Genomic DNA, 121,390 nt, shown 5'->3' on the forward strand with positions numbered 1-121,390 from the left:
CACTCACCGGGACAGATGCGAAAGTCTTACACTTTAAGAGGTCTGCAACACAGGTCGAATCTGATGACCTACAAACTATCCCACCTCTTCCAAATTGTCGGACATCGATTATCATCTGGTAATGATGCGTCATGGCTTGGAGCTCGGCCTGAACAGCTTGTGGGTTGTTCAGCCGGATGAATCCTCCGTTCGAGGGCACCAGCGCGACAGGGATGCTGCTAACACCGCTGCGGAAGAAAGATTGCAAAGGCAAATCGTCAGGATAAAGGGAGGCTGACCAAGGGCTGGGCCCTTGGCCAGGAGAGTTTTTAGACGCTGCAATTATGCTTCAGTGATTTTTCTTTCTTTTCCTCCCTTATACTCGCTCTCTTAACTACTAGACGCAGAAACAAATGAACAGCGCTCGCATTCGATCCCATAAATGAGAATATATATATATATATATATATATATATATATATATATATATATATATATATTGGGGTTATTATAGTTACACAAAGGTATTTCGCTGTCGTGAGCAGCAGTCCTTGGGATAGTTACTCGGGCTAGCTTTCCACGCTAAGCGTGCCGCGCTCGGCTCGCACCTGCTTAAGCTTTTCCTAGTCTCTAGAGCCGCTCGAGTTCCCTCTCATCGACGGGCGGCCAGTTTTTTTTCAAGAAAGTATGCCTTCCAATATATTGTACTGAAGAAGAACGAGCAGTAGGCACTGCTTAGAGAAAGAGGACGACAACGAGTGGTTGGAAGCCTTGTGCCTGTGTTGCCGAAGCTATGTGTCCTCTCGCTACGGTGCTCTGCTAGATGAGCGTTTTGACATTTGGTGGACGTGCTGGGCCCTTCCCAAACCTGGAACTCCGCAGCCGGACGCTCCCTACCGTTTCTGCCATGCCTCAGAGAGAGAGAGAGAGGACTCTTTATTAGAAAAACAGAGAATTTTGCCGGTGCGTATATAACCGCTGGCATGCTACTCTGTATAGGGATGGGGAATGGGATAAAAAGATTCCAGAAAAGAGTGGGAGAAAAGAAAAAGGATAAAAATAAATATGAAATGTCCGAGTGGACCTGATAATAATTTTTACACGTGACATGGCGGGTAAATTTAGGCTTTTGTATAGGAAGGATGCAATTTTTAAAGTTTTTCCATTTGACCAATTTCTGTCAGGTATTTGAACAATCAATCCAAAACCTGTCGCTGTTCTGAAGGGCCGGGCATTGGACCTAAGATGCTCGGTAACGTTAACGGTTCGTGGCGAATCATGTCCATTTGGTGCTAAAAAAATTGTCTATCGTCGCGGTACGCGGGGCATTCTAGTAATATGTGCTCAATTGTCTCTATGTTGCGACAGTTATCACAGTATGGGTTAGTGGTAAGTCCTATGCGGTACAGATAATTGTTCGTATATGCCACGTTCAGTCGAAGACGATGGTACAATGTCTCTAAGTGTCGAGGAAGTGGTCGTGGAATTTTCGGTCTCATTTCTGGGTCAATGTAACGTAGGTAGTTATCTTGGTGAAGGGGCAGATTCAAGATGCGGTCTTTTTCTTGATAGGCATATTTTTTTGCCATGGTTGAAGCTTCGGCTTTTGTAAAATATGTTCTTCTGAACTTGCGCTATTGGAGTCTATTTCTGGCAGCTTCGTCCGCTCTTTCATTTCCCGAAATGCCGGCATGGCCAGGTATCCACTGGAACTTTATGCAATGCCCAGTAATCTTAGCCCTGTGGTGAAGATAAGCAATGTCAAATGCTGCTGGTTGATTATTGCAATGCTTGTGCCTGTTCCACATAGTTTGTAGGGCTGCTTTTGAGTCTGTGAATATCACCCCTGTCTTTGGCGGCTGCTGTCGAAGTATATACACAAGGGCCTCCTTAATGCCATGTAGCTCCGCTGAAGTAGATGATGTCGCTCGCTCAAGACGAAACGAGAATCGTTGTCCTGTAGAGGGAACAAAAAGTCCGCATGATGAACGATGTGGAGTTGTAGAGCCATCTGTGAAAATGTGCGTTGCGGCTGCGTATTCTTTGTGCATATATTCTAAAGCTATCTGACAAGTCGCTGCTTGAGGCATTTTCGTCTTTGCACTGATTCCAGGTATGTATGGCATGATTTCCAGTGGGGACAGTGTCCATGGTGAAATGTTTCGCGGCATAATTTGTGACGCCTGAGCAGGAATCGAAATAGATATGCTTCCGACGGCCTGCCCAAAGCTAGATGTAGCACGGGTTCTGGAAATATCCTTTAAAAAGTGAGTCTTCATATGAATGACGTGGCGGAGGTGTATCCGAAGTGTCTCCTGCGAACATAGCACTTCCAGAGGCAGGCATCCAGCTTCTGCTACAGTCCCTGAGCGGGACGACCCCTTCGGAAGGCCAAGACATACGCGAAGGCAGTTGTTTCGTGCTGCCTCGAGTTTTCTCTTGCTTGTGGGAGATATTTTGTGCAGGATCGGGAGGTAATATCGTAGTGTTCCATCGACGTAGGCCTTATGCAGGAGCACCATTGATCGACAGGTGCTGCCCCACTGTGATCCGGCTAGAAATCGGAATACGTGCGACGCCGAGGAAATCTTCTCACTCAGTTTTTTTCACTTGGGGCGACCATGTGAGGTTCCTGTCGATCGTCACTCCAAGAAACCTTTGCGTCTTGACGTATGGAAGGGCGCGACCACCCAACACTAGTGGGTATTTTTCCATACACCTCCGCGTGAAAGCCATGGCAACGCTTTTGTCAGGGGACAATTTCAGACCCCTTGGATTTAGGTAGGCCGATATATTTGCTAGCGCTCTCTGGAGACTTTGTTGGGTGGTACTGCGGGAACGCGCCGCACTCCAAATGCAGATGTCGTCCGCATACTATGCCCCAGGACGCCGCGCAGCCCGATCCTCCCCTGGCATCGCCTGTCGTCTGCTCCGGTGCTCTACGCCAACGAGGTCCTCCGGTCTTCAGCGGCAACGACGACCATGACGTGGAGGATTGGCTCTCGTCATACGATCGCGTGAGTGCGCATAACAAATGGGATGACAAAGCTAAACTAACTAACGTCATCTTCTATCTTTCTGGAGTCGCTAATCTCTGGCTCCGGAATCACGAATCCAACCTTTCCACCTGGACAGCATTTACCCATTCTTTCAAAGAAGTCTTCGGTCGCCCTGCTGTGCGCAAGCTTCGCGCGGAACAACGCTTGCGTAGTCGCGCTCAGCAAAAGGGTGAAATATATATATATATATATATATATATATATATATATATATATATATATATATATATATATATATATATATATATATATATATCATCAGCCTGGTTACGCCCACTGCAGGGCAAAGGCCTCTCCCATACTTCTCCAACTACCCCGGTCATGTACTAATTGTGGCCATGTTGTCCCTGCAAACTTCTTAATCTCATTCACCCACCTAACTTTCTGCCGCCCCCTGCTACGCTTCCCTTCCCTTGGAATCCAGTCCGTAACCCTTAATGAGCATCGGTTATCTTCCCTCCTCATTACATGTCCTGCCCATGCCCATTTCTTTTCTTGATTTCAACTAAGATGTCATTAACTCGCGTTTGTTCCCTCACCCAATCTGCTCTTTTCCTATCTCTTAACGTTACACTCATCATTCTTCTTTCCATAGCTCGTTGCGTCGTCCTCAATTTAAACAGAACCCTTTTCGTAAGCCTCCTGGTTTCTACCTTATACGTGAGTACTGGTAAGACACAGCTGTTATACACTTTTCTCTTGAGGGATAGTGGTAACCTGCAGTTCATGATTTGAGAATACCCGCCGAACGCACCCCAGCCCATACTTATTCTTCTGCTTATTTCAGTCTCATGATCCGGATCCGTGGTCACTACCTCCCTAAGTAGATGTATTTCCTTACCACTTCCAGTGCCTCGCTACCAATCGTAAACTGCTGTTCTCTGCCGAGACTGTTAAACATTACTTTAGTTTTCTGCAGATTAATTTTTAGGCCTACCCTTTGCCTGGCTTTAGACCAACCGTGGCCCTGGCTTTGCCTCTCCAGGTCAGTGAGCATGCATTGCAATTGGTCCCCTGAGTTACTCACCAAGGCAATATATCATCAGCTAATCGCAAGTTACTAAGGTATTCTCCATCAACTTCTATCTCCAATTCTTCCCCCTCCAGGTCTCTGAATACCTCCTGTAAACACAGAATAGCATTGGAGAGATCGTATCTCCCTGTCTGACGCCTTTTTTTATTGGGATTTTGTTGCATTCTTTATGGAGGACTACGGTGGCTGTGGAGCCGCTATAGATATCTTTCAGTGTCTTTACATATGGCTCGTCTTCACTCTGATTCCGTAATGCCTCCATGACTGCTGAGGTTTCGACTGAATCAAACGCTTTTTCGTAATCAATGAAAGCTCTATATAAGGGTTGGTTATAATCCGCCCATTTCTCTATCACCTGATTGATAGTGTGAATATGGTCTATTGTTGAGTAGCATTTACGGAATACAGCCTGGTCCTTTGGTTGACAGAAGTCTAAGGTGTTCCTGATTCGATTTGAGATTACCTTAGTAAATACTTTGTAGGCAACGGACAGTAAGCTGATCGGTCTATAATTTTTCAAGTCTTTGGCGTCCCCTTTCTTATGGATTAGGATTATGTTAGCGTTCTTCCAAGATTCCGGTACGCTCAAGGTCATGAGGCATTGCGTATACAGGGTGGCTAGTTTCTCTAGAATAATGTTCCCAACATCCTTCAACAAATCTGCTGTTACCTGATCCTCTTCAGCGGGTCGATTGCATAGCTCCCAAGGCTTCTTTACTTCTTCTGACGTTTTTGTGGGATGTCAAATTCCTCTAGACTATTCTCTCTTCCATTATCGTCGTGGGTGCTTCTGGTACTGTAGAACTCTCTATACACCAGAACACCGTGAATTCAAAGGGCGCCGCCATATTGATGAGCGCCGGTCGCGCCATCTATCCCAAGCGCCGCGAAGTAGCAGGCCTGGGCTGCCACGCCGGGAGATGCGACCCGGCGCGAAAGCGAAACTTGGGCTTTTTTGCTGGGCGGAAGGCGTGTTTCGCGTTTTTTCTAGCCTGTCATTTTCGCTGTCTGGATTCAATCAAACTTCAAGACCTCATGCAAGTCCGCAATGGCCACACTGAGTGCTGTGCAGACTGCAGAAGCGAATACATCGTGTAGGTACGCTATTACGTTTGTACAAACCGCGCGCTATTGCTAGAACACGTGTGAGCTTTTTGGCACGTAACCTGTGAAGGAATTTACAGCACTGTGTTGGTGCCATATATTATTAAAGCACGCAGAACACTGTCATCCGCACTTTCAGTTTGGTCTTGTTTGTCATGGTCTCTACTGGGTTGGCCGCGTTTGGCAACAAACTGGCGAGGTCGTTTGACTGCCTGGTTAGCAGACACCTGCCCTTCACCACCTGCACATTGAAGACAAAATAGATGTTATAGTAAGAAGGGCTGTAGTTCTTTCCCATGCCATCACTGTTGCGAAGATATAAAGTCCTCTCAAAATGAAATAGAAAATACACCAGGCCAATTGTATCGTGCAACCACTTAAGAGTACAACATTCAGAACAAAAGCCTAGAGCACTCGAACAAGCAGCATATGATGCTAAACCTGCACTCATTGGAAAATGAGGTACTACAGTAGTTATAATGTTCAACTACATGTGCAGTCAAAGCCCGTATAACATGGCGAGCATGACAGATGCAGGTGTTGTACAGTTGCACAAACCATGACAGGGCGCGTAAAATTACCATCCCTACTTAAAGCTGCATCATCAGGACCCCTTTGGTACAAGACAACCGCACCTGCATTCCAAGAAATTAGCCCCACCAACTGCAGCTACCTGTTACCAGACCTGTTTCGCTTGTGCGAGGCCATCGGATTGTTGGCGCTCCCTTAGAAAAGAAAACAGTAAAAAAAACTAGTGAGAACGATCAAGATTTTGTTACAAAATACAAGAATAATTAAGCACCTTATTTTCCTCGCCATATGAACGGAAATATTTTGCGCTTTGCCCCGCATAACAGCCCGCACGCAGTTTAGAGCTCAGGAGGCTCAAATGAATTCGTTACGAATGACACCTGCAACACCAGCTCGTAAAGGTAGGTGCGCTGCAAGAACACCTTCGGCGACGAGTAGTCGTCGTTTACGTTTTTGTGGACGCATGCTACGTGACGAGCAGACTTCGGTTTACTTTCATTAGCAATAACACTCACCAGCACGGCCTACAACTTGTCGTTCACGCTTAATGGTCATTCCGTGCACCAGCTACAAGTATCGCTAACCGCAAACTCAACTGTTCCGCTTAACCGTCGGGAGCTCTGCCTGAATGAAAACACGAAAAGGCTTGCCTTTTTGTTATAGCCAAGGCGAAGCACCGGCGCGGGATTCTGCTAATTGCCCAGAAAGTGCTCGGAGCAAACCTGCGTGTAACACGTATTACGTATGTAGGGCGCAAAGTTGAACGTGGCACCAAAATATACACAGATCGAATACTCACTCGTGCATTTTCACTGGGGTGGTAGTTCTTCCTATTCACTGCAGCTATCCACCGGTGGCGCAGCTTGGCATTCTTCGTTGCGGATGGAAATCGGCGCAGGCTGAAAACACCGCACCGGCACGATTCCCTACGTGTGTTGTGCTCTTCGCAAACAGCGCTAAGCAACTGCTCCTTTTCCGCTGGTTGTTTTGGCATCCAAACACGACGCAATCATGCCCAGATGACTTCTTCTACTTTGGATCCGTGTGAACGGGCACATCTCCGCACTTTGGAGCCCTAGAGCTAGCGCTTGCCATGTCTACTGGTCGCCGGCGAACACACTTTGGCAGCCCAGTACAAAATAGCGCCGGTCGACCGGGCAACCCGTGTGCGAGAGTATGCGTTCGGTTAGTCTGGGTGCGAGACTAGCGTGTTCTGGTCTATAGAACTCCTCAGCCACTTGAACTAGCTAATCCATATTGGTAATGATATTACCGGTTTTGTCTCTTAACGCATACATCTGAGTGAGTGAGTGAGTGAGTGAGTGAGTGAGTGAGTGAGTGAGTGAGTGAGTGAGTGAGTGAGTGAGTGAGTGAGTGAGTGAATTGCAGGTTCGGCGAGGACGCGAACTCGTCGCGCACCGGGCTAGTCCCACGTCGGGATCGGCAGGTCTAGCCCACCGGCCCCCCGGTCGCTGGCACGCCGGACGGCGAGGATTTGCTTTTCTAGAGCGGGGCTACGCAGAAGCGAGTCCCACTCCTCCTTGATGAACTAGGGGTCTGTCGACCCGCACTCCAAGAGCATGTGAGGTAGAGTGGAGGGCTGGCCGCAGGACGGGCAGGCGTCGTCGCGATACACGTCGGGGTAAGCCTCGTGGAGAGCGGACAGACACGGATATGTGCTAGTCTGTAGAAGCCTAAGCGAAACGGCTTGCGCCCTATTCAACTTGGGGTGAGGGGGTGGAAAGACCCTTCTGGACATGTAGAAATATTTAATAATCTCGTTGTGAGTAGCGGGAGCGTCCCTGTGACCGTAGAGAGGAGGGGAGTCAGTGCTCCTTATAGAGGAAGCGCGGTCGGTGAGGTCACGCGCAGCCTCGTGGGCAGGCTCATTGAGGTTCGGGGGAGCATCCTCGACAGACCCTACGTGAGCGGGAAACCAGTGAATCGAATGGTTTGTGAGAGCATGTGGACTCGAGCCGCTGAGAAGACGAACAGCTTCCTTGGCGATGCAACCCTTCCGAAAAGCCCTAACTGCCGTTTTGGAATCACTATAGATTTCGGACCCACGATGGTCTAGCAGGGTGAGGGCGATGGCGACTTTCTCGGCGACTCCGGGGTCTGAAGTGCGAATGGAGGCGCTCTTGGAAATCTTTCCCCTCGAGTCGACCACAACGACGGCAAAGGTATTCCCGTCACTGTACTCCGCGGCGTCGACGAAGCTTGCTCTAATGTCGTGTTGCTTGATCTGTTTGAGGGTGGCTGCCTTGCGTCTGCCCTCGTTGTGGACGGGATGGACGTTTCGGGGCACAGGGGCCACTACGAACTTGTCTCGAATGCACTTAGGAATCGGGGTACTGACCATCGGGAATTCTGCTGGGTGGTAACCCAGCTCTCCGAGGATGCGTTTACCTGCCGCTGTGGTAGTCAAGCGACTGAGTTGCGCGCGTTCTTGGGCTTCGCAATCTCCTCGGCGGTGTTATGTACCCCCAGCTTCAAGTGATCCTCGGTATGGGTCCTGATGGGTAGCCCAAGAGCCCTTTTGACTGTTTTGCGGATAAGAAGGTTGAGCTTGTCTCACTCCGCTCTGAGCCAGTTGTGCATAAAAATCCTATACGTGAGGTGGCAAAGTACGAAGGCATTGATCAGCCTGAGAAGAATGTTTTCCTTCATGCCTCGATGCCGGTTTGCGATTCTGCGAACGAGGCGGAAAGCGTTGTCCGTCTTTGCGATGATCCTGCGGAGAGTAGTTCCGTTCCCACCGTTGAATTCGACAAACATGCCCAGGACCCGAATAACGTCGACCCTGGGTATTATCCCCCCGTCACAAGTGCGAAGTCTGACGCTCCTTTCGGAGACTGGCTTCCAATCTTTCGGTCTGCCTCCCTTCTATTTTCTGTAAAGTAGAAGCTCCGACTTGGCGGGGGAGCATCGAAGTCCGGTGGGGCGGAGATACTCCTCGATCAAGTCGATCGCCTCCTGCATGGCTTCTTCGACTCTGCGCTCGCAGCCGCGGGAGCACCATATGGTGATGTCATCGGCGTAGATGGTGTGCTCGACATCCTCGACGCGCGCCAACCTCTCGGAAAGAAGAATCATACAGATGTTAAACAGTGTTGGGGAGGTGACGGCGCCCTGAGGAGTGCCCCGCCCTCCGAGGGGCACATCTTCGGAGCGGAAGTCTCCAATGCGAAGCTTGGCCTTCCTGTCAGTTAGAAAAGAGCTGACGTAGCTGTGGAATGTGGAATCGAGACCCAGGTCTGAAATGGTCTAGACGATGAAGGTGTGGAGCACGTTGTCGAAAGCCTTCTCGAGGTCCAGACCTAGCAGAGCCTTGACGTCTCTCGAACGGCCATCCGCAATCTGATGCTTGCTTAGTTTGATGGCATCCTGCGTTGAGAGTCCGGTGCGGAAGCCGATCATGTACGTGTAAACCTCGTTGTAGTCGAGGTACCCGTTAAGCCTTTTGAGGACGACGCGCTCCATGACCTTGCCGACGCAGGAAGTCAGAGAAATCGGCCTCGAGTTTTCGATGTTCGGGGCCTTGCCGGGCTTGAGAATGAGCATCGTGCAGGCCGTCTTCCACTCCGCAGGTACAATGCCACTCTTCCAGGACTCGTTTATCTTGTCGGTCAGAAAGACAATTGACTTGTCTAGGTTTCTGAACATTCTGTTGGTGACTCCGTCCGGACCCGGCGCAGACTTGCGGTTGAGCGCGAAGATGGCCTGTCTGACTTCGGCAATGGAGAAGTCTTCATCCAGCTCGGGGCGTGGAGGGCCTCGGTAGTCCGGGAGTTGGGTCGACGGATCTCCGTCGCGACGGACAGGCAAGTACTTCTGTATGAGTTTTGCGACGAGTTCATCGACCGTGTGAGACCTGGTGGCTTCGTGAAGGGCCCGAGCCAACGTATGCCTTTGAATTGACTTCGAGCCACTTTCGTCGAGAAGGTGCTTCAGCATACCCCGGGATTTGCCGTTGCGCATCTGTCCGTTGATGGATTCGCAGAGCTCGTCCCACTGCTGCTGGCATAGCACCTTGCAGTTGTCATCGATGACATTGTTGAGCTCCGAAATCTTCTTTCGGAGTCTGCGATTGAGCCTTTGACCCTTCCATCGGCAGAGCAGGGTGGTTTTGGCCTCGATCAGGTGGGCGAGTCTGCTGTCCATCCGCTCGGCGTCGAGATCTGTTTCCACTTTCTTGGTGGCTGCGGAAGCGTCGTTCCGGATGCCTTCACACCATTCTTCGGGAGTGGCGGGTGCCCTGGCTCTCCCGGGTTCTTCACGAATCTTGCGAAAATGGTCGCAATCGATGAACATGAATTCCCTGACCCTACTCCGAGACACCTTGAAGTTGGTCTTGAGAATCTAGTGGTCGCTGCCGAACTCCATGGCGGTGTTCTCCCAACCCACGTCCTCGACGTTCATCATGAAGGCTAGGTCGGGTGTCGAGTCCCGGGTTGCCTATTCTTAGTTTCTTCTTCACTGTTTTTAGGCTTCCTCCGTTCCTGAGAGCATGTTCAATTCTATCCATGTTATAGTTCCTTATGCCAGCTGTCTTACGCTTGTTGATTAACATGGAAAGTTCTGCCAGTTCTATTCTAGCTGTAGGGTGACAGGCTTTCATAGATTGGCGCTTCTTGATCAGATCTTTCGTCTCCTGAGATAGCTTACTGGCATCCTGTCTAACGGAGTTACCACCGACTTCTATTCCACACTCCTTCATGATGTCCATAAGATTGTCGTTCATTGCTTCAACACTAAGGTCCTCTTCCTGAGTTAAAGCCGAATACCTGTTCTGTAGTTTGATCCGGAATTCCTCTAGTTTCCATCTTACCGCTAACTCATTGATTGGCTTCTTATGTACCAGTTTCTTCCGTTCCCTCCTCAAGTCTAGGCTAATTCGAGTTCTTACCATCCTATGGTCACTGCAGCGCACCTTGCCGAGCACGTCCACATCTTGTATGATGCCACGGTTAGCGCAGAGTATGAGGTCTGTTTCATTTCTAGTCTCGCCATTTGGGCTCCTCCACGTACACTTTCGGCTAAGCTGCTTGCGGAAGAAGGTATTCATTATCCGCATATTATTCTGTTCTGCAAACTCTCCCCTGTTATTCCTAGAGCCTATGCCATATTCCCCTACTGACTTGTCTGCAGCCTCCTTCTTGCCTACCCTGGCATTGAAGTCGCCCATCAGTATAGTGTATTTTGTTTTGACTTTACCCATCGCCGATTCCACGTCTTCATAAAAGCTTTCGACTTCTTGGTCATCATGACTGGATGTAGGGACATAGACCTGTATGACCTTCAATTTGTACCTCTTATTAAGTTTCACAACAAGACCTGCCACCCTATCGTTAATGCTATAGAGTTCCTGTATGTTGCCAGCTATATCCTTAATAATCAGGAATCCGACTCCTAGTTCTCGTCTCTCCGCTAAGCCCCGGTAGCACACGACCATATGACAGGACGTGCCCGCTTTTTAGCATTGTATATGCTTATTTTGTCCTCCTAACCTCACTGATCCCTATTATATCCCATTTACTGCCCTCTAATTCCTCCAATAGCACTGCTAGACTCGCCCCACTAGATAACGTTCTAACGTTAAACGTTGCCAGGTTCAGATTCCAATGGCGGCCTCTCCGGAGCCAGGGAGGGATTCCTGGCACCCTCTGCTGCGTCACAGATCTGACAGCCGCCGTGGTCAGTTGCTTCGCGGCTGCTGGGGACTGAGGGCCGGGGTTTGATTGTTGTATTCATATAGGAGGTTGTGACCAAGTACTGCACCAGGGTGGCCAATCCTGCTCTGTTAAGAGAGTGCGTTACCGGTGCTAGTCACCGGGATCAGGCCGCACTTCAGGCCTGTTTATGCAATTTTCTCAGCACGCGAATTTTTTTTTTCCGGTGGAAGATTGCGCGGCACCGGGATTCGAACCACGGTCCTCTTGCACGCGAGGCGGATGCTCTACGTCATCGCTACCGCAGCGGTTGTACGCCTCATTTAACCTACGGTGGTGCCTTCTTCGATCAGTCAAGGTGGACCAATCTGAGCTCCGTTAAACTGCACAGATGGCACTCAACTGGAGAAACCTGGTAGTTTATGACCTGCACACGAGTGGCCATACATAATAGAGGAGATTATTTTTTTAAGAGGGTCCTTGTGTGGACGGTCGTTGCTAAGATATGCAATTCCCTAGTATAGTGATAAACTAGAAGAAAAGAGATAAAAAAAGGGAAGAGAAAAAAGGAAAACAAAAAAAAAGGAAGAGAACAGGAGATTTGAAGTCGTGGCCCTTGGATGTTGACCGGAGAGATAGCTCAGTTGGTTGGTCCGTCAGGCCCCAGGTTACATTGAAGCGCCATAGCTCCTGTCTAGAGCCTCGTATTTCCGTGGGAAAAGACCGATGTTGTGCGCGATGGTGGTTGGAAGGCATACTTTGTTGGAAAAAATGGCCGCCCGTCGATGAGAGAGAACTCGAAGGACTCTATAGAGACTAGGAAAAGCTTAAGTAGGTGCGAGCGCGGCATGCTTAGCGTGGAAAGCTAGCCCGAGTAACTATCCCAAGGACTGCTGCTCACGACAGCGAAATACCTTTGTGTAACTATAATAACCCCAATAAGACTATTTTAGAAAAGTGAACGGCCCAGAGGGCTGACTACGAGCGCTATGACTGATAATTTTCTCTCTCTCTATCTCTGTGTGTGTATATATATATATATATATATATATATATATATATACCTGTGTGTGTGTGTGTGTTTCTCATTTATGGGATCGAATGCGAGCGCTGTTGCTTTGTTTCTGTGTGTAGTGGTTAAGAGAGCGAGTATAAGGGAGGAAAAGAAAAAGCATAATTGCAGCGCCGTGGTTCTAAAGCGTACCCGCGGTAGAGAAACGGAAGGAGATATAAACGTGCGTGGCCCTTGTACGCACGCTAAAAACTGCCTATATATATATATATATATATATATATATATATATATATATATATATATCTGGGGTTCTAGGACGCATAAATACCCAAGAAAGTGGATGGGGAAATAGCGCCGCGGTAGCTCAAGTGGTAGAGCATAGCACGCGAAATGCGAAGGTTGTGGGTTCGGTTCCCACCTGCGGCAACTTGTTTTTCATCCACTTTAATTTCCAATAATTTATCGTTTCATCACTTCCTTTATTAAGCACAAGTAATTTGCCCTATGTTGTCCTTGGTGTCAGTGTTTGTTGGCTTCTTATGATATGACTATATATATATATATATATATATATATATATATATATATATATATATATATATATATATATATATATATATATATATATATATATATATATATATATATAGGAGTTGAACAGTTTGACTAACGTTAGCTGGCAAGATATCTATAAGCTCCCCCAGAAACTCAAGCGGCTTCTTTTCATGAGAAACCTTGCGTGAGGTCGCAGTTTCAGTAGCAAAAAATCGGTTTGTTACCACTTGAAGTTTAACAATCTTACATTTGCAAGGACATTTTTCAGCAGTAGCGAGCGTGGCAGTAGTTATACTAACAACATTCGTATATGCTAGTAATATTTATTGCGTTCTGATTTTCTTTAACGCACCCTTATCATGGGGTATGTTGAATAACATAATCGCTAAACGCCGTGGGCCGGGTGGTAATAGTAGGTGCAAAGTTGCAAAACGCCCTACTAATATTCTTAAGGGTGTTAAAAAATGTGCAGTGTGCACGCAGTGGACAAAGAACTGGGTAGGCCAAATTGAACAAATACACGAAAATCAGTGAAGCCGCTGAAAAGTGTGCTCTATTCCATTAAGAGGTCTGTGCGCTTGCAAAAGACGACAGCATACCTACACTTTTTATAGCATATAACGACTTAATGTCTGATCATGCCGAACAGAGGTGCGCTCGCTGGCCATTCTTTGTTGGGCACTATTGCGAGCTATACAAGCTGGGACATTCGAAGGCCCATGCGTTGCTGCTCAAAAATGAAAGAGTCCAGATTAAAAATGAACAAGAAAGGAGCCGTTCAATATCTTGTGCCGGGGGCTGTGTACTTTAGAAGCGCCGAGGAGGCTACGTTAGAAGTACAGCTTTTACGCCCCGATACATGGTTCGGTTACGCAGAACAGAGGTACGTCCAACGCCACTTACGCTCATGCTATAGGACCTTAAGCGTTTCCGGCTTATGCATATCCCGGTGGTCACATATATAGCCACAAGTATACCGGGTCAGACACTGCCGAGCTGACGGACGTGACACCGCGGTGGGCTAGGTGTAGAAACCTGCGCTTTAAAATGCGTGTAATGCAACCACAGTGGCCATGGAGCAACCGACGCTTTTGGAGTGCTCGTCGGTGCCCCCGATGTGCGCGAATGCCGGACCAAACTACAACGCTACCAGGCAAGTAGGAAATTTATAGGCAGTACATCTTCCATCTCTTTCGTACGGAACTAACGAACAGCTAAAGCGCACGCGTTTCCTACGTGTTCGGCACCGAAGCTTCCCGATCGACGCTCGTTCGGCGGATTACCATAGATGGGATTACCTTAGCGCCACGCTTTGATCATGCGGCCGCAGCAATCGGACTAGCTTGCTCGATATCGGTTCCGCATGCGTCCGAGACGTGCGCCTGCGCATCCAGCCGATGCGTTTCGAAGATTCAGCGGCAAGAACTCTGGCGGCGCGTGCGCCCCAAGGTTTGAGGGCCGACGGAAGGGAGTGTAGCGTCAGGGCCGGTTGGCGACCTCTGCGTGCTCGGCGCGAGAGGAGGTGGAAGTATTGGAGTTCACGGACGTGTGCCCTTTCTATCTTGCTGCAGTTTTCGAGTTCCGCGAGGTATTACACGAGCGCAAAAAGTATGCTACGATAACGAATGCTATTATTCATATTGCCCCACGATTACAGAAGGGGGCTGTGTATTTGCGATTACAGTATATTTGTTATGCATTTACTAATGTCATGTAGACTGTTTGAAACGCAAGCCCTCTTACATGGCTTGCCCCTAAGTTTTCTCAGTTATTCGTGCAATAAACATTTGAAGCGAAATCCTGATACACGGGGTGTCCCAACTATCACGCACCAAGACTTAAAAATATGCAAATTCCCCGAAGCTGGACAGAACCGAGGAAATGTTGTTTGCCGTCGCTTGGAGATACTCAGATCATTTTTTGCATTCCGCCTATTTACATAATTAGTCTTACTTAATCGACGTCTCAAATATTATAATTAGACGAAAAGTGTCAATGAGAAATTGTAGAGATCTGAACTCACCAAGCGTGCGAGCAGCTGCCAGGATCGCGACGGCGCAATCGTTCCATAAACGGGCTTCCCTGACTGTTGTTTTCGTGCCCTTAAACGCGGCTCTCACCCAGCAGGGGGTCGGACACGCGTACTAGTCGCCCCTACCTGCCAGGCTGGGTGGCTCGCAAACCTCTTCCGCAAACCAAACGCAAGTTGTTGCGCTGCAGCTCGCTGGTTAGCGTGATCGATGCCCAACAGCTAGCACAGTGCCGCAGAAGCAACGCATCAATACCAGGCGGCAGTGATGGTAAGCGAAGGTCTGTTTTTATTCGCGATATGGTCCATATGACGCTGGGGATGTAAAAAAAAAAATTTTTTTTTTTCAAATGCTACAGAGGTATAGGAAATTAAGATTTGACCGTTTATAAATGCAGTTCTAAAACGACAAATAATAAGCGTGACCGTACCGAAAGCGGCAGCCGTAGTAACGGTAATGCAGCTCAGCCGTATACATATATATGCAGGGCGTAGAAGTACACATGTGCGGTAACCCGGTACTTCGCAGCAGTTAGCCGCGCACGAGGCAACCTTCCGGGAAGAAAATGTTGTATTTGAAAGCATTATGCTAAAAGATATTCGCGCTCAAACTTTAGAAGAACAAGCGATATATCGATCGATGTTCTTAGGGAAAGGAAGTTGAATAATTGTAAACATTCGACGTAGTCAGCCGGTGACAGTACGAAGGTCGCACAATATGGGACATGCTCGCAGCGAAAGGTCCGGTGCTCTTTTGCATTAGCGCTTGCAAAAGCCAATGCGGTGTGTTTCGGATATTCTGAGAACACTGATTTTGAAATAATAACAGGAAATAGCAATTTCATTGCACAGACGTGAACGAGAAAATGCGAAGAGCGAGTGTAGCTTGATGAAAATTCCGAGGTTTTACGAGCGAAGCCACTGTTTGATTATGAGGCACGCCGTGGTGGAAAACTACGGATTAATCTTGAACACCTGGGGTTCTTTCACGTGCATGATACGCGGGCGTGTTTCCATTTCGCCCCCATTTCGCCTCCATTAGCCCCGAGAAAGAGGAATGGCGCCCTCTCGCGAGTGACGTCACGGCCAGGACGCCGCTCGCTCCGGCTCGCTCGGCTGCCGCGCGCGCTCGTTCCCTTCGTGTATGCTTGGGTTATAGGTGGCTCGAGCCGTACGTATTGAAGAATAAGTCGGCTTCTTTCAGCTGCAATACCTTAACCACAGTTTCTTCTTCAAAAGCGTGTGAGTCGAGAAACTTTGCGACTTGGATATCGCAAGCTAAGTAGCGTTAAAGGGGTCTACAAGTTTTTGCAATGCATATATGCGCCGTGTCTATCGGTAAATTTTGACTAAAAAAAGAATATCTGCAAATTCAACGCGCGAAGTTGTGTATGATGCTTCGCTAAACACTTAACATTCCTTTAGTATTTAGCTATGAGAGGTATTGCATTTTACGTGGAAGAAAAATTTGGTAATTGGCGTCAACATGTTATCCGATGTTAGAAAGACACTGCCCAGCGAAGCTGTCATCATGATTCCTATTACTCTGGTGTGTTGTTCTATTCAAATATGGCCATTCATTAATGCGTAAAAAAATAGTTAGGCGCGCATTTCTTATGAAAATGTTTGCTGCTACTTTCATCCCCCTCTGAAACAGGCCTCCAAAAAACGAATTGCTCATGGCTGCTAACACGACGGCGTGTCATGTAGAGTATTTACATAGTTAATTCACAAACACCATAGTAGCAATCACCTGAGAGAAAAGTTTCGTTGTTTAGATCGACAGCCATTCAATTGAAAGTGATGAAATGTATCATAGTGGCCCTCAGTAGCCTTTATCGACAATATGGCACACCCCTGATCACGTAACGGTAGCAATCGACTGTCCGTATGGCGAGGCACGCTATGTTCGCGAAACCCATCAGTTCACTTCAACTTCGAATTAAAACCATAAAGCATTTTTTTACAGCGCCAACTGGAATGACTAAAGTATTCTCGAGCTACTACTACGCAGCTTAGATTGCCTACAAGAGGAAAATTCAAGCACCTTTTGTCTCACTCGATCCAGCGTTATTTAATTGCACAAACGGATAACTATTCGCTTCGTCGGTACTTAAAAGAGAACCTTGCAGGCTAATTTAAGTTTGCTCCAATCCAATCGCAAACATTCATAAAGAAAGCACTACAAGCCTTGCATATACTTTCACTTGATTTCTGACCCTCCACAGGGGGAATTTCGATATCTTCAATATGTCCCATACTACTAGTCATTGACGCTTCGACTGCTTTGTGGCTGCAGCTATGTGGTCCAGCAGGCATACTTCACTAAAAAAATTGGGCCGAGCAGCCTGTGTCAGTTTGCCAAACAGATTCGTCATGTATATTCCTCAAGCAACAAGCACCAGTAACTTTCTCATTTATTAATTTCCATTTACACACACACATGTACAGAGGAGTGGTAAATGGAGGTGGATGAGGGAAAAAAGCCGCACAGACGCGGCTTGAGATAATCTCACCCTATTAGGTACAATATGGCTGCATGGGGTAACACATCAAGCGCCATATAAATTACATTTATATAGTGGCCATAAAACATTGCAGTTATACAATATATGAAAGCACAGTGAAATATTTCCACGATAACAATGCAAAACACACTGCGGCATTGAAATAAATAAATGATATACACTTGGTAACATAGACAAAAAAGAGGAACATAACATGCATTATTAATCATTAACAAACGCGCTCTGAAGAGGTGAGTTGAACGTGTAGCAAGGAAAAGGGAATATATATTGGTACATTCCTATTTGTACTCTGTAAATAGCTGTAAGCCTTCATTACCTTAACTTCAAATTTCCGCCGCTTAAAAAAAAAAATAAACACGTGAAGAACCGCCTAATGTTGATAAGCAGTTAAAGAAGCAAGTGAGGCGTGTAGAATCTAAGTTCCAGCATTAGTTAAGTCACCGTGCTACTGGGGAGCGTTTCTGTGAGGAAATGCAAAAATTCGATATTATACCATGAACTGCTCGTCGTGAGCAAACCTGTTTTAGCGGAATAAAATCAACGTAACTGCTGTAGAAGTCATATATAGCCAGCTTTGTGACATACTTGTTGCACCGCGGCAGGTATGGTATCATAACTGGATTCCTATAGGCTATGCTTTTGCGATTGTCTATCCGCGTATGAAAAACCCGCAATGGGCTGGTCTGCGTCGCTTCGGCTGGCACTGTAGCGTTGCCTTCGAGAGCTGCATTGTTGTCTAAGAAATTAGCTCTTTGAATAAATGTTCGCAAAGGAAGACGTCATAAAAATATATTTGAGACGACCACCATAAGTATACAAGCAGAGAGAACGAGGGTGAACAAACGAAAACACCGCAGAAAGCGCCCGGACAACGCCCGAACTGTAGCAGACGACAGGCGCGAGTCCGTGCCCTGACGTCACGCGAGCGGCGCTCGCAGCGCCGCTCGTGTTCGTTCTCGGGGCTAATGGTATAGCCACGGTCGGGATTAGATCCCGCGCCTTCGGGCAGCGCAACGTCATGCATTCCCACTACACCCAGGATGAAAAGGGTTCTATGACGTGGACGAAACAGAAAAAAATATATATAGATGGACAAAGCAAGGTCAATTCCAATTTCTAGCGTTTCACTTTTGTCGCAGTCGAAGAAGCAGGGAGATAATGCGGAGAAGATCGCTCGTCGGCCGTCAATGTACTCGCTTACACTATGCGAGTTTTTCGAATGAATGTTTTCCGACTCCGCGTAGGTCGTAGTTTTATGTAGGATGCATAAAAACCACACCTTTTAATTGTCTGACTGAGTCGTTTGAGTCGTGCATTTTATGAAATTACCACGCTGTAACGTTATAGACATACACAAGAATAGCGATGTGGGCGAATTGCTTTCGGTCCCAGGTGTAAGACTTCCTTTTTTTTCTGCACTGCCTTTTTTTTTCTGCAGAAGTTTTACACCATGGACGTAAGCGTTACAAATGCAGTTTTGCCTTATTGAGAGCGAGAGCCAATGAATGGCAATGCAACCACTGCGTACGTGGCATAGCAAACAACACACGCCATCGAGTCCCCTTGAAAACTTCGTTATTCTTGGTTGCACCCGAGGCGACCGCCCGTGAATTGCGTCATTAAAATAAAAAGCGTATGCTAAATGAATGGTGCGCCGAGATGCCAGAAAGGGAAAAGACTTTCACAAATTGAGTATAAATAAGAACAATATAACTTTTTGAATTATTATCTCGGATTGTCCACTTGCAATCCACGAAGTCCCAAAGCAGCAGATGTTTGTAGTGGCAGCGGCCTCTTCTTTGGAAATGACATCACAAAGCCAAAAAGCACGCCGCGCAAGGTATGCTGTCGATAATGGGAGGGTCCGAAGACTTTATACCGGGTTATCCTTGGCCTTCGAGGAGGCTTCAAGGCCACTTGGCGTTCGCACAATCACGTAGCTGTGCCCAGCGAGTCGGCCACAAGGGATGCGGCAGCATAGAGTACGTGTCGAGTGACTAACTGGAGCTGCTGTAGAGCGAGCCGAGTAGAATGCATGCGCGTTGTGCGTAGACACATCTGAGAGGAGCATGTAGCTATTCGTCCTTTCTGCACAGCCCGAGAGGGGCGAGTGCCATGTCCGTTGCTTCCTGAAACAGGCGACGTGAGCAGGATGTCGACCGCCATGTCCTTGCTTCATAGTGTGCAGCGTGTGTTTGTGACGTGTGACGTCTTTAAAATAGGTCACAGGATCGCTTGCTATGACCACATGTAACGAAATCATGTTCTCTGTGGCATTGTCGCTTGTATTTTTGAAACCGTACCACCCACGCCCTTTACGTTTGTATTGTTTTGTAGAGCAAGCAAGCCACTCATTGAAAGCGCACACGCGCGGCTTGCCACGCATGACGCAATCAGAGGTAAATTGAGCCTCGCACGCGGCGTTCCGAGCGGCGTAGGCCGGCAGGTTTTCGATTAGAGAATGGATGGCTGCGTTCGAGAGTGCTCAGAATGACATAGAAGGTATATCATTTATCAAACTCACACTGGTGCTCATGAGGGCTTAAAGGGGTTACGAGTGTGCAATTGTTGCTGCAGAAATTTCACTTTTTTTTTTTTTCGGCTATGACCCCCCTGCGTTTGACCCGTACGGTGCAGAAATGGCTTGAAGAGACCCGGGCAGCCACACAAACATATATCCAAGGCCTTTCACCCCGGCGGAATGTGTCCGTCTCCATAGGGAGTGCAAGCGCCAGAGACGAGGCAAGCGCACGATAGACCGGCGCTTCACACCACACCACAGCACACCTCACTGCACACAAGCACACCCCACCTCACGACAATGGGAGGCAGCACTGTCCAGCTCAGAATCGACGGACCAGCTCAACTTGGTCAACCATGCGAGAAGGGCAGCTTAGGCCGCTGTGACTCCTGGATTGAGGGGACCACCCACTGCAGAGCGGAAGAACTAACTACGCTCGTGTGCTCTTTTCTACAAAGTTCTCTCAATATATACACCGCACGTGATATACGGCACCTCAATTTCATCTCCGAGTTCACCATGGACGAACCATACATTGAAGGCCCAGTCAACGCAGCTGCAGATGCTTCCTCCCGTGCGGACGCGCTACCCACGGCCACACTTGGAAGAAACAGCCATGGCGCAGCGTTTAGATGTCGAGCCATAGAGTTACTCTATGGTCGAGCTTCGGGACCGCTTACGTCATGAGCGCCGTTTGACGTGCCTTTTCCATTTTCTTCAGGCACTATCATTTGGGGCTTCTAATGCGGTCGAACACGCCCATTCGTTCCTTTCCGACTCCGCCATCAAGTATTTGACAAGCTACATGGTACTGCAGCTATTGGAAATTCCTATTTAAATTCAAAGTGGGTTATACGGGTTTAAACTGGGTTCGACAGGCACCTGTGTAGCAACAAACATGTATAAACAGGACGAAGGGCCCTATAACGTAAAACTATTCCAATGTGTTTTTATTCCAAGCTCCTGACGTCAAATTTGCTTAACTACCGACGCACGCATCGGACGGTCACCCGCAGGGTTGTTTCAACACACCAATCAAACGCTCTTCCCGTTTCTCAAACGCTCTTCTCTTCTCGTTTCTCTTCTCAAACGCTCGCTCCTCTCACACACGAACAGGTCTGAACCGGGTCCCGTTTGGCATGACCCGTTTACACAGAAATAGGCCCGTTACACAGGGGCCCGTTTGCAACTAAGCTGACGTATACTGGACGCACTGGTACCATACAGGGGCGCCTGTTTGGCACAAAAGCTGGTTTAATCTGAAGCTTTGTGGCAACCATACTGGATGGTATCATGTATACCAGTTTAATGCTTGAACAGAACTGGGGAAGGACTTCTTTTTTTCGCTATCCAGACAATTTAGACCCTAGTGCTAAATTGGGGCCATTCTCAAGCTCTGCGACCAATGGCAGGCATTGTAGCGTTTAATAAAGCTGCATGCACGCACACATACGCACAAATAAAACGACTTCGCAAGCCGTGTCCTTTGTTTTAGACGTTTGAAAAGCGCTGACACGCGAACGACGCATACAGCACGTGGTCGCGCACACACATGCAAACAACGCAAGCCGTGCACGAAAGCGCCGGCGACATACAGTACGGACGTTCATATACCGGTGTCACAAAGACATTTTTGATCGCGATCAAGCCCGATCCGGATCGTAATTCTCGACTGCGATTGGCTCCCGAGCGCAACTTGCCCAAAAGGAGCCAATCACAAACGAGAAACTCGATGCGGATCGGGCCTGATCGCGATCAAAAGTGCGCCGTGTGACATCCGTAAAGCACCAGTACGTTCACAATAAAGCAAGAAATCAAGCCACCGTGGCAGCAACGTCCGATTCATGGGGGGCACTACTCATGAACAGTACACACCCGAAAAATGACACACAAAAAACAAGGCGAAACAATGTGTCGATGACACTGCTCCATTCCAAATGTGTCGTTAATTGCGGCGCAGAAAAACAGGAACACCTCGGAACGTTCACAAACCAAACTACGATATGCTTGAATTTCAAACCGATTCCCGGTCTTGAGACGTCTATACGGCCGCTACGCAGATTGCTGTCCTCTCTCTTAAAAGCAACGTTGCTGAAACACGCCGTACACGACGCTGTACAACTCATTTGGTACAACTCGCATGACATCGAAATACTACCACAGAACACCTAATACTACGCCCAGGAGATCACCGAATGGTCGCTTTCGGTGGCGGCCTACAGGAGGCGGCACCGGTGGCGCCGGTAAAGTTAGATATTATTTTCCCGTCTTCAGAAGCTGTCGCTACACGTGAGTGCGCTCCTGCTGCGTTGATGCCGGTCGATGTGGTTGTTTAATCGTGCGTAGGCTGTGCCGAGATGAATTGTGGTGCATTTTGTATACATTGAGAATCACAAAACCGCTGGGACCGCGTAATGTAGCTCGCAGTCTCTTTCGTGTGGTGCGCCGATGTCGAATATTGTAGTTATGGCCCTTCGCGCTGCTTTTGTTCCCGGCTCGTGGAAAGCCTGTCTCAAGTATCTCCTCTGGCACTCTCGCATCGTATCACAGTGTACGGAAGAATTTGGTGAAGGTTGTGCTGTAGTGTGCTGTAGGTGATCCGCAATTCAACTGTGTTTGCTCCGGAAGGAGCGTCAAATGCGGTCGATGCCGCGGCACCCGTGAAAGGAGCGTTTCCCGAGTACGCCTAGAAAGGCAAGTCCGGCGCTTGCGCGCATTCTTGTGGTCTATGGTTCGTGAAGTGTGCGTTCTTTTACGGATCGCAAAATAATCAGTAAAGCAACAAAATTGATAAATGTGCTTTTGAAATGTTCGTTCTTCATGTCGCAGTGCACATTTAGCAAAACGCTCCATGGAAACTGCCCTAAAACGTATTAATGTTGCCAACAGCTTTTTCTATGGTTTATTTGCTTTCTCCTATGGAGCACGCTAGCGCGGGTGATTATTTGATCGGAATGGGCACAAAAATTTAAGCAGGTGAAGTTACTGTTCGTGTACATAGTTTTTAATTGAGAAGTGGTATAGGCATTTCTAGAAGTACGTCGATGTGTCGTCTTAACCGTCTTCACATCTGGGCGAGATAGCACCCGATTGCTGTGTCGACGCATGGCCAGATCTTTAGCTTGTATGCAAATGCTTCTGTTTATAGTGTCGTCAGACAGCGTGTATCCTGTGTGTTTTCGTGTACTTGTAAAGGGTTCTGATCTTGCAGAGAACCCTAAATTACAACAGCAATGTTTCTTTTTACGTAAAATATTTCACTTTTCTGTATTGTCTCTGAAAAATAGGGGATCTGTTGTAATTTTGTGCGCATCGCCCTTTGTGACAGTGCTTTGTTCCGCCGCATAAACAAGTTAGTTTAGACGCTTTTCGTGTCCTAAGGAATTTTCTTGATCGTACAATTCACATTTCACTCTACGCAGATGTATGTATGTACGTTTGTGTGAAAAGCTTTTCATAGTAAGTTCATGTTTGCTGCAGTTCGATTTACGCGTTATATAACCGCCTTTGCTGTAACAATCAGATATTTACACAAGCAGATGCACCTTCATGTAACTGGTTGCACGAGACTTTTCGAAAGGTAACGTGATCTTGTTATGTCACGAGTGCGCAGTTTCAGCAGGGGTTACAATAAATTAAACAGTTCTTATTGCTTAGGGATGCCAATATTTTGTGAACCAGAGGCACCACCACGTATGCACCTGCGGCACTTCTGCAGCCTCAACAGCTCGGCAAAGTATCTGATGGGCATGCTGCGACCAGGTGCGTACAGCGCAGTCGCTGCATGAGCTGCAGGTTTTGTTGGTATCATTCATACCTTGCAACTCTCCTGAATTTTTCGTGGGTTTAAAAATGTGGGCTGATTTTACAATTTTATGAATGTCAATTTAAAAAGAGAATGAAGTTTTGTTGGTTAAGATGTTTTAAAGCTGTTGAGAGATGGGTGGCATGCCATTGTTGAAATGCATGTAAAAAAATTGATTGTAATGGTACTTGTGCCATTATTAGCAACGCAATATCTCTAACGAGAATACGAGAGGGGCACTTGCTTTAGGGATGTTTGGTTAAATTCCTGAATCAGCCTAAAGCGTCAGCAGAAAGAACACTGAAAAAGCTCTGTAATCTAAGAAACAATGTTGTCAGTTTCTGGTTTCAAGATCGCTGCTGCTTTTTGTGCTGCACTTCAAGTTAAATAATAGTTAATAATGTGTGTGTGTGTGTGTATGCAACAATGTGGCTGCTGAGAGCAAGCTTTAAAAAAGTGTGCTATCTTCCGAACGAAGAATTTAGTGTCTGCAGTATTTTTACAAAATATAATGTTCACAGGTTGGCAGGTGTGACATAATGTAGTACAACACTTTTGCTGTAGATGTCATATTTATAACTTCCATTTCGGTCTACTTGAATCATATGTTTAGAATTTGGCCCACCTTCAATTCGATCAAGTTACATAGGTAGCCCCCTCTGAGTTAACTATATGTAGGGGCTATTGTAGATAGGCATGATGTACTTACTCACTGTATTGTGACAGATATTTTTAGGGACTGTGTTGTGAGGCATGCGTATCCTTTTACCTGTATGTCTTGGTACAGGTTGCCCTCTAAAAGCAGAGAGGCTTTGCCCACCTTTATTATTATGCTTTCATGTAGACTTCTAACATCTGTGCCCACACAGACCCTGTGTTCTTAATTACATTTTCCTAAGTATTCACTATTGCGTATTAATGTTTTTTTTTTTGGAGGGGGGTATTTATTCCTATATACTACAGAGAAAGGGACCTCAAAACAAAAAGCCACGAAAGGTGGCTTAAAAGTGTATGAAGCTTGGAAGTCTACATGTAATACCCTAAAGTACTACCAGTAGTAAAACATTTCTACATTTCTTTGTTTATAAGCTAGCTGCCAGATACATAATCCCATTATGAGGGTGTTTTTTTTTTCTTTTTTCTGACTTGTTTTGTTGAATGTTCTCCTTGTTAGTTTAGAATTTGTTTTCTTGCCACCTCACACAGTACTCCAAGTGGAGCCTATGAGCTATGTGTATATTAAGTAAATTCCTGAAGCATGCAACAAACCATGCAGCATAACATTTGAATGTTGCCAGTTTGCAATGCTTCTTCTCGAGTGCAGCGCAGCATGGAGCTTGAGACTGACCTCTTCAGATGGCACAAAAAATTGCAGGTTATGAAAATGTGGTCCCACAAACTGCTGGTTACGCATGTCACTCGGCCTGTTGCAGTGGTCACAAGTGAGAATGAAGTGGGAATGGAAATTTTGAAGCGCATACCCCAGGCAGGTTGTTGCAATCCATCATTTTACTATTTTCCTTCGAGTGTGCGTAAATCGTATGGTAACAGCTCTTTTTTAGAGCATGGTGAGCAGTACCAACAAACATGTTCTTTTAAAAACGTCATATTTAAATCTAAAAACTGCAGCACGTTCTCCACCGGAATCTCATGGGTAAAACACAGGCCCTTGCCATGAAGTTTAAAAAGCCTTATAACCGCGCTGGTTTCATCATGGTCAGTTGAAGAACACTGTTTGTCCAAAAGGACTAAAAATTGTCTACATATCTAAAAACCTTTATCACGTGCATGTTCTTAAAACAGTTGTCGAGGGTTATATCCATTTCGGAATGAATAGGTCACATAGCAGAGGCGCTACGTGAGTACAGTTGACTAAATACAGTTGATTGTCAAAAAGACTAAAAGTACTTTTGAGATAGCCTTCCAATAAGGCCAGAAAATTTTCTGGCCTAATTCTGTGAAGGTACGGGATGTACTTTCACAGCGTCAGCCACAATTTCAAGAAAGTGGTGTACAGGTATGGAGTACCTGTGGTCTTCTCCATCCCAAACAAGCTGGCCCGTCTCTGCCCCCGAATCACAGGTGGCCCTATGAACGGGTGTACAGTACCGCTCGTTAAGCGTTACGTGCATTGCTCCATTGGAGTGGTTTACATGATTCCACTCAGCTGTGGCAAGTGCTAAATTCAGGGTGTCTACCAACCGGGAAAACCGGAAATTCTCAGGGATTTTGAGTAGTCTGGAAAAACTCAGGGAAAACTCGGGGAATTTGTGCTTCTATCAGGTAAAATTAGCTGTAATTTTTTTAGAGGGTCAAAAGTCGCGGTAATGCTGGCTCGAGAAACAGACAGGACTCGTAAGGAATCGTCGTCGGCTGGAGGAGTTGCCAGTGTACAGTCAACGACCGACTTTCCGGATTCCCGATAACTCGGACGGCTTCGCGGCACCACCACGTACCCCAAAGAGTCAATGTATCATAACGTCTGAAATTTCAGACGCAAGAACTCTTCGCCGTCCGATTTTCTAAACGTTTTGCGTGATCACAGGTCCGAGACGGCATTAATGAAAACCACCACCGCTGCTATTTTGATTACCTCGCCGCCTTGAACCGGTGCTCTCGCATGCAGATCCGCTGGCAGCCGTAGCCACCACTGCGGCAACGCTAGGCCTAGCTGCTTCGACGTTCGCTGTTAAGCTTCTTGTCGTTCGGTGCCAAGTTTCTTCATTTCTCCGCTGACATCAACAAATTTGTCTTCGAAGCTCGGAAAGCACGGCGCATTGCAGAATGCTCTTTCCCGAAAGTCTGCTTCGCCTCATTATAGTTATGTAACGCGGTGAAGCGTAACAAGCGTAGGAAGGGGCAATTGTCGCGGGACACTGTATGTATTCCTTAATTTTACACGTGTGCACCCGCCCTCACCTGTCAAGTAGGAGCACCGATATGCCTAATAAGTGCACTGACAGGCATTCAGAGCTTTTTCAGACCTACATGTGTCGATTTTAGCCCTTAAGGGCAGTAAAAGACATGAATTTATTTTTTCGGACTGCCTGATTTTTCGGAAGTTTTCGCGGCCCCTAGGGGGTCCGAAAAATTGGACGTTGACTGTAAATTGACCAAGAGTATTCTTCAAATGGTCCGTGGGGCGAACGCGCGGCGAAAGGAGGACGAGAACAGAAAGGATCGACACACTGAGGAATGAACGGGGAATTAAGTATGCGACCGCTTTTTTTAAGGAGCCTGCGCTCAAAAAACAAATTGTTGGCTGATGCTGAGATGCAGTTGTCCCTCATTCAAACCAAAATAAACTCTTTAAAGCAGTGAAACCCAACACTGAGGCGTCTTGCGCGAGCTGAGAGTATGTCAGGACAGTTGCATGACACTGAGCATGCTATCAGTTGATAGAAATAGTTCATATTCGAAAATATTTGGTTCTGTATGCATCTCCTTTTTATTTGTACTAGAGAATGTCCAACTCGATTTGAAAATGTTTTCGAAGACATTTTATTTGCTGTGCATTTTAATAACCCTTCCCTTATATTCTTTTTTTTGAATAACATAAACACAACTCCTTAGTATTGAAATTGGATTAAGTCGGTTTTCTTTGAAATTTTTTTCATATGCTTACTAGAGAGTGACAGCATAGGGCGATATGATTTCAGCGCGACTTGATATAAAACATAGTTCTGCATCACTCAGGGAATTTTGCAAAAGCACTCAGGGAAAACCTGGAAAACTCAGGAAATTTGGAAATGTCAACATGGTAGACACCCTGAAATTGGGCACACTGGGTGTTGCATGAACGACCGAATCAGAGAGCACGCAAATATTTTAAAGAAAGATACGACTGTGCACCTGTCTGCACATTGCAGGTCTTGTCCCGATTTTGGACTAGCGTTTTTTAACGTCAGGATCCTAGGCAGAAGCAAAAACAAAACTGCACGGGAACTGTTAGAGGCCTTCCATATCCATACCACTTGTCTAGCTTGCATGAGTCAAACTTCTGTTACGCTGTATGATTCGGAATTCAGACTGCTGAGCACATAAAAATTGATAACATTACCTTCGGCTGGCTGACGTCCTTTGCTTGTTTTATGCGTTTGCACATGTGCATTTTTGTGTATATATGGGGGTGCTCTGTTTTTTTGCAAGAAACAGTTGTAAGTGTAGCGCTCGTCTTTCCTCCCCGCAGGGGCGTCTGCGTCAGCAGGCGTTTGGTGTTGCGCCACCACGTACCCAAGCACTATGAGGGTTGGACCCTCCCGCGTGTAGCCGTGCGCGGCTTAGCCGTGTCTGGGGAAAGGGGGATCCTGGAGGTTGAGCCGATGCTAGGTGTCTGTACCTTTAAGGTCCCCCGGGGTGGGCTACACACCTCTTCGGCCTCTGCTTCACATAGACGGCACCTCCAGACTGACCCACCTGGGGGAAATCGGCAGTCGCCTTTACCTGTCCTCCTCTTCAATCTTCAATGAGTAAAGGCAAGGCGCAAAACACAAGGACTGAAGAAGGACACAAACGACAGAACCGGCGCCACTCACATCTAAGTTTATTTCCGCAACTAGCCTGCCTTATGTAGGTCAATCAAGCCGAATCACGCACGGAACATTAGAAGTACAATGCAGCAATTCATTGACCACTCGGGAATCATATCTGATACAATAGATCAAATGTGCAAACAAGAACCACACGTGGAGCAGCACGGGAAACAATTCATCGAGCACAGTCTTTACCAAACCAACAGGAAGAAAAAAACGAAACAAAATAGACTGTCTACACTTCACTATCAACTATCCAAAACATTAAAATTAAATTATGGGGTTTTACGTGCCAAAACCACTTTCTGATTATGAGGCATGCCGTAGGGGAGGACTCCGGAAATTTCGACCACCTGGGGCACCTACATCTAAGTACATGGGTGTTTTTGCATTTCGTCCCCGTCAAAATGCGGCCGCCGTGGCCGGGATTCGATCTCGCGACCTTGTGCTCAGCAGCCTAACACCATAGCCACTGAGCAACAATGGCGGGTAACTATCCAAAACATAACACCATTCAAATGCCTAAGGCTCAGTCGGTGATAAAACCCACACGACTATGAGAATAATGACCAACGAATAACACGGAAAAACATGAAGGAAGGGCGTCTAAGTACAGCGTCTGCGTCAAAACTAAAATCTCTAAATAGTCGCTCACCTAAAAAACTGATAAAATGTGTGACCGCACGAAAAATGAAACACGTGGCAAGCAATGAAATGGACAGCACAGTTGAACGATAAAGGGTCTAAAGAACAGCGTCTGTGTAAAAAAAAAAAAAGAAAAAAAAGGAAAGAAAGAAAGAAAGAAAAAAAGACGAAAAAATTAAAAAAGGCGAACCTGTAAGAGGCACTAGAAAATAGTCAACAAAATAAAAGCTAAATAAATGAAAGGAAGACAGACGGAAAAACCTAAATGAAATCACTCTGACATGAAGCTTAAATGAAATCTTCTAAAGAAGTAGTCTCCTTGTCACTAAGCACAATGGATGGCCTGCTGACACATTGTTTCCCTCTTTCTTGATAAAATAAGCTTCCACAATCTCCCGCTCGAACCTGTCTTCTCCAAACTTCAAAAATTTAGTTTTGTCGAACTGAGGGCAGCATTTAGTGCAGTCTCTGCAATGCTCTGCAAGGAAGCTCCCTTCATTGTTGCGCAGATTACGGCAATGTTCCATTGCACACTCATTGAAACATCGACCTGTTTGTGCGATATAGCTGCACCACAGCTTAGAGGGATTTGGTACACGACAAGTGTCCTGCATTCAGTGAACTTCTTCAGCATCAGAAGTTCACTGAATGTGTGTGTGATTCAGCTTGATTGACCTACATAAGGCAGGCTTGTTGCGGAAATAAACTTAGTTGTGAGCGGCACGGGTCCTGTCGTTTGTGTCCTTCTTTAGTCCTTGTCTTTTGCGCCTTGCCTTTACTCATTCAAGCATGAACCAACTAGCCCAAGCAAGAGTTTTACTTTACTTCAATCTTTGTCTCTATCTCTCACTTTTAATCTTTCCTGTCATTTCTTCACTTCTGATGACTTCCGTCAGTGAGAAAAATGTAATCAATGTGAGAAGAATTAAGATGACACGGGATGGGAAAGAAATCAAAACCAAGCACCTGATACTCGCATACGGCTCAAGTGTCCTGCCCGAGTCAATCGAGGCCGGGTACATCAAGCTCGGTCTTAGGCCATACGTGCCAAATTGCCTCCGATGTTTCAAATGCCAATGTTTCGGCCACAGTTCACAGAGCTGCCAAGGCCGCCAAATGTGCGAAATGCAGTGCTCATGAACACTCGTCTGCAGCTTGCGAGAACTCTTTCCATTGTGTAAACTGTGATGGGGAGCATGCAGTGTGCCCGCTGTCGTGCCCATCCTGGAAAAAAGAAAAGTAAAAAAAAAGTACAAGAACACCTTTGCTGAGGCGATGCGTCGGGAGGCAGCGACACAACGGCTTCTGGTGGCTGTCCGACGCACAAGCAGTGAGTCGGCAGTTACGCTATCTGCCCCCGTGGCCATTGCAGCTAGCGCTGCTCTGCCACCCCAGCAGAAAGGGCCATCTTCCTCCGGGCAGGTGGCCTCGAAGGTCTCGTCCAACGTGCCGAGGCCTTCACATCAAACAAAGCGCTCGGAAGAGTGCGTGTCCAGCCCCTCGCAAGAGGCGATAGACACAACGACCGGCCAGACAGCGCCAAAGGAGCGGCAAGCCTCTCTCGACCACTCCAAAAAAGACAAAACCCACGTCATGGCACATCCAACGGGCCCGTGAACTAACCTTTCCTTTCCAGAACACAAGAGTATCAAACTCTGTCAAAATGGATACACAAATTATGATCAAAAATAACGTACAGCGCAAAGGACAAGGACAGTGATGACATGGAAAGGGCATATGACACGACTTGGAGATATGGGATTTCGCGAGACCTCTCAGAAATCGGTATTTGAGGGAATAAGCTTAATGTAATTGAAAGTTACTTATCAAATCGTACATTTTGTGTTAGGGTAGGCAATGCTCTATCCACGCAATTTACACAAGAAACGGGTGCCGCAAGGAGAGGTATTGTACCCTTTTTATAATCAAAATGAATTCCTTGCGCTTATCTATACCGCTGAGTATGTTTTATTCGGTATACGTAGATGACGTACAATTAGGTTTCAAGTCATGTAACCTTGCTATTTGTGAGTGACATGTCCAGCTTGGCTTGAACAAAGTGTGTAAATGGGCAGAGGAAAACGGCTTTAAACTGAATCCTGTTAAAAGCTTATGTGTCCTTTTTACACGAAAAAGAGGCTTGTTTCCAGAGTCCAGTGTTGAACTATATGGACAGCACGTACCAGTTGTCACACCACACAAATTTTTAGGAATCATATTAGATTCAAAACTGACCTTCATTCCACACTTTAGGCACCTAAAAGAGAAATGTCTAAAAACAATGAACCTTCTTAAACTTTTATCACATACAATATGGGGTAGCGACAGGAAGTGTCTGATGAACGTGTACAAAAGGCTTATGCGTACACGCTTAGACTATGGGGCCATAGTATATCAATCTGCCAGTCCAAGTGCCTTGAAGATGCTTGACCCTGTTCACCACTTAGGTATCCTCTTGGCGACGGGTGCCGTGAGGACAAGTCCTGTAGAGAGTCTACGTTGAAGCTAATGAGTAGTCACTTCATCTTCAGAGGTCGTACTCCAGTTTCATGTACTTTCTAAGAGTGTACACAAACCGCGACCATCCCTCTTATGGAAGCATAAACAACGTGACATCTGCAATGCTCTTAAATAATCGACTTGCAGCTAGAGAACCATTCTCTCTGTGCATTAGAAAGCCTGCCAAGGAAATGCAAGTTCCAATTCTTCAGCAAAACCTGATGGTCCCAGCTAAGCCATTGCCACTGTGGCAGTGGAAGCCCATAGAATGCAATACGTCATTCGTAGAGGTGACGAAACACGCCCCGGAGGCACATATTAGAATGCATTTCTTAGAACTTCAATCGAAGTACTCGTGCATAGAGTTTTACACTGACACTTCTAAGTCACATGCCGGCGTGTTTTATGCTGCAATCGGACCATCCTTCTCCGAATCTGATGCACTGCATCCGGAAACAAGCATATTCACCACGGCAGCTTATGCAATACTATCTGCTGTTAAACATATCAAAAAAGCAAAGCTGCACAAAGACACTATATACCCGGACTCTCTAAGTGTCGTAAAAGCGCTAATGTTCCTCCGCAATCATCGAAACCGTGTACTTACCGAGCTCTCTTCCGTTATTTGCACATTGTACGACTCAGCAGCAAGTCATTATATGCTGGGTACCTGGAAATAGGGTCATTGAGAGTAATATGCTGGCTGACCAAATTGCCACATCAATTGCATCACAAGATATCCATCCTACCACTGCTATACCTGCCTTAGATCTAAAGCCTTTCATCCGAAAGAAACTCTGAAGCCACTGGCAGCGCTTATGGGATGCTGAAACAAATAATAAGCTTCACTTAATTAAACCAAAACTAGGTTATTGGCCGTCCGCAACGAAAACACGACGAACAGATGTCCTATTCTGCCGTCTCAGAATAGGACACACATATGCCACACACAGTTTTCTGCTAACTGGAAATGAACCACCAACCTGCAGTAGGTGCGGTGAAAGGCTCACCATCCTCCTGGAGTGTCGGGAAGCCGAAACAGGGAGAAAGAAACACTTTCTGCTAGCATAACGGCAGCACATGCCCCTTCATCCTGTAATGTTTCTTGGTACAAAACCCTTGTTTAACGCCAGAGCCGTCTTAAGTTTCTTAAACGATGTTGTTTTACATGTTGTTATCCCTACGAATTTGTAGCGCATCCTCTCTCCAGAGGATGCCGCTATGATAATATTTTTGTACAGCACATGCCTTCAGGCCCTTCTGTTTCAAGGGCTCTCGTGAGGCAGTAGTGCATCTTGCAGACGTTTGGCTTCATGTATTTTTATATATCGTCATTCTATCACAATGTATCCTTTGTGCTCTTAGTACTCCTTATTAGTCATTGCCATAACTTTATTACTCATAGCTTTTACGCACTTTACAGAGATCGCTTTTAGGCCCCTTTCCAGCTGTGTCACACAAACCTCTCAGGATTAATCTACCAACTGCAACCTCGTTGCAACAACCCTCTGCAATTAATCTACCCACTGCAACCACTGGCGCTCTTTGGTCATAATTGGCCCTTGCGCCATAAAACAACAAATTCATTCATTGCTTTCCTTTTGTCTCGCACTGTCCTAAAGAGCAACATGTTAAGTAAGCTCCAACTTACCCAAAAATAATTTATCCTCGACAACTTGCATACGTTGCCAAAATAGGGCACCACAGATGCAGGAGCATATTATGGCGGCATTTTATTTTCCGAAGGGGTTTTTGCAAATGGTGAATTAAAGTTGAACTTATTACTGCGAAAGCCACCCATCATTCTGCTTTCACAGTTAGTGAAGTAGGCTATAGGCATTGTTCCCACTTCTCAGTGTTGCTAGCGTAGGGGCTCCTACTTTTGGGGGGGGGGGAATGCTGATAGAAAAATTCTGCTTACGAAATTTCTACATAACTTTGGAACTGCTGCAGGTATAACTACTTCCGAGAATGAGCATTTAATTGTGCCACAAATGACCCAGTTCCTTAGAAATCTGTTGTTGGTCCATTTTACGTCACACATGGAGCATTCCATTTTTTTCCCCTTTACAGTGACTCCTGTTACTCAGTTTTATGTTGCATGGAATACCAAGGGACTTTAAACGAGGCCAAGAATAAGTGCACGGTTTGAATGCATCTAGGATGACTAATGTCACATGACTCGGTAAACAAGCTTGCAGTTTTTGCTTTAAAGCAATGCTAAAGAGAAACACCCAATCATTTTAGAGGGATTAAGTATTCTCTCAGGACGCTTTCTGTGCTAAATTTTGTAATAAGAGCTTAATTATAAGGACAGAAAATGAAGGTGAAAATTGAATTTTTCAAATTTCGTGCCAGGATTTCACTGCCAGTATGTTAGTGGCACATTATGCATTCCAGAGCATTTTCTTGTAGTTTGGCTGTTGCGGTTCGGTTCACTCGCTTAAAACTTGCAAAGTTCAGTTTCTGGCTCACTTAGAATGCAATGTTGCCCACATTCGCCAAAGTGAAATTAATTAGACCCCTAGCAGGCTGTGTCAAAATTCAAGGCATCACAGCAAGCTAGTGCGGGAAGTTTATTGTGGTTTCACCGTCCATCTTTTATTCTGTCTTTTCTGGCATACGAAGCCTCCTCTGTTGATAGCTATTTTTTTTTTGTTATTGTGGTAGAGTAATTTACTAATGCAGCTCAAATAATTTTTCTGTGAAGTTTTGTCTGAATCATGTGGCATGAGATGACACTGCCCGAAGGTTATGTTCCATGTCAGTAGTTTGTGATATATAATCACCAGTACTGTCCTCAGGCGCTCAGAGATGTCACATCCCTTGCTCCTCATTGTAATCGTTCCCTGAAAATCCACAATAAGGATCTTGCTCAGTAGTAAGCTCATGAATCATACTGGAGGAGTGACAAACCGTTACAGCAGAGAAGCACCATATAACTCTAAATATTTGCATTTTAACATTTTTAATTCTAATATGCTCCCTTCTCCAAAACGTGTTGAATGTGTCGGGAATGTTTCAGCACTTGTTTTTACCTCAACAGTCGTGGAAAGACCAGTTCACCAGTCTGACTGCTGCATACTTGTACCTCGCTTGATCTCTGGAGTTGACTGCATGATTAGCATGATTATTTTTTACACAAGAATCGAGGTGGTTTTCAATGATGCTACCTTTCCCGAATACTCCATAATCACCAGTTTGTCGAAATAATTGGAACAAATGCAATCTTCGTTGAAACAACCTTGCTTTGCACAGCAAATCGAACAAGCCTTTTTCAGTGCAGTGGCAGGTATAGGATGTTGGTAGAAAATTGTTTCATCAAGATGTACTGCATCAGAAGGTATGTTTCTTGCTCATTCTATCCAACGTACAACGTACAAGGGTGGCCAGGGGCGGCCCGGGCCCCCTCTGAAATTAAGATGCATACCCCCTCATCCCCACCCACGCCACTACTTCTCACGCACATTTCTAAAGCGCCGCCAAATCAATGTTGAGACTTGACAGCTATTGGGCGGTCAACATTTTGCTGCCTTTTTCACTCCTTTTGGATGGCAGTAGTTATTGGCGTCTCCTAGGATGTGAAGGCCAGTTTCCTCATCAATTCGATGCCTGCGTGATTAACTCCAGATGCATTCAGTTGTCACCGTCTGTTCAGCAGTCACGCACATCGTTGTTGCTGCGTTAGTTCAACCTTCTTTGTTTAGACTGATCTAGGGACCAGGAAAGGGATTCAGTTCGTGGTCAGCTGGTCTGTATGCACGTGGAACGAGTTGCGGCCAGAGAAAATGCCAATTGCGTGTAACCTTTCTTTTTGTTTCATTTTTTCCTCAAGTGAAGGCTCGCCGTGACGCTGACAGATCCTCGGAACCATATACACGTGAGATGGGTTAGAAAAGGTGGAAAATATAATAATGCGAGACAGCGTCCATCATCAAATCCTGCAGTAACCCTTAAACTCATAGGCAATATGACTGTCACCCGTTAGCTCGTATGTTTTTTTCCTATTTGTACAGTTCTTTTCGTGCAAAATTGTCAACTGGAATCAAGAGTCGCAAGGATTCGAGAAATTAAGTGATCCACTAAGGGAGTGAGCCAACGCAACAGCCCAACAGGAAGGAAAAGCGAAAATTAACAAATTTAACCGTTCTTTAAGAAAATATTTATCGTTCAACATCTTTTTATTTAAAAAGGAAGTAGAGAAAACGCCGCCAAAAGTGGAGGACAATTTCGTGTGTTCTGAATGATGCTTCTGCAGTTATCAGTCGAGCCGCCTAACGTAGCCACTTTTCTGCTGTGCTTATGTAGGCGTTTTTCTAACCTTCCGAGGTGGGCACAGTATGTGTAGAATCGCAGCTTCCTGCGCCGTACGCGGTTGTACGCGACTGGTGGCCACGCATCGTTACGTAACTTCTCAAATAACAATACGAGTCGGTTGTGGCACTTAACTTGTTAGAGAACTAAACGAGGGATCCAAAAGAACTGCGATTGTTTCGAAAATATATATTTCTGTATAATTCTTCCAGAGCTAATTCGAAAAACGCTACTATAGTCGGATACATCTTAAGTCTGCAATGAAACCCCGCCCATGTCTTCATAACCACCAGCCACTGTTCCTCACGCGAGGCTGCAAATAATTCGTACTTCAAACTTTTTCTGTTACCCAAATAAGGCGGTAATTACAAAAGTATGATTATTAGCGCGTAATTTAAACCTTTTCCCTCGACTATTATAGTGGAATGGCGAATGCCTAATTCTTTATTGAACTGAAAAACCATGCTTTCTTCGCTACAACTTTTTGTTGTGAAGTTTCACTTCAGTTGGCAGTGAAGCATGAGTAAAACAGGTTCAGCAGTGAAATGAACTGCACCGGACTTTTGAAGAGCGATATGCTCAGACTCCATACATTTTGTCCATGTCTGTTGCACACCTCATTGCTTCCACCGATGAAAAGACTCTTCAAGAACAGCAGACGCTCCAGAGGTATCAAGTACGACGCCATTTTGAAAAGGCCGCATGACGATTTTGTTTGCTTCTGTGATTGGCTGGCGGAGTAACACAACTCCGCGCGGTCCGTCTGCCTTTGTTGCCTACTGCAGATTATTTAGGTTCTATTCCGCGAAAGTAATCTTTATTTTACACTTTCGCTTCTTTACTTGTTTCTGGCAGTGTTCTTCTTGCGCTTCTTTCCTGCGCCAGTTCATTTGATGTGGTTCTTCGTTTGCCAAGTAAAGGAGAGGTGTATCGCACAGGCGTACCTGTAAAATTCACCTTATTTCATTTCTCTTTTGTGGGTTTACGCGTTGTTATGGCGAATGGTGGGCATTATTCACATTTGTACTAGTAAAAGTACCTCCCCTCATTTGCATAGCAAAGTTACCTTAGGTTGCCCCCCCCCATAAAAAAAAAAAATCCTGGGTACGTGCCTGCCAACGTAGCATCATCATCTGGTCTTTATGTTCCTTTCAGTTCTATTCACAGTGCCTACACACGAAAGATATAAGGGACAGGCAGATGTGGTGTTCACAGTGCGCACATATAGAGGAAATAACAATCAGACTGAGATTGAAAGAGCACAGCGCTCTTTCACTTTCATCGTGAGCGCCATCAAAACAAACTCTTGCCAACTTTTCCAAGCTTCAACCATTGTGATTGGTGTTTTCCATCTACAAAATGCCCATATGCAAGTCGTAGCACTGGTTATTTTTGTATGTATGGAAAAGCCTTATGCAATTCCAGAATAATTTCGCTTGTTCAAAACATGGTACGGAACTTGCCACTGTTTGTTTTAAAGGCTGAACTGGGTAGGAAACTATTGTGGTATTCTTTATGCTGTCCGGGTGCGTTAAGCTTGCGCAGATGCTTAAAGCTTGTACTATGTTGATGAAAATTAGATTGAAGCGATAGAAGGATGGTTGTCGATGTGTAATTATGGCCTTCGGGTAGACGCGCCGAGTTATGCTTTTGGGGACACTTATTAGTTAACCTCATCAGGTAATACCATTAGCCTTATGGGTGCTATGATGTTGCAGTGCCTGCAGGATGGCCAGCATTGCAATACACGTTAAAATTATTGTACAAGTCATGCAATGGTATCGGGATCGGCCCACCAAGTGACAGCCTTTGATTACACTACACTTGGGATCAGCCCAGTTTACTCAACCAGAGAGCCATCCGTGCACAAGGGGAGGGGCATGGCAAAAAGAAGGCTTTTGATTAATCTTTCTCACAAGGATAGCTCATGTATATAATCTTTCTTAACTTGGATGCTTTGTTGCTCAAAGTGACGTTAGTTATGGGCACAATGTCTGCATTTTGTTCCTATTTATGTTTCACAAAAGTTGCTTTGTTCAGTGTCATTTTTTATATTGTCTCTCTTGTCACACTAAGCTCACTTGTTTTATAGCTGCTATGGGATGGCTGGACCTGGAGAAGTGTAAGCAGGGCATGCTACATTGCTGATCTGCGCCGATCTCGACATCCAAGTTGGTCCCGCGACAGTTGGGCACCACTGTGCTTTGCTTCATTGACAAGGTGATATGATATGGTGAGCTTGTACCTCAATATCGGTATCGAAGAATATGTTAAGAAAAAAAAAAACAAGGGTTGGCCTTTAAGATGAATACACTCACATTCTTTCTTGAAGGCCCTCTTTTGACACTGCTCTGCATGGACATACTTTGAGAGGATGCTAACACTCCTTTATTGCAAACTGCCATGGAGCTAGTTTATGCGTTAAAGTAGCACTATTTCACGCACAAAAAAAAAAGCCTTATTTAGCACACAATTGACAAGGAAGGAAAGGAGGCAACAGGACGGACCACTACTAACAGTTCAGTTGTATTACTCGCAGGGTGATATCGTGCGAAAGGTGAAAGGGGCAGAATAGATAAATCTGAATACATGCTGCTCGCACAAAAACCAAAAGGACACATGGCGTGGCTAGTGTGACACCCGTTTTACAGTGATAATAAGCAGTCTCACATTCTAGCGGTCCTCTGCGTGGGGAGCTAGTGTTAGGTTCCCCGTCATGCATACAAGAAAAGCCTCAGATATCTCTCCGCTGTATTTGTCTTTATATTTTGCCACAATCAAGCAGCTTTCAAACACAAGTGTATGTGCATCGAGAGCAGTGCAATTCCACTGCTAGCTGACCCACGCATCAAGTTTGCTTGCTCATGCAGCCAGTCATTGATACATTGGCCGGTTTAGCTGGTGTAGCATCTACTGCACGAAATGGTATGTGATAGACACTGCACCTGTGTTCTGTACGTGCTTTGTTGCATGCTTTTTTTTCACACATAGCGATGCCGGCCTTGTTCATTATTCACATGCCTACACTACAAACCAAGCATTATCTTTGCTTAAAAAGAATTGTAGGAAAGCCACCATGAGGTGACTCAGCACGAAGCAAAGTTGATTCGTTGGTTTTGGTTCATTGGTTCGACGGGTTTTGGAGCCCTTGCGGCTTCCTTGTTCATACCAAGGCAGACAAGCTTGTAGGCTGTGCTTCTGCAATTTGTACAGCACACTGACACAGGTGCGGGCCTCGTCTTCGGAAGAGGGCTGACTGACATCGCGTTCCACGGCACAGATGACTTGTGCTGGACGAGGCACCACTGTTGATCTTCGTTCCCTTGTGCAAAACAGCAGTCTTAGGCTTAGAGTAGTTGTAGGAAGACAAGGTAAACATAACTTTCATGGCTTCAGTGGGATCATTTCCCCTGGGGCATCTAGCTTTTTTTTTTTTTTTTTGCAACTGTGCAGAGGTGCTTCTCTAGAGTCGACGTGAAGTTGGCATAGAGTTGTGCATTCGGGAACTCCTGAACAATGATCTGCTTTAGTTAGTGCTTTGTGAAGAATGCACCATCCTCCAAGCCACTGATTTTATGTGGCATGCTTGTACTCGTGCTCTCAGTAATTTCTTGGCTTGCCGAATTATCTTGCGGCCCCAAGCTGTTGTCTTCATGTGCCGACTTTTCACTTCGCAAGTGTTGTTGAAGGGCAGGTGGTTTTACAGGTGGCTATTCTAGATATTAGTGAAACGAACTGGCCAATTTGCTTACGTCTTGTCCATAGTTTTGTAGGAGTTAGTCAAAGATAAAAGAATATTCATCTCGCTGGTAACATGATGATAGTCACTTGGTCAATTACCACAACTTTATCATCATGTTACTAGACTCGATGAATTTTAGTCAAACCTTTGACAATATCTCCTACAGAATGTGTAAATAAGATGTGCTAAGCGAGGCCCACTGGTTTGTCTTAGTCGCGTCCGGAATAGCCACCTGTATGTGCCACCTTTCCTTGAACCAGACTAGCAAAGCAAAGAACTTTGTACCCAAAAGTCTGTGCTTGAATACGTCGGTAGTGTCAGTGTGCGGCCTCAAGATAGTTCGGCCAGCCAGGAAGAAATTACTAGAGTCAGGAGTTCAAGAATGCTGACAAAAAATGGGGGCTTGAAAACTGTCGCATTCTTCACAGGGCGTCAACTAGACCAGGACATTGTTCACGTCTTTCAGGTGATACAGCTCCATATCAACTTCACGGCAACGCTAAGGGACCACCTGTACGAACAGTCGCAAGCAAGCTTGATGTATTAAAATCCAAAGAAGCCATTCAAACCAAGAAGTTATCTCCAGCTTGTATTGTGAAAGCCCACTGAATCTGAAACTGCCATTTGGTGCAAAGGTGTGAATTTAACGCTCCAGAATGCTTCACCCGATCCTGGCAAAAGTAACCTCCGCCGTAGAATAAGCCGGCAGTCAGCTCCGCGTATTTAGAATATCCAGAAAGTACAACGCATGGCAACCGCAGCACCATGCTATTGGCTTACGCGCCTGCGGGACGCCGTGATGTCACTCCTAGCAACGGCGCCAAGCGATAACTCTCGTTCCCGGTGCTCTCCTGCTGACTAGACCTGACTGGACTACACCGTGTTCCAGACGTCGCAGGTTCGCGTGCCTCTAATCGTCGTACAAAAATCCCTCACATAACCTGATCCTAGATGCCTAGGGAGAGGATCGTTTAGTGATTTTTTAGAAGGCATGATGGTGGCGCCGGGCGACGCCGTGGCGTGTTCGTTCTCTGGCTCGCGCGGACGGCGCGTTGTTCAACGTTGCTTATGTGATCGTGCTTGCGTTGCTTGTGTGTTGGTGGTAGGTTCTGTGTTACATGGCGGAATGCCGCGAGTAGTGGTGGTGCGGCAGTGCGACTTTTGCCTCGGTGACCTCTGGCAGTACAGAATCTGCGTTGTGTGACCCGTGCTTCGTTGACAATTGAAATGTCGAACTGGCCTAGCGCCTCCGCAGCGAAGTTCTACGAACCGCGATGTAACGTCGCCGTGTCCGACTTTGCTTAACGGACATCGAGGAATGTGCTGCTCGCTACAAGTCATGTAAATGCGACTGCGTCGACCGCCCATGCACTGTTCAACGCTGAACGTGTGTTAGGTGTGCTGTGCTTGAAACGAGTGGTGCAGCCGTGCAGCGGGGGGTGGTGGAAGAGCAGAGTGGCTTAGGGGTCTCCATTTTCACGTTCACAGATATGTGCTCCCGTTTTGGTCTCATTAGCGGCTGTTGCGGGATTGTGGTGTGCTCCTTGCCTAGTATGAAGTTTACGATGCTAACACACAGCATGTTCACGTTTTTCCGTGCTATATGTCATTTGCATGACGACCGAGTTGAAAATAAGGCATATGTCTGTGTTTGCATTTGTGTGTTGTAAATTACTTCCTATTGTGGAAGTTCTGGCAGTCTTATTACGCAAGGAGTACGAACGTAAACATATAAACATATTTCTGTGTGTCTGAAATTTTGAATTTCACATAATAGCCTTTACGACTGATAAGCAGGCTACACAGCCTTTGTGAATCAGCTACCTTTTGTTGCGACCCTCTTCCATGTGGTAGACTGATGCATGGTGCACGTTTATTTCTGTACTGTTGTACTGTTGTAAAAATCATTTGTTTATTCACCCAATACAAATGTACTGTTTCTTCGCCGCAGTACATTTTAGTTACGCGCTGAAGGATACTAAAAGTGGGAGGGGACCGCTATCACTCAGCATAGTATGTCCACTCAGGCGACCTGAGAGGCGGCCGTTGCGCGAGTGTATAATTAAAGAACTCTTTTTATGTCCAGTGTCAGTGGCCCTTTTCCACTTTTAGTATACTTCACCGCAGTACATAAGTGTATTGCGAAAAAGGTAATCTTAAAAAGCTCAATTATGCAACGTTTCTTTCCTAGCTTGCTACACCGCAATACAGGGGTGTAGCATCGTGCAGTAAATCATACTAAGAGTGGAAAGGGCACATAGGTTTACTCATTATTTTTAATTGTGATATAATTTGCAAGTGCATCTGTGCTCTTGGTAAGCTTTATTGACAATTCTTTGTACATTACAAATTCATATTGCCGGGAAGCTTACTAAGGCACATTCGCCATTTTGTAATGCATTATTCACCTTCAATGCTGGAGCACAATGCGGATTCATGCCTATGCTTCTGGCTGGACTGCACGTGCTCTTTGAGAATTGATTCGTTGTTCATAAGTGCACTGGTACTTACTCTAAACTGGAGGGCTGAAGTTGATACGGAAGCACAATTTTTATTAAGGGGACAAGATGTTGCCAAGGTGGTTGTAGCACAGTTTTTTTTTCTTCCAGGTACCTTTTCTACTAGAAGCTTCCATTGCAGTGTTTCGAGTCTCTTTGAGCCAGCACATAGTGTATATAAAAATCGGACACCGATTGGGAATGTCACTTATGCTCTCTGCAGTAAGCTGCGCACAGGATAAGTTCGTGCCTATCTATAGAAAAAAATGTAGCATGACCAGACAAAATAAAAGGGGGTGGGCTGCAGCAATACTAAGTGTTAAATGGTGCCTTATCCTTTCCGTTGAATTTTCTGTTTTGTGCTTTTTATTATGGATCCTCCACAGTAACCATTAGAGTGCCAAACGTGAGCTTGTTGGTCTCGGATCTCATGGTTGTTACTAACAAAACAGTGTGATAAACAAACAAGGGCTTAGAGGCATCCAGTCATCTTGCTTATCTCATGGTGTTGCTACATGAGCACCGTGAGCCTCCAGACCAACTAGGAAGGGAAATTTGTTGCGATCATGTCAGAACTGTATTGAAACCAAACGAACAGTGCTCTCAATGACAACTTTTGGACAGTAGAATGCTTGCACCCAGCAAAGTCTAAGAAGGAAGCATTCAGGATGTGCAAGTGGGCTTTTTGAAGCTGGCATCATTGCTGGAGGGGCTTTGCCTGCTGCTCTCTTTATGGATACACAAAGATGATTTCCTCTTTGAGAGGGATTGTTTCAGATGTCGTTACATGGCAACAATGCTGGGTGTATAGTAGCAGAGAAGCTTGTCTTGGCCCACTGTCAATAATATGTTCCGTTTCCAGTGCCCCTGTGGAAGTGCCTACTTTTTGGACACAAAGTGCTCTCCATGCATGCATGCATTTTTATCTTGTAAAGATGTCTATTACCCTTTGCCTCAAGCTGGTCCTTGTTGATGTCACCCAAGAAGGCATTGCGGAGTATGGCGATGCGGACTTACAAATCAGTGTTGATGCCAGTGAAACCAGATTAATGGAGCTGCCGTTTATTTCTGTCCACTCCATCTTCATCCAGTTACACTGAGCAGTTCTTTGTCCAAACAGAAGGCATATGTACTTAGCCATGCATAGCCTGCGCACTAAGACTTGTTGGCGTGCCTGAGAACCTTAGCAGTGTCTATATGCAAAAACATTCTGATGTGTTCATCACTTCCTTCTCTTTATCACACTTTGCTTGATGAAGCCAGCAACTTGGTCAATTACATGTTCAACAGGCTTCCCATTAGTTTTCCCAGTGTCTCCTTTACCAGGGTGCTGCTCATAGATATCTGTTTTGTTGACCTTGCACTGCACTTAAACCATGGCCACACCTGCTGAACCTATAGTATGCGATCAGAAAAGTGCTATACATCACGTTGCTCCAAACTCATGACATGTGCTACAAGGCCTTGAGGAACACCCTCATTAATTTCCGTCCTCATCATACTGTATGAAGCTTTGCATGACAAGTGCGACAATTAACATCTGCTGGTTTTTCAGTGCTATTCCTGTCCAGCTTGCTGAAAGCTATCCCGAATGTTTCAAAAGCAGGACTGCTGCCGGACAAGAATTGCATAAAGCAAGGGTAGCTGTAACCATATATGTCACACAAAATGAAGAAGGCCACTGAGTGTACAGGCAGTTTAATTCTTATCCGACAAGCTTGGTTCTCCCTTTGCAAGTGAGTAAACCTAACTTGCCCCAAACACATGGCCTGTGACAAACTATGTGGCAGATGCTGTGTCCCCTGCAAAGCCGAAGATGTGTACAACATCCTGACACCCGAAGTGGCTTCTGCACTGGGCAAACAGGCTACTATAAGAACGACCGCCTCTACTAATATGCTAATAACGGGAAAACGGGCAGAAATTTGGCTATTCATTGGGCCCAACTGCAGGTGCAAGCCACTCTTCCACCAGATGTGTGTTGTTCACAGGAATTGGAGCTATACAAATGCAGACAAAAACAATGATGTTTGAAAGTAGTAGAGTTGAACTATATTCTGCACAAACAGTGCTACTTGCAGCGCTGGTACCTTGTAGCTACAATTCATGGCTGTCCCACCATGCAAAGGCACTATTCTTGAATTATTAACTTCTATTTATATTTATGGTGGCCATATATTGCAAGTACATATCCACATTGTGTGCAATATGGTTAAATGATGTCAACTATGATAGCCATTCCTAATCTGAGATGCAACAAAAGAACTAATATAGGCAACAAATTGTAATTCAAAAAGACAACCCTTGCACAGGATAAGTGACAGACTTCCTTTTATTGAACAAAAGTCACATGTGTCACACGCCAGCAGCAGTGGGTAGCAAACTTGCAAGCTTGGGTGACAGAGGCAAAACTTAGCAAAATGCTACACTCATACTCAAATGTAAAACGGCCTATGACACAAAAAAACGACATTATATTGTACTGAATGAAAGGGCAAGACTCCATCCAAGAACACATTATGGCACCACATAATTGACATGGTGTAAAAGATGTTAACACGCCCTCCCCATAAAAAAAGAAACACTGAAAACATGCCTTAAAAGGCAATGTGCAGCGTCTGAAAGCAAGAAAAAATGACCCAAAAAAGGTTTCGCTAAGTCTTTCAATGATTAAAATTGTCAAACTGTCTTGTCACTTCTTAATGGATCTGCGTAGTGTACTAGGGTGTTCTGATAATGAAGTTTCAGCAAGTGTTTTGGAAAGCAGTGTTCCCAGTCTGTGTCCAATATTTCGAATTTAAAGAGGGGCAGGCTGCCTTGCAAAGATGTACATTGTAGTTTATAAAACAGAAAAAGGCAAGCAATATTGCTGTGCTTTAGAAATTCACTTAAAGCAGTGCTCTTAAATTAAAGTATTAGCTTGCACAATGCCATTATAACAGCTTTCCACCTCTAACATTTTTTTATCTCAGTTGCAAAAAGATGGGAATTTCTTTTTGAACATAACTTTTTAAACTATATTTAACAGGTGAACTAAATACATCGTAAAAGTGGCATTTCGCATCTGCAACAACTTCAATGTACTTGAAATTCAGCATATTGGGACATGGAGGAAGCCATAACAATGCAATAACGGCCTGAGATAGTTCTCTGCAATTAGGTGAAGAAATTGGCACATATCTGCAACATTTATTGATATCTAGCGTGAACTTTAACGGGACTGTTTATAACGTTTTGTGCCAGCGCACATACGTTAAAACACTATTCAGTGCTTTCACGCCGTGTCCATGTATGCCGAATTGCATTAATAGGACGTGAGCGGCACAGTAATCGCAAGGGCGTTTTGTTTTCTCTTGAGGGCATCGCGCTGCGTATCATTAGTAGTAGTGGTGGAATACGACCCCATCTCACAGGTTCCGATCTTGTCGGCATGGGTTTCGCCCAGCGATCCTCGCAGCGTAAACTGTCGCACCGGCGTAGATCCCGATTCCTATCAATCGGCAGGGCGGAGAGGGCGCTTCGATGGATGGGACGGAAAGTGGCGTCACCCTTGGCTCGCGATCGCGCCAGCACATTGTTACGCCAGATTCACGTAGCCGCGTCTGCGTACTAGCCACGACAAAACGTTGGCCACGGCGTTGGCCACGACCCACAACAAGCTACGCAAAACCGCTGGTGATAAGAGTACGTTGTTAGGCATGACGCCACAGCGCGTCCCCGCAGCTGGCAGCATAAAGCGTGGCGCTGCGGTTGCCATGCGTTGTCCCTTCTGGATGTTCCAAATACGCGTCGGCTCCTTCTGAAGGAAAAAAGAAGGCCCACGCGCTTACCTGCCATAGTGTATGTAACCCAGGAATCTGTCTCTGCTCCGGAATCTGAGTTTTTTTCGCCTTGACTTGGTCAGTGACCACAATTTCATTCTTATGAAACAATACATTAACAGGTTCAAACTCGGGTTAACGTTTTAATCTGCATGATTTTGCAGCCATAAACTGATGAAAGGAGACCCACAGTGACTAGTGAACCTGTGCATGGGTCTGCGTCATCAAGAAGTCTGAAACCCACTTGCATAGGCTAGAAGAAGAAGAATAGAATTTATTGATAGGAAAGACAGAGAGGTCGACCTGAGCTAGTGCGCTCTAGTCTGCTACTCTGTACTGGGGAAGAGGGAAGGGGAGTGAAATCAACAGCACAAGTGTGCCTTGTGATCATTAGCCTATGCAAAAACTTTCACGTTTTTGCATAGGCTAATGATCACAAGGCACACTTGTGCTGTTGCTTGATACGATACCATGCTCTTCTTCAAGGAATGGCGTCAATTGTTTTAGCTGCATTCAACACCACGGATGTACACTGCCCCTATAGTTTTGGTTAAAAGTAAAGAAGGTAAGGCAGAATACGCCATTTAAAACTAGCGGGAGTAATCTTGACCTTAGTGGATTGTTGCTCAAAACATCTCACAATTTCTTGTTATGAAATTATTTTAAATTTAGCTGCTGTCGTTTTATTTTCTAGAAACATTTTGTCTTATGAATATAGTGTATGTATTAAACAAATTTCAATCCTTGAGTTTTACATGCTAAAGTTACAATATGATTACGAGGCATGCTGTAGTGTGGACTCGGTATTATACATTAAACGCATGTTAACTCAAACTCTGATATCTCGAGATATCAGTCAAGTCAAATTTTTTTCCTGGCGCAGTGTTAACTCAATGCGTATTTAACTTCTTATGCCGAAGTGCTTTGGCACTGTGCTCCCGATGTCTCAAAATCTTGACTGCGAAAACGTAGGGAAGACGTCATCACACAAAAGTTTCCATACTTTGTGCGCAACTGCGATATTGCCAAAAAGTGGCAAGATTGTAAGTTTGTAGCAAATTCCACTTCATTCTACCTACTGCTCACGTCCGGCTGCGATCTCATTGACAATCTTGGCGGAGCGTTCTTCTGACCCCTTAAAAAGGGCAATGAGCTCAAGAAGGCACCAGTGACCTCCACAACATGCATGCTCACAAATGCGCAGCGAGTTGTCGGCTCGCTGTGCTCTGTACAGACCGGCATGCTGCGCCATAAATGCGCTGGCCGCCAATTTCTCCATTTAATTTCCTTGTGCAGTGTCTTCTGCTCGGCACATGGCTTCCTTCGACCCCCGGCGCTTTGGCGACTGCGCGGTTGCCGCTGGACCTGAAGTTCTCGGCGCCGATGGTGGATGAGTGGTGCCTTCGGTATCGATGAAATCCGGGCACCATCTACAGTTTTTCTTCGGGCGAACCAGCGGCGTCGACAACGACAGCACCATTACCGGCCTACTCAAGCGACTGGCATCACCACGCTGCCTTCAGTGGGCGTGAGAGAGCGGCAGACATGCGTTGGCTGTTAATTCCTCCTTTCAGTATCCTTGTGCAGGTTGGTGAAGCGGCATCCCTTTATGCTAAGCGTTCTAGCAATGCATGCTTGCTGTTCCACCCGTGCCCAAGTGTTCTTTATGCCACGTTACAACAGTGCGTTTTTGTGTTTAAACAGTTACGGATGTGTGGTGACATTGAGTTAAACCCTGGGCCTGATGAAAAAGTGCTTGCTGCCGTAGCCGCGCTTTCATCAAAATTTGAATCCCGTCATGCAGAGGTAATGCACGCATTTAGCGACATTATACGAAGAAACACTTGCTCAAAAGGTTTCAGGCCTATCAACCAGACTACAAACTCTCGAGACAATTGTTGAATCTCTTGAGAGGGTGCGCAGCCCTCGGGAGATATTAGTAGCATGGTTTCTTCGGCTGTTAAATGTGAGAGCGCCGAGCTCAAATCAAGGTTAGGTAATCTTGAAGATCAGTCACGGAGGGACGACCTGGTCTTTTATGGAATCCCTGACGAGCCGTCCGAGACCTGGGAGGAGTCGGAAGCTCGCATTTGCGACCTTGTTTCACGCCATCTTCAGTTAAACATTTCTGGCCATAATATTTCTAGAGCCCACCGACTGGGACAGCTTGTGGCTTCCAAGCCTCATCAGGTTTCCTTCATATAAAACACGAGAATCCATTTTATCGCAGAGAAAAAAAAACTGAAAGAATGAATGTGTTTCTATGAGTGAAGACATCTGCCGAGAAACACGGCAATCGCAGAAAAAGTTAATTGCGTCTGGCAAGGCTGCAGGTCAATATTTTTCTTCACGCTCGAATAAGCTTTTAATGAATAAAAAGACTTACATCTATTGTGCAGCTACTGATACGTTGTGCGAACTTGAGACAGTTCGAGAGCCGCATGCGCCCCAAGGAACTGTAGCCCCAAACCCACCAACACCGCCTCAGTAGCTATATTCAGCTTGACCCCCTTGCAGCAATCTATCAGTACTTTTTACAAACACACGACGTAGTATCTTCAACCAGCGTGCTTAGCTTTCTTCTATCATTGATTATTGCCGGGCAGATATTATCATTCTCACTGAGACGTGGTTGTCAGCAAAAGTAAATAACAATGAAATATTCGATTGTGGAAAAGCATACATTTATTGGTACGCTCAGGCGGAGGCGTTCTAATTGGCATTGCCGATGTACTCAACTCTTCAGTTATTAGTGTTGCGTCTTCTTTGGAACTGATTTGTGTACGCGTAAATTTTTCCTCTCGTGACTTCATTTTTTACGCATGCTATTGGTTGCCTATTGCCTCATCCTCTTTTTGGTCCGATCTTCACTATATCCTCAACAAATTATTTGTAAGATATCCGAATTCACCTTTCTTCCTTCTGGGCGATTTCAACTTCCCAAACATAAAATGGCAATCCCAACTTGTTTCTTTAGAGCACAATTCGTCTGAGTGTACTGAATTCATAAACCTATGTTCGGATTTCAGCCTCACTCAGCTCGTCTACCAACCAACACGCATTACTCCTAATTGCTCTAACACCCTAGATTCGATCCTCACTTCCTCACCTGACCTTGTTTCTGCAGTTAGTTATCAGCCAGGAATAAGGGATCACTTAGTGTTCCATTTTGATATCCAAGGTCGTGTTTGTATAAAAAAAGTATAAAGCGTATCCGTGATTTTTCTGGAGCCGATGCTCAGGCTATGACAGTAGAAATGGAAAGCTTTGTTGATGAATTTATTGGTGAGTTTGATCAGCGCTCGGTCATTGAAAACTGGTATAAAATCAAATTACTGTACCATATTAATCGTTATGTACCCAAAATAATTGGTAAATCTGACCAACGTTCCCCGTCGTTCAATACAACATTATGCCGCCTACGCAACAAAAGAAGTGCTTATTTCGACGTGCGAAACATTCGAACCTTGCAATACGTTGGTCAGATTATCAAGCCGCTAACGCTGCTTATAGTCGGGCGATTGCTGAGGCAAAACAAGTTTTCTTTACTGTTGCGCTTCCTTCGCACTTGTGCAGTAACCCTCGTAAATTTTGGAGCGTTGTTGGTGGCAAAACTAACAGGCAAATACATTTAGAACATTCCGACATCGCTGTTCCTGCCGATGAATGCTGCATTGTGCTGAATAATGCTTTCACATCAGTTTTTCATAAAGTGTCACCTGTTTATAACCCTTTGATTGCGGTTTGGAATTTCCCACCTATGGATCCCAGTGTAATAGATTGGGGCGGTGTAACAAATCTAATTAGCGGCTTAAAATATCTTCGTCTGCAAGAGCCGATGAAATCACATAGAAAATTCTAAAATGTTCTGCCGTGTATTCTTTTATTCTCTCTAGAATTTTTTAACAGTTTTTACGGTGCTCAATTCTGCCAGACGATTGGAAAGATGGGAAGGTGGTTCCTGTTCACAAGTCAGGTACTACTACACATTCACTTAAGAACTATTGCCCTATCTCGTTAACCAGTATTTCTTGCAAAATTCTGGTACATATCATATATTCACACCTAGTTAATTTCCTAGAAACAGATTAATTTTTTAACCCTTGTCAGCACTGATTTAGAAGCACTTTTCATGTGAAACTCAGCTATTATCATTTACCAATGACCTGTTCTTTAATGCTGGCCTAGGTTTTGATGCTGACTGCATTTTCCTGGATTTTGCCTAGGCATTTGATACGGTCCCACATAATTTGTTGATACTTAAGCTCAGCAAACTTAATATTGATCCTAACGTCTTATCTTGAATTAGAGACTTCCTGACTAACAGAACACAGTGTGTAACAGCTAATCATTACTCTTCTTCCTCTGCTGTTACGTCGGGAGTGCCGCAAGGATTGGTGCTGGTTCCATTGCTTTTCCTCGTCTATATTAACGACCTCCCTGACCGCATTACTTCTTCCTCTATTAAGCTCTTCGCTGACGACTGCGTACTTTCCATAAAATTACTAATCCAGATGATGCATGCAAACAGCAAAACAATCTGAATAATGTGTCACTCTGGTGCAGTAAATGGCCAACGCAACATAACGTAACGAAATGTAAAGTTACGCGAATTTCCCGCCATTCAAAATGCAGTGACACGCGCCTATACTTTCTTAACAGTAATCAGCTAAGGCCTGTTGACTCATGCAAGTATCTTGGCCTTCATATCACAAATAACCTCTCATGGCACACCCACATTGAGTACGTCTGTAATAATGCTAACCGCATGCTTGGATACCTGCGTCGTAATTTTGCATCTGCGCCTTCATCCCTTAAAGTAATTATTTACTGAACATTGGTGTGATCAAAGCTCAAATACGCATGCGCCATATGGGATCCCACGCAAACCACTCTAACCTTAGCCCTCGAATCAATCCAAGACCGTGCAGCTAGATTTATTTTATCAAATTACTCGCGTCATTCCAGCGTTACATCAATGAAAAATACCCTAAACTTACCCGATCTTTCATCTCGTAGAAAATGTGCTCGCTTATCGCTATTTCAGAAAATTTTCCACTTCAACCCTCCATTAAAATAGCAGCTTCTCGCGCAGCCGTTTTGCATTTCATCTCGGTCAGATCATTGCCTTAAAGTAGGCGTGCCGTCAGGTAAGACTAATCTTTACAGTGCTTCTTTCATTCCCCAAACAAGCACGGAATGGAACCATCTTCCCACTGCCATCGTTGCCATCACGGACACTGCCAAGTTCAACAACGCCATTCAACATGCCTTTGCTTCAATTTAATGTTAGTTGCACAAATTGTTTATGTTTCCCCCACTCCTTTCTGTAGTGCCTCAGGGCCCCGAAAGTAAATAAATAAATAATGTTTTTTTTTGCTATAGGTATTTTCTTTATTAACAAGTTCAGGGCTGCAGTTTTCTTACCATGCCTTTTCTGATGCCGTTTCTAATTACACTTCGTCAGTGGTCATAGTGATCTCCACCCGCGTTATCAGTACGGGATAAGCCAGTCAAAAACGGTGGAAGAAACAGTGGCACATAATCAAGCAGAAAGCATGGCTACAACATCTCGGCCCTTGGGCAGTACTGCCGGTTGATTTCTTTTTTGTTGTACGAGTAGTTTCGCGATATAGTGTGTGACTAGGCTTTGGACGCGTCAATGCCTATGTGCAACAGTGTTTGCTACGATTTGTGCAAGAATCGCTGTTGCTCGTAGATGCCCACCATGTCGGGTGCCAAATAGTACAATACCTTGCAAAAGTGATCTACCAAAACTGCTTCTGCTATATTTAGCTTTTGCAAGAAATTTAGCAGCTGCTGCCACCTACCTTGAAAGGCTTTATATGGTCTTTGCATGGCCAGGGCCTTCTACTTTTGTGAGTTTGCTTATCTTGAAATTTCTTCCGGTTTTTATAACTTTGTGATAGGAGTTTGGACTATTTGAATGGCGCAGCCGAATGTGCATGACTGCTGTGGGGCGGCGAAGGACGAAAAGAAAGGGAAGGGCCGGCGTCTGGGCTGCGGTGGCAGCCACGCGAACTGCCTGAGCTGCCTCGGCGGGCCTTCGGTGCCGAACGAGCCGAGCATTTCGTCTACCCAAGGCTGCTGTTCCTGGGTGTGCTGGCAGAACAGGCCGGGCTGTCCTTGGGCTTCAACTGGCCTGCTCCACTGCTGGGCAAGCATCCGACGCCTGCGTGTTCCAGTGTAGCCAAGCCTTCTCAACAGACTACCCTGTGGTGAGTAGACATCCCGACCCAGCTGTCACGCGAGTGGCTCGTCATGTGCCGGGCATCCACCCCGGCCTCCAGCCCTTGCGCCACATGCTGCTCCAGATTCATCGTTGCGTCTCTTGGTGCCGTGAGTGTGTAATACCGACCCGCAATTACTCGCCGTGGTTGCTCAGTGGCTATGGTGTTAGGCTGCTGAGCACGAGGTCGCAGGTACCCAACCCATAACAACTTTTTAACCTTTAAACAAGCCAAAGCGAAAGCTCGATACATTCGGAGACAGGCAGAAAAATCTTCCTGGCAAAAATATGTATCAACAATTAATAGCACCGTCACATCCAAAAGGATGTGGGAACAGGTCAGGAAGTTTAAGGGGGACTACACACCATACACGATACCAATACTCACACCTTCAGGCACTCAGACAACACTACAAGAACAAGCGAATATACTTGGGGAACACTTCTATAACGTCTCTAGCTCGGCTAATTATACAAACAGGTTCTTAAATTACAAACTATCTGCAGAAAAACAGAAACTACCAACTACTTGTACGTCAAGCGACGAATACAACGCTCCATTTACGTTACAAGAGCTTAACAGGGTTCTCTGTGCTGGCAAAAAAACTGCAGTAGGTCCTGACCGCATCCATTATTCTATGCTCGCACACTTGTCCCAAGCATCCGTAGGTGCTCTCCTTAATTTTTTTAACAAAATATTTGAATCCGGAAGCATGCCAAAATGTTGGAAAAATGCAATAGTTGTGCCTTTTTTAAAAACAGGAAAATCCCCCACATCCCCAAGCAGCTTTCGACCCATTGCCCTGACAAGTTGTTTGGCAAAATCGTACGAGAGTGTCGTAAATGCGAGGTTAACATTCACGCTTGATAAACGGAACTCCATCGATTTTCACCAGTGTGGCTATAAGAAAGGGTGTTCAACGACAGACCACCTCGTCCGACTTGAACACGAAATACGTGAAGCATTTTTACACAAACAGCACTGCCTGGCGGTGTTCTTCGACCTAGAGAAAGCGTACGACACCACGTGGAGATTTGGAATCTTACGTGACCTCGCCGCGTTAGGAATCCGTGGCAAAATGCTAAACTGTCTGGCTGATTTTATGTCCAACAGAACATTCCAAATCCGTCTAGGCACTGTGCTCTCGCGCACATTTATTCAAGAAAACGGCGTGCCACAAGGTTGCGTACTTAGCACAACACTTTTTATAATAAAAATGAACTCTGTCAACAAAGTAATTCCCACCTCTGTTATGCACTCCATATATGTCGATGATCTGGAAATAGCGTGCCGCAGCTCTAACTTACGAACATGTGAAAGGCAACTCCAGATAACAATAAATAAACTAATGGAGTGGGCTGAGAAAAATGGCTTCCGCTTCTCTACTCAGAAAACTGTTACAGTGCTATTTTCGCAAAAACGAGGGTTGTACTTAGACCCGGATTTAAGATTGAATGATGTCGCGCTGCCGGTAAAACAAGAATACAAATTCTTGGGAGTAACCTTTGACAAAAAACTAAACTTTCTTGCCCACATTAAAGCACTAAAAATTAAGGCAAATAAAGCATTGAATATCCTCAAAGTGTTATCTCATAAGCACTGGGGTTCTGACCGAACGTGTCTTTTACGCATTTATCGGTCTCTTGTTCGTAGCCTTTTAGACTACGGCTCCATTGTTTACGGCTCAGCCAGACAATCCTACATCCAAAGACTTGATCCAGTACATAACCTTGGACTGCGACTGGCAAGTGGTGCCTACAGAACTTCACCCATCGAAAGCTTATACGTCGAATGTAATGAACCCTCCTTACAGCAGCGCAGAGCATTACTCACTTTATCCTACGTACTCAGAATTCAGTCATCACCGCAACACATATGCTACAACATCCTCACACAATGCAACTCACGCTTACACTACACAAATAAACCGAACGTGATTAAGCCACTTGTCCTGCGGTATGAGCAATACTGTCGGGATTATGACATTCCCCATGGAGTCCTCCAGGTTGCCAAGAAACCACAACGGCTGGCACCGTGGTGCGATTTCACACAGTTGTGCGACTGGACATTGACTCATTTAAAGAAGAAAGACACTCCACGCGAACACATTACACAAGAATTCCGTGCACTTCAGGACAAATATCAAAATAACATGCAATATTACACTGATGGCTCTAAAACAAAAGATCACGTGGGTGTGGGGGTCGTAGCGGAAAATTGGGAAACAAGTATTCGATTACCACAACACGCTTCTGTGTTCACGGCTGAAGTTTACGCTATCTGGGTTGCTGTTAAAAAGATTATAACTGACAAACACAAACATGCAGTCATATGCACAGACTCTTTAAGCTCACTGAAGGCTCTACAGTTGAAATCAGAGTGCGAACCCCTGATAGGAGACATTCTAAACATGTTGGTGCTTAACGAATACGGGAGGTCAATTCGTTTCTGCTGGGTCCCAAGCCATGTTGGGATACCAGGTAACGAAGCGGCTGATAGATGTGCATTGATGGCAGCGCACAAAGATATTACAAACACGAAACTCCCATATAATGATAGCATCCGTGCAATTAGAAAAGCCTTCACGGTAAAATGGCAACGCGAATGAAACCGTAGTTCCGACAACAAGCTACATCTCACGAAACCCATAGTTGGCGAGTGGAAGTCATGCTATCATCAGGAGCGGTTCATCGAAGTAGTTTTGTGCCGACTACGCATCGGGCACACACACCTCACGCACAATTACCTACTTAGGAAAGAAGACACACCAACATGCGAGAAATGTCAACAGCCACTAACAGTTATACACATATTACTCACATGCACGCAGATTGAAACACACAGACGAGCACTCTTGAAAAAATTATATGAACAACACATAGGTACCATTACACCCTGCTCTAATTTTAGGCGATGATCCACTGGTCCCATTTTGTGACGTCCGTAAATTTTTAGACGACACTGGATTTTTACATAAAATATAGATTATTAACAGAGCCTTTTCCTTCATTCACTGGATTTTAAAACACCTCGTGTTTGGCGCAGCATAGCCTCAGCCGCTTTTGCGCCATTAAACCCCATTTAACTAACTAACTAACGAGGTCGCGGGATCGAATCCCGGCCACGGCGGCTGCATTTTGATGGGGGCGAAATGTGAAAACACCCTTGTACTTATATTTAGGTGCACATTAAAGAACTCCTGGTGGTCAAAATTTCCGGAGTCCTCCACTACGGCGTGCCTCATAATCAGAAAATGGTTTTGGCACGTAAAACCCCATAATTTAATTTTATTTTTTAACTGACCTGCAATCAGATGCCTTCCTACGTTGACGCTGTGCTTGACTACCTAAGCGACAGACACTCATGAAATGAACCGTGTGTGTTATCGTGTACGTTACCCTAGTCCCGTCCCCGTGTCATTACCAAAGCATCTCTTTGTTCCTTGTGCCATCCGTGCATGTTTGAGGCGTGGGCCCACATCATCCTATTGCAATTTTTGTGAGCCTGCCAGGATGTTCAAATGCACGAGAGGGAATTAAAAGCTTTGCAGAGGGACAGTGGGTCTGTGAGGAGACGCTTCGAAAAGGTCGGCAAGATGATGAGCGCGGATGGCCGCGCAAGTGAATATTACCTACAGGATGACATTTTATGCAGGAAGCACACACTGTCAGGTGGGAAAAATTCTCGATTAGCTAGTGGTGCCAAAAGTTCTCAGGCGGATGGTGATGTAGTTGGCTCATGAAGAGATCCTCGCCGGTCACCAGGGTGTGACAAGAACGGTGGATCGAATCGTTACTGAATTTTACCGGCCAGGGGTCCCGTTGAAGACGAAACGGTTTGTTAAATCGTGCGACGTCTGTCAACGAACGTTGCCACACATTTAGTCAGACACACACCACTGGTCACGATGGCTGTAATTGACACTCCCTTTGCTCGCGTAGGCATCGCCATTATTGGTCCTTAATCTCCAACTTCAGATAAAGGCAACCGTTACATCCTTACTATGGTTGACTTTGCCACCAGATGCCCTGACGCTATCGCCCTGCCATCTACCGAGTCGAGAACTTTTGCGGAAGGACTCGTCGATATGTTTTCCCGAGTGGACTTACTGCGGGAGATTGTCAGCGACCGCAGATGCTAATTCATGTCAGCTGTGATGAAGGAGTTCAGTCGTCTTCTGTCATTTAAGCAATTGCCTACCACACCGTACCACCCCATGGCAAATGGATAAGTGGAATGATTTAACGGCACATTAAAATGTGCGCCAGGTTGGATGTGCCAAGAGCGGCCTAGATATTGGGACCACTACCTCGGCCCGCTACTCTTCGCGTACCGAGAAGTGCCACAGAGCAGCATCGGTTACTCGCCATTTGAACTACTGTATAGTCGCTATGTCCGTGGTCCGATGGCTGTGCTAAAGGAATCGTGGACAAATCCCCTTTTGGATAACGACACAAAATCTTGTGAATACATCGTGGAACTGGGTCAACGGCTAGAGTGTACGTGTGCCATCGCCACGCAAGAACTCACGGAAGAGAAGCAGCAACAAAAGACGTATTATGACAGGAAAGCCAAGATGTGAGAGCTCACTCCTGGAGACAAAGTACTTGTTCTGCTGCCTGGTGAAAGGAATAAGTTGATACAGTGAACTGTCACTTGAGTGAACTTCAAGGGACCGAAGGAAATAGTTCATTAACTGAAAGTTCACTAAACTGAATATTCACTAGACCAACATAAGACATGGCATACAGAGTCAAAAGTTTGAAGTGCAATTCATGGAGCAAAAGACATGGCATCCATAGTGTTACAAATGTGCGAAATGGAATTTCTACATATCATCAAGTACAAGGTTCATAACAGTTATAATGCTGCCTTTCTCACTTAGAAAAATAATCTGTGTTCTTCTGCACTTGTACTTTTAGAGCACAGGAAGTAACAAAACTGTCCAAAAAGTCAATGTTTTTGTACACTTCTTCTGGCACAGCTTGCTGTTGAGACACAGTCTCTCAACTTTCCAATGTACCCTACAACCTTAGCTAGAGTTATAAGGCTTGAAACTGGCTCCCTCTTCTTCAACGCACTCTCCTTCTTCAGGACGAACACTGGAAACAATCTCCAGATCCGTCTGTCCAGCACAAGTAATCAGTGCACTGTCGCACTGTGCATAGTCTTCAAACGAAGCATTGCTATCGACCTCCAGCTGATGACAGATCTCTGTTCACATCACGGAATCTATCATCTCGTTGGGTTGTTCCTCAGGCTTGCATTCATTGCTCAGGGGAAAGGCCAGATTTCTGCCAGCAGTTTCTAATGGTAGCCAGAGTTACTGACCACCAGGAGCCTGTCACCATCTCGGCTGCCTGCCTGACGTTGATGGGGGCATTGCTGCCAACCCTCAGATTAATCAAAATCTACTTAACCAGCCGCCGTCGGTACTCCACCGTCAAGTTTTGAATGATGTCCAGGTCGAGCGGTTGAAGCACAGCTGTGCAGTTAGGCGGGAGGTATTCGACACGCACATTGCTGAAATGGACATCAACAGGGTGGGCTGAGCAATTGTCCACTATCAGAAGAATGTTTCTCTTTGCCTTCTTCATTTATTCGTTCAGGGTCAGGAGCCATTCGCTGAATACATTCCTGGTCATCCATGCCTTTTGGTTGCTTTTATAGGTACATGGCAGTGAAGGGAGACCTTTAACACATCGTGGTTTCGAGTACTTCCCTATCACTAGCTGCTTGAGCTTATGGGTGCCATTGGCGTTGCAACACAAGAGCACCGTAATTCTAACCTTTGACTGCTTCCCGCCTTTGCAACTGTCGTCCTTGAAAGCCATTGTCTTGTTTTGAAGAGTCCGATTAAACATACCAGTCTCATCCGCGTTGTAAACGTCGTCAAGTGAATATCCGAGAATGATAGTATCGCGAAGTTTTTCATCCCTCCAGGTTCTCGCTGCCTCTTGGTCGGCATCCTTGCTTTCGCCGCAAATCGTTTTCCACGCGATCCCATGCCTATCCCGAAATCGTGTAAGCCATCCACTGCTTGCTTCGAAGCCACGAACGTCCAGAAGAAAGGCAAATTCCTTCGCTTTGCCCTGTATCATCGGGCCGGACACTGGAATGCCTTGAGATCGTAGGTCGCGAAGCCATACTGCAACGGCATCGTCCACTTCTTTGAAGTACCCCGTGCAGAGTCGTTTCCTGGTGGGATTGATCGATCTTTCTCCTTCAAGCTTCAATTTTTGTTTCACAATCATTGACAACGTTGACAGTGCAATTCCATAGTCCTTTGCAATGTCCACTTGCCTTTGACCGTTGTCCAGGCGCTCAAGGATTTTCAGCTTGTCCGAGAGAGACAACCGCTTCGGTTTCGTCGCGCTCATCTCGAAAGTGGGCACGCGAATTGCCGTTGTTACTTAAAACTGGAAGGCTGAACGGAGCCGATGAAAAAAACCATGTTGGTTGTTTATGGGTACACGTGGAACCGACGAGACTGGAAAGAAAGAGACGACAACCATGCCACGACTAGCCGGTCGGGAAAAAACACCATGTGCTTGGTGGTGTGACAGATCGCCGCTTTGCCCCAGGGGCGCTGTAGCACCAGCGACGTTACATTGCTGCTGGAGCGGCGGTTTGCTGACCGTAGGCATCGGTTGCGCCTGCAGTGCAGGGCGCAAAACTTCATTGAACTGATTGTAAAAATAAGCCTTGGTCCTCTGACCGAGTTCGTTAAACTGAAATATTGACTGTTCCGAAATTCATTTAAGTGAAACATTTTTGCATAAAATCTATAAGAAAACTGCCGGGGATTTTTAAAAAGTTTGCTATTCTGAAATATTTGATAAACCGACGTTCGTACAACTGAGAGTTTACTGTACTCATGTGAAAGAGACCTTTCAACGTTGTAGAAACGAAAAGTTCATTGGACTATGTTGTTGACCTTGGGAGCAAGACAATGGTATTTCACATAAATATGTTGAAAAAAATATGAAGAACGACCCAACAGCGAATTGCTTGAGGTAAGAGCGGGAACGAGGGGTACAAATGACGCGACAGATCTAGAGGCTGAAAAGACAACGCTGCCTTACCCATCGCTCGTCCGAACGCAGATGTCAAAAGACGTCGCCATTTCAAACCAACTGACTATGGATCAGCAACTCCAAGTTGAAGCTACCCTTACAACCTATGACGATGTATTCTCCCATCTACCTGGAAAGACTGATATCCTGCAATGTCATTTGAAACTGACTACTACTGTGCCCATACAAGTCCGGCGATACCCCATGCCATTTGCTGTCAAAAATGCCTTGGAACAAGAAGTCCAGGACATGCTGAAGTTGGGCATCATAGAAAATTCAGTCATCATATCAGGCACCCATTGCAGTGGTCAAAAAGAAAAATGGCACAGCGCACCTCTACGTAGACTTTCAACAACTTACAGTATTTACACGATTGTGAGTCGACCTTTTTTTATTTTAATTTGAAAATCTGAAGTTGGGGGGGGGGGGTCGACTTACAATCGAAAGGAAAACATGGCACTGCCAAAAGGCGAGAATAACGAGATATCGGGGGAGCTACAAGTAGTTACAACTTTAGGTTTGCTGTATGGCCCTACCCGTAGTTTTCACTATCCTGTGCATTTGTTCGCTTTTTGGAAGGGTTTTTTCAACATTTTAAAGAGTTTTACAGCACACACAACACTCATGGGGGTGTTGATAGTCGATGGAAGTGCCGCTGTTCCATTTGCGGCAGCACGCCCACAACGGCGGCGCTTGCAGGAGGTATCAATAGTTCATGGAAGAGCAGATGTCGCCCACATGTTTTTGTTTCCCTGTAGCTCTTAGTTTGATGCGCTCGACTGTCTGCTATGTGCTGGTTCCATGCTTCCTCAGTTGCCATGAGTGCTCCAGGCCCACTAAACGTTCGGCCCTCATTCACAGCAGCGTTCAAGAGGGCTGCCATCCTTTATGCCGAAGAAACGAATCACTGCGCAGCAGGCCGCGAGTTCAATGTTTCTGAACGGGTGGTGCGAGAGTGGCGACTGTAGCAAAGCAAAATTTTCACCTGTGACGGCAAGCGAAGAATTTTCCACGGACCGAAATCGGGACGCTTTCCAGAGCTGAAAGCTAAGCTTGCGGGGTACGTCGCTGAAGTGCATGAACGGTCCCTGCCAGTGAAGTGCGACATGGTTATGAAACAAGCCCGGATCTTCGCCTTTCAAGGACCTGCTCCGCCGTGAGTACGAGTGGGTGGCGGCAGAAGACCACGAACTTACGCCAACCGGACCCATCAAAAGAGCCTCCCTGTCGGCTGCGTGTGCTTGGTGCATTTGGCGTGGACTGCTGTGCCACAAGATGTCGTAGTGCGGTCGTTGGCCAAATGTGGAATTTTGTTGGATGACGACGCATTATAGGACCATAGCAGCGATGACGATGGCAGCACTAGTGAGGATGATGGCACAAGTGAAGATTAGTCCAGTGACCATGCCAGCTAGGAAAAAATTTTCGTATGGAATGTGCGCTCGGGTATGCTCTTTTTTTTTTCCTGTCGCGCGATATGGGGGGGGTCTACTTACATTCAAGTGGACTTACAGTCATGGAAATACGGTAATCAAACTGCAGTTCCCAACCATGAGCCCATTCCTAGAGCAGGGATGATGTTTGCGAAGCCCACTGGAAGTCATTATTTTTCTAAATTTGACTTCACAAAAGAATACTGGCAAGTACCCATGGCCGCCCCGAAGTCCAAAGCCGCGTTTTGATGCGACTCTGGACTGCACCAATTTAAGTACATGCGTTTTGGCATTAAGACAGCACCTGCTGTCTTCAACCCATAGATGAGGCAGGTTGTCGGAGATGTATCTCATGTTTACTATTACTTCGATGACGTTCTTATGGCCACAGAAACATGGGACAAGCATTTAAAGACCTTAAATTGCTTGTTTCACAGAGTGCGCACAGCCAAACTAACCATAAAACCCAAGAAAAGTGAAATTGGCTCCCCACCAACATGCTTCTTGGGCCATATGTTAGGACAAGGCGTTTTACAGCCCATGAAAGACACCGCCAATAAGATCAACACTGTTGAACGACCTGAAACGAAGAAGGAGCTCAGGGCCTTCTTAGGACTCGCAGGATATTACCGGGACTTTGTTCCGAACTATGCTGAGCTTGCCCATCCACTCACTGACCTTACGAAGAAGGGCTTTCCGAACTGGCTGAATTGGCAGACACCGCACGAAGAGGCATTTATGCGACTAAAGGAGCTGTTGTCACAGCAGCCTGTACTAAAGGCTCCAGACTTTAGCAAACGCTTTGTGCTGCGCACGAACGCCTCTTCGAGAAGTCTTGGAGCAGTTTTTTGCAAGAACACGACAGGCGTTTGCATCCTGTCTCCTACGCTAGCCGGAAGCTTCTGCCACGTGAAGCTGCCTACTCCACAGTTGAGAGGGAGTGCCTCACCATAGTTTGGCGGTGCAGAAATTTCATGTACAGTCGCCGACCGATTTTCCGGACTCCAAAAATTCGGACATGCTTGATTATTCGGTCATCGCCATGAGAGACATCGCGTCATGTCTCTCATGGCGCCGACAGTGCCCGCGCAGACTGCGCTGCGTAATGCCGGCAAGCGGGTGCCGGGAGGCCTACGATTTGTCGCCTTCCGATGTGCTTTTTACCGACGCGGAAAATGTTCCGCCGAGACTTGCGCAAAGGTTGCATTGCGGTTCTGGACACCGTCTCACTGACAGTTTCACAGGTGGTGACACTGCTGTACTGACATGCGCAGAACTCGACGACGGTGAGATCATTCGTCAGGTTTTTGCTGCACCGCCGGACGATGACCGAGTCGGAAGTTGACGCACCATGTGCTACGCTGCCGTCGCATGCGGGTCGTTTACAAGCAGTGACTCTGCTTTCAGACACTCTCTGAGATTCAGGCTTATCTGATTGCGCGTAAACGGAACAGCGTGCAACGGCGCATTCACGATTTCTTTAAGCCTACTGCCGAGCCCGAATAAGTGCGTGGAAATAAAGGATTTCATTTTTTTTTCTTAATCTGCTTTTTCGGACACCTGTTTATTCGGACATTTCCGCAGTCCCCGTGAGGTCCGAATAAACGGTCGGCGACTGTATACCTTTACGGTAAACTGTTGATCCTGCAGTCTGTCCACTAATTGCTGCGATACCCCAATTCTGCGAAGCACTTGAACAGTCGTGTACTCCGTTGGAGTTTACTGCTTATGAATTACGACTTTCATGTAGAGTATTTTCGTGGCTGTGACAATGTTGGTGCAGACTATTTAAGCAGAATAGCTACAGACCCGGATCAATGTGACATGAAAGTTGTAGCATGAACTGTGCGACTCTTGATACTCCGTAGTGCTGCCCTCCTCGACTTCTTAAACTTGCGGGGAAAACTCATAGGAGTTTGGACTATTTGAATGGCGTGGCCGAATGTGCGTGACTGCTGTGGGGCGGCGACGGACGAAGAGGAAGAGAAGGGCCGGTGTCTGGGCCGAAGCGGCAGCCACGCGAACTGCCTGAGTTTCCTGGGCTGGCCTTCTGTGCCGAACGAGCCGAGCAGTTCGTCTAACCAAGGTCGGTGTTCCTGGGTGTGCTGTCAGAACAGGCCGGGCTGTCCTTGGGCTTCAACCGGCCTGCTCCACTGCTGGGCAAGCATCCGATGCCGGCGTGTTCAGGTACAGCCAAGCCTTTAGGACGGACTACACTGGTGGGCAGACGTCCCGACCCAGCTTTCACGCGAGTGGCTGGTCGTGTGCCGGGCATCCGCCCCGGCCTCCAGCCCCTGCGCCTCCCCGCTGCTGCAGATTCATCGTTGCGTCTCTTCGTGCCTTGTGTGTTTGATACCGACACGCGATAAGTTGCCTTCCTACATTGACGCTGTGCTTGACTACCTAAGCGACAGACACTCATGAAGTGAACTGTGTGTTTTATCGTGTACGTTACCCTAGTCCCGTCCCCGTGTCTTTAAAGCCTCTCTGTGTTCATTGTGCCATCCCTGTATGTTTGAGGCCTGGGCTCACATCATCATATCACAAACTTCAAGTTGATGGGATTTCTAGTCTTCTTTAATGTGTACCCAATGTACCTTACATAGGGGTTTTTGCATTTCCCTGCCATCGAAATGCAGCCATTGTGGCCGGGATTTGATCCCATGCCCTCTGCCTGTGCAGCGCAATGCCAAAGGCACTACACTACGGTATTTACATTGCTGGCAGAAGGGTTTAGTTTGACGTAGTAGTGCTGCGGAAACCTGCAAGCGAGAAAGAAGTAATTAATAAAGTGAAATTCAGACATCCACCCGTTCGTAACAATTGCTACAAAGGACACCCATACGGGTTCCCCGAAAGAAAAGCCTCGGAGTTGAAGAAAAATTGCTAGCCACCTGGTTAGCTCAGATTGCAGACCGGCTGCTCCGGAAAGGCAGTGGTCCCCGGTTCGAGTCCCGGGCAAGGACAAATTTTTTTTCAGCTCTGAGGCTTTTCTTTTGAGGAAACTGTATGGGGTTTCCTTTGTAGCAATTGCTACGAACGGGTAGATGTCTGATTTTCCCTTTAATAAGGGTTTAGTTCCTGAGTAATTTATTATCTCAACCTGTCGTAGTTTTTAAAGGTACATTTCATGCTTGTATTCTGTTGCTTCGATACTAGTAATTATTGTTAATCAAACAATGTGTCCATCTTGTTTTATAACACTTGTTTGAGTAGCCTGCTAATTATGACAACTTATTCTCCCACAGTAATCCTTGTTCCCTTGAAACCTAGGCATTGCATGAAACCACATATTTTTCAATAAGATTTGTTCATTATCTCCTATGAACTGAATGCCGAACTTTTCTTACCTGTGTGAACATAGGCAAAACCGCTTTTGCCTATGTGTTAACCTGTTGCATGAGTGAAAATGAATTGTTGGCTTTACTTTTTCAGGTGCCCTGCTCGCTCTCACCCATGCAACACATTCCAGCGGTCTTCTCTCGCCGACTGGGTTCATCGAAATACCATTAGAAGGTCCAATAAACGCTGCTTGTGACATGTATGACACGCTTTTGCTTAAACCGGAGGACTTCACGCTTGATGAAAGCTCAAGTGGGTGTACAGAAATACCTACGTAAAGTATACAGTGGAACCCCGTTCATACGTTTTTCACCAGACTGGGGGAAAGAAACGTAACAACCAGGAAAACACAACAGTGAGCAAAGCTCCGAAAATGAATGAAAATTGCAGCTTCCACTATAGACAGTTTATTTCCACAGAGTGCGTTTAGGACTTACAAAAGTCTGGAATGTTGGCTTGCCGTTTCTTTCGGTCGCTAGAAATCACCACACGTTTCTCAATAGCCTGGAAGGCCGCATTGCTGTCAGCGTCGCTGTGAGGTGCGACGTACCTGAGGAGGAACTCCAGAGCTGCGACGGCTTCTCCAAAGCCAGGATTTGGCAACTCCCCGGCATCATGCGGCTCGTGCTCCTCGTAGTCACCGCGCCACGGCAATGGCAACGGACGAAAGAATATCCGCGGGAAATTTTGCCCTCTTTGGCATAATCATGCTAACGTGCTAACGATTGTTCAGTGTTGCTGCGGAGCGCGCGCGTCCGAGCAGCCCAGTTGTGCGCGGCGCGGCTTCGCGAGAAATGTAAACAAGAGAGGAGAGCTGGCACGAAAGGCGGAGCAACGCCAACTTCCAGCTTCACAAAGAGTGACGTCAAGGCCTCTCTCGAGTTTCCTTCCTCCGTGAGTCGACTCGTCCAAAAACCATGCGGTGACTGTAATCACAGTGATGATAGTGAGAGCATTTTTCACGAATGGCCACTTAGTGGTGGCCTATCTAACTGGCATGCGGCTTCTTGCAGCCAGTTCTATAGCCAAGCCAGGCCAAAACTTGTCAAAAGCTAAAATGGCGGTTGACGTGCCTTGCCTGCTGTAGTCCAGGCAGGTTCGGGGTGCTAAGTTGTGACGTATCACGCGGGAATGTTTACACAGCTACTACGTAACAGCGGGGTTCCTTATACATTGGATCCTATGGAAGCTATGCCGGGACCCGATGAAAACGACGTAGCAGCCGGGAAAACGCAGCAGTGAGGAACGTTAACAGCGGGGTTCTAGTGTACTTATCTTTTTCATTTACAAGTACATGCCAATACTTTGCCTCACATATTCCAGCTCAAAATTACGCTTTACTGTAAATTTGTGAACAAATCATTACAGCAAAAAAGCACTGCAGTAAGAAGAGTACGAGTAATCAAACATGTACTAAACTTGCAAGAATTACATTTGCATACTTGTAGTAAATATGAAAGTGAGGTACATTCTTTTTCTGGGTGCATTTTCTTGTAGGTCATACATGGAGAACGTACTTGTAGGTCATACAAAACTTGTTCATGATGTATCACATGAGTGTCGGCAGTGCTAATCAATTTATGCCGAAAATTGTGTTCCTCTTTGTATCGAGCAAAGTGCCAGGCAAACCCGTATGTGAAAGTGGCATTCTTGGAGCAAACATAATGCAGACCTACTTGTCTTCAATGCTGATCGCAAATAGACAAGTGTACAAAATAGGTTTAAAGAGTGAATTACATATTAAGCGACATGAATTCATTCTGAAGGGACCTGGTACGAATGCAGCAAAAAATAATTCTGAACAGGGGCAAACAGGACTGGGTTATATAGGGCAGGATTAAACAGGACTCGTCATCATCAGCCTGTTTTATGTCCACTGCAGGACGAAGGCCTCTCTCTGCAATCTCCAATTGCCCCTGTCCTGTGCCAACCGATTCCAACTAGCGCCTGCGAATTTCCCAATTTCATCACTCCACTTAGTCTTCTGTCGTCCTCGATAGCGTTTTCCTTCTCTTGGTGCCCACTGTGTAACCCTAATGGTCCAACGGTTATCTAATCTGCGCATTACATGACCTGCCCAGCTCCAGTTTTTTCTCTTAATGTCAATTAGAATGTTGTCTATACCCGTTTGCTCTCTGAATCAAACCACTCTCTTTTTCTTAACATTATGCCTAGCAATTTTCGTTCCATTGCTCCTTGCTCGGTCCTTAACTTGTTCTCAAGCTTCTTTGTCAGTCGTCAAGTCTCTGCCCCCTATGTCAGCACTGTTATAATAAGTTGATTGTACAGCTTCCTTTTCAATGATAATAATAAGCTTCCAGTCAGGAGCTGGCAATGTCTGCCGTATGCGATCCAACCCCTTTTTATTCTGTGTATTTCCTTCTCATGATCAGGGTTCCCTGTGAATAATTTACCTAGGTAAACGTACTCCTTCACACACACTAGAGGCCGACTGGCGATCCTGAACTTTTGTTCCTTTGCCCGGCTGTTTATCATTATCTTTGTCTTCTGCATAATAATCTTGAACCCCACTCTTACACTCTCTCTGTTAAGATCCTCAATCATTTGTTGCAACTCATCTGCATCGTCACTGAATAGAACTATGTCATCGGCAAACCAAAGGTTGCCGAGATATTCGCGGTTGATCTTTACGCCTAAGCCTTCCCGGTTTAATGGCTTGAATACTTCTAAGCATTGGAGAGATTGTGCCTCCCTGTCTGATCCCTTTCTTTAGAGGTATCTTCCTGCTTTTCTTGTGTAGAATTAAGGTAGCCGTAGAACCTCTGTAGATATTTTCCAAGGTATTTACGTAAGCGTTCTGTACTTCTTGATTGCGTAATGCCTCTATGAGTGCTGGTATCTCTACTAAATTAAATGCCTTTTTGTAATCTTTGAAAGCCATATAGAGAGGCTTATTGTACTCTGCGGACTTCTCGATTATACAATTAATGGCATGGATGTGATCCATTGTAGAGTATTCCTTCCTGAAGCCAGCCTGTTCCCTTGGTTGACTAAATTCCACTATTGCCCTTATTCTATTCGAGATTATTTTGGTGAATATTTTATATAAAACTTGGAGTAAGCTAACGGGCCTATAGTTCTTCAATTCTTTAACGTCTCCCATTCTGTGGATTAGTATAATGTTTGCATTCTTCCAGTTTTCTAGGACCCTTGCATTCGATAGACACTTCGCATAGAGAGCTGCCAGTTCTCCAAGCGTTATGTCTCCTCCATCTTTGATTAAATCTACTGTTCTTCCATCTTGTCCTGCCGATTTTTCCCGTTTCATGTCTTGCAAGGCGCTTCTGACCTCATCGCTAGTTATAGGAGGAGTCTCTGCAGCCTGTTCATTACTGCTTTGAATGGAGGTATCGTGGCCCCTCTGGGTACTGTACAGGTCAGTATAGAATTCTTCCGCTGCTTTTACTATATCCTCGAAATTGCTAATGATATTAACCTGCTTATCTTTCAGTGCATACATCTTGGTTTGTCATATGCCAAGTTTTTTTCTCACCGATTTCAGGCTGCGTCCCTTTTTTATGCTTTCTTCAGTCTTTCTCACGTTATAGTTTCGAATATCCCTTATTTTGGCCTTGTTGATCAGTTTTGACAGTTCCGCCAATTCTATCCAATCTCTTGAGTTGGGCGCTCATTTTTTGTCGTTTCTTTATTAGGTCCTTTGTTACTTGGGAGAGCTTGCCTACTGGTTGCCTTGGTGCCTTGCCTCCCACTTGAATTGCTGCCTCTGAAGCCAACCTAGTTACGGTTTCATTCAGTAGCTCTATGTCATCACCATCTTGGGACAAAGCAGGACATAAACGGGTCAGGATTAAACAGGATTAAGCAGGATTTGAAAAGGTCTGTAGTGAACAGGATCAAATTGGCTCCCGTACTTGCCACTTTGTGTGGACGAGTGTGAACTCTGACGTGCATCATTGTGCTTGCGAATGTCTGCACTGTCAACGCTCCAAGACAACACAACGCATAAAGTTGATAATTCACTGGTTTCACTCACCTGATGCCCTGTTCGATCACATTCAGATCGACATTGTCGGCCTGCTGCCGCCATCTCGAAGTGCACGCTACGTAGTCGCTTGTGTAGACTGTGTATACCCGCTGGCCTTAAGCACTTCCTCTCACTCAAATAACGGCACTTGTAGTGTCTTCCGCGTTTGTCGGTGGCTGCATCTCACGCTTCAGATGACCCAGCACTGTTATGACCGATCGCGGCCGACAGTGCGAATGTGATCTCGCGCGAGCTGACATGCCTGCTTGGCGTCCACCATATCCATACTACCGCGTATAACCCATTGCCAAATGAAATGGCTGAACGTCTTTACCGTCAACTTAAAGCCACCTTGATGGCCCGCCAGGCTCGCTCTTGTTGCGCTGGAGACCTTCCTCTGGTCATGCTAGGCGTGCACTCCTATTTCAAGGAAGACCTCGGTTGGACGGCTGCGGAGGTGATCTGTGGCACAACGTTGCCGTTCTCCGGTGAATTTGTTTCACCAGCTACTGTTGACATGCCCAATCTAGACAGTTATGTTCAGCTCTGCCTCCTGTTTGCGTCCTTGCCCTGGTGGGATTGCCTTCTCAAGCAATGCTTCTGTCAGCAAAGGCATGCCTGCAGTGAGGCACGTTTTCGTACGGCGTGAAGACATCCTACCTTTTCAAGCCTCCCTGTAACGGCTCTTTCAAGGTACTCGAGCGGACAGAAAAAAAAAAAAACTTGTCACCATCGATTTCAAAGAACGTTAAGAAGTCTTGGCGATAGACAGGGTAAAACCAGCCTACCTAGCGACCTCGTCATCACTGTCCTCTTTCAACAACTTTACAACCGCTGAAATGGCGGATCTACCCGATCGCTGGATATCAAAGGCTGTTTTTTGAGCACCGCTGCACCGACTTCAAAGTGGACAAGCGTCGTGAGTGACAAGTAATACAGAATAAGAGAAACAAAATAGCAATCGATTGCACAAGTAAAATGGTAGTACAATTTGTCAACAACATGAAACGGCAGCGGTGAACAAGAACAGAAAAAAAATTGAAGGCGTATACTAGTCCTTCAAATAAATAAGCATGCAAAATCGTCTGCTAACACAGTTTTGCTTACACGAGGAATCAAAATCTTGTCGGTTTAATATGTTTAGCAGCGAAGGTATTGTGTAAGACAGATTGTTCACCATAGGAAGTTCTGGCGGTGGGTACCAACCATAGCTCTTTATGTCTGGTCTGATGAACACTTGTATTTACTCGTAGTCTTGCCCGGGGAACTGCATCATCAGTACCAAATTTAACAAAACCTTTATGACACATCAACCTATAATTGTAAAAACAAAACACCGGAAGAATATTATGTTTAGGAAGAAGGAGTTCTGTGGAGTAAGTATAATGTACACCAGCTATGTAACGCACGACTCTTTTCTGTCAAATGTAGCTTGTGCAAATTTGTCGCACCAGTTGTGACCCACACCAGGATGCAGTACTGCATGATAGATACTACCAGAGCATTATTTAGTATTACGTTCACCTTAGTAAGGATAATGCGTCACATATGTGCAATGACACCAATGGCAGATGACAATTTGGATTGGAGTTAACATGCTCATTCCAGGTAAGGTGCTTTGAAAAGTACTCCAAGGTATCGACCATCTCTAACTGCTGACAACCCAGGCGGAAATTCGTGGTAGTGGTCAACGTTTTACCTCTAGGCATGTAGAAAATTACTTTCTTATTTTTAGGGTTTGGTTTTTAAACAGTTGATCGCGGGCCAACGTTCTAAATCCGAGAGCGTCTTGTTAGCCTTTCTTTATCCGATTCCAAGTTGCCTGTATTAAAAACGGTTCTGTCGTCCGCATGCGAAACAAATGTAGCGTTATCTGTGCAGTGTATGATGCCATTTATGTAAATCAATAATAAAAATGGCCCCAGAATGCTTCCTTGCGGCACACCAGTGATAACTGGCTTCCTCGAAGATTTCGCGTTACTGGTATTTACGATCTGTCGCCTGTTGGAAAGATAAGATTTAAGAAGCGAGTAGGCGGTTCCGCGCACAACGTACTTTTCTAATTTAAGAAGTATAAAATGATTAATTAAATCACAGAACTTTGAGAAATCTTATGTATATGCCTAGTGCCATATGTTTACGGCTTATTAATGCATCTACAATAAATTCTTGACTCGGGAGGGCTGTTTCCGTAGAACGGTGCTTTCTAAAGCCACGTTGAAAGTCTTCACGCAAGTTGTAACGGTTAAAGAATCGTAGTAATCGCATATGCGTTATTTAATCAGTACCTTTAGGAGATGCTGGAATTATTGATATATGCCGATTATTTAGTGTATTTTTATCACCGCGCTTAAAGACTGGAACAACACGGGTAATTTGCACTTCCTTGGGAAAGGTTCTCGTAGAGAATATTCTGTTATAAATAGGGCTGAGAATAGGGCTTATAATATCAAGCACATACTTTATACGGCGAATCTGGATACATTCGGCATCCAGTGACTTGCTATTGCTTTTAGCGCTGATACGAGAAAAAAAAAAAAAAACGGTGCCCTTCCGCTCTGTGAAGAAGGATGACCAGCGAAGCTGTGTATGTGGGCCCCTTAATGGCGAACTGCATCTCCGCCGCGGGTCGGCCCATTTGACCATCTTCGGGGTCGGCCCACGTAGGGGGAGTGCTTAACGCCTGCTTCACCTCCGCCGCGGGTCGGCCCAGCATTGCACCATCTGCGCGATCGGCCCACGTATGGGGGAGTTCTTTGCTTACAACGACGACACGAAAATTTCCTTGGACGGTAGAGGGATACGGCTTAGCTGTAAAGCTTCACGGGGGCTAGTTGGAGCAAGGAAAAGCGATGCACCATTGCTGTTTACTGGAAGAAACAGCGTAATTGTTGAGCTTGTGATGGACGTCCTGGTGGGGCGCTAAATTAAAACATCATTAAACCCGTATGCTATTGCTTCTCTGGAAAGTTGCTGCCAATCGTGGTGCAAAATGTCGGGCATAGCTGAGTGGGAGTTGGGCTGTAACAATGCATTCAATTTGCGCCAAAGTACATCGCTATGTCGGTTAGCAGGGTTACTAAGTATTCGAAAAAAGCATCTTTGACATCCCTAAGCTTATTTGTTAGACTGTTTCTATATTTCTTAAACACTCTAAGCAAAGCTTCATCTCTAGATTGCACAAATTTGGCACATAAAGCATGTTTCTCTTTAATCATATCAAGAAGCTCACGAGTAAGCCAAGGTTTCCCTACTCTATAATGGCCTTGTTATTTTCCTTCGCGGGAAGTGTGTATAATATACTGGTTTAAAAATATTGGTGAAAGCGGAGCATGCAGAATTGCTGCTTTGTGTCCGGTAAACGTTATCCCACGCTTGCTGAGTAATGCAATGGCACGGCGAAAGGCCTCAAAATTTGATGACGTAATTGACTGAACATAAACTGTACACTCTTCAACAAATTTACACCCTCTCGCTCATATCTTGCCACACAACGATAATCGTCATCTGTCTTGTCCGCATTTCCTTTCGTTAACGCTGCGAACGCGCTACTTCGAAGTCACGAACGACATGCGCGTAATGAGCATGACGGAGCATTCTCGACTGGAAAGTAGCGAGCGCAGCGTTTTCAAGAAAGGAAACGCAAGCAAGGCAGATGACGATTACTGTTGTGTGGCAGATATACACCCCAAAGGATGTACTCTTTAGCCTAAGAGTGTACAGTCTAAAATTTTTACGCCCTTAATGGTGTTTTCGCAGTGGTACCACCCGTACCGTTAGGGCCTTACAAAAGTTCATAGAGGTCGATAGCAGAGCTCTAACTAGATATGCGATCACAAAAAAAGACGTAGTTGAAAACTATGTAATGATTCTAACCACGGTGGAAGAATAAACTAGGTGTCTGAACGAGGCTGCCGCGCCGACGACTTTTTCGCTCGTGGTTTACGCATCTCTCGGCAGATGGCGCGGATCATTGGGGGGTCAACCGCAACAGCTGGTGAGGCGGGCGGCGCTCCTCAAACGTGCGCGCGCGTAGAAGAATCGCTAGTAAATTGACCCCGTAAATGCCTGTGTACCAATTTAAGCGTCTGTCGAGCCTTTGGGAAGCAAGCATTGGTATATCCTCTTAAATATCTGAGCTTAGTAGCGCTATCCAGACCTAAATGTGATTCGAGCTCATAAGAGTCAAGTACAGAGACAGCGCGCTTACTAGTGCTCAACTTCGGTGCAAATGTAAAGCCAATGTAAACATTATGGCTATTGTCGGATGCAAAACCCTTACAAATCCGTGCCTAACTGAGAGATTTGGATGTCTAGACTGTCTCTGGCCACGCATGTCATATAAACGAGATCCCGCTGACTGAAGGTGATTTTTCTTGGTACAAGTTTTTTCTTCTGCATTATTCGTCAGAAGTAGATATCTTGCTTTGCAACTTCATATATAAGCTAAAATGATGGCTCCTGACGAAATCCGGGTAGCCGCATCTTTCCAAAATGCTCTGCGTTGCAGATTCTGCGTGTTTACTGCAAGCGCACACGCACGCCAGGTAAACTCTGTGGGCAGTGCTTTTGAATTTTCACTCAAGACAGCCTGGGACACACAAAATGGACACAGCAAAAAACGTGGAAGTAGCTCTACAAACCCTGAAGGTTGTTTCCCACCTTAGACAAGCTTTGAAAGCTTCCTAAGATGTTGCATGTTTGTTTTGTCGTCTATTGTTGTTTGTTTACAAACCTGCGTCATCCTCATGGCTATATAGTAGTGCAGCAGATTCGCCATGATGTCATCTTTGTGGTCCTTGCATGGGAAGGAGAAGGTATGCTTTTCTAGCATAGCCTCTACCGTCAGCTTATATGCATTCCTGCGCGTGGCATATTGCTGAAACTCTTTTTCAGCCACCTGCAGCAAAGACAAAATGCTTATCTTTGGGTGCAGGAGCCCACCTCTCGTTTTACAATCCACAAGTGTGCTCACAGGCTGAGTGTGAACCTCAGTCTCTTCTACGAGGCTCTGCCGGCACACTGAGCATGTTGAGTACTTGAGCAATTTCCTGCACATAAACCCAGCAAGATATTACACAATGCAATCAACTGCTTCTGGCTCTGTGCAGATCTCAACAAACGCCTCATCACACTCAATCTCAGCGGCAACCAGACCATCCAATTTGGCTTTCAACTCCTGAAGACAAGTCTCTTGTTTTTCACCTAGCTTCCTGAAAGGCAAGCTTCAAATTGGCCAAAGTGAGCACATGTGCTTCTCGAGCTCGCTCTACCTCGCAATTTCCAAACTTTGGTGGCTTAATTGAGCCGTACACTGACAGCACATTGTACAGCTGAAGAAAAGTAAGCAAGGAGGGATGGTCATTCCGACCTCCTGCTTGGCGGATTGTCCCAAAAAGATGCTCCAGTACATCGTGGTTAAATTTTCCACTCAAGACATACTTAAAGCCACAGTCTTTGACCAAATATCTTGTCAGCTCCAAAGCCGACAAAACTGACTCGCAGACCTGCTGCGGTCTGCTCTGTGAGAAAATGTGCGCGGGATATCCTTCCGGCCACCACTTCTCCCTCCCACTTGTTTAACCAGTGCAAGAAAGAGACAAGAACGCTCAAGTCCTTGCTTCCCGCTGTGATGCCTTCTTGAGGATGGCTGCGATTCAGTGCATCGAACAAATCCTTCAATTTCAATGTAAGTTCCACTGTCCCTTTAACATTCTCCAGTCCAGTTGCTTTTCTCTGTGAGTAAAACTCCAACCCATTGGGAACACTTCCACTGAAGAGCTGGGTAGCGAGCTTTACTCGCATTTTCTCAGTATTCGTAGGATTCAGATGAGCATACGTGAGCTTGTGGCAAACACGCAAGTGTCCAGGCTGCTTCTTGTCCTCAACAAACAGCTTATCATAGTGTGCCCACTGGACACGACCACCATGGAAGTTGCCATGGAAGTTGCCATGAAAACGATGCTCTTTGTGTCACCCATTTCAATGCGATGATATCCCCACGATTTGGAGGGCAGGCATACGAGCGACGGGTCGTGGAACAGCATATCAAAAGTTAAAGGCCCGGCTTCCTCTTGCATTTCACTTTCGTCCGTGCATTCCTCCCCACGCACTGGTGCTGACGGCATGCAAGAGTCCTCGATCTCATCGAAAGTGCCGCAACTGGAGCTGACACACGATGAGCTGTTCTTTTTCAATGGAGCGAGAAGCTGTCTCTCGGCTGGCCGCTTCCTAGTTTTCAACGTTTTAGACAAATAAGCAGGACAATCAGGGAAACTCGTCGAATCGGCAAAAGAAAAGACACGTGGCGTTCAACAAGAGCAATGGCCAACTGCGGTCGCCCGCGCCACCCGCACTCCTACGCGCTGTCTGGTGACCCTCTTAAAGCCCCTGAAACTGACCCTCTAAACCGCTAGCGCCATCTCACGGCATTCCTTGAAAACACGAACCGGCGGTCGTCAACATCGCCCGCTGGAGAGGCGGCGCCGTTGAGACACCTAGTTTATTCTTCCACCGTGATTCTAACAGCCTCGGGAGCACAGAATTATCTGCCAAGATAATTTCACTGGGGCAGATATGGAACTATCTTGTCGGATATTTCTGTGCGCCCAAGGCGGTCAGGCCGCCATTGGAACCTGAACCTGGCAACGTTTAACGCTAGAAGGTTATCTAGTGAGGCGAGTCTAGCTGTGCTATTGGAGGAATTAGAGGGCAGTAAATGGGATGTAATAGGGCTCAGTGAAGTTAGGAGGACGAAAGAAGCATATACAGTGCTAAAAAGCGGGCACGTCCTGTGCTACCGGGGCTTAGTAGAGAGACGAGAACTAGGAGTCGGATTCCTGATTAATAAGAATATAGCTGGTAACACAGGAATTCTATAGCATTAACGAGAGGTGGCAGGTCTTGTTGTGAAACTTAATAAGAGGTACAAAATGAAGATAGTACAGGTCTACGCCCCTACATCCAGTCATGATGACCGGGAAGTCGAAAGCTTCTATGAAGACGTGGAATCGGCGATGGGTAGAGTGAAAACAAAATACACTATACTAATGGGCGACTTTAATACCAAGGTAGGCAAGAAGCAGGCAGGAGACAACGCAGTGGGGGAATATGGCATAGGTACTAGGAATAGCAGGGGAGAGTTATTAGTGGAGTTTGCGGAACAGAATAATATGCGGATAATGAATACCTTCTTCCACAAGCGGGATAGCCGAAAGTGGACGTGGAGGAGCCCGAATGGCTTGACTAGAAATGAAATAGACTTTATACTCTGCGCTAACCCAGGCATCATACAAGATGTGGACGTGCTCGGCAAGGTGTGCTGCAGTCACCATAGGATGGTAAGAACTCTAATTAGCCTAGACTTGAGGAGCGAACGGAAGAAACTGGCACATAAGAAGCCGATCAATGAGTTTGCGGTAAGAGGGAAAATAGAGGAATTCCGGATCAAGCTTCAGAACAGGTATTCGGCTTTAACTCAGGAAGAGGATCTTAGTGTTGACGATATGAACGACAATCTTATGGCATCATTAAGGAGTGTCCAATACAAGTCGGGGGTAACTCCGCTAAACAGCATGCCAGTAAGCTATCGCAGGAGACCAAAGATCGGAACAAGAAACACCAATGTATGAAAGCCTCTAACCCTACAGCTAGAATAGAACTGGCAGAACTTTCCATGTTAATCAACAAGCGTAAGACAGCTGACATGGGGAAGTATAATGTGGATAGAATTGAACATGCTCTTAGTAACGGAAGACGCATAAAAGCAGTGAAGAAACTAGGAATAGGCAAGGAGCAGATTTATGCTTTAAGAGACAAATCCGGCAATATCATTACCAATATGGACGAGATAGTTCAAGGGGCGGAGTAGTTCTATAGGGATTTATAAAGTACCAGAGGCACCCACGACGATAATGGAAGACAGAATAGTCTAGAGGACGTTGAAATCCCAGAAGTAACGCCGGAAGAAGTAACGGAAGCCTTGGGAGCTATGCAAACGGGGAAGGCAGCTGGGGAAGATCAGATAACAGCAGGTTCGTTGAAGGATGGTGGGCAGATTGTTCTAGAGAAACTGGCAACCCTGTATACGCAATGCCTCGTGACTTCGAGCGTACGGGAACCCTTGGAAGAACACTAACATAATCCTAATCCATAAGAAAGGGGGCGCCAAAGACTTGAAAAATTATAAACCGATCAGCTTACTGTCCGTTGCCTGCAAAGTATTTACTAAGGTAATCGCAAATAGAATCAGGAACACCTTTATTTATTTATTTATTTGTTTGTTTATTTATTCATTTCCTTAAAGGTCTCTGTTGAGACAATACATGAGGGAGTGGGGAGTTAGTGACAAAGAGATACTACAAATTGCAAAGGGATATTTCCGATGAGTCGCTTGAATGCAAGTGGGTCGATAATAGTGGCAACTTCGGCGGGCAGGCCATTCCAGTCTCGTGTTGTGCGCAGAAAAAATGATTGCTGAAAAGTAACGGTATGGGCTTGTGGGGGATATACTGTATTAGAGTGACTGGTGCGGGCAATGCGATGTGCTCTTTTTATGTACGGGTTGTCAAAAGGCAAGGAATGAAAGAATTTATGAAGATTAAGACGGGCTATTCTACGGCGTGAGGCTAGAGAGGGTAGGTTTATTTGGGCTTTTAGTGCCGAGATGCTTGTATTGTATGAATAAGTTGAAAGGATAAATCGTGTCGCGCGGTTCTGAACCGACTCGAGGGCTTTAATAAGGTTATTGTCTTAGACTTCTGTGAACCAAAGGACCAGGCAGGATTCCGTAAAATCTACTCAACAATTGATCATATTTACCCTATCAGTCAGGTGATAGGGAAATGTGCGGAATAGGACCAACCCTTATATATAGCTCTCATTGATTACGAGAAAGCGTTTGATTCAGTCGAAACCTCAGCAGTCATGGAGGCATTACGGAATCGGGGTGTAGACGAGCCGTATGTAAAAATACTGAAATATATCTATAGCGGCTCCACAGCCACCGTAGTCCTACATAAAGAAAGCAACAGATCCCAATGAAGAAAGGCTTCAGGCAAGGAGATACGATCTCTCCAATGCTATTCACAGCGTGTTTACAGGAGGTATTCAGAGACCTGGATTGGAAATAATTGGGGATACGAGTTAATGGAGAATGCCTTAGTAACTTGCAATTCGCTGATGATATTGCCTCGCTTAGTAACTCAAGGGACCAACTGCAATGCATGCTCACTGACCTGGAGAGGCAAAGCAGAAGGGTGGGTCTGAAAATTAATCTGCAGAAAACTAAAGTAATGTTTAACAGTGTCGGAAGAGAACAGTAGTTTACGATAGGTAGCGAGGCACTGGAAGTGGTAAGGGAATACATCTACTTAGGGCAGGTAGTGACCACGGATCCGGATCATGAGACTGAAATAACCAGAAGAATAAGTATGGGCTGGGGTGCGTTTGGAAGGCATTCTCAGATCATAAACAGCAGGTTGCCATTACCTCTCAGCAGAAAAGTGTATAACAGCTGTGTCTTACCAGTACTCGCGAACGGGGCAGAAACCTGGAAGCTAACGAAAAGGGTTCTACCTAAATTGAGGACGACGCAACGAGCTATGGAAAAAAGAATGATGGGTGTAACGTTAATGGATAAGAAAAGAGCAGATTGGGTGAGGGAACAAACGCGAGTTAATGACATCTTAGTTGAAATCAAGAAAAAGACATGGGCACGACATGTAATCAGGAGGGAAGATAACCGATGGTCATTAAGGGTTACGGACTGGATTCCAAGGGAAGGGACTCGTAGCAGCGGACCCGCCGTGGTTGCTCAGTGGCTATGGTGTTAGGCTGCTGAGCACGAGGTCACGGGATCAAATCCCGGCCACGGCGGCCGCATTTCGTCGGGAGCGAAATGCGAAAACACTCGTGTAGTTAGATTTAGGTGCACGTTAAAGAACCCCAGGGTGTCGAAATTTCCGGAGTCCTCTACTACGACGTGCCTCATAATCAGAAAGTGGTTTTGGCACGTAAAACCCCGTACTTTATTTTTAAGCGTATCAGGGGGCGGCAGAAAGTTAGGTTGGCGGATGAGATGAAGTTTGCAGGGACATCATAGCCACAATTAGTACATGACCAGGGTAGTTGGAGAAGTATGGGAGAAGCCTTTGCCCTGCAGTGGGCGCAACCAAGCTGATGATGATGATGATGAAGGCGATCAGAATGATTACAAAGTTTTCAACTACGCCTATCGTCATCGTATGTCTAGTTAGAGCTCCGTTGTCGTCCTCTATAAATTTTTGGTATGCACTAACGGTTAGGATGTTACCAGCGCGACAAGGAAACACGCCTAAGGGCGTAAACATTTTTAGTTTAGAAATGCAGCCCGAACATGTTCCAGCAGCACAACTGTAATCTGTTAAAAACCAAGGTGTCAGCGCTGTGTTAAGGTAACGCCGCCAACTGAATTCGATACATTCTTGCGACCTCAACGCACATGCGCACGTCATCAAACCTAAAGGCCAGACAATGATCTGGCCAATGGAAGTATCTATCTATCAAACCCCTCGCACATTGGCGTGGCTTAACCGGAGAACTGTTCTGGGCACTTCACTTGAACTGCTCTCGCTGTTATTCAGACCGGCGGGAGGTGTTCCGAAAAGGAAATGTTAATTTAGTGTACTTCTAATTGAACATATTTCTTGAAGACCCAACTTTTTGCAAAATATTGTAGCGTGTACCATCTGCACCCGTAGTAGTCTTCTGCAGACGACACCACAGAGCTCGTGGTGTCGTCTTCTCGTGTCGTGTCCCCGTCTACGTTTTGCGCTGTTAACACCAGGTTGGAAAACCAACAAGCCCATGCTGCTGTTTAAGCAGTTTCCTGAAGGCTGTGTTCGAGCGTGCATATCGGTTTCTCAATAGAACGGCCAATGTCGCTTCGGGTTATGGTCACGGCGTTTCGACTTGAGCTTCAATTTCAGAGCATGCGTTTGCGGCACAGAGTTGTGAAACAGTCGTGTTCAAAGCACGTCCTGGACACAACCTTATTTCGGAAAATTCATCAGCGACTGTCTCTCGAATTTCTTCGCTAAAGCCAGAGTCACGAATTGTTGTTGCTATGCGTCAGGGCCACTGAAGGACCTTATAACATTCCCTAAGTTTGGCTGTGGCATTATAATAGTTAATGCGGAGGAAAACTTTCTCCATCGCTTTCTGCATAGCATCGGCTAATCGCTACGAGTTATGGAGTATGTTTTAATGGGACTGTAGCATTCTTAGGGTACTTCACACACTTTCCGGTGTCTATATACCTATCTATCTGTTTTCAGGCCAACTTGGGTTACCGGGTCTGCTTGAGTCAACTTGCGGCTATGGTGTTATGGCTAGAGCATCGGACCGCTCCGATGGGGGGAACTGAGTTTGAAAACAAGCGTAGAAACAAATGACTAGGTATGTGGCACTGCGGATGTGCCGCTTGTTTGTTTTTTGTTTGTTTGTTTGCCTCCAAGAGCGGCTCATACCCACCATGAGAGGTTGGCCAAAGATAGGGTGAGGTAAGGATATCATTAATACGAGTCTAAAAAGAAGCACTATTGAGAAATTTTGAATAACTACAAAGAATGAAGTCAGGTGAAAATTCAATGAACCGCTTTCACGCCAATTTGGATCACTGGGTATGTGGCAGAGGGTATGACCCGCTCTACAATGAACCACTTTGAAGCCAACGTGACTCACTGGCTATATGCCAATCATATGTGCCACTATTCAATGACATAAAAAAGTAATTTAAAATTTATTCGGCGCTAGGTGGAACGTAACCTGCTTTATGTATATATATATATATATATATATATATATATATATATATATATATATATATATATTCAAAGTTGGGCACGCAGTCGTAACATATGTAGGAAAAAGACGACGAACCTTTTGGAATGCGTATTAACGTTATCGGCTGGTGGACCAGCCTTCGTCAGAGTACAGTGACCAAGGCTGTACTGAGACGTAGGCTGTTTCACCAGCTAAAAGCGTTAAGTAAATACGTCTCCCAAAATGTTCATCGTCTCTTTCCGGCATATATATATATATAGACGTGCCACGCGCGGACTTGGCGGGGGTGCCGCTAGATGGCGTAGGGTGTTCAGAAGGATTAAAACCCCTTAAACTTCGTAAAGTAGCGACACTCTCCTCCTCCGCCTTCACTCCTCCTCCTCGTTACTCCTCTCTTTCACGCTCCGTCATCGACTGTGGCGCCGCCTACACTGCTCGAGCATAGCACCGGCGTCAACATGCGGTCGTCGCCACTCCGTGAACGCTCCTCGAGCAAAAATGGCGCTGATGCACGGCGCGAGGGCTCACGTGATGCTATTAGGTCAATAGCAACGCGGCGTCGGCCAGAGCGCGCGAGGAGGAGGCGACATTGTCCAAAGCGTGGCACTGCTTTGCGAAGTTTAAGGGGCTTTAAGAGGGATGCGCAAGAGAGGCGCCCAGCTGGATACAGAAGTCACGCATTACGCATTTAAGAGGTGGCAATACTCTGTGTCGCTGTGATAATAGGATGAACCTCGACATTTATCGTTAGATGGGCTCTGCGGGACTTTAATTTGGTGCATTCTTCTCGAAGACCAGCCGCGTTCTTGCAGGCAAGCCAGTCTCGCCGTTTTCGTGGCCGATCCCGCGGATGTGCAATCTAAAGTTTTGTGCAACTGGTGACTGGGTACGTTCACTCGGTCACTGCGCTAGGGTACTGTACTGGGAACTTAGACGGGAACACGTCAAGTTGTTCAGTTTCCTTTTCTCTGCCCCTTTAATCTTTATGATCAAACAAGCAAAGTATTATAAAACTGCAGCTAACCGCTCGAACCAATTCATCGCAGCACATCTTAATAATTACAAGTTCAAAATGAAATCTAGTATTAAACTGAAAAACTCTTTCAGTTCAAGTCTTAAAAGCCAATGACAGCAACAAGTTATACATCAACTTTTTTATGTTACCCTTTATCACATAAGGTGGCCATGTCTCATCTGCCTTTTAGAGGACGGTGCGAGTGGCTCTTCGACGCTACAATGAAGATACGAACGTCTATGTCTCCACGTGAGACGTTTCAAGAGATGGGCGAGCTTTGTCAATTCGAATTACTTTTCATGTTGATCTATATTATCTAATAAAAGTCTCAATGACCACCTCTGCTGTGCCCAACACAATCTTGTTTCAACAGCCCTCAGAAGCTCGCAAGCGGTGATCAAATCCACTATAGCTTGGTGCTGGAACAGAATAGAGCTTGCGAGTTTCTAACATCCCACTTCAATTCCTAAGAAAGCAAAGTGTATTCACTCTTCTCCGCAGTTATTCTGGCCTGTTGTCTCGACCAGCCGACAGCACCTGCAACAGACATCTAAGCGTAATTGACGCCAGTCATTCGTGACACCTCAGAGGGCGTAACTGTTCCTTCAATAAAGAAAGAAGTCACAGCCACTGCATCACGTTTATATTCTTTGACATGATGAATAGAACTTATAAACTATTAGTGCAACCCGGCATCCTCACACTTATCGTCACATTGCGGATGAAGATTGGACGATCATATGCTGCAGGTACCCTGTCTGTAGCAGCAGTCGCCGAACGCTTGGCCGGTGCGTGTTGGCGGTCCTATGCTGCAGTGCAGCCAGCGGCCGACGACGACGACGGCTGACCTTCGCCTGGGGCACCGATGACAGAGCCCAGGGTTTCCCGGATTCCGCCCTGGTCGAACGTCGACGTGTCCGCTAACAAGTCGTCGTCTTAGTCGTCTAGGAGCGTGGGGGATAGCTGATTATCGAGCATCGTTAGGGCATACGGCGTTTTAGGCTGTTCTAATGCGCGAACAGCCATTAGCTGAGTGGTCGGCACGGAGTTTTCTCTGTTCCCCCCACTCTGTGATGTTGGCAGAAGACCGGGGAACCGCTGCATGTTGTAGGGCCGCGCAGACGAGCCAGCCGACGCCGTGGCCGTGACAGTCGCCGACGGCCTAGGGAGTGGCATCCCCTGACCAACACCCAAATCGCTGCCCCGGGCAGCGCTGGTTGCTCGCCGTTCGTTCCTTTGCGGCGGTGGCGGCGGATGCTGTTGCTGCTGGAACTCCGGGGTGCCTCGATCCTGGGCCATGGCCATGGAAATGCTCGGCTGCTGCTCCTGGTCCCGGCAAGTGCCATTCGTGAGCTCGCTGCGGCGCTCCTGCCCCTTGCACCGCTGGCCCTCACGCGTATTGTACACGCAGTCCGCGTGCTTCCTTCGATGGACGGTGGCAGCTGCGGCCGCCTCGCGCTGGTAAGGCTCCTTATCGGCGACGCTGAGAACGCCACAGCTTACTCAGGCGAATGCTCATGCGCTGGTTGTTCTCGTTCGGGTTCTCAGCGGCCACCGATCGCCTCTTTCCATGTGCAGACAGCATGAAGGCGTTTGGAGGTCGCTGAATGCGTGACCGCAGCTGGTAACTGTGCTGCACCTCACTGCTCTGCGATGCACCTTCCACGCCGGCATCGGAAGCTGTGACACAAGGCGCGGACTGGTCGTCTGCTGAAGCGAAGCTGACGACGACGGCTGACATTCACAGGGGTCGACGTATGCAGAGCCCAGGCTGTGCAAAGGTGCAGCCATCCAGAAATCCGCCCTTTTCGAACGACCTCCTCCTCCTCCTTCTTCTTGGCTCGTGACCCGTACCCTCTCGTGGCTTGCGAAGACACAAGTGGATAAAGAAAATGAATTTAGGAGCTAAATCGCACGTGAAAATTTCAGAAAAGGCAAATTCGCGGGCTTTCGTTATGATGGCAGAAAAAAATATTGATTAATAGGTACGAATCTAAATATTGCTGAATAGGGCGTTTCCTAGACCACTCTACAATTTCCTCATTGTAAGTGTGTGTCCCTAGATATATGACTTACTGAATTGATTAGTGAATCTGGATTAATTACTAAACTAAACAAAATGCAAGAAGTTGTGTGATTGCCTCCATAAAGGGGCCGACATAAAATAGTCCGTAATAATAATAGTCAATCCATCCACCAAAGGTGTTTATTAAAGCGCCCAGCAACAACCTCGAGGGTATCGATGCTGGTGTAAATTATTAATAATATTATTATTATTATTATTACTCGTTCATTTTTTACTCTACCTGTGTCATCAATTTATGTATTATCGTTTTCGCCATGTGTATCATATTCATAGGCATGGTCCTACAAGCAAACTGAGGCTGAGACCGGCCTGTGTATCTTGCTTCGTGTTTATTGACGGCAATATATATATATATATATATATATATATATATATATATATATATATATATATATATATATATATATATATATATATATATATATATATATATATATATATATATATATATATATATATATGGGCACGGTGGCACAGCGTATGCAATGTCTCCTAACCGCCTCCTGTTGCTTGAACAGGTTAGTTATTACAACTATTATGGCTACAAGAATGATAATCGCTTTGCTGTTGGTCTGCCATGCCCAGAAGTGATTTTTTCCGGTTTCGCATCTTTATGTCTGTTGCTGTCTGGCGACGTCGAAATGAACCCTGGGCCAGAAACGAAGGTGATGTTAAAGGAATTGTGCGATGCCAAAAGGCAATACAATCAGATCTAGAGAGCATGAGCAAGCGACTGAAGGTGGTTGAAAACAGCCTTAAAATATTTAAAGAACAGGCGAGTACAATCGCTCAATTGTCTAAAACAGTAAAACAGTTAAAGAGTACACTTCGGCACCAGCAGGAGAGAGCGAGAGAGAGAAAAAAAACATTTATTAGAACCATCGAGGTGGTTGCTCTTGAGGTCGAGTGGGTGGTGTCCTCATTCCAGGACTCCACTGGCCATGGCTGCTCGACGTACTTGCTGGACGAGAGCTTCTTGTCCCGTCAGGGTATCGCCGGTCAGCTGTACCTCCCACCGCTCAAATTGCGTGCTAGGCGTCTTTAAGTGTTGAGGTTTGCCCCGCAGCCCCACGAGATGTGGAATATGTGTAGGGCGTGTGTCGCCGCACCAGGGGCAGATGCCGCGATATGTATGTGGGAACATTTTACTAAATTCGGCTTTCTCTTCACACCTGCGATACACTAGTGGTGCAGGTCGAGGCATCTCTCCTTTGTGCCTCTCTCACTTTCTGTATTTGTGTAGGTTAGGAAATGTGTTTGTCTGAATAAGTCGGAGAGCTACGGCATCTTCAGTGCTGAGCTTTCTGGGAGGCGGAGGATAAATCCTGCGGTTCAGTCACTGGATCTCGAGTCGGTCGCAGTAATTGGACGGCAGGGGCATGAAGGTAAAGGGTGGGGATTGATGAGACGATTCGTCTTGCCCCGCTCGGTTGATTAGCGCTCGAGCTAGGGCGTTCGCCCTCTCGTTCCCCTCCAGACCCGCGTGGCCCGGCGTCCACGTGATTTGATGGTATTCTTGCAGCTTCGGGTCTAGAATCTGAGCCGCCAGCAGCGGTGTTCGTCCGTTGGTAAAGTTACGGCAGGCCTGTTGCGAGTCGGTAACGACATGGACTTCCCTGCCTACCCTGTCTTCTTGCTTTATTACCAGTGCCGCGGCTATGGTCTCAGCCGCAGCTGGGGTCTCTGCCCTTACGGAGGCCGTGAGGGTCAAGGAGTTGTCTCTTCCGTTCACGGCGGCTACCGCGAAGAGGCCCCCTACAGGGTACGCCGCCACGCCCACGTACGTTACGTACGGGTCACCCTTGAATTGTCGGCGCTGTCTGTCGACGCGAGCCTTGCGTCGTCCTTCATGGAGTTCATGGCTCATGTGCTTCGGTATCGGGTTCGCCTTGATCTTGCCTCTGACCTCAGGCGGGAGTGATCGTTGCCCATCGAGGGCACGGAGCTGCGTTGCCGTTCCGGTCCGGTGGAGGATGGCTCTGCCCGCCGCCGTCTTCTGCAGTCTGGTCTTTTGCGAAGCCATAACCGCGTCCGACAGCTCAGCGAAGATGTGGATCCCGAGGGCCGCTAACTTCTCGTTTGAGGTGGTGACAGGGAGACCGAGGGCCGTTTTGTACGCGCCTCTGATGATGGCATCGACTTGTTCTTGGTCGCGTTTGTTTAGCGAATGATAGTGATACGGCATGCTATACGTGATTCTGCTGATCACCAGAGCCTGGACGAGGCGAAGCGTGTCCTCTTCTCGCATGCCATTGCGGCTTCTTGTAATTCGTTTTATATATAATCCGCGAGATCTGGTTGGTGGCAGACCTTAGGGTTTGGATGGTGTGGGAGGCTTTCAGGTTGCTCTGGATCCAAAAACCCACAATCCTAGTCTTATTTCCTTCCGTGATCTTCTGGCCCTCAAGATAGAGGTCGATAGGGCCGGGGGACTTGCAGATTCCTCCTCCACGCACCCGGATCACCTCGGACTTTTCTGGCGCACAACGCATCCCGCTCGCTGCCGCAAATCTCTCCACGGCCGTCGCGGCCTCTTTGAGGGTCGCCTCTTTTCGCGTTAGGGAGCCCTTGGTGGCCCAGAGCGTGATGTCGTCTGCGTACAGGGCGTAACCTAGATCGGGAATCTTCCGCAGCTCTTTGGTCAGCGCTAGCATCGCGACGTTGAATAGAATCGGGGAGATTATAGCCCCTTGCGGTGTTCCTTTGTTCGGCACGTCGATCGTATCCGATCGAGTCTGGCCTATTCCGATGGTTGCTGTCCGGCCCGTCAAGAACGATTTAACGTAATTAAAGATGCGCTCCCCGCAGCTGATGTCGTTCAGTCCCTTGAGAATGGCTTCGTGAGAGATGTTATCGAAGGCCCCTTTTAGGTCGAGTGCGAGCAGATGTTCTCCTCCCTTCGGGATGCCCTTAAGAACTTCTTCCCTTAGGATTAGGAACGCATCTTGCGCAGAAAGTCCCGGCCTGAAGCCAAGCATGGACAGCCCTGAGGACAGAAGTAGGCGGAATAACCTGGTGGTATTTGGAATAGCAGAAGGCGAGCGGGAATCCTTAGCTGACCTTGAAGCGAAAGTGTTAGTAGGTGTATTCGAAGAAAAACTTGGCATCGACTTGAGTACCGTGGAACGAATACAACGGATCGGGAAAAAAAGAAAACGCCCGGCCTCGACCTGTAATTTTCAGGTTGTATGACTATAGGGAAAAAGCTAAAATTTACAAGCAATGCAGAAAGCTGAAGGGCAGTGGCGTCTCCATTTCTGATGACTTTTCAAAAGAAACGCTGGCAAAGCGTAAAGTGCTCTGGGATTCCGCGAAACAAGAAAGGGAGGACGGCATCGCGTGCGCTTGAATTACGACAAACTACATGTGGACTCTGACGTGTACACGTGGGATCAATCAAAGCGCAGCCGTGTGAAGGTTCCGTATCCTAACGGACGCCCTACTGCTGGTAGGGGTGACTGACGGAACAAAGAATATGATTCGAATGCCTTCCGCTTGATCAATCTGAACGCTAGAAGTTTAGTAAACAAAAGTGGAGACTTAGAATATATCCTGGCTAATTGCGATCCCCATGTGCTTACAATAACCGAAACGTGGCTGCGGCCCGAAATACAAGACGAAGAGCTCGTACCACCTAATTACAAAATCATACGAAGAGACCGCGATGCTCGTGGGGGCGGAGTTGCTATTGTATTCAAGGCCGATATTGACTGTGTGCAAATTACTGGCATTCCAACACATGAAAGCATCTGGTGTGAAATTAAGCTAGATAAAACAAGGATAATTCTTGGAACTGTTTATAGACCGCCTAAATCGCCCATTTCCTATATTGAAGATATGGAGCTTTACTTAGAGAGCTTTAAAAAGCGCAGCTGTCGCATAATCATTGCTGGGGATTTCAACTTGCCAGGGATTGATTGGTTCACGCTTAGCGTTAAGCCTCGCGAAGATGCCCATAGTGAACTACTTCTAGAAATAGCTTTCAGTAAGGATTTACAGCAGGTAGATCATGAGTGTACACGCGTAGTTGGGAAATCAAGATCTATATTAGACTTGGTGTTCCTAGACGGGCGATTTGAAGACTACGACGTATCGGTTGAAACCGGCCTCTTGGATCATAAGCTAGTTTATGTGGAGATATAGTCTACCGCTGTATACCCGAAGGCTGGTAGTACTACGCATGTTCTGTGCTTCGATAGAGCCGATGACACAAGCATTATTGATCATTTTTCGCTGTGTTTTGATGAATTCACTTCGATGGATGACGTGAATGCGACGTGGATTGCGTTTAAAGATATTGTTTTTCACTGCGTAAACAGATTTCTGCCAACTCGGAAGAAGAAAATAAATAAACAGAACTCGTGGATAACCCGAGAAATTATACATTTAAAGCCGAAATTTGACCCTGAGAGAAAGAAGTAAAAAAAAAAGTTCATAATAAAATTTCGGCGCTAAGCTCTATATTGCGCACAAATATGGCTGCTGCTAAAACGAATTACTATGACGTGACATTAACTAATTTTATGAAGCACGATCCGCACCGTTTTTGGCGCCATTTGTCACATAATAACGAAGGTCCAAGTGTCATTGTCGCTAATGGCGAACTTGTGTCGGACAACTCGCGTATGGCAGTATGCTTTAATGATTTTTTTCAATCTGTCTTTACTGACATTTCTGCAGATGGTCTTTCTTCCCCCTCTCTAGAATCCCCGTACACATCACCAATGCCTAATATTCAGGTTTCACATGAAGGCATTGTAGCTCTTTTGCTTAAAATTAACGATAAGAAATCTGTAGGTCCAGACGGCATACCAAATGCCTTTCTGCGCAGATATGCGGGATGGGTAGCTCACTATCTGGAGATCATTTTTAATTCTTCGCTGAAACAAAAACGGGTCCCAGATGATTGGCTAGTCGCAAAAGTGTTTCCGGTTGTTAAGAATGAGAAGAATGAGAATGAACGACTGAGAAGGAAGGTTACTTGAAGCATATTTCACACCATATAGCAAACAGAAATGTTCTGCAAAGGCATCAGCAGTGTTCGAGACAATATCACTATTTTCATGAAGAAGGCGTACATCTTTGGCACTCTTTTTAGAAGAGAGGGCCCACAAAGCTCCAGAAATATATTGAATTATGTGTCACGCTGGCTTCAACACAATCAATGTGGTTAAAGTGATGATTCTAATAATAATAATAATAATAATAATAATAATAATAATAATAATAATAATAATAATAATAATAATAATAATAGTCTTAGTGGTAACATGGCACACTAGACTAAAGGCTGATGCCTGTATGTTAGAGCATCTGATAACCAGCCATCTAGAGCAGGAATTTGCAGAATGCAGAAGACACTTCCTTCCCCACCACGTGTACACACACTTGCTCAATAACGCAGCACGGCACACACGCACACATTCGACAGGTGCACAACGCACAGGAGTGGCAATTCAGTCTGGTTCCAAGGAAGGAGAATCCAAATCGCCACGGGGGTGGAGAGAAAGCTCTGCATGCCAGATATACTCATGGAGTTGTGGTGTGGTGTTAACCATAGAGGCGCGATGAGGGCTCAGGCTGTGCTGACCATTTGTTCAGACGAACTGAAGAAAGATTAGTGCTGTCCAGAGAGTCGTCAAGCACCTTGCAGTATAGACTAGTGCGATGTAGCGTTGGTATTGCAGGGTATGCTACTTGAGGGGTTTGAGGCAATCCTCGAAGGCTGGCATGAGCTTGTGACAACCGAAAAGACGGGAGTAAAGGGTGCGTATTGTCCGGCGCTGAACAAGCTTAAGTTTGTTAGCGTCGCGAGTTTGGTACGGGAACTATACTGATGAGCAGTACTCAAGTCGTGACAGAATGATAGAAGTGTAGAGTGCTCGGAAAACCTTAGGTCATGAGGGAAGGGAGACACGGGACACAAACCCAAGAATGGGCCGGTGCTTACATACAGCGCTGGTGACAGTTGAGAGTAGAGCTAAATGTTACACCCAGAATGGGAAGGGCCCGAACAGGCTTTATAGAGGTGCCTCCAAGGAAGAAGGTTGGACGTGCAGCTGTTTTGTTGTGGCTGATACGCATGGCAGCACCTTTTACGGTGCTACTACAAAGTTTGATATTGTAGGCCCAGTCGTTCACCTTTACAGAATGTATTTATTGTAAGCACATATGCTGTGCATCGGCATATTGTTGTTGTGGAAGTGTTAACGTGTTAATCAAACACATTCTGCGCAGATGCATTAGTAACTTAGTTTTGAGTAGATCTTTGTCCTGACTGCAATTTATAGTATCGCAGCAAGAAACATTTTAGTAGAAGCTGAAGGGATTCCAGCAGTGTAAGCATACCGACTGCACAAAACACTGATGACACTTTTTCACCTTCCTCACAGTGCACTCACACCATCTACACTTTCCATAAGCAAAAAGTGAGATAAAAAATCAATTACAGCTTCATTGACTCAGTACTTGCTGCTTCTGAAGCGGGCATCGAAGCAATCGTGGTATACACTGCTACATGCATAGGTCTTGCACGATGCAGGTCCTGCTATGCACTGCACACAGGTCACACGTTGCAAACAGATAATTTCTTTTTGCACTGCTCAACTATAAGGACACACCGACTCAAACATGACTGCGTTGTCACGCATGCTTCAGTGCGTCAGTGTTCTTGATTGCTGCACGAGCGAATTGTCCCCAACTAGCCCAAAAGACGGACGCACTTGAAAGAAGTGATGAATCAGTACAGTGAACTTGTACTAACTGGATTCACATGCCGAATAGAAGAGCACAGTGTCAGCTGAAACAGGCGGCGCGGCTGATTATGTAAGTACTTCCAATAGTTCGGCTACTAGTGTATTTCGCTTTCGCAAGTTATCTTTACCACTGGAAACAGCGCAGAGCTTGCCCGTGAAACTTGAGTCAACCGATCACCACACGAAACACGCCGCGGTTGACCAACCCAACTTCCACACGGTTCATTAATTCACCACATCACACATCACACGAAGTCAGGAGTGCCATATTTTAAATCACTGCAGCACCAAACGGACCTGAAAATTCACTTCCTTCGACAGATTTTCTTAGCTGGCCTCGTTCACTCGCCAGTTACGAACTCGATGGACCCGCAAGGCCTACGCGTAACGTAAACATCGGCGATAGGCGAGTGCTGATTATCCAGACTTAGGAACTCGTAAACATGTTTCCATTCGTTTTGAGCATAACAAAATACACACACAACAAGCACAGACGTTGCGGTAATCGTGATTCGGTTGGCTGTTTTAGCAGACGATCGTGCCGAGCCCGGCGGAACCCAGTGGGCAGGTTGGATTAGTCGGCGTCGTTCGAAGTCGCTTCGGATCTACGTCGCACTGCCACAAGCCACGGTCGTCGGTCGTGTCATCGTCGGCATACTATTACAACACTGTCTTTCAGGAACACCGTCGCACGCGTCGTACGCCCAAGGAACTCGGACGATCTCGGACGAACTCGAACTCGTACGGGCGGCCATCGTAGGCCTAGCAGCCGGAGGCTCCGCAGCCTCCGATTGGTTGACGCCTGCGACTCGTCGCAGCCTCTCATTGGTGCACGCCGGTGCAGCTTCGCCGCGCGTCGGCAACCTTCTAGCATCGGCAGTAGACATAATCGCTGCGCGACGTTCCGCTTCGCCGCGTTTCCGACCGACGCTTTGACGCATTTGACCCTTCGGCGCGCGCCGAAGCTTTCCGGCGCGTTCCAGTGGTTGGGGCATAAGGCGTTGGGTGCCAAAACCGCGGTCCGATAATGAGGCATGCTGCAGTGGAGGGCTCCTTGTTAATTTTCGCTACCTGGGGTTACTTTGGCGTGCACCGAAGTCTAAGTGCACAAACTTTTTTTTTTTCATTTCACCCTCACCGAAATTTGGCCACAGCTGCCGGGCTATTTATTTACGTCAGATGGGCTATTTGTTTATAATAAAGAAGCTGTCGATATTTTTTTCCCGAGTGATGAGCCATTCTCGCCAATGTTTACGTGGTTGCGGCAGGGTTATATGGAAGCCACTTGTCGCATCGGCCGCTGTGTACGCAACTTGCACGTATATATCGCAGTGAGTCGCTAGGGATGGTGGCACCTCTGTGCCTCTCTGATAAGATAGCCATTTCATTGGTGGCCTGCGTGAGCATGAGCTCGACTTGCGGAAGACATGACTCTCCGCCGAGCAAATGCTGCAAGTGAAGGAGTGAGGAAAGCAATGATTGCTCACAATAATCCCAGATAATCCTCAATTTCTCGCTCCAACGCGGCCGTATTTACATGCATACTGAGGTTGTTTCTAGACAAGTGTCGGCGTGGGAGCAGCGATAAAATCGCGGCTAAATTGTATGTGGTTTCTTACACATCAATTCTTGCTTGTTTAGGCATTGTTTATGCAGTGACCGGCGCCTCCCCCCCCCCCCCTCCCCCTAAAAAACCATCAAAACAACGAGTTTGCGCTTGCCGCTGCTTTGCTTCGGCTGAAATCTTGCAGCAAAATCCCATTTTACGGATGATGGTTGGGTATAACTCTAGGCACCGTTACTTTGCTGGTTTCTCAAAAACAAAATGCCAATTTACGTTCGTCCAAGCATTTCACCATATAGGGGTGTTGATAACATGGCAGAAATGATTTCACTTGCTCACTCTCGTAGTCTTCTCCATGGTATTAGCATATTTTTTCGGTTTTTTTTTACATGTAGGTACGTGCTCTGACGATGGACGCAGACGAAGGAAAATGTGCATCTTCTTTTTCTGGCCAGCTACGACCGCGCTTGATTGCACTGCTTAGTTCGAGCAAGGCCGTGAGCCGGCAAGTATAGACCCGCATAAGTACACTTCTGAAGGGCCTGACAAGTCCCTTAAACGGCTTCGCAGTATTTGGTGTAATAATATGTTGCTCACATCCGCATACAACTGCGAAGGGGGTCTCTTTTTTTTTCGCACCAGAATTATAGTAAATGGAAGGCACGACCTCACGCGGAAGATCAGCATCGGCATGTAACGCCATAGCAATCAAGCAACTGCGGCGCTGGCTGGTCCGTTCACTGGCTGTTCGCGCCCCCCCCCCCCCCTTTCGCATCTTTCCATTACACTCCATTGTTTGTCGATGCTAAAGCTGCGCGGTTGTTGGCGATAAGGGCATGTCACCTGGTTGCCGACCAGCGTCGTGCAGGCGACGTTGTACGGCGGTGTGTTGCGGGACGCGGAAAGGAAATTTCCCCGCCGCTCATAGGAATTTCTCGCGAGAAATTTCGCCCCCTAATCGGCGCTGGACTCTTGCGAATGCCCGTGGGCATCTGCACGAAATCGCCAGGCAAGCCGCAGCGCCTGGCTTCCGCGTCTCCTTGTGGAGCAGTTGGAAAAGCACGCGTTCTAACGGTAAGAGCTAAACAACACTGCAAAGCTCTGTAACGACAAGTCAAGAAGCTGCACTCGACTGTGCCACCGTGTCGGTTCCTTGTAAAAATCGAATCAAATTATGAGGTTTATTGTCCCAAAGCAACACACCGGCTATGAGGTGCTAGTAGTTATACATATCTAAGTAAACTAATGTTTATTACATATTGTTCCGATGATACTGGGTCCCTAGCCAGTTGTACTTAGAACAGAAATTATATGAAAAGGACAGCCCGAACCCACCACAAGCAACAACAGGAGTAAAATCAATCAAATACAAGAGGGGTTTTTAAGCAATTAATACCCAAATCATAAAATTTTCATTTATAGAAAGCCAATAAATACAAGTTGGCTGTTCAGCTAGGAGAGGACTTGCTGGCATGGTGAGTTGATTGAAAAAACCGAGAATTGAGTGATGGAGGATTACGCCGTCGGGAGTGTTCTTGCGCAGTGTTTTTAGTTTGTGGGAGGTAGTTGTGGTGTATAAAATGTGACAGGGATTACGTCTGCTTCGTAAAGAAGATATATTTAGAAAGAAGACCAATGGCATGCAACCTACAGGCAGCGAACTTTTATCTGGGATCAAGAAATTTATGGACCGAGATTCTTTTTTGGTAACAGCCGAATGCTCTAGCGGAATGCGCCACGGAGGCTGGACTGGTAATACAAGAAAGGAGAAATGAAAATTGAGGGGAGATAATTGCGGAATGCGGAGTTTTACAATTGAGACGTCTACTTAGGCAAGCGGGAAAAAGATTTAATGTTAGGGAAATGGGCTGAGGGTATTAAGGAAAAACGAAATAAAAATGTGCGCGTGAAAGAACCAGGAAAGATATGGATAAATTTAAATTTTAATATTGAGTTTAACTGTCCTGAAACTGTAGAGGTTTATGAGCACGGTGCCGTGTTTTCGGTGTTCACCGATAAACATTGAAAACTAATCACCCAGGCGGTTCTCTCTAATTGGATAAAAACGGAAAAACACCGAATTGGAGCGGTCCTTGAAAAAGAAAAGATGGCGAAAATCACCTGGAATCTAGGATCTTTTGAGCCGCCAGACGAATAGAAAAATCTCAGAAGTCTCATTCAGACGTGCTTCTCACGTATCGTGCATATTTTGTTTTCGTTTCTTGTTGAGAAAGAGCTTTCACATATGCTAAAACAAGTAAAAAAAAACTTTGTTTATGTAAGCCACTTGCAGAATATCCACACTATAAAGTTCCATCTGGTGAAGTTGGCCTTGGCAGTATCCGGCGAGAGCACAGCAAGGAATGGCCGGTCCCGCCATGAACTTCATTTAATTCTCCTGCCATCCCCGTGTCAAGCAAGAACGTAGAACGTGCGTTCTCTGGACTGAGTTTCTCCGAGCCGAAAGGAGCCTGCTCCGATGGCTGACATTTCTCTCGCAATGCACATGCCAATTTCTTTCAACGAAAATTACGTATTACTTTCATGCTCCTGAATTCGTCGCGTTTCACTTTTTTCCACTGGTTTGTTCATTAATTATTATGCAGAGTGTTTGGAATCTGTTCAATTAAGAAGTGTCAACTCAGGTGCGTTATATTTTATGCGTTAATTGTATACTGCCGATTTACAACGCAATCGCCCATAATCACCGATTTCTCTCCGCCATTGAAATTAGACACCGAAAAACGCTGGTTCAAAGCGGAGCGGGGCAGAAATAAACACTCATTAATAACCCCCAGATTCGAAGAAAAATACCGAAAACACCGAACACTATCAGGGACGCCATAATGAGGGATATCTCCGAATTAATTTTGACAACCTGAGTATTCAACGTGCACCCGAAGCACGGCACATGAATGTGTTCGCATTCGACCCCCATCGGAATGCGGCCTCCGCGGTCGGGAATATAACCCGCGATCAGCAGCACAACGCCACAGCCACTTAGCTACCGCGGGGGTTCATTCGATGCGTGTCGCACGAGCGGTGTGGTAAAGGTGGCCCTTGAGACGCCCGTGGCCCACGGCCTAGCCAGCCAAACAGGCGAGTCATAAGGCACCTGAATGCACGTTCTACGTTCTTGCTTGACACGGGGATGGCAGGAGAAATAAATGAAGTTCATGGCGGGACCGGCCATTCCTTGCTGTGCTCTCGCCAGATACTCCCAAGGCCAACTTCACCAGATGGAACTTTATAGTGTGAATATTCTGCAAGTGGCTTAGATAAACAAAGTTTTTTTTTACTTGTTTTAGCGTATGTGAAAGCTCTTTCTCAACAAGAAACCAAAACAAAATATGCTCGATAAGTGAGAAGCACGTCTGAATGAGACTTCTGAGATTTTTCTATTCGTCTGGCGGCTCAAAAGATCCTACATTCCAGGCGATTTTCGCCATCTTTTCTTTTTCAAGGACAGCTCCAATTTGGTGTTTTTCCGTTTTTATCGAATTCGAGAAAGCCGCCTGGGTGATTAATTTTCAATGTTTATCGGTGAACACCGAAAGCACGGAACCCTGCTCATAAACCTGTGCAGTTTCAGGACAGTTAAACTCAATATTAAAATTTAAATTTATCCATATCTTTCCTGGTTCTTTCACACGCACATTTTTATTTCGTTTTTCCTTAATACCCTCAGCCCATTTCCCTAACATTAAATCTTTTTCCCGCTTGCCTAAGTAGACGTCTCAATTGTAAAACTCCGCATTCCGCAATTATCTCCCCTCAATTTTCATTTCTCCTTTCTTGTATTACCAGTCCAGCCTCCGTGGCGCATTCCGCTAGAGCATTCGGCTGTTACCAAAAAAGAATCTTGGTCCATAAATTTCTTGATCCCAGATAAAAGTTCGCTGCCTGTAGGTTGCATGCCATTGGTCTTCTTTCTAAATATATCTTCTTTACGAAGCAGACGTAATCCCTGTCACATTTTATACCCCACAACTACCTCCCACAAACTCAAAGCACTGCGCAAGAACCCTCCCGACGGCGTAATCCTCCATCACTCAATTCTCGGTTTTTTCAATCAACTCACCATGCCAGCAAGTCCTCTCCTAGCTGAACAGCCAACTTGTATTTATTGGCTTTCTATAAATGAAAATTTTATGATTTGGGTATTAATTGCTTAAAAACCCCTCTTGTATTTGATTGATTTTACTCCTGTTGTTGCTTGTGGTGGGTTCGGGCTGTCCTTTTCATATAATTTCTGTTCTAAGTACAACTGGCTAGGGACCCAGTATCATCGGAACAATATGTAATAAACATTAGTTTACTTAGATATGTATAACTACTAGCACCTCATAGCCGGTGTGTTGCTTTGGGACAATAAACCTCATAATTTGATTCGATTTTTACAAGGAACCGACACGGTGGCACAGTCGAGTGCAGCTTCTTGACTTGTCGTTACAGAGCTTTGCAGTGTTGTTTAGCTCTTACCGTTAGAACGCGTGCTTTTCCAACTGCTCCACAAGGAGACGCGGAAGCCAGGCGCTGCGGCTTGCCTGGCGATTTCGTGCAGATGCCCACGGGCATTCGCAAGAGTCCAGCGCCGATTAGGGGGCGAAATTTCTCGCGAGAAATTCCTATGAGCGGCGGGGAAATTTCCTTTCCGCGTCCCGCAACACACCGCCGTACAACGTCGCCTGCACGACGCTGGTCGGCAACCAGGTGACATGCCCTTATCGCCAACAACCGCGCAGCTTTAGCATCGACAAACAATGGAGTGTAATGGAAAGATGCGAAAGGGGGGGGGGGCGCGAACAGCCAGTGAACGGACCAGCCAGCGCCGCAGTTGCTTGATTGCTATGGCGTTACATGCCGATGCTGATCTTCCGCGTGAGGTCGTGCCTTCCATTTACTATAATTCTGGTGCGAAAAAAAAGAGACCCCCTTCGCTGTTGTATGCGGATGTGAGCAACATATTATTACACCAAATACTGCGAAGCCGTTTAAGGGACTTGTCAGGCCCTTCAGAAGTGTACTTATGCGGGTCTATACTTGCCGGCTCACGGCCTTGCTCGAACTAAGCAGTGCAATCAAGCGCGGTCGTAGCTGGCCAGAAAAAGAAGATGCACATTTTCCTTGGTCTGCGTCCATCGTCAGCGCACGTACCTACATGTAAAAAAAAAAACCGAAAAAACATGCTAATACCATGGAGAAGACTACGAGAGTGAGCAAGTGAAATCATTTCTGCCATGTTATCAACACCCCTATATGGTGAAATGCTTGGACGAACGTAAATTGGCATTTTGTTTTTGAGAAACCAGCAAAGTAACGGTGCCTAGAGTTATACCCAACCATCATCCGTAAAATGGGATTTTGCTGCAAGATTTCAGCCAAAGCAAAGCAGCGGCCAGCGCAAACTCGTTGTTTTCATGGTTTTTTAGGGGGAGGGGGGGGGAGGCGCCGGTCACTGCATAAACAATGCATAAACAAGCAAGAATTGATGTGTAAGAAACCACATACAATTTAGCCGCGTTTTTATCGCTGCTCCCACGCCGACACTTGTCTAGAAACAACCTCAGTATGCATGTAAATACGGCCGCGTTGGAGCGAGAAATTGAGGATTATCTGGGATTATTGTGAGCAATCATTGCTTTCCTCACTCCTTCACTTGCAGCATTTGCTCGGCGGAGAGGCATGTCTTCCGCAAGTCGAGCTCATGCTCACGCAGGCCACCAATGAAATGGCTATCTTATCAGAGAGGCACAGAGGTGCCACCATCCCTAGCGACTCACTGCGATATATACGTGCAAGTTGCGTACACAGCGGCCGATGCGACAAGTGGCTTCCATATAACCCTCCCGCAACCACGTAAACATTGGCGAGAATGGCTCATCACTCGGGAAAAAAATATCGACAGCTTCTTTATTATAAACAAATAGCCCATCTGTACTAAATGAATAACCCGGCAGCTGTGGCCAAATTTCGGTGAGGGTGAAATGAAAAAAAAAAGTTTGTGCACTTAGACTTCGGTGCACGCCAAAGTAACCCCAGGTAGTGAAAATTAATAAGGAACCCTCCACTGCGGCATGCCTCATTATCGGACCGCGGTTCTGGCAGCCAACGCCTTAGAATTGACTTTTGTCTATGGTGGATCCGAGTGACAACAGAAAAATAGAAATCGATGAACCACTGTTAAATATAACGGCAAGATTCATGCTGGCTGTTATGGAAACATGATCAGTCATAACAAAACCAGCATTTTTTTATACTGTAATATTCCCGACGTTGTTGGCCATGATTAATGTTCGTTTTCCTTTAGGGGATTTGAAAGGTTAAAAGAACGTGCTTCTGGGCTTGTTCGCTCATACTTTTACAATTTTAGCACGCGGAAACTTCAAGGCGAAATGAAAGCGTAGCGCCGGCCTGTCAATGTAGAGGTGATACCACAGAACGCTGCATGTTGGTTGCTCATGCGTAAGCTGAATCATCATCGAATCGCATTTTCCTAAGCGCCCGAGAAAGCAATGTCGTGCAAGCGGTTTAGTTTTTGTCGGGAAAACCCATTGCTCGGGAAAACATGACCGTGCATGCAACATCTATATAACGGTGACGTGGAACCAAAGGTGGGGAAAGAATTTTGTTTGCAATCTTAGTTAATAATTAAATATTTATATAAATGGCGAAGGACTACAAAAGTGCGACTTTTGTCACGTATGACGCCTTGCGACGTGTTTGTTTCTTCGCCACATGGATTGCCTTTGAACTGCAGGTAACATTGATGGAAGCTGAGGGCATCTATCTCTCATCACTGGTGATTGCCAACCATGGACTGCAGTGGTTGGCCCTTGGGAACGTGACCATGAAGGACTCCGTTCTGGCCAGACTCGCGCAGGAGTTCAAGGAGCACCGCCGACCGCGAGAGTTTCAACTGCGAGGGAGGATCCCCTACAGTGTGACGCGCACTGAACTGGTCTCGAGGCTGCTGGACAGCTCCTTGGAAATTCTAAGCCTAGATGTCACGTGCAACCTGACCCAGCTGTTCGAGAAGCTCAAGCACAACACGCAGCTGATGGAGCTCGAGCTCGGACGCAGTTGCCCGGCTGGCGCCTGTCTGGACACACTAGCTTCTGCTATGGCCCAAAACATGACGCTGCGACTCCTCGCTCCCAACCCCGACATGACATGGATGCCGGACACAAGTTTCTGCTGGAAGCACCTGGGTGCCCTGATTAAGAACAGTCGTTGGCTGAAAACTTTGTGTCTCCTTGATTCGTGTCTGGGTATTCACGCTGTGCACTCGATAAGTGAGCCCATGAAAATGAACGAGAATCTCCAGACGCTGAACCTGATGGGCTGCGGATTCTCCTGCACCGACTGCCTGCAGTTCGTGCGGGCGCTTTCACAAAACACTTCGCCTTGTATGAAGTTGAAACTTGGCGTTTCAACGGGAAGCGAGTGCGAGTAGAGCCAGCTCCTCAGAGAGATCAAAGATAGTGGACTGGACGATCGCGTTCACTGGGTTTTCACGTCCTCAAGCGGAGACAATCGCCTAGGCATTCAAAATGGACACTCCATTTCATTCCCTTGAGCTCCACTGCCCAGCCATGGGCAGAGTTGGAACATTGTTCCGGGGTCTTATAAATGTTAAGCACATGCTGACTACCTTATTTCTCCGGGGATTCTACTGCTCTACGACGTTGCCAGACAGCTTTCGCGATTCTTACGAGAAAGTGTGGTTCTCAGGACGTTCAAGCAGGACATGGTTTCCACCGCCGGTACAAGCTTGCTCATTCTACAGGGACTGGAGCACTCGAAATCTGAGGTCCCTGACGGGGACCAAGAAATCCCTCAGATAAGCCAGGGCGCAGGGTTTCGAACAATTTGTGCGGAGGAACACGAGTGTCATAAAGTTGACGATTGTCAAGGAACATGCTAGACAGGATACAATCCTGACGCCTTATCTGCAGCGTGGCCTGACAGAAAACTACAGTCTGCGCGAGGTAAGGATGTTGGGCTCTCACGGACAACAGCAATTGCACGACTCGGCGATTTCGCAGTCACTGCATATCAACACTGCATGCGGCGGCATGCGCCACCACATTATTAGCGGACAAGGAACTCACGAGGGCAACCGTGTTCGCCCTAGAGCTGATCATGGCTTGCGATCCAGGCTCGTTCGTCTTCTGAATGGGCATGGGCTGAGATAAAGCAGTCTTTGTAGAGAGGCTAGAGGAAGCCATCAGGACAGCCCAGGAGGAGCTGTTCGGTATTGCCTGTCTGGACAAGTTAGCGGCAGAAGTTGCCTGATCACGAGCCAGTCGCGGCCGATTCCCAAGCTTCAACAAGGAAGTTTATGCAGAAATATGCAAGTGCTTGCACTGCATCGGTATCCCGACCGAAACGCCGCCCTTAGGTGATTTTTGATACACCTGCTCCCATTTAGTCAACAACTCGCATTGAGTTGAGTATTAGTGTTAAACACACTGGCACTCATCATTTTGCTACTTCTCATCATTCTTCATGTTATCACAAGTTCATTGCTTTCAGCGCTCTTGTGGCGCGTTTTAATGTCACCTGCACATTTTAAATTGTCAATAAAGAAACCATGTCACATTTTCCATGCTAAATTTGCCAAGATAATTGTGCCTGTACCTCGGGTCACAGCGCCCGAATGAGCGCTCTGTATCAAGATACGTTAAGTATCGTTATTGCACGCTGCATGACAGACGCAAGTCACTTTGGCAGATCGAGTGCACTTAGTACTATCGATTAAAGACTGATACAATGTTGACTGCAAAGATATGTAATAGAATTGATTTCCGGCCTGATTCCGATGTGGGTGTAAGCATAAAAAGACCACATGAATGTTCCTGCGGTGCAGTGGTGGCGTAGAGGTAGAGCATCCGCCTCACGTGCAAGAGGACCGTTGTTCAAATCCCGCTGCCGCGTAATTTTCCACCGGATTAAAAAAAATCGCGTGTTGATAAGATTGCATAAACAGGCCTGGAGTGAAGCCTGATCCCGGTGACCAGAACCGGTAACGCAGTCGCTCACCAGAGCAGGATTGGCCACCCTGGTGCAGTACTTGGCCACAGCCTCCCAATGAATACAACAATCAAACCACGGCCCTCAGTCCCCAGCAGCTGCGAAGCAACTGACCACGGCGGCGGTCCGACCTGCGACGCAGCAGAGGGTGCGAAGAATCCCTGGCTCCCAACAGGCCACCATTGGAATCTGAACCTGGCAACATTTAACGCTAGAACGTTATCTAGTGAGGCGAATCTAGCAGTGCTATTGGAGGAATTAGAGGGTAATAAATTGGATATAATAGGGCTCAGTGAAGTTAGGAGGCCAAAAAAGCATATACCGTGCTAAATAGCGGGTACGTCCTATGCTACCGGGGCTTAGCGGACAGACGAGAAATAGGAGTCGGATTCCTGATCTGGATCGGATTCTTGAGCTGGTAACATGCAGGAATTCTATAGCATTGACGAGAGGGTGGCATGTCTTGTTGTGAAACTCAATAAGAGGTACAAATAGAAGGCCGTACAGGTCTACGCCTTTACATCCAGTCATGGCGACCAGGAAGTCGAAAGCTTCTATGAAGACGTCGAATCGGCCATGGGTAAAGTCAAAAGAAAATACACTATACTTATGGGCGACTTCAATGCCAAGGTAGGCAAGAAGCGAAGGAGACAAGTCAGTGGGGGAGTGTGGTATAGGCACTAGGAATAGCAGGGAAGAGTGATTAGTAGGCTTTGCAGAACAGAATAATATGCGGATAATAAATACCTTCTTACGCAAGCGGGATAGCCGAAAGTGGGCGTGGAGAAGCCCGAATGGCGAGACTAGGAATGAAATAGACCATATACTCTACGCTAAACCTGGCATCATAATATATGTGGACGTGCTCGGCAAGGTGTGCTGCAGTGAGCATGGGATAGTAAGAACTCGAATTAGCCTAAACTTGAGGAGGGAACGGTAGAAACTGGTACATAAGAAGCCGATCAATGAGTTAGCGGTAAGAGAGAAAATAGAGGAATTCCAGATCAAGCAACCGAACAGGTATTCGACTTTAACTCAAGAAGAGGAACTTAGTGTTCAACATATGAAGGACAATCTTATGCATCTTTAAGGAGTGTGCAATAGAAGTCTGTGGTAACTCCGTTAGACAGGATACCAGTAAGCTATCGCAGGAGACGAAAGATCTGATCAAGAAACGCCAATGTATGAAAGCCTCTAACCCTACAGCTAGAATAGAACTGGCAGAACTTTCAAAGTTGATCAACAAGCGTAAGACAGCTGACATAGGGAAGTATAATATGGATAGAATTGAACATGCTCTCAGGAACGAAGGAGTCCTAAAACCAGTGAAGAAGAAACTAGGAATTGGGAAGAATCAGATGTATTCGTTAAGAGACAAAGCCGACAATATCATTACTAATATGGATGAGATAGTTCAAGCGGTGAAGGAGTTCTATGGAGATTTATACAGTACTAGTGGCACCCACGGCGATAATAGAAGCGAGAATAGTCTAGAGGAACTTGAAATCCCGCTAGTAACGCTGGAATATGTAAAGAAAGCCTTGGGAGTTTTGCAAAGGGGGAAGGCAGCTGGGGAGGATCAGGTAACAGCAGATTTTATGAAGGATGGTGGGCAAACTGTTCTAGAAAAACTGACCACCTTGTATATGCAATGCCTCATGACCTCGAGCGTACCGGTATCTTGGAAGAACGCTAACATAGTCCTAATCCATAAAAAGGAGGATGCCAAAGACTTGAAAAATCATAGACCAATCAGCTTACTTTTCGTTGCCTACAAAGTATTTACTAAAGTAATCGCAAATAGAATCAGGAACACCTTAAACTTCTGTCAAACAAAGGACCAGGCAGGATTCCGTAAAGTCTACTCAACAATAGACTATATTCACACCATGAATTAGGTGATAGAGAAATGTGCGGAATATAACCAACCCTTATATATAGCTTTTATTGATTACGAGAAAGCGTTTGATTCAGTCGAAACCTCATCAGTGTTAGTGTTGGCGTCTGAGACCTCGTCGTGAAAAATTTCAACCTACCCTCTCACCCTGCCTCGTCGAAATGAGGCGTGACTTCGCCTGCTATTGTGGGCGTCCTGTTCCTAGTGCAGAAACAACTTTGTTTCCCCGGACCCTTTACCAGGCCTCGTCGAAATGAAGCGTGACTTTCTAATTCGCCATGACCGTCTCGAGTGTGCCTGTCTGCCGGAATCCCCGCAATGTACAGCCTCTTTTGTGTGTGTGTGTGTGCGTGTGAGCGTGCATGTGTGCGTGCGTGTGTGCGTGCGCGCGCGAGTTTAGAGAGGCCCTTACCTCGAATTGGACCTAGAACAGAACTTCCACGAACCCGCAAAGCGCTGAACAGGCGGACAGGCGTCTACAATTCCGGGAAGCGGGACGACTTCTTCCTTTCAGCAGGCTCGGCAAAACCAGAGGAGGAGGGGCCCTCCTTCTGTGCCGGTCACGGCACATCGACGGAAGCAAGATCCCGCCCACGATTGTAGAGAGCCTATTTAAGGGGCTCCGAAATATAGTTTTACTCACTTCATGCTCTTCTCATTATCTTTCATATACCTTTGAATAAACCGTGCAAGTTTAGCACTAGAAAATCGCGTTGCCCTTGCGTGGTCGCGATGGTCTACCGGATGCCTGCAGCCCACCGACAACGCCACCCTACCCAATAAGTAACGTCGGTGGAGCTTCATTAGGCAGGCGTCGCTACTTCTCGGCAGCAGTACGGTACGCTACCCTGGAGTACGCAACGGCAGTCATGGAGGCATTACGGAATCAGGGTGTAGACGAGCCGTATGTAAAAATACTGAAGGATATGTATAGCGGCTCCACAGCCACCGTAGTCCTCTCTAAAGAAAGCAACAAAATCCCTATAAAGAAAGGCGTCAGGCAGGGATATACTTTCCCGCCAATGCTATTCACAGCGTGTTTACAGGAGGTATTCAGAGACCTGGATTGGGAAGAATTGGGGATAAGAGTTAATGGAGAATTCCTTAGTAACATGCGATTCGCTGATTATATTGCCTTGCTTAGTAACTCAGGGGACCAATTCAAACGCATACTCACTGACCCGGAGAGGCAAAGCAGAAGAGTGGGTCTAAAAATTAATCTGCACAAAACTAAAGTAATGTTTAACAGTCTCGGAAGAGAACAGCAGCTTACCATAGGTAGCGAGGCACTGGGAGTGGAAAGCGAATACATCTATATAGGGCCGGTAGCAACCGCAGATCGGGATTATGAGACCTAAATAATCAGAAGAATAAGAATGAGCTGGGGTGTGTTTGGCAGGCATTCTCAGATCATGAACAGCAGGTTGCCATTATGCCTCAAGAGAAAAGTGCATAATAGCTGCGTCTTACCAGTACTCACGTACGGGGCCGAAACGTGGAGGCTTGCGAAAAGGGTTCTACTTAAATTGAGGACGACGCAACGAGCTATGGAAAGAAGAATGATGGGTGTAACTTTAAGGGATAAGAAAAGAGCAGATTGGATGAGGGAGCAAACGCGAGTTAATGACATCTTAATTGAAATCAAGAAAACGAAATGGGCATGGGCAGGACATGTAATTAGGAGGGAAGATAACCGATGGTCATTAAGGGTTACGGGCTGGATTCCAAGGGAAGGGAAGCGTAGCAGGGGGCGGCAGAAAGTTAGGTGGGCGGATGAGATTAAGTTTGCAGGGACGACATGGCCACAATTAGTACATGACCGGGGTTGTTGGAGAAGTATGGGAGAGGCCATTGCCCTGCAGTGGGCGCAACCAGGCTTACGATGATGATGTTGACTACGATGATGACTCCGGCAATTGCAAATAATTATCTAACTGGATAATTACTGTCCTAATTATGAAAGTGTGAATGGGACATTTGTAGGCACTCCCAAAAGACTTCTAACTCTGGTGCTTTCAGCGGCGTACTAATTGCGTATAATTTTTCCCAATGGCAAAGAAACCTGACGAATATGGAAAATACCTCGTTACTGCGGCGTATGGGAGAGGCATGGAGTATGAGAGAGGCATGTGCCCTGCAGTGAGTGTAACCAGGCTGCTGCTGCTGCTGCTGATGATGATGATGAATTGTGATTATCAATTTTCAGGCTCTGTTATCTTAAAGTCTGAAGTTAATATTTTTTTGTTCATATTAAGGAAAGTAAAACAATGAAATTAACGTGGCAGTCACTGTTTCACTTACAAAATTAAATGAGTTGTTCCCTTGGGGAGTTCATGATGCTTTTGTTGATCGCCGTCTTCGTTGCTGACAGGGGTGTTAGTGTTTTTGGCTGCCACTGCATAGGATCTGGGCAAGAAGCAATCCGATTTGATGTGGTTCCCGGCGCAGCGGCGACAAGGGGACGTGCGCTTGGCTGTCTCGTGACCGAAGACTTCGCACCTTTCGCAACGTGGTATATCGCATGCCTTTCCTAGGTGTCCTTCCGTCCCACTCCGTGAGCACACCTTCTGAATTCCTCGGTTGTCGAACATGATGCGATGGTCTTGTATTGACATAAATTTGGCGTGGGCTTCGCCATTTCCACGCGAATGACCCTTATGCCGGTGCCGACTTTAGCGTGATTCTTCAATTGGAAGAACTTTTCCATATGTAGACCGGAGTGTCGCAAGTGCGGCGTCTCCCACGTACGGGGGGACACGGAAGGCAAAAATGTAGGACTCGTGGTCCGACTTGAGCTACTGGGACCTAGGCACCATTATGAACGAAGGAGCCCCGGGACGATAATTTGACAGCGGCTGCTGCGGACACGACAGCTGCGATGAACTTCACTTGTCCGTGGTGTTAGAAGGTCTCAAGGCCTCCTGGCCCTGCGCTTTCTTCGATGGCGTGGATTATTTCATCGGCGCTGCTGCTCGTTGACGAGCTGAAGGTGAAGCAGTGCGCCTTGGGAGGGGGCTCAGAGAACGCCATTCTCGTTGAGTTTGACGGCTACACTCTAAAAAAGGTTTACACGCTTTGGGGTGTATATCTGCCACACAACAATATTCGTCATCTGCCTTGCTTGCGTATCCTTTCCTGAAGACGCTGCGCCCGCTAATTTCCTGTCGGCAATGCTATGTCATGCTGATAACGCGCATGCCGTTCGTTACTGGGATGTACTGGGCTCGCAGCGTTAAAGAAAGGAAGTGCGGACAAGACATATGACGTTTATTGTTGTGTGGCAAGATACGACTCAAAGGGGTTAAACTTTTCTTAAACTCTAAAACAAAATTACACCCTTTGGGTTGTATCTTGCCACACAACAATAAACGTCATCTGTCTCGTCCGCATTTCCTTTGTTTAACGCTGCGAGCCCAGTACATCCCAGTAACGAACGGCATGCGCGTTATCAGCATAACATAGCATTCCCGACAGGAAAGTAGCGGGCGCGGTGTTTTCCAGAAAAGAAACGCAAGCCAGGCAGATGACGATTATCGTTGTGTGGGGTGTACCTTTGTCTGAGAGTGTGCAGTGTAGGTGTTGCTCTGGCCACCACGGCGGGACGCGCAACGCCTGGGCGTTGCTCACGTTGGTCGATCGCTCGATAGGCACGCTTATCACTGGACAAAACTCCCGGCGTCGGCGTCGCGCTTCGGCCACTTCGGCGCCGGCGTTCCGAGTCGGACGTCGTCTCGCCTCGCCTCGTGGAACCTCGCCTACCCAAGCCCTCCATGTGGCGCAATGAAGTTACTGAACTAATTGATATTGAATATAATTGAATATACGAGGAAACCTAATGCTGTAATGCTAAAACTGAAAAAAACGCACAAGTTCCTTTTCCAGCGTTTCTGCCATTCATAGAGCGGTTATGGCCTCCCAGATTTGCGCGCGCAAATCTCAAAGGCCATAACGTGGCACGTCCAGTTCCTTGCAACACCTCCAGATGGCGCTCGCCTCCGCCACACCGCGGCCCACGCAGGAGGTAGCGTTTCTACCCGAAGGCTCGCCTTCGTGCATAGCGTTCGCCACCAGCGTTTCCCGGTCAACACTATGGTTACATAAGCAGCAGTTTCTGGGAAGCGTGAGAAATAGTCTAGCATCTTTAAATGTCAGCGTGTTCCACTCTTAAAGGCGAAGCTTTACGTCCTCGAAATTTTCGTCAAACGGAATCAATACGGAACTAGCGTCGTCTGTGACATCATCTGAGATGCCGTGTCAATAACGTGAAAATGCGAAATTGTGGGACTGCCTTACGAAGCGCTTTCAATAACATTAGCCTAAATATAAATACTGTCTATCAACAACATTGAGAGAGTGGAATAATTCAAACTCTGAGTCGTCCCCACGTGACATTTTATTATTGTGATTGCAATCATGTATGGACACTAGAGGCTCATTTTTGCTGTCGCCTTCGATGTCGCCGTGATGTTCCGTATAAAGTCCAAGGCTGAGAACACCGTCACCAGGCGCTGTACGCTGTATGTGCGAGTTAAAGCGGGTGAGGGGAACCGACAATCACGGCTCAATCTCACCCGCGCTAAAGGGAAGGAAGCGGGGTGGAAGCGCGCCGTCCTCCGTCGCACATGAGGCACCCAACTTTGCGAGGCACCGGGGGGGAAGGAAGGAAGGAGGTGTTCTACTCCGGCTACAACTGCGCATATGGCGGCTGTGCGTGGTCGCGCGGCCGTATATTGAGAGCGATCTGCGTTCGTGGGTCGGCGGCTCGTGACTTTGTGCGTGCTGTGTGTTCTCAGCGCTCAGTTTGCGTTGAAGCGATAGACAGCACTAAGGTCACTTCGCTCGGTGCTGCTGCCGCGTTTCCTCACGTTAGCGTTTTGACAGCGAGTATGCGCGGACATCGAGTGTGATGTGTTCATGTTTGCTTGTTCACGTTTGCTTGATTTAGTCGACAAGCCAATGTTTACACGTTGATACGGCCGATAATACTATCCCCACATCGTATGACTGTCCGCTGATTTGCTATCGTAATCAATGATTCGCCTTTCGGGCGAAACTGACTTTTTCTTTAAAGTCAGCTTTGAAAGACGCTTTTCAAGGAACTACGCACATGCAGACACCGTCTAAACGTGCGAAGATTCCTATATGCACGCCATCACCTGTAGTGGCGCAATCTCGTGATTTACGTCGTTAACTTGGCGTATGACTTCATAGGGCACCGTGTAGCGAGAGAGACGCTTCTGGGAGAGGCCAACCCGACGACATGGTGACGAAAGGAGCACCCAAGCACTTGGCGCGAATTTAACATCGCGATGGAACCGGTCGTAATGCTCTTTTTGGATATGCTGCGAGGCTATTAAAAGAGATTGGGTGACTTGACGTGCCATGCGAGCGCGATCGATTACTTCACGAGCGTACTCAGTTGCAACATGTGGCACAGAAGGGAGGACGGTGTCAAACGGCAATGTGGGGTCACGACCATACAAAAGATAAAAGGGTGAATATCCTGTGGTGTCATGTCGGGACAAGTTATACGCGAACGCCCCGTAGGCCAGCGTGGTGTGCCAGTCGCGGTGATCGTTGCAGACGTACATCGACAGCATCTCTGTGATTGTTCGGTTGAGACGTTCCGTAAGACAGTTCGTTTGTGGGTGGTAGGCGGCGGACAGCTTGTGCTCAGTCGCACAAGAGCGGAGGAGGTCGTCGACAACTTGAAACAAGAACGAAGTAACTCTCAAGGTGCACCGTGGTGGAGAATGACGTCGTGGAGGACAAAATCGGCTACGCCTGTTGCGCAACTAGTCAGCAACGCCTTTGTTATCGCGTAGCGTGTCGCGTGATCAGTAGCGACGGCGACCGACTTACTCCCTCTAGTCGTCGTCGGAAAAGGCCAAGCAGGTCAAGGCCTACGCGAAAGAACGGTTCAGAAGGAACTTCAATTGGATGGAATCGTCCGAGAGGTGGCAGGGGAGGTTTCTCCCGGCGCTGATACAATTCGCAAGTGGTGACATAACGACGTACGGAGCGGTAGAGACCCGGCCAGAAGAACCGGCGTCGTACGAGGTCGTAATTACGCAAAACGCCAAGAGGTCCCGCCGTCGGCGCATCGTGAAGTTGTTCGAGAGCGACGGATCGCAGATGACGAGCAACCTAGGGCCGTCAGGGTTCATATTACGGCGGTAGAGGATGTCGTTGTGCAAAACGAAGACGCGGCACGTGGCGTCAGTGCTACCAGATTGCACTCCGGCGATGATGGACTGTAAGGATTCGTCGTGTTGTTGTTCGGCGCGCATGTCGGTCATGTCAGTAAAAGCCATCACGTAGGTCACCGGATCATGCGCAGCAGGATCCACGGGGTAACGTGAGAAGCAGTCAACCTCCTTGTGCAGACGTCCAGACTTATAGTTGACAGCAAACGAAAATTCCTGGAGCCGCAAGGCCCAGCGACCTAGCCTTCCTGTCGGGTCCCGGAGGGAAGACAGCCAGCAGAGTGCGTGGTGGTCTGTATACAATGGCCGAAAACGTGCGGCCGTACAAATATGGCCGGAACTTGGCGACAGCCCAAACCAAAGCCAAGCACTCCCAATCGGCGAAGCAATAATTTCTCTGGGCAGGGGACAGCAATTTGATGCGTTGATGTCTCATATAGAAGGCGCATGATCCCCTGAGCCATTGTTTTTCATAGCTTTTAATAAGCCTGTACATATTAAATATATCAGACAAGGGTTCGCATGCCGCCATTCCCAACTTCTGTATTTTTCTTTCGTGACTTCACAAAACCGCGAGAACTCATATTGTCAAAGTGAGGTGTACGCGTTGAAGACGCATTATATGCCCATCAAATCTGAATTTCTTTCTGAATAGTTGGAGGCTGCCCCATTCCTAAAGGAATAGAAGATGGCTGCCCATGGATTGCTCTGGCAATAGCTACTGAAAGCGGCTGCGTATTACGCTGCGGGTTACCGCCCGATGCTTGCGTCGCTGGTTAGTAAATTTGACGTCAGGAGATTAGAACAAAAACAGATTAGGATAGTTTCACGTTATACGGCCCCTGCATATGCGGTTAGGCTAGTTATATGGGCTTGTTGATTGGCCATCAGTAAATTTGACGTCAGGAGATTAGAACAAAAACAGATTAGGATAGTTTCACGTTATACGGCCCCTGCATATGCGGTTAGGCTAGTTATATGGGCTTGTTGATTGGTCATCTTGTAATATATTCTAGCGGAGACAGAAGCACACGGACACCCGCCGCGGTTGCTCAGTGGCTATGGTGTTGGGTTGCTGAGCACGAGGTCACGGGATCGAATCCCGGCCACGGCGGCCGCATTTCGATGGGGGCGAAATGCGAAAACACCCGTGTACTTAGATTTATGTGCACGTTAAAGAACCCCAGGTGGTCAAAATTTCCGGAGTCCCCACTACGGCGTGCCTCATAATCAGAAAGTGGTTTTGGCACGTAAAACCCCATATATTATTAGAAGCACACGGACAGAGGAAACACATGAGACAACGCACAACGCTAAACTTCCGACATGTCTCCTCGCACTGAACTCCAGAAACTGCTGTTGCGCACTCCAAAACAAATTTATTTCAAAACATTTTTAAATTACGAAACATGAGCATGTTTCGCAACTATAAAAATAGCTCAATAGTACCATAATGCGCAAGCTTTTTCTTCACATTTAAAAAATTATGCGGCTTATGGTCACAAAATCTGGCAGCTAGCAACCTTGGAAGTCGCACCAGGGGCTCTATTCTGGACACGCATGGCGGCTGCACGGCCGCCATTATCCGCCATGTTTACTCTCTGATTGGCTGTCGAAAGGTCACGTGTTTTGAAATTTGTGCCGGGAAGCGGAAGTATTGCAAAATGCAATTTTGCGTTTTCATCAAGATGACGAAACGTGACGTGGAGCTGCAAATGTTATGGACTAATACATTTTTTTGGTCCTTGACAGATATATTGTGATGTTAGCGCTTCAAAAAGAATGTGAGCGGTAGCGTGCAGAAGCCAGTGCAATGCATCTGCAATTGCGCGAATATGTGGTGGCGATTCAAGATATGCGCCATGCCAGCTTGCTGATTGGCTGAAGGAATATCTCATGAGGAGCGTCACAGGAAGGGCTGTTTCGTAAACGTCATTTTGACGATGCGTGACGTTGCGCAGGGCCGCCATTGCTGAGATTTTCCGCCATAATTTTTGCTGCGACGAGCCGCGCGAATTATGCTAATGGGCAGCCATATGCAATGGCAGCCGAGAGGAATGCGTATCGCCACATTTTCCCCGTCGTTTGGCGCCACGAAAATCTTTTGTTCATAACGCGTGCTCATAGTATTTGCATCGCTCTCGGGTGGTGTTGGCATTTGTGTTTTGGGCCATCGTTTTTTAAAAGAACGCGTAAATACGAAATAATATTGGTTGAATATAGCAAACTTTCAGCAATGTTGTCCACTTTTCACTGCTGCATTTGTATTGTAATCGAGATTAATGCCTTTTCGCACAATCAAAAGTTATGACAACGGCCTTTTTCTAACTTACAAAAAGAAATGTACGCAAGGCGGCGCCTTGAAGTTTCCTCCCGCGGTGCGAGTAACCAGCGAAATGAACAAGAGATGGCAGCGCCGGCGCTTGCGTCGCTCTAGTGGATATCTCTGGCGCGCGCAACGCTATCGGTGATATTCGGCCGTTTCTAAGCCAGCCGAGTCGGGCTGAGTCACTTGCGTTTCACGAAATAGCGATAACGTGGCCTAGAACGTGCGCGCATCACCACTGGTAGTTCGCGTATGTTGTCTCAAGAAAGAAAACAAGCGCGTTGGCACGAACATGCGATGACTCATTCCATTTTCCAGGGACACGCATCCGAGCTACTGAAGCAGACGACGGCTTGTACGCAGCAGACGACGGAAGCGAGAAGCGTTTTCGACAGAATAATCATACCCTTTGAGATAGCTGCTTTATTTTTACTGCGGAGGAAAACTGTTTTGCTTTACCGATAACGCTACATTCAGTGCCTTCATTTCAGTTTCTTAGGCGAAACGTCAAGTTGGCGTCACGTTACGTAAGCAAAACCGGGCCACCAGCGCCATTTTGTTTGCGTCGCGCCTACGTCACGCTCCGAAGAAAATGGCGGAATGTCCAGAATAGCGCCCCAGGCGTGTTTTTCAAATCGCGGTCGTGTGAAATGAGCTTTCTATAACTCTTATTGCGGCAGGTGTGACTGCACCAATTTTTTTTTACTCCGGTCGCTGCATGTGAAACAGCCTTTTTTTCAACGTTTGCACGCACTGGCGCGCCATAAACTTCAGAGGCCACGTGGAAGTTTCGTGGCGGCAGCGCTAGGTGGCACTGAGTGTTCTTGGAAAAGCATGAAATGGGAGTCCGACTGCAGCACCTTCCTCATACTTAACTCGTTTCGACGGTGGCAATACATTGCGTCGCTATATACAACGCTAACGCAATCCAGAAAACCGTTGACAGTGATCGCGAGATGGGTTCTGCCGCAATTTCTTTTTTATTGATTATTAATTGGAAATGTTGAAAACGAGCACAAAAGGTCACTAGATTCTGGACAACGCCGCCTTAAAGTTCATGCACCAATGCAGCTCGCCAGGGTGTAGTGAATTCTGAAGGAATTTGCTTCCGCCTAGTTCATTTTTTATCAGTAAAGATGATCTACATTGTATTCTAAAAGAGCCAAAGACTGAACTAAGCAAGTTTCAGGAAATTTTACTGAACACCCAAATACGAGAAAAACTGTTCAATTTCCTAATGTCAGACTGACGTGCCGGTGTGGGTGTGTCGTTTCGAAATTCCAAAGTGGAACTTTGACCGTCGTCATCTTTTCTAATAACCAACTTGTTACCGCGAAATAAAGGAAAACAGTGTTTAAAAAACGCTTGAGTCTTTATCTGACTTTGTGTGTACGTATATTTGTGATCTTTGCATCGAAAGTTCTGTTCAGGAGCTTTTCTTGTTTCTTTGTTGGTGTTCTTTTTGTTTTTTGGTCTGTGTAAAATGCGCATGATTGTTCAACGTTGAAGTTTTATTTACGTGTTGGCCTTCTTTGTAGGGGAAGCTGCTTAGGAACAGTTTATTGCTCTATAATTCGTTTTAATCCTACCCCAAGGGATGGCTTTAATTTTTCTTGTATGTACGTGTGTGCGTATGTCTCTAAAGTTCGCATGTTTAATAAATGTAGATTTTATTCCCTCGAAAGCTCGATTCTCCATTGTAAACTTCTGCATTGCCGATTGTCCATGTTCTCAAGTGAGAGTGGCAGTATTTCCATTAAATAAATAAATTATTAAATATTAAGAGCACTGGGGACCGCGGAGCACAAATGTGTAGTCGGCGGGCTTTCTTTATGACCCCGAGAACATAGTCGCATATTACGTAGGAGTATAAATACTGACGAATCGGACGTTTCCCAGAGGGCTCTACAATTTTCTCGTTGGTAGTTGTTTTGTCTAAATTTTCTATAAAACATTCGTTATTCCTCTTGATCAATTATGCACATAAATAGAATACAAAAACCCACGTGACTGTTCCATAAAGTGGCCCACAAGATTATTTTATTCGCGTTCTCGTAAAGTGCACCAAAATATTGTAAACCTAGGCTACATTTAGCTGAGACACCCTATATATCTCTACTGAAGCAACAGCGATTTTGCAAGTGTTTTCGTTCTCCGCGATTTATGTTGCGAATAGCGCCCGTTTGAGCTCATCTTGGCACTCCTCGGTGCTGTCATTATGAGGACGCGACGGACCGGTTTGCTTGACATTTGTCGGTCCGATGTTTACACTCGTCCATACGTCAAGACAAATCACCCTGCAGTGAGGTCAGTCACCAGTACATTAACAGACTCGCGAGCTGCTTTTAGATAATACAAGAAAGAGCATACCACGACTTCTGCCGTGCAAGAAATTAAAGACGCGCACAGAAACAGCGACTACACAATCTCTGTGCTCTAGGCACCTGAATCACGAAAAGATTGGCGAAAATCAGCGGGTGCACGACAAGGCGAAGGGACCATTTCGTCCAGGCTGTTTTACCGCCACAACACGCCTGACCACCATCGGACGCCGCCAGCAGATGACAATGAATGTGGCGTCGAAGAGACCTGCAACGACTCGCGCGAGGCCATAAGATTTGCGAGAAAACAACACAGGGCAGCCGTAGGAGCTAGGGTAACATGCAGTCAATACCAGGTACCGCATACATTTCTCATAGGTAAACAGGTTTTACCCCGCCGTCACCACCAGGGTTTTGTCCTGAAGCCGGACGTTGTCGAACGATGGATGTTCTACACCAGTATTAAAAAAACAGCAATCTGAAATGGCAACGACAGCGGCCTCGCAAGCAACCGTGAGCACAGATGGCGAAAAGAAGTAAATCTACGAGGCGCTAGAAGCTCAAGAACGCCTCGATTGCCAACTATCTTGCCTCCCAACGGCCTGACACCTAATTTCAGACGCAAAGAACTACGAGAGCTGGATCCAATCAGCGGCTCACAGCCAGTGGTTCCTGCTTGACTCCATCCTAGAGCTAACCATAGAAAGCGACTTCGTACACTGACGAACACTGTGACAAAAGCCCAAATTATTTCCTTCTCGTAAACACCTTCGCCGAAACAGCATAATCAGTCGTCCGTATACCTGAGTAAAGCAATCTATATATATACTATACTATAAATTTCTAGTATCCGTCAACTTCTTCCACCCTAACCAGCATGGATTTTTAAAAGGTTTGTCTTGCGAAACACAGTTAGCCCTCTTTATTGACGACCTTAGCTCTAGCATTGGCCTTAACATTCCTATTGACGCCCTCTTCCTCGATTTTGAAAAAGCTTTTGACAAAGTTCCTCACAAACGACTATTCCTAAAACTTTCTCGTCTCAATCTTAACGAACATGTTTTTAATTGGATATGCAGCTTTCTCACTAATCGGCAGCAGTTTGTCTTTGCTAATAAATGTTCATCTTCTTATTCCTCTGTTATATCTGGGGTACCTCAGGGCACCGTCTTGGGCCCCCTTCTCTTTCTCATATATATTAATGATTTGCCTGCTAACATATGTTCTAACATCCGCATATTCGCTGATGACTGCGTTATCTACCGGCCTATTACTAACACCGATGACATTTTGTTTCTTCTGAAATTCAGCACGTACTAACCTGGTGTAATTCATGGCTAATGTCCTTAAATGTGAAAAAAACATCTCTGCTATCATTCCACCGACGTCACTCACAACCATCTTCAAAATACCTAATTGGGAATGCAGAAATCGCTTCAGTATCAACTTATAAGTATTTAGGCATCCATTTGACATCTGATCTAAATTGGTCTTTTCATATTTCACAGATTACTAACGAGGCAAATCGCGTCCTTGGTTACTTTCGACGAACCCTGCGACTAGCACCCCCATCAGTGAAATCCCTTGCTTACTCAACACTTATCCGCCCCAAATTAGAGTATGCATGCGCGATCTGGGACCCTCATCAAAATAACCTTTCAATTACTCTTGAATCTGTACAAAATCACTCAGCTCGTTTCATTTTCTCCGCCTATTCCTACCATGTAAGTATAACTGAACTAAAACGTAATGCTCATCTCACAACTTTAGCTAACCGCCGAAAAATTTCCAGATTGTGTCTGTTTCATAAATTCTTTTATCATCCATCTCTGAACTCCATTATCAGCCCCGCCCATCGCATTTCAAGTCGCACAAAGCACGGGAAGGCCGTCTACCCGCCCCCTGCTCGCACTTCTGCGCATCTGTCATCATTTTTCGTCCATACGGCAAGGGACTGGAATGACCTGCCAAACGCCATCGTTGATCAGATCGACTCATCGTCATTCAGATCATCCATAGAAGAAATGTACTGCTGAAATTCCACCCCCTCATGTAATACCCCTTCAATGGGGCCTTTGAGGTACTAATAAATAAATAAATAAATAAATAAATAAATAAATAAATAAATAAATAAATATGGCGGGTGTTTCAGCGAACACTTTCAAATTTCAAACTGCCTGTGGCAGATAGCACAATTCTAGCCCATGACTGGTCTACTCGAAGCGGCAGACACTACTTGTACAAAAAATTGAAATGCGTAATCGACTAAACAGAACAAATTTACCAAATAAGTTTTTACCTTATTACCTTATGGCACATATTGCAATTTACAAATTCTAGCCGGGGAGTTCCCAAGGCTGATCCACTGGGAACGAATTCACAGGATGGCACCAGTTTCGAGATAATAATTTGCGAACTTTGAGGAGAAATGGATCGGCGTTCCAGGTTCTTTTGTGCTTCAATGCATAAAACAACGTTTTGTTAAGAACGTAAGTCGAAAGACAGTGCATTTTTACAGCAAGTTTGACTATGCATATATCGTTAATTGTGACATCCACACACTTTTTATTCAGTGGATATGCGTTACAGTATCTTCCCATAGAACTCGTAAATTGCAGTATGTGCCATAAGGTAATTAGTTAAAAACCTAATTAGTTAGTTTTTATTAATTCGTCGATTATGCATTTCATTTTTATGTGAAAATAATGTTCGCCTCTCGAGTAGACCCCTCATGACTAGACTTTTGCTATCTGCCACAGGAAACATTAAAAATGTTTTGAAACTGTTGGCTTCGTTTTTTCCCTTTTTTTTGGATACTGCACTGGCTGCCTTTTCTTTGTGGAGGGAATCCGAAAATGTGCTTTCAAAACTCACTTCGTTTACCTTTCACTTTTTCTTCGTATTTCAGCAACAATTCCCAAATATGCTGCTGCGATGTCGACTGACGTGCAGTGAACCGCAGGAGTTGTACGGTGGCCACAGATACTACATACATCACGCTCTCGAAGGAATCCCTTGCCACAGTCAGTACCCTAAAGCAGTGCGTATAGAGCTCGAGATGCCGCTCACGTTTTTGCTCACGGTCAAGAAGTACAATATATGTACATTTTCTGTCACGTGCGCCAACCCAGAGAAAAGGCTTTAACTTGTACGACACGAAGGTGCGTGACCACTTGCAAGATAACCAAGCACTTTGACGTAATAATTCTGTGGAAACCCATAAGGCAGAGAGAAGTAATTAATAAAGGGAAAATCAGACGTCCACCCGTTCGTAGCAACTGCTGCAAAGGAAACCCGTAAGGGTTCCTCGAAACAAAAGCCTCGCAGTTGAAGAAAAATTCGTCCTGGTTCGGGACCGTAACCTGGGACCACCGCCTTTCCGGGGCAGACGATCTACCATCTAAACTAACAAGCGGCTAGCAGATGGTAGAGCGAAGCCGAATTTGTCAACAACTCGAAGCAAAGGCAAGAATTTGACGTAATAATTCTGCGGCAACCCGCAAGGTGGAGAGAAATAATTAATAAAGGGAAAATCAGACATCCACCCGTTCGTAGCAATTGCTACAATGGAAACAAGAAAGCAATACGAGTTCCTTGAAAGAAAAGCCTCGCAGTTGAAGAAAAATTCGTCCTGGTCCGGGACTCACACCCGGGACCACCACCTTTCCGGGGCAGCCGCCCTACTATCTGAACTAACGGCAGTGGTCCCGCGTTCGAGTCCCGACCAGGACGAAGTTTTCTGCAACTCCGAGGCTTTTCTTTCGAGGACCCGTATAGGTTTCCTTTGTAGCAATTGCTACGAACGGATGGATGTCCGATTGTCCTTTTATTAATAACCAAGCAATGAGGGTAGTCTGGACTGCTGATATTTCGACCTGGCACACTACCTCGTTTCAATTTCTACTCCAGTGGTATGGTAACTGTCTCGGCATAATGCAGACGCCTACATCACGTTTATTATAAGGGTGCTTTGTAACGTTAACTCAGTTTTATTGCTCGCCTGAGGAATATAGCACAAATCTATTCATTGAGCAGGATTACTCAAACAGGCAGACAACACTTGCACTAGAAATCAGAATACATATTCGATAAAAAAAATTCGCTAATCCTTTTTAAATAACTACTTCAGCAGACAAATTGAACCTGGCAACGTTTAATGCTAGAACGTTATCTAGTGGGGCGAGTCTAGCAGTGCTATTGGAGGAATTAGAGGGCAGTAAATGGGATATAATAGGGCTCAGTGAAGTTAGGAGGCCGAAAGAAGCTTATACAGTGTTAAAAAGCGGGCACGTCCTGTGCTACCGGGGCGTAGCGGAGATAAGAGAACTAGGAGTCGGATTCCTGATTAATAAGAATATAGCTGGTAACATACAGGAATTCTATAGCATTAACGAGAGGGTGTCAGGTCTTCTTGTGAAACTTAATAAGAGGTACAAAATGAAGATAGTACAGGTCTACGCCCCTACATCCAGTCATGATGACCAGGAAGTCTAAAGCTTCTATGAAGACGTGGAATCGGCGATGGGTAGAGTGAAAATTAAATACACTATACTAATGGGCGACTTTAATGCCAAGGTAGGCAAGAAGCAGGCTGGAGACAAGGCAGTTGTGGAATATGGCATAGGTACTAGGAATAGCAGGGGAGAGTTATTAGTAGAGTTTGCGGAACAGAATAATATGCGGATAATGAATACCTTCTTCCGCAAGCGGGATAGCCGAAAGTGGACGTGGAGGAGCCCGAACGGCGAGACTAGAAATGAAATAGACTTCATACTCTGCGCTAACCCTGGCATCATACAAGATGTGGACGTGCTCGGCAAGGTGCGCTGCAGTGACCACAGGATGGTAAGAACTCGAATTAGCCTAGACCTGAGGAGGGAACGGACGAAACTGGTACATAAGAAGAAGATTAATGAGTTAGCGGTAAGATGGAAAACAGAGGAATTCCAGATCAAGCTACAGAACAGGTATTCGGCTTTAACTCAGGAAGAGGACCTTAGTGTTGAAGCAATGAACGACAATCTTGTGGGCATCATTAAGGAGTGTGCAATGGAAGTCGGTGGCAACTCCGTTAGGCAGGATACCAGCAAACTATCGCAGGAGACGAAAGATCTGATCAAGAAACGCCAATGTATGAAAGCTTCTAACCCTACAGCTAGAATAGAACTGGCAGAAATTTCGAAGTTAATCAACAAGCGTAAGACAGCTGACATAAGGAAGTATAATATGGATAGAATTGAACATGCTCTCAGGAACGGAGGAAGCCTAAAAACAGTGAAGAAGAAACTAGGAATTGGCAAGAATCAGATGTATGCGTTAAGAGACAAAGCCGGCAATATCGTTACTAATATGGATGAGATAGTTCAAGTGGCTGAGGAGTTCTATAGAGATCTATACAGTACCAGTACCACGACGTTAATGGAAGAGAAAATAGTCTAGAGGAATTCGAAATCCCAAAGGTAACGCCGGAAGAAGTAAAGAAAGCCTTGGGAGATATGCAAAGGGGGAAGGCAGCTGGGGAGGATAAGGTAACAGCAGATATGTTGAAGGATGGTGGACAGATTGTTCTAGAGAAACTGGCCACCCTGTATACGCAATGCCTCATGACCTCGAGCGTACCGGTATCTTGGAAGAACGCTAACATAATCCTAATCCATAAGAAAGGGGATGCCAAAGACTTGAAAAATTATAGACCGATCAGCTTACTGTCGGCTGCGTACAAACTATTTACTAAGGTAATCGCAAATAGAATCAGGAACACCTTAGACTTCTGTCAATCCAAGGACCAGGCAGGATTCCGTAAAGGCTACTCAACAATAGATCATATTCACACTGTCAAACAGGTGATAAAGAAATGTGCGGAATATAACCAACCCTTATATATAGCTTTCATTGATTACGAGAAAGCGTTCGATTCTGTCGAAACCTCAGCAGTCATGGAGGCATTACGGGATCAGGGTGTAGACGAGCCGTATGTAAAAATACTGAGAGATATCTATAGCGGCTCCACAACCACCGTAGTTCTCCATAAAGCAAGCAACAAAATCCCAATAAAGAAAGGCGTCAGGCAGGGAGATACGATCTCTCCAATGCTATTCACAGCGTGTTTACAGGAGGTATTCAGAGACCTGGATTGGGAAGAATTGGGGATAAAAGTTGATGGAGAATACCTTAGTAACTTGCGATTCGCTGATGATATTGCCTTGCTTAGTAACTCCGGGGACCAATTGCAATGCATGCTCACTGACCTGGAGAGGCAAAGCAGAAGAGTGGGTTTAAAAATTAATCTGCAGAAAACTAAAGTAATGTTTAACAGTCTCGGAAGAGAACAGCAATTTACAATAGGCAGTGAGGCACTGGAAGTCGTAAGGGAATAGATCTACTTAGGGCAGGTAGTGACGGCGGATCCGGATCATGAGACGGAAATTATCAGAAGAATAAGAATGGGCTGGGGTCGTTTGGCAGGCATTCTCAGATCATGAACAGCAGGTTGCCATTATCCCTCAAGAGAAAAGCATATAATAGCTGTGTCTTACCAGTACTCACCTACGGGGCAGAAACCTGGAGGCTTATAAAGGGGTTCTACTCAAATTCAGGACGACACAACGAGCAATGGAAAGAAGAATGATAGGTGTAACGTTAAGGGATAAGAAAAGAGCAGATTGGGTGAGGGAACAAACGCGAGTTAATGACATCTTTGTTGAAATCAAGAAAAAGAAATGGGCATGGGCAGGACATGTAATGAGGAGGGAAGATAACCGATGATCATTAAGGGTTACGGACTGGATCCCAAGGGAAGGGAAGCGTATACCAGGGGGCGGCAGAAAGTTAGGTGGGCGGATGAGATTAAGAAGTTTGCAGGGACGGCATGGCCACAACTAGTACATGACCGGGGTTGTTGGAGAAGTATGGGACAGGCCTTTGCCCTGCAGTGGGCGTAACCAGGCTGATGATGATGATGATGATGATGATGATGATGATAGCATTCGAAGTCAGAGGTTTCACAAGGCACCTCCACTCGGAAGAAATTTTGAAACTAGCATAAGTATTGAAATTAGCGCTGTTAAAGTTCTGGTAAAAAATTAAGCGTTTTTCCACTTCATTACAAAATGCCTTTTGTAAACATTGACGCTCCAAAATTACTTTAATTCCCACCTCTGTGCACGTGTCATAGTCAGCACTAGCTCCAAGTTGATATGGGTGTCGAAGTCACAGGCTGCAATTTCTAAGGCGCAATATGAGCCGTAAAGTAATGAGTTGAATGAGCAAAAAGCGCAACTCTAGAAATGAGTAATTTAATCATTCTGGTTTGTAGTGCAAACAATGCCGGCCTCTGATAATAATGTAGCCATGGGCGATTTCTTTAAAATTATGTGAAGGATAAAAAAACACCCCGCGATAAAGCAGATAATTTTTGCCCCATATGACAAGGCACTCTGCGGTAGGCGCTCCTGTCACGCCTCATTACGGGCCTCTTCATCTAGCAGCTAAGCAGATCTAACGCACATGTTGGAATCTATGTGAAGTGGAGCTTTATTTAAAGCGTTCTTGAAATGCTATATTGCTAACGGCGACGCGTACAATTTCGTCTGCTTTCATTCTATGCAACGTGTAACCTAATGCAATATGTATGTTCATGCAGCACGGAGGCGACAACGTTAATCTCACGCAATTTTTATATTTATGCATTACACTGTTCGCAGCTATGCCAAAATGCAAACACCAAATAAGACAGATTCATAACGTGAAATGCTACGCAGCAATGTCACGAGTACGAAGACGATGTACGATGCTTGTCGCGATCATATCTATTTTAGAGAGAGAAAGAAACTTTGTCCAAACGGCTCATTCTGAAGGGTTGACCAAGAATAGACCCGCATCGAGTGGCTCATAACCAGCGTCTAATTAAAAAAGGAATAAATCTAAAAAGACGCTCAATATGTTGTGCTATTTCATTAGGAGTTCGGTATTCTTCAAAGGTACCTACGAGCCAATGTCACATGTTCTGTTTTATGCAGGAATTATTTTAAGGCGTACAGGATTTGTTGAGAATTTTGGGATATCTTTTTCTGTCTCTCTGCCCATACCTCTCTTTCACGTGCCCAGCGACCCACGCTATTAGACTGGACCACTTAATATATGCTGGTTGCTGCCGTGCAGAGGAGACAACATGGGCCACTCGGTATGTGGCACTGGTTATGTGTGTATATCGAACAATTAAAGATATTGTCACGTGGTCGTGATGTCAAAGAACACAGTAGCAATACTGCGAAAGGCAAAAACTAGCTTTTATTCGGCGAACCTGTGCCCACAAAACAGGCCACACTTAAAGCACAACGAGAGCGGCGAACACAGTCGGCGATCGTCGTAA

The 121,390-nt window shown here is 46.2% G+C and overlaps 1 long non-coding RNA gene across 1 annotated transcript; it reads left to right on the forward strand.

Annotated features, from left to right (window-relative positions):
- The first annotated feature begins 22,321 nt into the window (after positions 1 to 22,321).
- On the forward strand, positions 22,322 to 64,179 carry LOC139053014 (uncharacterized). Its single transcript, XR_011510166.1, has 6 exons — positions 22,322 to 22,720; positions 23,684 to 23,788; positions 37,914 to 38,054; positions 47,179 to 47,469; positions 51,839 to 52,121; positions 64,078 to 64,179. It is a non-coding gene; the product is annotated as an uncharacterized lncRNA (long non-coding RNA).
- The last annotated feature ends 57,211 nt before the right edge of the window (positions 64,180 to 121,390 follow it).

This window comes from Dermacentor albipictus, unplaced genomic scaffold (genome assembly GCF_038994185.2).
Source record: "Dermacentor albipictus isolate Rhodes 1998 colony unplaced genomic scaffold, USDA_Dalb.pri_finalv2 scaffold_54, whole genome shotgun sequence".
Classification (NCBI taxonomy): domain Eukaryota; kingdom Metazoa; phylum Arthropoda; class Arachnida; order Ixodida; family Ixodidae; genus Dermacentor; species Dermacentor albipictus.